Source organism: Mytilus trossulus, chromosome 2 (genome assembly GCF_036588685.1).
Source record: "Mytilus trossulus isolate FHL-02 chromosome 2, PNRI_Mtr1.1.1.hap1, whole genome shotgun sequence".
NCBI lineage: Eukaryota > Metazoa > Mollusca > Bivalvia > Mytilida > Mytilidae > Mytilus > Mytilus trossulus.
In genome coordinates, this window is record NC_086374.1 from 33,037,127 (window position 1) to 33,180,838 (window position 143,712).

General features: G+C 32.3%; 7 protein-coding genes, 1 long non-coding RNA gene and 1 pseudogene across 13 annotated transcripts; 3 read left to right on the forward strand and 6 right to left on the reverse strand.

Moving 5' to 3' along the window:
* Positions 1 to 2,497: 2,497 nt before the first annotated feature.
* Positions 2,498 to 8,334, forward strand: LOC134707037 (uncharacterized). Its single transcript, XR_010105678.1, has 3 exons — positions 2,498 to 2,662; positions 5,271 to 5,376; positions 6,914 to 8,334. It is a non-coding gene; the product is annotated as an uncharacterized LOC134707037 (long non-coding RNA).
* A 13,957-nt stretch (positions 8,335 to 22,291) lies between these two features.
* On the reverse strand, positions 22,292 to 34,870 carry LOC134707038 (uncharacterized). 2 transcript variants are annotated; one of them, XM_063566516.1, is made up of 5 exons: positions 34,745 to 34,870; positions 26,151 to 26,601; positions 25,098 to 25,173; positions 23,714 to 24,439; positions 22,292 to 22,927 (listed from the first exon to the last, which is right to left on the reverse strand). In XM_063566516.1, exons 1-5 carry the CDS (start codon positions 34,867 to 34,869, stop codon positions 22,518 to 22,520), a joined length of 1,788 nt encoding a protein of 595 aa, XP_063422586.1. In that variant the 5' UTR covers position 34,870; the 3' UTR covers positions 22,292 to 22,517. The 2 variants fall into 2 exon arrangements, with proteins under 2 accessions (XP_063422586.1, XP_063422587.1); XM_063566517.1 differs by lacking the exon at positions 34,745 to 34,870 and adding an exon at positions 29,856 to 29,937.
* Positions 34,871 to 44,250: 9,380 nt separating this feature from the next.
* LOC134707040 (sialin-like) lies at positions 44,251 to 59,739 on the reverse strand. 2 transcript variants are annotated; one of them, XM_063566520.1, is made up of 11 exons: positions 59,245 to 59,739; positions 58,362 to 58,636; positions 54,562 to 54,851; positions 51,733 to 51,966; positions 50,650 to 50,737; positions 49,535 to 49,630; positions 48,374 to 48,522; positions 46,873 to 47,022; positions 46,245 to 46,377; positions 45,252 to 45,493; positions 44,251 to 44,566 (listed from the first exon to the last, which is right to left on the reverse strand). In XM_063566520.1, the coding sequence occupies exons 2-11, from the start codon at positions 58,633 to 58,635 to the stop codon at positions 44,366 to 44,368; spliced, it is 1,857 nt and encodes a 618-aa protein (XP_063422590.1). In that variant the 5' UTR covers position 58,636; positions 59,245 to 59,739; the 3' UTR covers positions 44,251 to 44,365. The 2 variants fall into 2 exon arrangements, with proteins under 2 accessions (XP_063422590.1, XP_063422589.1); XM_063566519.1 differs by having other exon boundaries at positions 58,362 to 58,639.
* Positions 59,740 to 59,808: 69 nt separating this feature from the next.
* On the forward strand, positions 59,809 to 83,428 carry LOC134707041 (uncharacterized). Of its 2 annotated transcripts, XM_063566523.1 has the most exons (5): positions 59,809 to 59,987; positions 65,115 to 65,293; positions 78,946 to 78,974; positions 80,738 to 81,057; positions 82,182 to 83,428. In XM_063566523.1, exons 3-5 carry the CDS (start codon positions 78,965 to 78,967, stop codon positions 82,902 to 82,904), a joined length of 1,053 nt encoding a protein of 350 aa, XP_063422593.1. In that variant the 5' UTR covers positions 59,809 to 59,987; positions 65,115 to 65,293; positions 78,946 to 78,964; the 3' UTR covers positions 82,905 to 83,428. The 2 variants fall into 2 exon arrangements, with proteins under 2 accessions (XP_063422593.1, XP_063422594.1); XM_063566524.1 differs by lacking the exons at positions 59,809 to 59,987; positions 65,115 to 65,293 and having other exon boundaries at positions 78,648 to 78,974.
* LOC134707039 (glutathione peroxidase-like) lies at positions 70,435 to 73,825 on the reverse strand (annotated as a pseudogene).
* Positions 83,429 to 90,650: 7,222 nt separating the features above from the next.
* On the reverse strand, positions 90,651 to 103,542 carry LOC134707042 (myeloid differentiation primary response protein MyD88-like). The gene is made up of 5 exons (XM_063566525.1): positions 102,617 to 103,542; positions 100,623 to 100,688; positions 100,054 to 100,234; positions 99,166 to 99,257; positions 90,651 to 91,316 (listed from the first exon to the last, which is right to left on the reverse strand). Exons 1-5 carry the CDS (start codon positions 102,969 to 102,971, stop codon positions 90,994 to 90,996), a joined length of 1,017 nt encoding a protein of 338 aa, XP_063422595.1. The 5' UTR covers positions 102,972 to 103,542; the 3' UTR covers positions 90,651 to 90,993.
* An 8,606-nt stretch (positions 103,543 to 112,148) lies between these two features.
* LOC134707043 (proteasome subunit alpha type-2-like) lies at positions 112,149 to 121,242 on the reverse strand. Its single transcript, XM_063566526.1, has 7 exons — positions 121,081 to 121,242; positions 119,082 to 119,158; positions 118,588 to 118,720; positions 118,031 to 118,153; positions 117,555 to 117,642; positions 114,663 to 114,736; positions 112,149 to 112,376 (listed from the first exon to the last, which is right to left on the reverse strand). The coding sequence occupies exons 1-7, from the start codon at positions 121,116 to 121,118 to the stop codon at positions 112,202 to 112,204; spliced, it is 708 nt and encodes a 235-aa protein (XP_063422596.1). The 5' UTR covers positions 121,119 to 121,242; the 3' UTR covers positions 112,149 to 112,201.
* Positions 121,223 to 126,139, forward strand: LOC134707045 (large ribosomal subunit protein bL32m-like). Of its 2 annotated transcripts, none has more exons than XM_063566527.1 (3): positions 121,223 to 121,366; positions 124,768 to 125,019; positions 125,903 to 126,139. In XM_063566527.1, the coding sequence occupies exons 1-3, from the start codon at positions 121,279 to 121,281 to the stop codon at positions 126,121 to 126,123; spliced, it is 561 nt and encodes a 186-aa protein (XP_063422597.1). In that variant the 5' UTR covers positions 121,223 to 121,278; the 3' UTR covers positions 126,124 to 126,139. The 2 variants fall into 2 exon arrangements, with proteins under 2 accessions (XP_063422597.1, XP_063422598.1); XM_063566528.1 differs by lacking the exon at positions 121,223 to 121,366 and adding an exon at positions 124,343 to 124,464.
* A 7,974-nt stretch (positions 126,140 to 134,113) lies between these two features.
* LOC134707046 (uncharacterized) lies at positions 134,114 to 142,273 on the reverse strand. Of its 2 annotated transcripts, none has more exons than XM_063566530.1 (5): positions 142,074 to 142,273; positions 139,980 to 140,128; positions 138,472 to 138,597; positions 137,518 to 137,699; positions 134,114 to 136,054 (listed from the first exon to the last, which is right to left on the reverse strand). In XM_063566530.1, the coding sequence occupies exons 2-5, from the start codon at positions 140,119 to 140,121 to the stop codon at positions 134,861 to 134,863; spliced, it is 1,644 nt and encodes a 547-aa protein (XP_063422600.1). In that variant the 5' UTR covers positions 140,122 to 140,128; positions 142,074 to 142,273; the 3' UTR covers positions 134,114 to 134,860. The 2 variants fall into 2 exon arrangements, with proteins under 2 accessions (XP_063422600.1, XP_063422599.1); XM_063566529.1 differs by having other exon boundaries at positions 142,059 to 142,273.
* Between the last annotated feature and the right edge of the window lie 1,439 nt (positions 142,274 to 143,712).

The window sequence follows — 143,712 nt, forward strand, 5'->3', positions numbered from 1 at the left end:
TACGGTGACCTATAGTTGTTAATTTCTGTGTCATTTTGGTCTCTTGTGGATAGTGACTCATTGGCAATTATACCACATCTTCTTTTTTATATAAACTCATCAGATGGATAAAAATACAAACAATAACTTTAAAAATACAAAAAATAACTTTGGTTTGGTTAGTATAATAGTCACAGGTGTTATTTAAGAAAATATCTATAGAATTTGATGCACCCTATCTTTGTTTAAAGCGAGAGAGAAAAAAACGGTATCCGTAGTTTGTTCGAAACACGCCAATTAAAAATTGATGTTACTCGTAGATCATTCTGCAGAAAGCTTGGATACTTCGTGTGATATTTTGTTGTCATATTCAAATAATATTGTATCGCTGTTTTCATTCAACCTTTAAAAGGAGTTATAGGCAATTTTTAAAGTTATGAGATTTAGTTTTCTTTGTTATATTGCTGGCACTTTGTGAACGCAATTCTTTCTTTGGTGTCACCATTTGACATTCGTATGTATTATTCTTGACAAGATTGTTTTGCCATCTTGACACATTGGTAGTTATCGGTCATTTATGCAGTCATTTTGATTCGATCATTTTTACAGCAGCATTTGGACTTTGACTCTTTTTTTATTTTTGTTTCTTCTAAATGATATTTGGACAGAAAGCTCTCAAACTTGATAAACTGTCGGAATGAGTTTCTATGGCATGCTAGCTGTATGGACACATGTCAGACCATCTAACCCAAACAAGAGAACAACAACTGTCTGTCTATATAACAATTAAAAAAGTTTACAGGGGGAAAGCAAAAGAGCAAATGTTTGAGATCAACATTTTTTTCTCTTCGACGATATAGGAACATCATCAGTTGAAGAGAATTGGCCGTTTTTTTTAAACATTTGTTTTTAAAGTTATGGACAAATGGATTAATTCCTAAGTAGTCACGATACTGTTGTCATGTCATTAAAGATTGCATATTTTGTCATTACAGTGAATTCCATTGAGTATAGCCAAAGGTCAAACTACCCTCCTTTCGAAGTTGCATAGTCCAACAGACATTGATTTGTTTTCTGTCGGACTAGTCTATACTATAGTCTATTCCATAAGTTCATTTTTGACAAGATAAAATATCAATCGCAGTCCTCAAAGTAACATCAGAGACTATAACACCAATATATTAACTTATATATTCCAACAGTCATTACATACTGGTGATATACCGAAAGACTGGACTTGAAAATGCAAATATTGTTCCAATTTTCAAGAAAGACGGCATATCTAAGCATGCAAACTACAGACTAGTTTCTTCTAACAGCATTCATATAAAAAAAATGCTAGAACACATAGTTTCCCAGATGGACGGAATATCCTACATAACAATTAAACAACATGGTTTTCATGCAAAAAGATCGTATGAAACACAGCTACTGGTAACAACAGAGATTAAAACATAGATCTCCGATTTCGTTATACTATACGTACTACATATGTTTATCAACTGGAACACACAACTAATAGCTCTATACATCTTTCGATCAGTTTAATTGATGTCTGGAGCTGCATGACATGTCAGTAACTACTAGTAGTCCTTTGTTAATTTATGTATCGTTATCATTTTGTCCATTTTCTTTTGTTACTTATTCTGACTTCGGACTCGGACTTCTTTTGAACTGAGTTTTACTGTGCATGCGTAATGTTGTGTGTTTGTTTTTCTACATTGACTAGAGGTATACGGGGAGGGTGGAGATATCAAAAACATGTTTAACTCCGTCGCATTTGTGCGCCTGTCCAAGGTCAGGAGCCTCTGGCCTTTTTTTTATTCTTATATGATTTTTAAAAGCAAAAAAAAATCACACTAAGGGCATACGATATAGTTTCGTTCCCACGATGAACGTTTTACGGAAAAAGGCATACAAAGTATTGTTCCCCTAGGCTTTTGTAAAAATAAAAAAAATATATATTCTTCTGCTTCAGGGGTCAAAATTTTAGATATTTACTCATAATATCGTTGTTCCTTACATTTTCATTTCAGTATCATTTGGATAAACCGTGACACGTACCTAACTTTTTATTTCAAAAGATAAGTAACAATTCTTTGGAAATAATTAATCTTTAACAAAGTTTCAGGATTTTACTACGACTCGGGAAAAACGGCATTTATCAGCGGTAATTTATCAAATTTAAAAATTGACTTTTTCTTTAAAATTTGTACAAATAATATTCAAATGTTATCAAACCAAATGAGAAAAGAAAAACAAAGTTTGTTTTTGAAATTATATATCTTACGTAGATACCAAACTAGAACATACAAAAATCCAGTGAACTCAGATTTTCAAGAAAGTGTTACAATTATACATATACACTGTATCTACAATAAATAAAACTTTCAGTTATTTTTTTTATTTTAATAATAAGATCAATATGAAACGGTTGGCACGTGTCGAATATATATGGTCTCTAAAATCACTTCTTTTGAATATCGCAAGTTATTCAATACTGACTCGAAAATATGTAAACATGTTTTTAGCTTTTCTGACTGGTTTCGATTGAACATCGTAATAATTGTACCATAGGTTACCAGATGACAAGGTCAATCTGTCTCTCAAGATCAAAATGTAAACTGGGAAGGTCGCTTTATTTCTGAACCAGCAAGAAAATTGAAAATTAACTGGTTTAAAGGTAAACTTAATATATGGCATAATAACATACAGGTTGTTTATACATTTTTTGTTGTAATAATAATGATATATCAATAATATTTCTGTTGGATTGTCATACAAATTCACGTGTTCTCCGGCTTGATCACTGACGTCTGTGTCCGTGTGTAGATTTGTGAATAATCCAGCAACACACTCCGTGTGATGGGCCCCGCCTGCTGTACCTCTAAGTCTTTATCCTAATAGACCACTTTCGAGTTCATCTGTCACCGGAAAAAACTCGTCAATTATACATGCCTTTATGACGTCATTTACAAGATCGAGGGGCTCGCCTGTATCCCTGCACTATTTACATTCATCAAGCGTCTTAGTGATCGTCACTGTGTAGGATAAACTAGAAATAATGGTTGTTCTGTAGGTACTTAATGACAATTCCCTAATGACAGCAGTGCTGGTTGTCAATTTTGAGAATTCAATTTGCCGAATAATTCGTACAATATAGAATTATAGTTTTCCAACCACTCGCTCAACATTGGAATAGAAGTGACGACACCCCTAAACGCACAAATGACGGTGATAAAGGCGCGTATAATTGACGAGTTTTTTCAGGTGACGGATGAACTCGAAAGTGGTCTATTGTTGAGCCTTTTTCTGTTGAATCAGTTGAACTTTTCTAAGTTCTATTTTATTGTCATAACTTCAAATTATTTTGTAAGTATAAATTTCACACTCTAAGTCATGACAGTGTGTAATGAATAAAAATAAGATGTAACTTTTAGTATCTTGAGTGATAATAACAATACCCCTTATCGCTTTTTGGATTTCTGTTCTGCTTGACCTGAGATCACTTCTCCATTGTGGCGTCAAATATTTTTCATTATGTCAAAATTTGGGGTATTAAATTATAAGCCTGGTACCTTTGATAACTATTTTGTCTGTTTTCTGTAATCATGTATGTAACAAACAACCAGGAGTGCAGACAAACCTGTGCAGTTCAAAATTTAAAAATTATTTTTCTTAGACACAACATGCATGAATTTAACTTTAAAATATCTAGTGAAATCTATATATGGCGTTACACTTTTCCAACTTTTTTTATTGAATTTTGTAAGTTAACATGCTAACTCAATATACATGGTATAGAAAGTATAGAACAGTCAAAGTAGTCCAAATAATTATGACGTCTTGAAAGGCTATTATAATTTTTTTCTTTGACGCCTTAAGTTCTGTAATTCAATATTCATTAACTACTCTGACTGTCACAAAGGTCTACAATATTATGTAACCTGATTGGTTTTCTTTAGAGTTAGAATGATAAACTTCAAGGTTATGTCCTGATCTACAAATTATTCCAGAAAATGCACATTTTTAATAAATTGTAAAAACTGACAGGCTTATCAAGCAAAAGACAATTTCTAGATGTACATAGTTGTTTTTTCAATGGAATTATTTTTACCAATAAAAAAATCAAGCTTGTAAGAAAAATATTAAGAAAAAGTTATAAATACTTATTGAAGTGATCTTCTCAAATTATTTGTTCCAGTGATTTTAAAAAGTCTGTGTCTATTTATAGATTTTTTTTTATATTTCACACCCAAAAACACTTAAAGAAGTCATTCTGAAATCACAAGTTTACATAGTACCCCTGACTGGATAAGTGTTAAAGTTCAAATATTGAAAGAGAAAATGAAAGAATGAGATTATATGAGTAATTATTTATATAATTACAATTATCTTTTATATTAATTAATGTGAAAGCTGTCACTTATGGCTATTAAATGTTAAGAAATGTCAATTTAATTGCTACAAACTTGTCATGTTAATTGAGTATTGTCTATTTTCAATATTCAGTATAAATACTCATTATAGTGGTGGTATATTTTGTGATATTTACATAACAAACATATAAAGAACATCTAGATAGAAAGAACATACATTGTAAGAAAGTAAGATATTAAAATTATTATGTATATATGTGTAAAAAAACTGTTAGTAAAAGCTTAAGAAATAACACTAACAGTAATACTTTTCAATATAATAATTTTTCATGTCGTAAAATAAAAAAATGTCGACAACAGTCGGAGAAAAAAAAGAGAACACACATAGACATGATAGATCCATGTATACTTAACTAAAACTATAGGAGTCAAAAGTGTTATGCTGAAATTGTCCATTAAATGTTTATACTAGAAGGTTGGCTTTGTATTAAATAACAAAACTTGAATGTGTTGGTTATTTGTGAACTGCAACAAAGTCAAAGAGTTGAAATTATTGGTGACCCTAAGACTTAAATGCTTTCTTATGATTTCCCTTATGATTCTTAATTTATAAATAGAGTACATACCTATGGAAAAGTATTACATTGATGAAATAACAGGACCTAACTAAACTTGGAAATATATGTGACTATGTATTTACATTGCAATTTCTTTTTTATTTTTATTTTGTGAAAGAAATAATTTCAAATTTAAGTGAAAGGAAAAAGAAATATTGTGATGTCAGGATACTGTATGTACTGTAAGGGACCTTCTCTCTACCTTTAATGAAACAGTTTTGTTTATTGCCATGATCTGATGCTTTGAGTGATACTGTACATGTATATATCTCTATTTTCTTTCATTCTATTACAGGGCTGTTTACAGACTAGTAATGAACATGGCAACTCTACTGAATCTTACAAGGAACTTTTCACAGACTGGATTAAGTAGATCTGGTTTCACTTTTATGAAATTAATAGTAAGTGTGTTCGAAACTTAACAACTAAATACAATCCTTATAATATTATATGAATATAAACAAGTGAACAATAACAAAATAACCTATATTAGATATCTTGCATGCAAAAAATCAATGTACAGTACATGTATACAATATCAGTCTCTTGCTCTTGATAATCATCAGGCAATAAAATTGAGAATGGAAATTGGGAATATGTCATAGAAACAATAACGTGACCATAGAGCATAATATCCTGTTTCCACATGCACTCATTCATGTAATATATGTACATTATATATATAGAATAACCATACATTGTCTCGAAATATCAATGATATTTGTACAAGGCTTAAAAACAGGTAGAAAGCGCGGCTATGCCGAGCATTTCTACCTGTTTCGAGCCGAGTACAAATAACATTGATATTTCGAGACAATGTATGGTTATTCTTTATATACTGCAGCTCTCAAAACTGTTCTAAATGAAGTATTTTGGTTAAAAAACATCATTTCTTAATTTGAAGCGGACGACGTTAAATTTCCGCGAACCTGTATGTTTTATTGACGTCATAAATAAAACTCTACGGAAACACATTGTCAACGTCATAAAGAAGGTGATATACGGTCAGTGACTGTATATGACATATGAATATACGGTCAATGCAATTTGACTGCTCAAATAGCACAGCTGCAGTATATATGTTAATAATTGGTTTGAGTAATTATTTACATACAAAAATAGAGAAATATGTTTTAACAAACCTGCAATTTTTTCAGAGCCTTTCACAGGTAGATAATTTGGACTCAACAATTACTGTTGTTCTAGATCTAGATGGTATTATACCATACATGTATTATGTTACCATTACATGTTTGTATTTGTGCTAACATACAAATCAAACAAGTTTGTACAAACTGAAGTTTAGTGTTCAATATCTCTACTATTGCTTTGGAATATAGACTCAGTTATTATCACAGCAATATCAATTATTATTGTATAGCAATATAATATTTCCCACAAAAAGTAACCAAAGTTAGTGTGCAATAAATTCCAATATTGCACTAGTGCAATAAATCTTCAAAATTCATGACTTCATCAACGACAAAATCTTAGTTTTAACCAGTTTTTACTTTCAAATATTATATTGCTATACAATAAAAGGGTTATTGCATGAATATTGGGGAATATTGTCCCTCATAGAACATATATTGCACTCGTAAGCTCGTGCAATATAAAATTCTACTTGGGACAATATTCCCCAATATTCATGCCATAACCGGTTAAACCCTATATTATCATGTATACTTCTCTGTCATTTTGTCTTTGATGGAGAGATGTTTTGCTGGAAATCATACCAAATCTTACATTGATGCAATAAAATTTAGATCATATATCTTTAAAATACATATGAAGGGCTAATTAATAGAGAACTGTTTTTAAAGCAGAGAAGATATTTTTTGTCGTTGCTGTTTATTTATGTTTACCCCACATTTCTTATTGTTCATATTAATGTTCCATGGGACAGAATTATAATGTTATCTATATATTCATTCACAGGCTGATGAAGAGGGAAGAACATCAAAGAAACTTATATCACGGACAGCGATAGTGTTAGCAATGTGTGGCATTAGTATGTCTTTATTCTGTACAAGACAGTTATCAGAAACACCAGCAACTTGTTCATTAGTTGGACGACAAAAATAATGTCTCTAGCATAGTTTTATAATGACACTTTCCCATGTTATTTAAGCATAGTTTTATGATGACACTTTGCCACGTTATTTAAGCTTTTTTTTAACCATATCCCTCTTTAATAGTCTAATTTCGAAATCTTAGTCCATATGTTTCGAGAAAGTTATTTTCCCAGTAAGGTAACTATGTTGGGAAGAACTTATAAGTATGAAATACATTTAGTACAAAGCAAAATGAAATGACAACTTGTTAACCGACAGATAATGACATTTGTTCTATTGTGTTTGTTCTCATTAAATTGACTAGATCTGCTTTGTCTATATTGTATACATAGTTTAATTAATGTAAGCATAATTAATTGCATGTATTCTATGAATACAGGTTTTGAAATGAAAGTGTTTATCACTTGTATTGATTGGTTACCAGCAAATGTGCCTTCCCAGGTTTCAATGTAACATCTATAAGCTCAAAACAAGAAGAAACAGTATTTGTGGTGATGCATGAGGTGGTGATTTCTGTTTTGTTTTTTCTTATCCTCAAGTTAAGAATGTCAGATTCAAAATTATGAATTCATGGTCAGATGAACATTTCCAATCTACAAGTATGACCATGTACATGTACTTACTGCATTGTTAGTTTTGTTCAATATTAGTGTATTTAAGAATTCAAGCATTTTATTTTATATTGAAGAAAGTGATGTGTAAAATTTTCCAACAAGAAAAGCTATTGATCTATTTTAAAATATTGTAATTGAATATTCGTGTGATGAAAAGTTATTAACATGACTTGATCTCTTTGTAATGACAGAAAATTACGATTTTAAAAGTTAAATGTTTTATATTTTGTCATTGCAAGGTTTCTTTTTATTCACTGATCACCTACTTTATGGTAGGACCAAAGCCATATTATTTTATTTATTGCATGTAATTTATTTTCTGATTGTCTTTTTGTGTGTTGTTAAGTTGTTTTCAAAACATGTTCACAACTATAAATATCAGAAGGCAGGCGTAGAAAGTTTTCACGATTATTTTTAATGAAGTCTTGTAAACATTAAGAATGGTTATACATGCATATTATTTGAAAATGTATTCCGGAGTGTTATCCTGTCCCATGAAATCCTTGCCAATAAGTTTGATAAGATTACTTTTAGTTTATGCATTATATATAAGATAAGACATAATCGTCTTATGAAGACTTGATTTGTCCTGACTTGTAGACACAATGTTATGTGAACTTATATGTTATTTTTATATTTTTAAGTTAAATAAAAAGTTGTGAAAATTTAATATGTGTTGTATCAATGCCATGCAAATTTGCAGAATAGAATATTGTAACTACATATAGTGTATAAATATCAAATTGGTCTTGTTTATGAAACAACAATAATTCTAATTAACTTAATTTCATGAATTATTATTGGAGAAAATGTGTAAAGAGTTACTTAGGACATGTTATTTTCATTTGTCCATTTACAATATATATATAATTATATCTATATTAAAGGGAAACTTCGCAAAAAAATCAAAAATTGATATTATGTCCATTCTGTATAAAAATGCTCAAATTCATAGATATTAAAGTTTTATTCTGCTAGATAAGAGATCGCCATCGATTTTAAATTTAGAGTATCACTTCTCTGCGTTCGGCCATCTTGTCACCTTTGCCGATTTGAACCACGATATGTCTAAGGACCAAAACTACAGTAACCCAATGTAGTCGTAATTGCGTGTCGATATCTTGTCAATCGTACGGTTGTTTTATCTGACTAATTACTAACTTGATACGGAAAATGTTCTTAATTTTTTTTAGAAATAACCATGATCTGTTATTTTTAGACTGATAATATTGGAATTAGTTAAAAAGTCAAATTTCAAATCATAAATTAGTGTTCCGTGAAACTTAAATTGTTTTCGAAAATCTAATTAGTTCATAATTCTTTTATGTAATAAACTTGATTCAAATAAATTAGGATCTTCGCTCCACTGATCACCCGCATGGCTAAAGGTATTGTAAGGGGTGAGGTGACACGTCCAGGTATTCAAGCAATTTCCTGTCGAGCTTGCAAATGCATGCATCGTTTCACTTCTTAGGGTATTGATCAGTGTACATGGCCGATAACTTATATCTTTCCATTTTGAACTATTAGGTGTATAATATACATCTCTATCTTGCGTGTCCGAAAGTGATATAATATATAGTCATTACTAAACTCAAACGCTTGTTTATTAACAACATTTCTGGTGAAAAGAAAATTATTTATAAAAAATTATTTCGAAAAAAGGAAGAAATTCGTCATCATCACAATTGTTCCGACATGCATGTCATATATACGCAACTGGAAGTACACTAATAATCCCCGAGGGATGTGAATATTTCCCAGGAATACTGCAGAGTATCAAAGTTTCAAATCAATTTCGGGATTTATTTTCTCTCTTGATATTCAATGACAGCAATTTAAAGAATAAACTGCTTGTCCGCTTTGGGGGTAATCTTGACAGTTGAAATAGACTTATAATTAAATTAAAAAATAGGGAAAGATGACATAAAATTCGTCCCTTTTATTTTATACATCGTTGGTCAAATAGCTAAAGTATTATATATAGTTACGGTGTGAGACGAAGAGTATTTAAAGAGGGACATTCCCAATTATGTATAAATTTTGTTGATGTTTTTATACGACCGCAAATTTTGAAAAAATTTTCGTTGTATATTGCTATCACGTTGGCGTCGTCGTTGTCGTCGTCGTCCGAATACTTTTAGTTTTCGCACTCTAACTTTAGTAAAAGTGAATAGAAATCTATGAAATTTTAACACAAGGTTTATGACCATAAAAGGAAGGTTGGAATTGATTTTGGGAGTTTTGGTCCCAACATTTTAGGAATTAGGGGCCAAAAAGGGCCCAAATAAGCATTTTCTTGGTTTTCGCACTATAACTTTAGTTTAAGTTAATAGAAATCTATGAAATTTTGACACAAGGTTGATGACCACAAAAGAAAGGTTGGGATTGATTTTGGGAGTTTTGGTTTCAACAGTTTAGGAATAAGGGGCCAAAAAAGGGCCCAAATAAGCATTATTCTTGGTTTTCGCACAATAACTTTAGTTTAAGTAAATAGAAATCAATGAAATTTAAACATAATGTTTATGACCACAAAAGGAAGATTGGTATTGATTTTGGGAGTTTAGGTCCCAACAGTTTAGGAATTAGGGGCCAAAAAGGGACCCAAATAAGCATTTTTCTTGGTTTTCGCACCATAACGTTAGTATAAGTGAATAGAAATCTATGAAATTTTGACACAAGGTTTATGACCATAAAAGGAAGGTTGGTATTGATTTTGGGAGTTTTGGTCCCAACAGTTTAGGAAAAAGGGGCCCAAAGGGTCCAAAATTAAACTTTGTTTGATTTCATCAAAATTGAATAATTGGGGTTCCTTGGTATGCCGAATCTAACTGTGTATGTAGAATCTTAACTTTTGGTCATGTTTTCAAATTGGTCTACATTAAGGTCCAAAGGGTCCAAAATTAAACTTAGTTTGATTTTGACAAAAAATGAATCGGTTGGGTTCTTTGATATGTTGAATCTAAAAATGAACTTAGATTCTTGATTATTGGCCCAGTTTTCAAGTTGGTCCAAATCTGGGTCCAAAATTAAACTTTTTTGATTTCATCAAAAATTGAATAAATGGGGTTCTTTGATATGCCAAATCTAACTGTGTATGTAGATTCTTCATTTTTGGTCCAGTTTTCAAATTGGCCTACATTAAGGTCCAAAGGGTCCAAAACTAAACTAAGTTTGATTTTAACAAAAATTAAATTCTTGGGCCTCTTTGATATGCTGAATCTAAACATGTACTTAGATTTTTGATTATGGGCCCGGTTTTCAAGTTGGTCCAAATCAGGATCTTAAATTATTATATTAAGTATTGTGCAATAGCAAGTCTTTTCAATTGCACAGTATTGTGCAATGGCAAGAAATATCTAATTTCACAATATTGTGAAATAGCAAATTATTTTTTAATTAGAGTTATCTTTCTTTGTCCAAAATAGTAAGCAAGAAATATCTTATTGCAAGAATTTTTTTTAATTGGAGTTATCTTTCTTTGTCCAGAATCAACTTAAATCTTTGTTATATACAATATACAATGTATATTCACTTTTTACTACCAACTGATAAATTTAAATAATCTTTACCATTCAGTGATAACAAGCAGTTTTTTTACATCTTAATATTTTATGATGTATTTAAATGAGTAGTTATTGTTGCAAACTCCATTAGAATATTTTAATTGAGATTAGTTTTGGAATAAGGGAAAGGGGGATGTGATTAAAAAATTGGGTTCATTTTTTCTCATTTGAAATTTCATAAATAAAAAGAAAATTTCTTCAAACATTTTTTTGAGAGGATTAATATTAAACAGCATAGTGAATTGCTCTAAGAGAAAACAAAAATTTTAAGTTCATTCATTCTGTGTCAGAAACCTATGCTGTGTCAACTATTTAATCACAATCCAAATTTAGAGCTGAATCCAGCTTGAATGTTGTGTCCATACTTGCCCCAACCGTTCAGGGTTCAACCTCTGCGGTCGTATAAAGCTACGCCCTGCGAAGCATCTGATTCACACTTGAAAAGCATATCTGTTCGTAATTTGTCGATTCCATTCGAATTAGATCTTTTAATTTCCTGTCAATTTTTTAAAACATCTTTTTTTTCAAATATCTGAAGCATTCATGTGTTGTGAGATTTAAAATATTTTGATGAGCACATTAATTCCTAAATAGGTAATTAAAGATCACTTTTGATGGACTTAATTATATGATTGCAATTGTTAATGATCTGTTTGAAATATTTAAGGCTGCCGATCCTAATTTAAAATAGTACAATTTTTAGTTCATAAACTCGTGTTTAGAAGGCTATTTTTATTTATAAATTTATACTTCAATTAAAATAATTCAGTATTTCATCGTTACTAAAGTAATCAAAAGTCATAATTCATTAAAAGTGATCTTATGCAAAATATAAAAATATACAACAGCTATCCAGTTATTGTGCGATCTTATTATTCCCGTTAGTTAATTTTCATTTTTTTTTTTACATTTTTGTGTCTGAAACTTTGACTGACTCCCGTTTACAATTCATACGAAATGTTGTTCACACCTGAAATGCCAGTGAACCGTGACGCCTAGATATCACTGAATGAGAATCAAAAGATTAGAATTACATAATGCTAATCTTTTAATTACCTTGAGTTAAACTACGCATTCCACATTGTTTAGGTGTCACAAAACAATACACATTTTATTGTTTCCACCGTACAAATTTTTGCGGTCGTATAAAAAAAGGAAAGGCCAACAGACAAACAACAGTATACATAACACAACATAGAAAATTAAAGACTGAGCAACACAAACCCCATTAAAAAAAAGTTTCAAAAGATTTTGACATGTAAGGTTAGATAAATTTTAAATTGGTAAATCTGAATATAACAATGATTGTGGGTCCTAGGGTATTGTCTAATTGAAACTAAAATGAGGATCACCATTGTCAAATTTTGTTGTGTTATTTATACTGTTGTTTGTCTGTTGGCCTTTCCTTTTTTTTATACGACCGCAAAAATTTTAATTTTTCGTCGTATATTGCTATCACGTTGGCGTCGTCGTCCGAATACTTTTAGTTTTCGCACTCTAACTTTAGTAAAAGTGAATAGAAATCTATGAAATTTTAACACAAGGTTTATGACTTCAAAAGGAAGGTTGGGACTGATTTTGGGAGTTTTGATCCCAACATTTTAGGAATAAGGGGCCAAAAAGGGCCCAAATAAGCATTTTTTTGGTTTTCGCACAATAACTTTAGTTAAGTAAATAGAAATCTATGAAATTTTGACACATGGTTTATGACCACAAAAGGGAGGTTGGGATTGATTTTGGGAGTTTTGGTTCTAACAGTTTAGGAATTTGGGGCCAAAAAGGGGCCCAAATAAGCATTTTTCTTGGTTTTCACATTAAAACTTTAGTATAAGTGAATAGAAATCTATGAAATTTAAACACAAGGTTTATGACCATAAAAGGAAGGTTGGTATTGATTTTGGGAGTTTTGGTCCCAACAGTTTAGGAATTTGGGGCCCAAAGGGTCCAACATTAAACTTTGTTTGATTTCATCAAAAATTGAATAATTGGGGTTCTTTGATATGCCGAATCTAACTGTGTATGTAGATTCTTAATTTTTGGTCCCGTTTTCAAATTGGTTTGCATTAAGGTCCAAAGGGTCCAAACTTAAACTTTGTTTGATTTTGACAAAAATTGAATCCTTGGGGTTCTTTGATATGCTGAATCTAAAAATGTACTAAGATTTTTAATTATTGGCCCAGTTTTCAAGTTGGTCCAAATCGGGGTCCAAAAATTAAACTTTGTTTTATTTCATCAAAAATTGAATAAATGGGGTTCTTTGATATGCCGAATCTAAGTGTGTATGTAGATTTTTTTTTGTTTTTGGTCCAGTTTTCAAATTGGTCTACATTAAGGTCCAAAGGGTCCAAAATAAAACTAAGTTTGATTTTAACAAAAATTAAATTCTTGGGCTTCTTTGATATATTTATCTAAACATGTACTTTGATTTTTGATTATGGGCCCAGTTTTCAAGTTGGTCCAAATCAGGATTCAAAATTATCATATTAAGTATTGTGCAATAGCAAGAAATTTTCAATTGCACAGTATTGCACAATAGCAAGAAATATCTTATTGCACAATATTGTGCAATAGCAATTAATTTTCAATTGGAGTTATCTTTCTTTGTATAGAATAGTAGTTGAATCAACTTTAATCATTGTTTTATACAATATACAATGTATTTTCATTTTTACTACCAACTGATAAATTAAAACAATCTTTACCATTCAGTGATAACAAGCCCTTTTTATTACATTTTAATATTGTATGATGTATTTAAATGAGCAGTTATTGTTGCAAACTTCATTAGAAATTTGAATTGAGATCAGTACATTATAACTTTAGTATAAGTGAATAGAAATCTATGAAATTTAAACACAAGGTTTATGACCATAAAAGGAAGGTTGGTATTGATTTTGGGAGTTTTGGTCCCAACAGTTTAGGAATTTGGGGCCCAAAGGGTCCAAAATTACACTTTTTGTTTGATTTCATCAAAAATTGAATAATTGGGGTTCTTTGATATGCCGAATCTAACTGTGTATGTAGATTCTTAATTTTTGGTCCCGTTTTCAAATTGGTTTACATTAAGGTCCAAAGGGTCCAAACTTAAACTTTGTTTGATTTTGACAAAAATTGAATCCTTGGGGTTCTTTGATATGCTGAATCTAAAAATGAACTTAGATTTTTAATTATTGGCCCAGTTTTCAAGTTGGTCCAAATCGGGGTCCAAAAATTAAACTTTGTTTTATTTCATCAAAAATTGAATAAATGGGGTTCTTTGATATGCCAAATCTAACTGTGTATTTAGATTCTTAATTTTTGGTCCAGTTTTCAAATTGGTCTACATTAAGGTCCAAAGGGTCCAAAATCATAATGTGACATAAACCTATGTTGTGTCAACTATTTAATCACAATCCACATTTATAGTTGTATCAAACTTAAAAAGTTGTGTCCATACTTGTACCATCTGTTCAGGGTTCCACATCTGCGGTCGTATAATGCTGCGCCCTGCGAAGCAACTGGTTAGCTATGGCAATGTCAGTTTGTTTTTGACCATGTTTTTATGAGTTTGAATGTTCTACCAACTCTCTTCATTTGTTTCTGATCAAACAAAAACATTGCTACAGTCAATGATTTTGAATTCTCATATTTGATTATGAAACTACAAGGGGAAATGATATGCAATTTTTAAAAGAGAATTGAAAGGAGTATAATTGGTAAGATTCATATTTTGCCTCTAAAATTAAGTCTTATTTCATACAAAAACCATTTTGTAAAGAAGAGGAGCAAAAGATACCAGAGGGACAGTCAAACTCATAGATTGAAAATAAACTGACAAGGCCATGGCTTAAAAATAAAAAGACAACGGACAAATAATAGTACACAAGACACAACATAGAAAACTAAGCAACACTAACCCCACCAAATACTTGGGGTGATCTCAAGTGCTCAATTTCTAGATGTAAGTCAAGATATGAGGCAATCTTAACTGTATCTATTGTATCCTTTATCTCTAGTTCGATGGGATATATGGGTTCAACATAGTCGTCAAATTTTGAATTATTAAGTGAGAGAACATCATCTATATAGCGGAAAGAAAAGTTAAAAGATATTGCTAACTTCTTATCTTTCTTCTAAGAAGTTTCTGTATGAAGTCAGTCTTTTTAGACAACATATTTTGTAACATTTTGGTCTTTAAAGATTGACGTATCATGGATATTGATAGACCCATTTAGTTTCTTTTAAATTCTGATTTGTATCGACGACCTCACAGCTAAATCCATTCGGAAAGAGTATCTACGTCTTCTTTCACGTTTAGACGATTGCCTGGCATAATCCTCGACTGAATCGAATCATCAGTATTTTGAAGTTGTATTTTCAATTGATGGATTTAGGCTCACGATATTTCGGATCGATAAAACACTTCGCAGGGAAGACTTGGTGTTATTAACAATGTTGAGGTCTGCGGTAATAACGTGGCCAGCCGGATTATATCTGAATTGGGAACTAGCACAGTAGGTTTAGACTTGAAGTCGTCAATATTGAGAACCTGACAAACGTGTTTGTAATTGAACATTTTAGTTGCAATTGGTTTGGTATAGGTCTAATACATTACCGGTATTGGTACATACTAATCTTTAAAATAAGGAGTTATATTCGAATGAACTAATGGTATACGAGTTTCTTGCAACACATACATGTGTAGCAGACAGCAGGGTTGAACCTGAAACAGTTTTTCTTTATAACCAAAATGACTCGACGGTCATGGTAGGGATGATAGCTCTAGTGTGGAAGTTTGTTTGTTTTAACCCTGGATGGTTCGCTGAAAGAGAATAAAATTGGTATTTGCTTCTCCACTCAGCACACAATATTAGGGATAAAGATTAAAAAGGTTGGACTGGTAGTCCGGAAATAATGACAGATTGTTTCCTTGTGACTTTAATAGGATGTAAAAAATTCTTCTGGGTGTATCAATCTAGTACAAAGCAATGTTCATTTTCTTATCGGACTAAATAAACTCATCATAGATACCAGGATTAAATTTTGTATAAGATGACTTTGTTTTGGTAATGAAATTGCATTTAATTTGCCAATGGACATAAACAGTCTACATCTATATCTTCATGGGTAATCCGTAAAGAGTCGATTGACTCATCACACGAATATGTTAAATTTAAAGTTGTGTCATCCAATATGTTCTCTTTTAAAATCATATGTACAGGTACCAGTGCAAATAAAACATTTGCTATGAGGTTGGTCTTGAATGCCTCATAGTCATCAATGTCCAATAGGCTAGGCGGTAGTTCATTCCAGTTTGTGATGCTTCTTACGAAGAAGCTATGTTTTCTTTGTTTAGAACTTGATCTTAATCTGACAAATCGTCTTTGATGGAACTGACGCGGCATTTTTGCTGGTGTCATGAAGTATTCCGGAATTGGAATTGGAATAAGTTGGTGGATGACTTTGTGAAAAAGGAGTAAACGTGATGTTTTTCGTCTCCCCTGTAGTTGTGGTAGTTTTAGTTCCTCTAATAAAGATGTTACTATGCCTGGGTCTCGAGAATACTCATGCCTGCTGAATCTGGCTGCTCTCCTTTGGACCATTTCTAGCTGTTGTATGTGTTTATGGAGATGTTGGTCCCATACACTGCTAGCGTGTTCTAGTGTTGGTCGTACAAGGGTTATATATGCCTGACACTTTATATTCATTGGGTATTAGCAAGATTCCGTCGTATAAAGCCTAAAGTTGTATTTGCTTTTGTTGTGATATTTCCGATGTGGTCATTCGATGATAAAGTGTTTGATTGGTATGGATTGTGGTTGACTTTTCCAAGGATGTGTCCCTCCATTTCATATGGGTAGATTATTGGTTGTCGTCCTGTTGTTATACGCAATACAAAACATCTTGTTGGATTAAATATCATTTGCCATTTCTTAGTCCAGATAACCACGGTGGTCAGGTCCTTCTGGAGTTGAAGACAATGGTTCATTGATTGTATAGCTACGTAGATTAGGCTATCATCTGCAAATAATCTAATTGAGTATTTAATGTCGATACCTAGGCTATGTCGTTGATATACAAAAGGAACAATATAAATGGCCCAAGCATTGTGCCCTGTGGTACGCTCGATTTTACATGTACAGATGCTGATTCGTCGCCGTCTGCTAGTACTTTTTGCTGTCTAGTTGTCAACCGAGACTTCAGCCACCCGTGGATGTCTTCTCTGACTCCATATTGGTCTAGTTTATGGACCCCAATAGTCCACATTTCGGTGTTGACATGAATATCAATAATGTGGTCATTTTTATAAATTTCCTGTTTACTAAACTTTGAATTTTTCGAAAAACTAAGGAATTTCTTATCCCAGGCATAGATTACCTTAGCCGTATTTGACACGACTTTCTGGAATTTTGGATCCTCAATGCTCTTCAATTTTGTACTTGTTTGGCTTTATAAATATTTTGATATGAGCGTCACTGATGAGTCTTATGTAGACGAAAAGCGCGTCTGGCGTACTAAATCATAATCCTGGTACCTTTGATCACTATTATGGAGGATTCTGTTGTGGGGGACGGTGTCAAAGGCTTTACTGAAGTCGAGTATTAATAAGTCCGTTTGTTGTTTGGAATCTAAATATCTGCTTATTTCTTCAACTGTTATTATAAGCTGTGTTTCAAATGATCTCTTTTGCCGAAATCCATGTTGGAAGTCTGCAAGGATATTATTACATTCTAGGTGTTTCATGATGTGTTTAAAGAGTATGTGCTCCATTACTTTACACGGTACTGATGTAAGCGGTCTATAATTTACTTGTTTCGATATATCTCCTTTCTTGAAGAGTTCTGTTTTGTTTGCAGGAGTCCAATAGCGAGGGACTTGTTTTAGGCATAATGATCTTTCAAATATTTATTTCAGATAAGGTGATATTTCGTTCTTTTAGTAACTTTGCTATTCCCTTTTCTTCAATTTTGATGTCGTCAATCTTATTGAGGGTACTAGGTCCCATGTTTGGAAAGGAAGCCATGTCTTCCTCTGTAAAAACAGACTGGAATTGGTTGTTAAGTGCTTCTGCTTTGAATGTATTGTCTTCTTTAATTTTTCCATCTACATTAATTGTTGATAAACCACTATTCTCCTCTTTTCTTGACTTTACATATCTCCAAAACTGTTTGGTGATTCCCTGCTTTGGCAACTCTGTATTGTTTTCATCTTTAATTTCTAATAAGTTAGACAAGTAGATTTTATGTTCAACTTCTAGTTGTTTTTTTATGGATCTTCTAATATTTTTTAACTTTACCCAGTCTTTTTCTTTTTTGGTCTTTTTAGCTCTGTTATATAGTCGTTGTTTCCTACGAATTGCTCTCTTAATATCTCTCGTGATCCAGGAGATGTTCCATCTACTGATTCATATTTTCTGTGGTATATATTCATGAGTGATGTAAGAAGGGTCTTAAAAGAGGGACGAAAGATACCAGAGGGACCGTCAAACTCATAAATCGGAAATAAACTGACAACGCCATGGCCAAAAATGAAAAAGACAAACAGACAAACAATAGTACACATGACACACCATATATATAAAACTACAGAATAAGCAACACGAAGCCTCACCGAAAACTGGGGGTGATCTCACGTGATCCGGAAGAGTAAGCAGATCCTGCTCCACATGTGGCACCCGTCGTGTTGCTCGTGTTATAATAAATCCGGTAAATAGTCGGTAGGTCACATGCATGAAAGGAAAGTGGACTGTAGTCACGACGTGAGGAACATATCCGATATCATCTGTGAAACGGTTATCCCATAACGGTCAACCAACTCGTGATGGCGTCCGTAAAATTTACGAGGGATGATTTCAACTTCACCATTTGAAACTCTTGGTTTAATAGCTTAAATGTTTCCTAACAAATGTCAATAGCTTCTTTATACATTCAGGAAATTCATCCTTCAGTCTGGTCTGTATACCTGGTATATTCCCTTTGGAGTACAAGAATGTTTTGCGTGGTTTCTTTTTCGTTGGTTTAACTTTAGTTTTGATGTCCACATTAACTGCCTCGTGGTCGCTTATGCTGCTCTATACAGATATGTTCTTTATGAGATTTTGTTGGTGGTGAAAACTAAGTCATATAAAATTTTAATCCTGGTATCTATGATGAGCTTATTTATCAAGTATGTTGTTTCCTCGGGTTGGTGTAATATTTTGTTTATTTGTTATGTTCGTTTGTGATACTAGTATTCAGAATGGTCTCATTTACCTCTAGGTTGTACTGTAGTGGCAATCAGATAGAATATACATCTTTCAACTGAATATCAGGGATGTTAAAATCTCCTGTTAACACTATATTGGGCAAGTTTTGGTTGTGAGTGAGTCTTCCAAGTGATTCGTCTAGTTTGTGTAGTGATACAACTTCAATGTTTGGTTGTCTATAGAAAAATCCGGTGTATAGGGGTTTAGGGGACGACCATTTGATATTCTAGGGGGTGGGGTGGGGCAGGAGGATTTGTTTTTGATCGGTTATTTATTTTTGTAAACTAAGAGGACAGATTAATCATTTTCTGCACTATTGAAGCAAGATTTTTCATTTTCATTAAAGCAAGGGACTGATTATTCATTTTCACAACTATATTTATGATAATCGAAAAACATACAATTTTTAAATGATTTGTGTATTATAAATAATACATGTATAGTCAAGTCATTATGTTCCATTTAATCAGAATTAATCATCATCCTTGGCAGAAATGAATCTTTTATATTCCCAACTGCATATCTACATCTATTGCATACATTCATAGTATTAAAGTTTGGTTGTAGCTAGACTGTTTTAAATGTATCGGCTAACATATGTCGCCGAGCGGAGCGAGGAAAAATTTTTTTAAAGGGTTTTTGAGCCACTAAAGGCACAAGAAGCTATAGAACAAATGATGTAAAATCATGCTTTCTGGGTGTTCCGAAGACCCTTTCTTAATCTAAAATGCAAGTTTTGTTTTAATAATTTTTTGACAATATTTTGGTCTCAAAGCAAAATGTATAAATTCAAGTTTCTAGCGACAACACCAAAAGACCAATGTGCATGATAAAGCAAAAATGGAATTCACATAGTGTGGCTGTTAAACTCATGATCAAGTTCATAACAAAATTACTAGATTACGAAATGAATGCAACACTCACAGAATACAGAAGGGGAATCAATAAACAAAAGACAAATAAATAAGAAACATTGATAAAAAAAATTCAGGGCTACGTATGAGGGAAAACAGAACTTGCTTCTTAAAAGGCACTCGCCGTGAACACAATTTGATATGGAGACAAGCGTTTTGTTTTGAAATTTCCTACATCAGGCATTTGCCTCAATGTAGTAACGGCCCTGTTAAAATAAAAGTGAGGTAAGGTTTCCTGAAACAATATACCTCAAGTTAAATGAAACCAGTTTTCAGACATTTCAAGTATATTTAAATAATATTTATACTTTTATTATTAAAAAAATTGGGAAGCGTTTCCCGATTTTTTTTGGGGAAAAAGATGAATTTATGAAGAATCTGGTGCCATCTCACACTTTCGATTAGACCTGCTGGGTTATTTATTTTCAATACATTGCAAGTCAGGTAAAAAAAATTCAAACTACCACAGAACAAACCATTTATTTTTTGTGATTATCAAGGCCGAGTTATTTATTTTCAAAATCCTCCTCCCCCCAGAATATCAAATGGTCGTCCCCCTTACAGTCATCCGTTTTATAAAGTGTTAAAATTTGCATATAAGTGGAGATTTTTGGTGAAATTCGACAAAATCGTCTGGATTTAAAACCAAATTTCAGCTGCGCTAGGAAACCGAAGTTGCTGCTACAAATAAAATAAGTAAATAAACAATCAGACAGGTAAAATGTCTATTGACCTTGACGTCATTTTACTTATTATAAGTAGAAGGATATCTATATTAGGTATATGAGTTCCTTGCAACACCTACATGATCCTATATCTCCAGCAGACAGACCTCATTTCATAGATCAGTGATCAAGGTCCGTTTCTCAGATACTGTAGACAGTAAAACTGTATATGGTGTATGGGATGAGTGTTAGAGGTATATGTCAGTCTGACAGGTTTCATCTGACCTTTGACCGATTTTCATGATTCATTCGTCAATGTTAAGTTTTCGTGTTTTGGGTCTGTTTTTAAAGTACTATAAGCAATAGGTCAATTATTTTTGGTGTATGGAATGAATGAAATTTGTACATGTCGGGCTAGTCGGTATCATCTGACCTTGACCTCATTTTCATGGTTCATTGGTCAAAGTTTAGGTTAGTGTTCAAAATTCTAATAGCAATAGGTCAGCTATGTTTGGTGTATGGGACAATTGTAAGGTGTACATATCTGTCTGACACGAATTGTCTGACCTTGATCTTATTTAAATACCTTGAAAGAAAACCACTAACGTCGAGTCAATGATATTTGGTATTTAACACATCTCTTTTCCATGGCTTTGAAACATTGCATAATTTTATTCATTAAGATGTTAAAATTAGCAAGTATACCGAATACTTTTTTTGTACATACATTAAGCAACATGAAAGATGCCATATAAGGAACACGATCTGGAACACCTGATACCCCCAGATTTATCATCCCCTGATGTTTGATGGGTCCATTTTCAGTGAGTAATCCTCAGTGTTTTGTGGACTGTTTTTGTCTTTTCGTCCTCTTTTTAGTTTGTATTTGCCTTGCAGGGATTTGCCAGCATTTCAACGAATACTCAGTTTTGATTTTCATTATACATGTATCTTCTGCCTCTTTTAAATGTTAAGAGTTTTTGGTCAGGTCAGTTAAACCAATTAGTCAATAATATTTGGTATGAGTTGTATTGGAATAAAAAAAAATGAGAATGAAAATAGGGGATTATGTCAAAGAGACAACAACCCGACCAAAGAGCAGATAACAGCCGAAGGTCATCAATGGGTTTTCTACGCAGCGGGAAAATCTCGCAGTTATAGTATCAAAGGCCAAACAGGTCCAATTGATATAGTTTGTTGTAACTAAAAAAAATACCTAAAACAGTTGGAACATCTATATTCGCATTCGTACCTTTTAATGCCCATATATTATTAGGTTATGATGAATTACTGTACCCCTGGCGTACACATATATTATGATAATCAGATATTAAGATTTAAAAACTGTCTATAAATTAAAAAAAAAATGTGAGATAAAAACTTATATTTGAATGCTAATAATATATATAATGATAACCTAATTTAACATCTGTTCGCCCGTGCACTGTTCTATCGTCCATGACTAATATAATTCCAGGTACAAATCAGTTACGGTAAAACAAGTACTTTGACAAAATAAGAAATGTGACGAGATATTTTGATCCACGGGAAGAGTAATCCGAACTTGAAGTTGAAGCGGTGTATCCGACGCATTGTAAACAAGTAAATGTATTGTCTGGGTCCCATTCTTGTTTAATCTTCAATAACCTCCCATAGTTAGAGCCCCAGAAATGTGTAGAAAATGACGGAACATTACTCCCTGCTTCATTTGGATACATACCATCACCGAATGTATACAATTTATTCTGATATGAATTAATCAAATTCAAAAAGGCCGTGTCATTCTTATCACCGTCATCATTCCCCCAGCCGACGCCGACAGTTGTAGACATCACTGCAGATCTCCATCCGGGATGTACAGATGTGGCCACTGTACTCGCTTCATTTACCTTACCTAGACACAATATACAATATATTGTTATATAGATATTATCATATAGTCAGTGATATATATAATCAAAGTACTGCAAGCGCTAATGGAACTTTTTGTAAAATGTTGATTTCTGAATAATAAGTACTGGTCAGTACTAGTATTTCATGTTTCCTTGAAATATGGTCTGATTTCGTTTATACAGTTGAATAGAAAGGATGTTGGAAATAAAAAAAGTGTCATTTGATATTTTCAAATCCGAGTCCATTTTTTTACTCTAAAAGATGTATAAAATGACAAATCACGACCGGAACAGGGTTGTAAAATATGTTGTTTTTTTCGTGCAGTTGTTTGTTAGATCTCCTGCTTTTGTCCTTTTCAAGGTAAAATGGCATATAATGTTGACCACAAATACGTGTGACAAATCAAACAAAACAATTTGAACATCAGAGCAGGCGAGCTTAACTTATACTGTATCAAGTATCCTTTTAGAGTTTAAGCTTATTCCTGCATGCTTAACTAGCATTGTATAAGTATACTTTTATATTTTAATCTTATTTCCGCTTTATTTGCTTTTTTTTTTATTGTTGAAGGCCGTACGGTGACCTATAGTTGTTAATTTCATTGTCAAGTTGGTCTCTTGTAGAGAGTTGTCTCATTGGCAATCATACCACATCTTCATTTTTTATATTGTATAATTAGAGAAACAAAGTATCGACAGTTTCATTTAAAGGCCTCGCAATACATGCTAATTGTATGATTTGTTTCCAGTTATACATGCCATAGTTAAAGAATTACTGTGGGACTTACCACCTAAAAGTATCCCTGTCATACTCATGATGACCTGCAAATTCTCTCTGTAGGCTCTGAGTATGTAATCAACTAGGAATTCTATCCAGGAATCACTAAAACTATCAGCTTGCATCAAAGTGCCTATGATGGCACTGCGTATATAAATTGCATCAGTAATGTTCTTTTCATACTCCCAAAATGTGGAAAGGTTTTCGTAATAACAGAACCTTGCCAAACCATCGATATTCATCAAAGGTTCCATGTATGATCTTGATTGTGAGTTGAAGTCTCCAAAATGGTTCATGTAAATACTAATGCTTCCAACTGAATCATCTCTATATATTAATTTTGAGATAATTTTAGATGATGATGATACTATAAGAAATCCTCCCCATGCAGGTGGCATGTTTGGAACAAGATCAGAATATTTTCTAAGAATTGTCTTTCCTACATTGCTACCGTTTTGATGAATAATCGGATAATCGCAATTAAATGTTACCATTCCTGATGGCGGGAAATGCATTTTAAACGTGAATTTTGTAGCAATACCAAAAGTTCCACCTCCACCTCCGCTAAGCGCCCAGAAAATATCTGAATTTGAAGACGTATGTGTCGTGCCATTAGGGTATGTTATGAATGTCGAGGTGTTGTCTGCTACGACAATTTTACCGTCTGCTGTTACCATTTCTACTTCTAACAAGTTATCAACTCCTAATCCAGCAACACCCGATATAGGACTGTGGCCTTACACAAAATAGAAAATAAAACGAAATAACCTTTAATAATTCCTGTAACAAAATAAGACAAAGGAATTGCGCAATTGCCTTCGGAGTTTCTCAAGTTTAATCAAGTTTGTGGCCGCGATTTTTAACAAATAAAATGCTATATCTGTCCAAAGTGTGTAAACTGGACAGTTTTTCAACTTATAAAGTTCCACAACTTTGCAATATCATAATAGAAATTAAAAAAAGGGGGGATATTTTTTCAATAGCAATAAACAGGTCACCAACGTTTCGTGATAATCGTAAAAGCGTTTTTTGAGTTATTGTCTGAATACTGAAAAATAACCCCTTATTTATCAATAAAACCCCAATTTTCTCCAACTTTTGATAAAGTCAATTCAAAATATATTGTATATGTATGTTCACACATTCTTGTTAGTAGCTTTCGTCAAATACATGTTGTCTGTGCGCACAAATTTCGTAAGAGTGATCAGATTGGTCTGTGTAATCATCTTTCACCCCCCCCCCCCCCCCTAATAAACTAGGATTAAGTAACACTCTCTATTAGTCTATAGGTCAATAACAATATGCACAGTACATAAAAAGAATACTACATGTATATACGCATGTAACCAACAGACAAATACTAAATATGCAATACAAAAGTCTAGTAATCATACCTCCACCAAGGGCCCATCCACCGATTGCAACTGTGTGAGCACTTCCTCCAACCACAACCCTCGAATGTTTGTCTACCTATGAAACGATCAAATAACAAAGTCATTTTTATCTCTGTTGGCCTTTGTTTTACAGTTATTGATATCAAGGAAATAGTTTAAATATTATAAATAATGACGATTGATAAGATTTTGATCAGCTAAATTGTACAAAACTTGTTTAAAGGGGCACTAGCTACGAGATACCTAAAAATATATAATATGATTTTGTTTTGGTTAAACATTAATGAAAGGAAAAAAGTTAATTAATATATCGCTTTTTTGTCAAAATAAGCTAAGACACATTGATGATGATTTATTCACTTGCAAGAGAATAATTCGACCTCATTGAATCCGTATTCATGTGAAATCCAATTTAACCTATAAGCTTAAGATGGATAACGCATGTATTGTGCTTGTTCGGTTATCTAAATGAAAAGAATGTCAACATTGAAAGTGAAACAATGGTGAATCATTTGATTGACTCATTCAATCCACAAAAAAATCATTTTTATAGATGTAAATACGATGTTTAACAATTATTTTCAATCTATAATATGAAGTTAAACAGCTATTGAAAAATCCAAATGCACGAGTCGGATATCTTTGTATATATCTATATTAATATTATATCGCTTATATGGCAATCGGGGTCTTCGTCGAGACTAAAATACACACGAAACGAAGATGTATATTATCGAGCCCATACCCGGTATATTTTTTATTTTAGACTTTTTATAATTTAGATAAATGTTTTTCATTGTTATAAATCAAATATGAGGATTTGAGTCAAATCGGTGATTCATGTTCACCGATTTGACTCAAATTCTAAAATAACACTTTAGATTTCTTATATATCTCTTAGCTAGTGCCCCTTTAAATGATGGTCTTTTTTTAATTTGAGCATAGATCCAGCTGATCCATGCATGCAGACTTTTAATTTTCACATTGTAACTTTCGTGTAAATGTACTTGCAGGATGCTTAATTAACACGAGTGACCAAAAAAGATTACTTACTTCTATATAGACGTCTACCCACTGTTTTCCAGATTCTAGAACTACTTCCCCCGCATCGGATCGGTCAGTTTTAGATGTGTTTACTTCAATGTTCGTCATATTTCCTAAATATATCATAAAACTGTCGTCAGCTGTTGAACGACCTTGAAAGTCATGTCCAGATGACTGTACCACTACTTTAAGATTATACTCTCTGGCAAAAAGTATTGCTTTTTGTACGTCAGCGCTGTTCTGGACAAATACGATCAGGTCTGGTTTTTTCGTAACACGAGTATTTTTCATCACAACAATGTCTAAGTATGCTTGGTCATCATCCTTATAAACACTGCCATCTATTGTATCGTCAAATGTTTTAATTTGTTGGGTGCTAGGATAACATGCCATTGCCATGGAACAATATCCTGCATCCCCATAAGTGATTCCAGTGAAGAATAACAATATCCAAATCATTCTGAAAAACAAGCCTTATTTGACCAATATTTAATTGCAAAAAAATAAAATACAAAAAAGGTTAATTTGTCAAAAGCAAGTTTAACAAACTAAACATTTATCTGATTAAAGGTGAGAGCACGTTGTTAATAGAAGTAGAGGGTCAAATGTTGCAGCGCATACTACATGGAAGTCAAACCAGATCACGATGACGTCAACGCCAAACTGCCTATGAGAACTGCGTGTCATTATTCAATTCAATTCACTTTCAATTAAAACATTTTATTGTTCAAATATCAAATGTACATTTAAACAAAGGGATTGGACAAAAGGCAGTGCCTATTCAAATCTTTTCCCATACAAGATCAAGCATCAACAATTTGTGTTTGGGTTAAAAGGGTACGCTCTCAATACCTGCTTGCATTTTCCACTGCCAATATTTCTTAACGTCTTCAATGTTTTTGGGCCAGTATATATATTTTCATATGATTATTTATATCCAGCTAAAGGATATCAGAATGTTTATTTACAAAATCAACCAGGTTTCCACATCTGAATCAAATGGTGATCCCCTGACTTGCACATCAGACTGATATTCGTCACTGAATTTGAGACAGCTATCCGTAATTCAGCCAAATGAGCATTTGCCAACATCACACTGAGAAGCTGCTTCTTCCACTACAATCAATGCCTCTGGAGAAAGGCATAGAACTGCCTGGTTCTTGCCACCGATAAAAAAGATAAGGACAACCTGACTATACTTGTTAGGCGTGCAGCAGTTTTATACCATTTGTCCGGAGTGTTCATTTAACATTGAAAGCGTAAAAATATTTATAAACATTTACTTGTTTTAAAGGTCATGTCATGCGTTTCTCATTTTGTCTATGAGTCTTTACACATAATCCGTTGGATTTGTTCTGATTGACATTCCACTCAACATAGCATTATTATTAAACATATCCTGCATGTATTCGTTCAATACTACAACTAACTTGCCCTGAGTGTGAATGCACTGACAATGTATGATAAATACTGTTCCTGTTGTTCCGTTATCGGCCACAAAATATCCGTAGATAGCCCTGCTGCAAACTGCCACCATGCACCTTGTAATGTCTGTCAATCGTCTCAAGAGACCAATAAATAAGACTGTTATATGTTTCTTAGAGTAGGTAAACATTTATGTGTTTCATACAATAACCTCAACTATTTTAGATGTCATATAATAAAACGATTGTTAACATGATATAAAAGAATTCTATGTCTCGGGAAAAGCGACCGGTTATCTGTCTGAAGTGATCATTAATCTCGGTTAACTCAATTTGCCTATGATATTTCCCTGATTATTGAAAATTGGTATATTCGGAGGTCAGACTGGGACTACCAGGCTTAGAATAAGATGAGTGAAATATGTACCATACGAACTGTTGGGGTCTGTATCAGCTGGGGCAGGTAATGTTGCCACGGTTAATATGTGTTCTTCGTCCATAACCCGGGGTAAGATAAATGCTCGAAAAACACTTATCATTTATTCATTTTTCTGTATTAATAGTTCCACTCGCTAAACTTAAGTTGACGGTATACAGTAATTGGGAGTTGCCCATTTTGATACGATTATACTTTTGTATCCATAACTGTTCCCTAATTTAATCAGGCACTTTTATAATCAAATTGTACATACCCGACCAATTCCCGGGTATCCCTACGTATACGATCAGGTCGACCTGGTCTGGTAGATATTGGGCTGAGATCGAACATTGTGTATTTGGTCTAGCTAGTCGATTACAGATCTTGTAGAGATCGTGAACTGGTCGGATTAGTCGAATATGTATTCAATTAGTGGGTCGGGTTGGAGTCGTGAATTGACGAATTAAAGTCGTGTACAGTCGGATAGCGTTCCGGTAAAAGTCGTAAAGAGGCCAGATCAAGAATTTAGTTTTTGGTCGTGGGAATTCGGGCAATCGGGATCATCTAGCTGATCTGATTAGCAGTGTGAAGAATCTAGTTTAAAACACTTTTAAAATACTGTGTGAATGCTTTTATCAATAACGTTTTAATCTTGCCAAATAATGTAAACGGTATTTTTCTACTGTTTATAACGTAAATGATACATGCAGTAAACTTTGTGTTTGAGATTTTTTTTAAATATCAGTTTTATATAATATAATTTATTCCTATAATGAAATATAAAAACATCTTGTTATGAATGATCGGTCATGTGTTTGATTAAGATCCAATTAATATTCATGTGCATTCAAATATTTGTACAAGCAAAGCGCATTTTAGTCTAAAATGCTGTAATTTAGTTTTATTTGATAACATATAACAACTTTATTTCTAAAGAAGTATATGAAAAGAAAATCATCGTTTAACAAAATTGTTTGATTTGCAATAAATCTAAAGGTTTCACATACATCCGTGTACTTTAAAATTGACAACCTGAATTCTTTAAAATTATTTAAACGCTTGATTTAATTTAAAATGTTTTGCATATATATGTTGAATGCAACTATTTAAAATTACTTTTATTGTTTTAAACGAGGAAACGATGCTAGACATTTAGAACCCACAAGCCTAGAAGAAAAAAAGATTCCCATGATCATGATGAAAAAAAAAGACGAAAATGCAAACAAAAAACCCTAGAAAGAAACATTTATATATATGAGGTTCTTTTCATCATGACGATTAAAAATCAAAGTACTGAACATCGGATGACCGCAAGTTCTTGTGGATGGCCACAAGCACTTAATTGTCTCATTGTCTTACTCTAAAAGGCTTTGAGATAGCTTTTAGCAATTGCGAATACTCTGTGTCTATATCTATCATTTTAGTTGCTAGTGTGCTCTAACAAATCGTTTCTATCTGTTTTAACAGTTTGTTGTGTTGTGAGATAGCCCGTTTAGTTCAGTGTTTCCTGTCATTTCATGTGATCATAGATTATAACTGACAAATAAACTCTGAACTACTAAGTAGAATCTTAATAAATATACATTATGAAGAATAACAAAATAAAATTCTATGAGATACATTGTGTAATGACAAACTAAACCTTGGCCAGATATGTATTCACTGAATAATGTAGCGAAACCCAAATGTCCACTAAATTATTGTTCTGATGCTTGAAGTTCAATAAATACTCATTTTTATTCAAAAATTCAAGTTACACATAGTTTCATTTGAAATATTCATGAACCACATCACTTCATTTTATGTTATCAGTATCTTTAAAAATTATGTTGGTTTATCTCGTCTCTTCTTAAAATAATGTTTTGTACTTACGTTGCCTTTTTTTTTAAAACGTCTTCATTGCAAAATTCATAAATAAACGGGGTTTTTTACGGATGAACTAAAACGATTTTTTTATTGTTGTTATTAAATTAATAAATGTAGTTGTTGATTTGCCGGAAATTGTGAAAAGTTGTGTATTTTATTAATAAGATGTAATATGGTGAATAACGAGAACGGTTTTAAAGCGGTAATATGTTCTAATAACTCTCAAAATCAAAATTTTTGTAATTCGAACATGAAAACGGGTTCGAAATTGGTAATTTGACATTGTTAAAATAGCGCATGATTCTTAGAAAAGAATCATAGATCTGTGTCTGTGTTCCTTTTTATGTAAAAGGTGTTTCGGTTATGGTCGTATGGACCTAGTTCTATCTTCATCTGATATCCCTGTTTTCCTGTTTGTAATATTAAGAATTGTTTGAATTTGATTTTTACGTATGGGGATAATTTTCTCTGTATCCAAATACGTAAATATTCGAACAATTCTTAATTTACTGGTATCTGTTTTTATCCCCTATCAATTCGTTGTCACCTACTTTAAGCCAAATCGTTTTGCTGTTATTGGATCCCTGTTGTCCCCCCTCTACCAGCTTCCCAAATAATACTGTCTTGACGTATAGATTATATTGTTTATCATCTTGATTAAGATTATAATTCAATGTTGACTGCTGTACCTCCAACTTTTGACATTTTTACTGATTATGTCTGTTTGTTTTGGTCACACATTTTTGTCAAGATAAAGGAATTTAATGCGACTGTCATATAAGTGGGAGGTTTAGCTAGCTATAAAACAAGGTTTAATCTACCATGTTTTCTGCATAATGAAATACCTGTAGGTTGTACCAAGTCAGGAATTTGACAGTTGTTTTTTATTCGTTTGATGTGTTTGAGCTTTTGATTTTGCCATTTGATAAGGGGCTTTCCACTTGGAATTTTTCTTGGAGTTTTGTATTTTGGTTATTTTACTTTTTCTGGTGTACTTCAAGGGATAATTCATATGGCAACGTCATAGATGTAGTACATTAAAAGACACTTGTTTTTGTCCCGGCCGATAAAGCTGCTTATAATATTATTATTGTTTGACGTAAATTTTACATTGAGGTTCTGAAAAAGGAAATCACCAATTCACCAACATTCCAACTGACTCCATTTTCAGAAAACGAAATCTGTAACAAACATAAACTTTTAGACACCGCTTTACAAGCAGAGCCAAATACAATGAAAGTCCCAACTATGTATTGGCTACCGAAGCTACACAAAACCCCTTACAAATATAGATTTATTTCGTCTTCAAGCCATTGTTCCAACTACTAAATTGTCTATTCTTCTTACCAGCACACTTGGTACAATTAAAAACCTTATAATAAATTGTTCAAATAAGGCTTTCGAAAATAGTGGAATAAATTACTTTTGGAGTGTCAAGAACTCGTTGGAAGTACTTGATAAATTGCATGCTTATATTGGTGATTTTGAATCTGTTTAAAGTTTTGATTTTTCTACCCTGTATACCACATTGCCTCACATTCTCATTAAGAAAAAATTCACACACTTAATTAAATGGGCATTCAAAAAATCAGAATGTGAATATATATGTTTTGAAAACTCTTTTAGGTCATTTTTTAGTAGCAATAAACAAAAAAACTATGTTAATTGGACATGCTTTGATACTATATATGCCCTTGAATTTTTACTAGATAACATTTTTGTTCGCTTTGGGGATTCCGTATATCGTCAGATTATCGGAATTCCAATGGGGACTAACTGTGCACCACTTATTGCGGACCTCTTTTTGTATTGTTATGAGTTACAATTTATGACAAAAATAAGCAAAGACCCATCAAAACAACATCTGATAAACAAATTCAATAATACTTTTAGATATTTGGATGATATTTTAGCTCTCAATAATGACGACTTCAGTATGTATATTAATGAAATTTATCCTGCTGAACTTACTTTAAATAAAGCTAATACTAACAATGACCACTGCCCTTTCCTCGATCTTGATATCTATATCACTAACGGAAAGCTGAATACTATCAGATTATCATATACTTGTATAAAATATTACTAAAATTTTACAGTTCAATAACATTTGAAAATATCAAAAGGCTATGAAAGGATTACTAGGTTTATTGACCAAATTCTTAAGAATGTCCATAGCGGGCTGATAAAGGTACCTTTATTGACTGCTTCCGGAATGTTATCACATGCCTTTCCGTTAATTTCCGTGACGTTTATCACATGCAACTTCGTTCATTTCCGGAAATTTGATTAAAAACGACAACGGAAAACGGCAAGTGATAAGACTTTTCCAAAAATAGTTGAGGAGCAAAAATGAATGAAGTTTAACATGTTTTGAAAGACATAAATGAGGTGACAATATTATTAAAGAAAATGATAATTGTTGTGACAAAACAAATAAAATGCTTTTATATCAATAAAACAAATAAAGTAAAGAATTTGTTTTGGTTGTCTGTAAATATTTTCTGAAAGTGCAAAGACAAACAAAATTAAATTTTAATAGTTATTGTCTGTATATCTTCTGCTGAAGTATATGATAAAAAGATAATTACATGTCATTTTTCATATCAGACCCTTTATCGGCCCTCGTTCATGATATCAGCCCTCGAGCCTGCGGCTCTTGGGTTGATATCACAACCTTGGGCCGATAAAGGGTTTGATATGAAAAATGCCATGTAATAATCTATACTTATTACATGGCATTTTTCATATCGCATGTATTATCAGCCCTAGGTTCAATATCAGCCCAAGAGCCGCATGGCTCGATGGCTGATATTGCCCGAGGGCTAATAATACATGCGATATGAAAAATAACATGTTATGATCTTTTTATCATATGCTTCAACAATGGAGAAAAATAACTGATTCGTATATTGATCCTTTTACGTGGTTCTGTAATAGAAGTTCAAAGATTGAAAATTTCACGGACGTCGGACCCCAAATTTAGTACATTCGATATGAAATTTTTCTATTATTTGCCTCAACAGAGAAGAAATATATTTTAATATGAACGAATCGACAAAAAAAAACAAGAATTAACAATACACATAATGAACTTATTATGAAGACTGTTTGGCAACTTTTTAAACTAATTTTCTTAATTATGTTTGAAACTTTTAAACAATTCATTTGTTTAATTATTTGTTTGTTTGTTTGTTATTTTTTTTTTTTTTTTTTTTTTTTTTTTATTATTTTACAAAAAATACTTTCCAGTATCCAAATGATTGTTTTGTACACTACTTTGTAATGGTTTTCACTGAAAACGTAGCATTGAGGTGTATTTTCCGGAATTTACCGAGTATCACCGGAATGCCATGTGATAACGTTACGGAAAGGCATGTGATAACAATCGAAGCATGTGATAAACTTTTCATATCAGCCCGCTAAGGACCAATTCGAAATGGAATTTACGTTAATTTAATGGTATTATCATACAGTAAAAATCATATGTTATTTAGTCTAAGTATATGATAATAAAATTTATGATAAAAGGGATGATTTTTCATTTCCTATCGTTAATTATCCGTTTTTAGATGGTGACGTTCCCTTGTCACCATCTTACGGTGTTTATATATCTCAACTTGTACGATTCGCTCGTGTATGTAACAATGTTTTAGATTTTAACGAGAGCAATTTATGTATTACTGAAAAATTATTACACCAGGGTTTTCGATATCACAAACTAGTCAAAACATTTACTAAATTTTATCATCGGTATAAAGACATCATTCGTAAATATAGCTCAACATGCAGACTTCTTATACGTTCAGGTATTTCACATCCAATTTTTTATGGAAATATTCTTTATAAAGCACAAAGGTGTCAGTATTCACCTCAGAAACTTACAAAACCTTTGAATAGACTTATTAAGAAGGGATATAATTACGATACTGTTGTCAAGTCATTAAAGATTGCATATTTTGGCGTTAATATTGAGTCACTGATAAGGTCTTTGCGTCAGAACTAAAGTCTAAACACATTTATTCTAAAAACAGTTGGCATGACACGGGTTATGTTCTTCTCATATATGTTATGATGGTATGATACTGTAGCGGGTCGAGGGTTGGTAGCGTTTCTTTACTGCCTGTTGCCTGGTTTATCGGATACTGTGACTGCTATGCGGAGGTCAATATATACTGCTAGACTTCTGGTAAACAGTTGTTTCACTAATCAACCAATATTCAGATCAACTGCCGCCGTGGTCTTGTTTGTATAGGTTACGATAGCAATAAGGGGGTGGGGTAGGTAGCCTAACTAGCTGTATAAATGGCGGTTTGGCGTTTCAATAAATACAAAGTCGTATCTCGAACTTAAAATGTGTAATTTAATAAGTTAGACTAACGAGTTATTCAGCATTACATATTTATATGATTTATATAATCAATAAGTTTAACAAATAACTGTTATAACAAGACTATGTTATATCTACAACTTTATACAAGAACGAAATATATAGTCAGTAACAACTGGTTACTTCTCTGGTACCTGTGATAGTTACAAAAGGGGGGAGTGGCTGGGGTAGCTCTGGTTCAATACGGGCAAGTGAACTGGACTGGTCATAACTAACAGTACTTAATAAATCATCAAAGCATATAATCCTTACAGATCCTTACACATTTCAGCATAAATGGAAGACTTAAGTTAATATATTTAAGGAAATTTATCATGAGAAGAAATTAACAGTTTATAGTTAAAAATTACGGTTTCCGCGTTGTTCCGCAATCGGCGGTAATGTATAAATATTCACAATGAACTTTCTTATTTAGCTAGCGTGATCCTAATAAGCCTTTGTAATAAAAAGATCTAGAATAAATAATAATAATAATCCTCAAAATCCTAAAATATTAGAACCTTACCTTAATAAAATAACTGGATATATAAATTCTATATTTCTGCTAGTTTGTTTATAAATGAACAATATGGCTGCCCAGGAGGAACAAGACTGAATAAGAGAGAATGTCAACAACGTTAACCCGACCATAGAAAGGTCACCAACAGGTCTTCAATGTAGCGAGAAATTTCCGCACCCGGAGGCGTTATGCATATCATTCGAAAGGAAATAAACCATAGAAATCAAAAACATAGATGAATTTGTGCTGGCCCCTAAACAAATATATATTTTGTACTAGTTCAGTGATAATGAAAATTGTAATCAATGACATTTTTTCATTGATTACAATTTTTAAATCAGGATTGTTTTACCAAATAATTAAGAAAATTCATGTTATGTAGGAATTTACACATTTTGTACATAAATCAGGCCGTCAGTTTTCTCGTTTGAATTGTTTTAAATTTGTCATTTAAGGGTCTTTTATAGCTGACTATACGGTACGGGTTTTGCTCAGTGTATATTGCAATAGAGTAACTTATAGAAATTATTAATTGGTCTTTAATGGAAGTTTGTCTCGTCATACGGCCGCATCTTTTTACTTTATTATGAGAACGGTGATTCTGTATTGTTGTGTTTTTGCTTTCGCAAACATATTTTACGAGCTATCCTTTCATCTGATATTTTTTCACAAATTCAAGCTTCAAAAAAGGGTCGGCGATCAATAATTTTTTTTATAATATTTGAAATTATAGAATTGGCAAAGTATAGAAAATTCTTACACAGACCAATACCTACCTCACAGATAACCAGCAGGTCGAAATCCGATTTTGAATGATACAATTATTTTCATTTTACTAGATGTGTATTTTTTTAGTAATTGCTATATGTGCATGTTCACATGGATAAATTTGTTTCTCAAGCGAACAACTATGGACCAGGAATGCATTCCATGCACTTTTTATATACTATTGGTTATATTTGGTTGAGCGCTTCCATTTTCAACATATAACAAAGTATATCGGTTTACACTCAATCTTCTTAGACTTTAAAAAAAAAAGTTTCCAAACTGATTATTTTTATGTTTTCGGTTTCAATCTGTTTGTTTCGAGTTTGCATTGTTTACAAGTATAATCAAAGTACTGAAGTACTGAACATCGGATGACCCCAAGTTCTTGTGGATGGTCACAAGTACTTGTCTCAGAAAAAAAAATCACATTTCTATACCTGAAACTGAGATTTATGATTTTTTTTTCTGAGAAAAGTTCGTGCGTGGATGATGATTAAATGACAGGGAATTCAACCTCACTGCTTTAATATCTATTATATTGTGGTGATAGAAATCAGTATATTCTGATGTGTTGTTATATATTAAATTAATATTTGTATATAGCAGTTACATGTATGTATAATTTTCATCCAATTGTTTATAATTCTATTCTTCGATACTAATAAAAGTGCAGTACACGTGCATGGTAGACACTCTTCAATAACAATTCGATTTTTCCAATAGATTAGATTTGAGTAGACATTCATGATTTTCGACATAACTTTCTTGTGATATTCCTCCGCATGCGTTAACACATTTCTTTTGTACGTGTGCATAGATTTTAATGCATATAAATATTTCAAACGACACAATATGTTTGTATTATTAATTTCCGTTCTTTTGAGTATTCATTGCAGAAATGAATTTATAACAAGCGATATATCGATGATATCCGCGTAAATATGCGATCGGTTTCCAGTCAAAAACGAAAGTCAAATCTCTATGGCAACAATACATCGGAATTAATCCCCTCACGGTCATCGCGATGTAAGAATCAATATTCAAGCTATGTTTTCTCTGTTGAGATCTCACAAACATGTTTAACCCCGCCGCATTTTTGCGCCTGTCCCAAGTCAGGAGCCTCTGGCCTTTGTTAGTCTTGTATTATTTAAATTTTAGTTTCTTGTGTACAATTTGGAAATTAGTATGGCGTTCATTATCACTGAACTAGTATATACTTGTTTAGGGGCCAGCTGAAGGACGCCTCCGGGTGCGGGAATTTCTCGCTACATTGAAGACCTGTTGGTGACCTTCTGCTGTTGTGTTTTTTTTATTTTGGTCGGGTTGTTGTCTCTTTGACACATTCCCCATTTCCATTCTCAATTTTATTTGTGGCGTTTTGTGAAGATAAAAAACATCTACTTTACACAACAAAAAAAATATTTGCACATTGATTTGTTATTTTTTTCTTTCTTGTCGGACAACTACTCTCTCTCTCTCTCTCTCTCTCTCTCTCTCTCTCTCTCTCTCTCTCTCTCAAATTATGGCAAAAGAAAATTTTTAATTTTCATATACATGCCTATTTACCAGGCAATTCTGTTGGAGATTCGAGAAAATAAACTTCATTCTGTCACACTACTTCTAAATATAATAACCCCATTTTTCATACACATATTGCTAGGTAGATGTACTCACAGTAGATTAATAAAAATGATCATTAGCTATTCTGAAATTTTATGGCATACGAGTATTTCTCTGATAAAACTTTTTGTTAAATGAGTCGATGCAACAGCAAAAAATGATTGCACGTTTTACTGAATGTTCACGACTAAGAAGTACTTTTTCTCATGAGATCTATTGTGAGAATTTTCATTCATGTGTATAGCTTCGCAAATTTTTTAATAGCATTGCTAGAAATTACAGATACTATCTGGCTGAAAGATAATTAAGAAAATCTCACTTTTGTTTGCATTTCCCTTTTCAATGTATCTTGCATGCTATAATAAAGTGGGGGTGTGGTCATTAGTAAGTTTTCTCTTTGTTATAGCTCCGGGGCCTTGTCTTTATGGAGTATCCCAGTTAAATATTTCGACATCTGATATCCTTGAAACAATGCAGATTTCCATTTTAATGCATATTAAACGAGAACTTTATTTTATATAGATCAGACCATTTCATTTAAATATGTTATGCCAAATATGCAAGAAAAGTCGTATACCAGTTTAACGTTATTATAACGCGAACGTCAAATTACGGTTACGGGGACATTTCATTGGACATCTTAGATCGTTTCGGATTTTCTACCTGCAATTCGAACAAAAGTTCATATCATATCATTTTAAAGGAAATTAAATGTATTTTCCGTTCATATCAGTCAACAGGTGATAAAATTAGAGATATAGTAGAATTTCGTTTGATAAAAAGCCTCTGAATTATTCTTTGTTATTTTGTCCATCGGGACATTTTATTGGACACGGGAAAAATGACGATGTTTTTAAAATAAGACCGCAGTTACATAATGATGACTTCAGATAGCTTCTTCGGAACATGTATAATTTTTCTGATATTATTAAAATCCATTTTCGTATGTAATATATTATGAAATTGAAGACAGAAAGTTTTTTTACGGGTTGAGCAGCAAATTGGGACATTTTTTTCTCTTTTTTGTTTAAACTTTTCTGACGATCTTCCTACTCTTATAGTTAAAAACGTCTATTACTTCATTTAACGTTAAATGTATACAATATAGTTGTAAAATTTTAAACCATTCTACATACTAATGAATCCGCACTGGGCTTTCAAAGACGCACATAAAACAAAATTGTAACAGCGGGACACCCTTAAAATGACGTTATAGTCTTTAGATTTGTCCCCATTTCCTGTATCAATTGCCTTCCCATCTTTAATAGTATTTACATTTCATCACACAATATAAAGAACGTGATCCACAAAAATAATGATCAAAAATGAATAATTTAGAATTACAAAACCGTAACATTACCCCCACCTTTGAAAAACTGTTCGTCCTCGAACATGAATAATTTATCTTTACCTAAGAAATTTAAAAGTTAGTCATCTATATGTTTCATGTCTTTTAAAAATACCCTATATATTAACAATAAAATTACATTACCAACTAAAAAATAATTTCCTTAATACAATCATTATAAGCTAAAAAGAAGTTCTTGTAATATGTTGCACTGTGTACTGGTGTCTTCTGTGGTGACTGACGCCTGGACCCCATTGTCTCTGATTTCTCTGTTCTCTATTATTGCTTCGACTTGGTTGGTATCTTCTTCTGTCGATGGGGGGAGGGGGGCAGCATAACTGGAACCTTGGGTCATTTAATGTCTCTTGCGTGGGGACCCCCAGGTGGCTCTAGTATATTTTGACCCACAGCCGCAGGTTCGCATGCTGGTTCCGTAACATCTGCATATGCTTGACATTCAGCTAGACATGTATTCTTTTGAACCGTTACTTGTATCAGCAATCCTTAAAAGTATTCGTCCTTGACTAGGATCGACTAAAGATCTGGCGACTAATAATTTATCTTTTGTGTCAACAAGCTCTGGACACTGTAGCCTGCACTAAATGAGTAGAATCACCTACCACTTTACCAAATACCAAAACCTCTGATCTTGGATGTAATACTGTAGTTTCCTCTGTTGCAAGCTTAAAAATGTTTACCATATTACTCTCTTTTTGACATATAATTTCCATATCTTAACTGCCAATGGTTAGTTTACTCTCCCTTATGTCAAGTTTACAATCTTTGTTATACAAAAAATTGTAACCAACAATAGCAGGCGCGTCGATATCTGCAATCACAAATCGTTGTTGAAATTTCTGCCCATTAATTTCAATATCAAAATCGGACTGCCCGAAAGTTGTTATTATCTCTCCATTTGCCAGTTTCAACTGTACCCCCTTATAAATTTTGTCTGGTCTCTGCGACTCCGGAATAGACAAAAATTTCCTGACATGAATAACTGTCAAGGTCGAACCGGTGTCTATCAGACAATTTACAAAAATACCATTAATCTTTATCTTAAAGTATAAACTATCATTTATGTCATTATTTAATTCACACTTTTTGTGTGGCCCCTCATTTAAAAAAACATCGGCTAAAGGAGGGCCTGACTCTTTAGCCACTAACAGTTTCCCGACTTAAAGTTCTCTGTCTGTGTACCCTGGGACCATTTTGAAGTTTCAAACCTGTTGTTTGGCAAGTATTTGCCATTTTTCTGCATGTCTAGAAACTTTCTGCAATCTCTCTTAAAATGACCCGCTTTTCCGCAAAAGTAACACAAAAAATCTGTCTTTTGTGATTGATTAGGACCTCGACTTCTTTCTATATTGGCTATTCTATCCATTGTGCTGTTCATCTGTTGATAATCATCTTGTTCATCTACATCTATCATTCCCGTTTGCATTCGTAATCCAGCGCGATTATTAAATTACGTCTGTGCCGGTTGGCAAACGCCTCAAATTCAAGTCCTATCCTAACACTCTCATCTATTGAAATAGGCTTTCCCTGAAATATTGCCCACTCTAAATCTGCATCATTGAGAGAATCTATGAAACAGTCACGGGCAAGCTGCTCACGAACTTCCATAGGGGCAGTTGGATATGCTAACCGTGTTAACTTTTTGATGTCCTGGGCGAGTTCCGGAAGTGATTGGTTTTTTCTCGAGTTGTACTATTCATCTGCGCTCTATATAGTTTCGCCTGATTGCTCGGTTGAAATCTTGAAGCAAGGGCAGTGACTTAATGAGTGAAGCTTCTCCTGAGATCTGGTCTTAAGTCACTAAGAATAGCCTGTGCTGAACCCCGTAAACATGTTGCCAATTCTAGCGCTTTAGATATATTGTCCCAGCCATTAATTTCTGCTACCATCTCAAAATGTACAAGATAATCTTGCCAACCACTGGTTCCGTCGAAAGTTGCTGGTTTCTTATTGCTACTGTACGATTTATTATGCGAATTATTTCCTCTCATAACCCTGTTATCACCCCTATAATTATCTCCATAATCATTTGTCATACCATATGAACCCTGGCTAAACCCTTGATTATCGCGATAACCAAGTATATCCCCACCCGTAGGTACTGTCCTGAAAGACTCCCGTGCATGGCCAGTGCACTCCCTGGGATCTTCTGTACCTGTGTAGATCTTCCATGGGTTCCCCCGCATGCCTTCTGAAGGCACCGTGTGTGTCCATTTTGGACCCTGAGAGACTTCCTGTAAAACCTCTACCCCTGTGAAGTCCTTTGGAGCTCGCTCCTCTGAACGACTTGGGCTATAAAATCTAGGAAAAGACGCCCGTTGCCGGGTTAAACGCTGGTTCTCAACATCGCCTATTCCAGTATTTATGTGTATGTCTCCCCTTCCATGGGATACCTGCTGATTTATAGTTCGCTCACGAGCAACTAAACCAGCTGCGGCTTTTTCTCCATAAACCGCCCTGCCAGTAGGTTCATTGATCTGTATTGAATCTTCATTATAATAATCAGTTCTAGTATTTCCATAACTGGTTCCCGGTTTATTATATATACATCGTTGTTCTTGTCTTTCGTAGCAACCTTCTCCGGCTTTCTTTACCCGTATCTGTACCTCTCCTGTTGGTGTAGCATTGATGTATGGTTCTGAGGCAGATGCGGGGAGTCTTGGTCCCTGGGCATGACCTTGGGCTAACGGCTGCTCTAAGTCCAGCTGCAAATATTGAGGTTTCTCTGAAAAAGTCCGTGCATATGATTCTTCACAGTCCGACATTTTTAACGGCAATATTTATGTTTATGGAGATTGTATCCCACCGCTGCCACCAAATTGTAGCGGGTCGAGGATTGGTAGCGTTTCTTTACTGCCTGTTGCCTGGTTTATCGGATACTGTGACTGCTATGCGGAGGTCAATATATACTGCTAGACTTCTGGTAAACAGTTGTTTCACTAATCAACCAATATTCAGATCAACTGCCGCCGTGGTCTTGTTTGTATAGGTTACGATAGCAATAAGGGGGTGGGGTAGGTAGCCTAACTAGCTGTATAAATGGCGGTTTGGCGTTTCAATAAATACAAAGTCGTATCTCGAACTTAAAATGTGTAATTTAATAAGTTAGACTAACGAGTTATTCAGCATTACATATTTATATGATTTATATAATCAATAAGTTTAACAAATAACTGTTATAACAAGACTATGTTATATCTACAACTTTATACAAGAACGAAATATATAGTCAGTAACAACTGGTTACTTCTCTGGTACCTGTGATAGTTACAAAAGGGGGGAGTGGCTGGGGTAGCTCTGGTTCAATACGGGCAAGTGAACTGGACTGGTCATAACTAACAGTACTTAGTAAATCATCAAAGCATATAATCCTTACAGATCCTTACACATTTCAGCATAAATGGAAGACTTAAGTTAATATATTTAAGGAAATTTATCATGAGAAGAAATTAACAGTTTATAGTTAAAAATTACGGTTTCCGCGTTGTTCCGCAATCGGCGGTAATGTGTAAATATTCACAATGAACCTTCTTATTTAGCTAGCGTGATCCTAATATACCTTTGTAATAAAAAGATCTAGAATAAATAATAATAATAATCCTCAAAATCCTAAAATATTAGAACCTAACCTTAATAAAATAACTGGATATATAAATTCTATATTTCTGCTAGTTTGTTTATAAATGAACAATATGGCTGCCCAGGAGGAACAAGACTGAATAAGAGAGAATGTCGCGCATGAATTTATAGTACACGACACACTTTGGACACGATTTTGGACACACTTTTGACGTTTCTAACGTCAAATGACGTAACGACACAAACTGCACTTTAAACATACGGGGACTATTATAAGAACCTTGTAAATAAACAATGGCGGCCCCCAGGGTTGAAGTCACCCGGTAATAAAAAGGGATAAAAGCTACATGTATGGGAGACTTATGATCGTTGATACCGGTATAACTACAACAAGGAACCAGAGAATCACGTTAGTTTTACGTGACTGTAAGTTAAATGTACAACTCGTACATAAAAATAGTAAATTATACACTGGTCACAAACATCATACAATTATAAAAATATATAGTCTTTAGATTTGTCCCCATTTCCTGTATCAATTGCCTTCCCATCTTTAATAGTATTTACATTTCATCACACAATATAAAGAACGTGATCCACAAAAGAAATGATCAAAAATGAATAATTTAGAATTATAAAACCGTAACAATACTAAACCCCTAACGGGAAGGATTGTGCCTGATGTTCATATGATGCAATCATAATCTTTCAGTCAGTTTAATTGAAGTCTGGAGCTGGCATGTCAGTTAACTGCTAGTAGTCTGTTGTTATTTATGTATTATTGTCATTTTGTTTATTTTCTTTGGTTACATCTTCTGACATCAGACTCGGACTTCTCTTGAACTGAATTTTAATGTGCGTATTGTTATGCGTTTACTTTTCTACATTGGTTAGAGGTATAGGGGGAGGGTTGAGATCTCACAAACATGTTTAACCCCGCCGCATTTTTGCGCCTGTCCCAAGTCAGGAGCCTCTGGCCTTTGTTAGTCTTGTATTATTTTAATTTTAGTTTCTTGTGTACAATTTGGAAATTAGTTTGGCGTTCATTATCACTGAACTAGTATATATTTGTTTAGGGGCCAGCTGAAGGACGCCTCCGGGTGCGGGAATTTCTCGCTACATTGAAGAACTGTTGGTGACCTTCTGCTGTTGTTTTTTTGTTTTTTTATTTGGTCGGGTTGTTGTCTCTTTGACACATTCCCCATTTCCATTCTCAATTTTACTATCTCGTGTAGTGCTTAAAGTTAATGGCTTTGCAATAAAAAGTTACTTATAAACTCAAATGTATCTCTCTATTGTTATACGTACAAACAGATGAAAATGACTAGTCAATCCGCAAAAAAAAAAAAGTTTCCATAAGAATACAGATAAAAATCTAACATTAAAAACCGAGCTCGCAACAGGAATATTAAGTTTTACCTTTGTCCGTCTACAGTGCGTACCGAAATTAGTTTCCGTACGCGTTCTCCAACTTTATAGTTTGCCTCAACCAAATGTTTTGAAACATTTATTATAAAAAAAAATTGGAGTTTTGTGGCGTCAATTTTACAATTCTAGAGTTATGCGTCTTTACAATTGGAAAAAAATGCTGAATTTTATGTTTCCGTTTTCTAACGCAAGTTTGCCGCAACCAAATGGTTGGATATTACATGCACAATGCTTATTACCACAATTATGATGGCATCACTTTTACCCTCTGGAGTTATTCCCCTATACACATTGATGGAAACATTGCTGAATGTTTCGTTTCCCTTCTCTCTAACTTAAGATTGCCTCACTAAACGTTATGAATCTTATACATAATAATTATTACCACAATACACAGATCAAATTTGAATTTTCAGTGTCACTTTTACTGTTCTTGAGTTATGTCCCTGTATATAATGTTGTATGCAAGCGGGTATAATCTGTGTCACATGAACACATTCTCCATTTATTATATTATATAAAAATAAGGAGATGTGGTATTTATTATTGCCAATGAGACTACTATTCACCAAAGTTCAAATTCAGTGGATGCAAGCCATTATAGACAACCGTACGAAAAAAGCCCAGATTTTTCTCATTGATCATATGAACAGTTGTTATAGCAATATCGTATGAATACGAAGTTGAAACAAGAACACATTAAAAATTCTGATCAGTAACTTTATTTTTATTAAAAAATAATTCGCAATCAATTAAACTTTTACTTTAAACAAACCAAATATGGCATTTCATATATTATCTTTCTCTGCGAAATATGAGATGCCTCGCTTAACCTGTTTATCATGTGCACAGTTTTTAGGAATAGACTACACCTTATTATTTGATTTTTCATCATGCTCTTGATCCTCTTCTTGTATTTCGTGAAGTTCTGTTTTTTGTCCTTGTTTGTGATTAATATCCGCCCATTCTTGTACCTCACCTTTAGCCAAAATAATGTAAGCAACAGCACCCACACAATACACAGCAGCGGCTATGTAAAATGCTATCCGCCATTCCTCTGGTTTTTTCTGAAAATTTAATTTATAACTATCTTTGTATCATATTTATCATTTATAGTGCATATTTGCAATAAAACATTCTATCTTAGTAAATTATAAAGCTCAAAGGTCAAATTATTAAAACAAAAATTTGATTCAACTTTAATTTCATATTTTTAATTAATGTCTCTCCCAAAAGTTAATATTGTTATATCGTGTCAGTCTGTATTGTTTTTTTGTTTATTTGCAACATAACTTCCGATCTGAATCTCTTTTGGGTTTGCTTGATGCGCAATATTACAGGCACACTAGTTATTTTTATAGATACATAATTGTTTGTTTTGTTTGATGTTTGTTTTAAACCCGAAAACCATCACTAATATTGCAAGACGAAAGTTTCTGGTTGTTAACCATCGTTTTATTTTCCCATAACATTAAAAGGAAGAATTTGCATTGCAAAATATGTCAGAAACTTATCATTCTCAGGTGCTATTTAGCATTTTTCCTCAGAAGATATTAAGTTTTTTTTCCAATTCAATTCAATATTTTATTTAAGTCTCATCTCTCAATAATATATAATACAACATTACATTAAATGTAAAAATATATAAATATAAAAAGAGAACCATTCTGTACAGACTTACAAGAGACATAACATATGGACAAACATAATCTTTACAATTACTAACTTATTTAATATTTGCACCTAACTTACATTTTGAGTAATTGCCCCAACAACATAAGGAGCAATAATCCCTGGTACACTAGCTCCCATATTGGTGATTCCAAATAACGTTCCTGCAAACTTTGGTGCAATATCACCGTGATTAATGAAAAAGGAACTAAATTGAAAACCACAAAACGCCATAGACAATGTGAGTAGCACGACCGCTTCTGTTTGTTTAAAACAGTCCATATATCCTAGTATTACAAGAAAAATGGCGGGAACAAACATACCTGCAATAAATAATAGAAACTATCAGGATAAAATAAAGCTCTTATTCGCTGACATTTTTAATGCTAAAATATGGCCAGGTAAACGTTATTTTGGTGGTATTTCTGTTTTCATGAAAGTTTCGCATGCATTTTGGAAACTCGTTCAATGGCATCCGAATATTGTAAAATCATAAGCATTCGACTTTTAGAGATGACATCGATTTTAAACTAGAATAGAGGTACACAGGTATAAGGGAACGACCAATTAACTTCGCCGGAAAGGGGGCGGGGTATGAGTTTTCCCTAAAAAAACATATTCTGATCCCCAATTTGATGGGAAAAAATATTGTGAACAAACAGATGACCAATAGAATATTCTGAATATAGATTTCCCCCAAAACCTTATAGTATTAAATTTAAAAGTAAAGGGTTATCAAAGGTACCAAGATTATAATTCAGTACGCCAGACGCGCGTTTCGTATACATAAGATTCATCAAAATAGTTATAATGCCAAACAAGTACAGAGTTGAAGAGCATTGAGGACCCAAAATTCCCAAAATGTGTGCCAAATACGGCTAAGGTAATCTAATTATCTATTCCTGGGATAAGAAAATCCTTAGTTTTTCGAAATATTCAAAGTTTTGTCATAGGAAATTTATTAAATAAAGATTATATGATTGATATTCATGTCAACACCGAAGTGCTGACAAGAACTTTTATTAAGAAGAACATATGACCAAGAGACTGAGGTTAACAGAACTAGACTCTTACCTATCGAACAACATAGTTTACGTGTAGCACCAATGGAAAGTATCTCTCTAGCTATGAAGAAATCGGCGAAAATTCCAGCAATTATTATAAAAACCCAAAATAACAAGTAGGGTATCATAGAAAACACTCCGTTCTGAAATAAAAAAAAATCAAAACATATATCAAGAAACACATTATTAGTAATTGGATGCTCTAATGAGAATAAACTACTGAGCTGTGAGCTATCTATGTTCCGATGTCATATAATTTGTAAATACTGTCTCATTTATACATCGGGAAGAAATTTTCAAAGGTGTCCGCGGGTCTCCCGACGGTCTGTAAAGCAATGGTGTTAAACAGTTGTGAATTTTGAAAATCAAATATAAAGTTTTTACACATATTCCAATTTGTATTTTGTATGATGTTTGTATTATATTTCATTTTAGTTTTCTTTCTTTTTCTATGTTACATGTATGTATTGTTTAAGTTTAGAGCTTTACATGTCACTCAGGCTATTTAAAGACTATGAGAAACTCGAACACAAAGTATGCGCCAAACCAGTGATAAGTTTAATTTTGAACTGAAATGTTCAAAATAAAGCAATAATTTTAATAAAAGTAATGAAATGTATGACTTTTATTCTACTTACCGACTTAATATCAAACTTTAAAACTTCTTTCATATATGTAGGCATTTGCGTCAACAACATATAAGCACCATAGTTACCACACGCATTAGCTATAAGTATTGCCCACATAGCACCAGACGTCAAAATACTTTTCCAAGGTTTCGCTGTATGCTATATGAAAAAAAATCAAGATAACAACAATTAGTCTTAAACTACAGAGACATGCTATTTTGGTACTTCCGTTAAATAAAGTACGTAGTTTGACTGTTACACTTACAGTTTGTCTGAAAAACAATCTGTTCATGGCAGAACTTTGGTTGTGACTCCCTTAAGTGAAGTTAAGCTTAGATGGTTTTGTTTAATCTTTACAGAACCAAGTGTGTCGATTATCTTTTCATTCGCATACTACTATCTCGTCTTACTAATGATGTCCATTTCTTTTTCGATTGTCAATAACTTTTTTGTTTAAACTTTGCACATTATCATCTCGTTTTCGTAAATAGTATGCCGATTACTTTTTTGTTTGCACACTAGAATCTGGTCATCAGAGTGTCAGTGGCGGATCCAGAAATTTTCATAAGTGGGGGCCCACTGACTGACCTAAGAGGGGGCCCGCTCCAGTCACGCTTCAGTGACTCCCTACATACGCAACCAAATTTTTTCCCAAAAATAGGGGGACCCGGGCCCCCTGCCCCCCTAAATCTGCCAACATGTGTGTCGATTATTTCTTCGTTTGCACATTAGTATCTCGTCATACCATGTGTGTCGATTATTTCTTCGTTTGCACATTAGTTTATCGTCAAACCATGTGTGTCGATTATTTCTTCGTTTGCACATTAGTATCTCGTCATACCATGTGTGTTGATTATTTCTTCGTTTGCACACTATTAAATCGTCATACTAAATGTGTCGATTATTTCTTCGTTTGCACATTAGTATCTCGTCATACCATGTGTGTCGATTATTTCTTCGTTTGCACATTAGTATCTCGTCATACCATGTGTGTCGATTATTTCTTCGTTTGCACATTAGTATCTCGTCATACCATGTGTGTCGATTATTTCTTCGTTTGCACATTAGTATCTCGTCATACCATGTGTGTCGATTATTTCTTCGTTTGCACACTATTAAATCGTCATACTAAATGTGTCGATTACTTGTTCGTTTGCACACTAGTATCTCGTCTTACCACGTATGTCAATTACTTTTTCGTTGGCACACTTATATCTCGTCTCACCAATTGTGTCAATTACTTTTTTGTTTGCACACTAGTATCTCGTCTTAAGATTTGTGTCAATTATTTTTTCGTTTGTACACTAGCATCTCGTTATCTTACCAAGTGGGTCAATTACTGTTTCGTTTGCACACTACTGTCTCTTCCTACCAAGTGGGCCGGTTACTTTTTCGATTGCACATTAGCATCTCGTCTTACCAAGTGAGTCGGTTACTTTTTTCGTTTCTTCACTATTATCACATTGTCTTACCAAGTGTTTCGATTACTTTTACATATTTTTTATCTTACCGTATGAAGATGCTGATCATCTGGATCTTCGTCGTCGCCAAGGGAATGCAATATATATTTCTTTTCTATATCTGTTATACCTGGCATTTCCTCGGGAGAATCTCGAACAAAAACTATCCATACAATACACCATACAAATGATACAGCACCTTATTATGAAGAAGGAAATGTCAATTACAAAAAGAGTATCTATAAACAGACAATAATATACATTGACACTAAACACAAAAAATCAAATTGCAACCAAAGTTTGTATGAAGAAATATAAACTGCACATGCAAAGAGATTAATATTTGAAATATGTATACTACTACATTAGTTACATTCAATATTGCAGTCTTCGACAAATATTGAATTTACGCATCCGAATCTTCCTGCTACAGATACAAAAAAATGTTTGAAGCTAAATCTTAAAGACGAGACAAGAGAAACATTCGATGCACTTTTCTTGATTTACCTTTATAAGGAAAGCTCACAGTCAAATTTAAGTTTTGAAAGCAAAAGATGATTTTAAGTATATGAAATGGAAGAAATAAAAACAAAAGATTCACTTGTTCTGTATAAAACAAAACAAACAAACACACATTTGTTTTTAAAGAATTCGAAACAGTGTTTGCCATATATTTGCAACTTTTGAAGCAAATAATGATTTTGTTAATCAAGCTATATAAGCATAATTTCTAAGACTGAAAATACCTTTTAAATTATTCCTCCGATTGATAAAATTGAAACAGGTTGTCATAACTATTGTTAGGAACTTGCTTTGATTACGTTCAAAACGTAACAATAACAAAAAGAAGTTTTTGTAACGTTGGACACTAATTCGCAACATGCTAATGCTAAGGTGAGTAAGGTACTGGTCCTATTATATAAGACTTCGAACTTTCCGAAGTTTCAACATAGAGAATAAAAAAAAATATTCGATAAAAACGTTGAATGCAAATAACAGACAATAGACAATATTTTATTGGCACAAACGCATTTACAATAAATGGTAATGACCGAATGGATAAACAATTTGCTATACATGGTAGTAACCTCCGAAGTCTTATATTATAGGTCTAGGTAAGGAACCGATTAATTACTAACGTAACAATTATATTTGTGTAGAATTCACGCCTATATAATAAAATTATAGCACATTTAGTTTGACTTTCTCACCTAAAACATAATATATCGAAGGCCATCCACCATCAAAGCCGTAGGCACACAATAAACTACCAATGGGGAAAGCTAGGGCATTTCCAAGCTGGCATCCTGTAAAAATACGTCATAGTTAAAGGCTCTACGTAAATGAATTGATAACATTTGACAAACTAAATTTCAGATGGCTTTATTTCAACCTATCCCCTTAAGTTTTAAAATATTTCACTGTGTAGTGTAGTTTGGTACATGAAGATATTTGCAAGTAGGCCAATCAAAATCAAACGATTGCTTGTCCATTTTTCCATCTAATTAGAATCATCCATCTCGCTGAAAATGCACCAGCTATTATATATTAGGGATGTTTGAGTGAATGAAAAACATTTAAAATAAATGGTGCTTATAATTTTATTGAAATCTGAAATAGGCGTGAATAGTAACGGTCTTTAAACTTATTTAAATTAGATATAAATCTACCCGTAATAATCCAGAACATTGGAAAAACAAATTAAACGAACATACTAGTAACAGAACATACAGTATAAATAATAAATAGCAATTTCCGATACGGCTGTATTAGTTGTCAAAGGTATCAGGATTATAATTTAGTACGCCAGACGCGCGTTTCGTCTACATAAGACTCATCAGTGACGCTCATATAAAAAAAAGTTATAAACCAAACAAATACAAAGTTGAAGGGCATTGAGGATCCAAAAATTCCAAAAAGTTGCGCTAAATACGGCTGAGGTAATCTATGCCTGGGATAAGAAAATCCTTAGTTTTTCGAAAAATTCAAAGTTGTGTATTAAATATTTCTTGCAGCTACTGACAGAAGCTTAATATATTGGCGGCTGTACTTATGAGAGATAATTAAATACCATTATATACACAAGCGTCATGAAAATTAAAGGTAGACACGATCTTATAATCGTGTTTTGATATAAGAATTTGAGAATCATGTTAAATCTCCAAAAACATACCAGACGCAATAATTAAACAACTATTATAGCATATTATCAGTTATCAGTAATTCAATTCACGTTAATTGCATCAGAACTATAGTAGAAAGTTTATAATGGAGCTATGATAGTATGCCTGCGTTTTTCTGTTGAAATTTACCGTTAATCCTTTACCTCCAAATGAAAATCCCACTAATCTACTTCTTTCTTCCGGAGGAGACCATTTTGCCCACAAAACCTGTGCCCCGGGATACATAGTTGCCTGAAGTATGCCATGAAAAATAAGATTATTGTTTTTTATATATAAAAAAAACCAAAACATTACAATATAATAAGTGCAAGTATTTGTATACAAATACAGAAAAAAAGTCGATGTAAAAAGTAATCTATTGCATAAATTAATTCACCAGTTGCAAACGTTATCACAGCACATCTGTGATTTATTTATTCAAAAAGTATTACTTGTTGAAAATTGTTCGATTTTTTGTGAAAAGTTTGCCCTTATCTATCTTTGCCTTTTTCTTAATCACTGCGGAATGGTTTAGAGTTGTCTCAGAGGCTATTATACAAAAAAAATATCTATTCTTTAGTTTATACAAAGTTATTTGTAAAGAGAACCACCACCACTTAATCATAATGTATGTTTTAGTTTATTTGTTTGTTTGTAAGCATACGTCTATAGAACAGTCAATTGCATGATTTTCATCGTAAATAGTCTAAAGTTGTGTTTTCGGAACATCAAGATTAGTGACAAGTCACATACTCAAAAAAGGTGCCAAGATAAAAACATATTTGACCAGGTGGCTAGTTTTCAGAATGCTGTTTTCTCATCAAAAACATAGATTTAAGGGAACTTTACTGCATGCAATTAAATGATTTTAAAAATATCGAATTTGAAAATTGAATATAGACACGGTCTTAATAAATACCAAATTCACATTTTTAAAAAGGGTGCTGAATATTTTCATCATTTCCCGCAAGACAGATTTGATACAATTCATGACCGCTTTGTGATATGGTTAGATTTTCAAAAATATATTCACTTGCACAGGAAATGTATGTTTGCCACTGGAATACATTTAATAGTTGTTTTTCCATGTATTATATCAATATTCTAACCTGTGTGTCGTTACTTTTGTTAAGTAGAGAAGGAGTTAATTGTAGAAAAAAATGGCGTTCACTTTTTTTCAATATACGCGGAATATCCTACTCTCTACATTGCCGTCGTTAAGAAACGCAAGAGAAAATTGTACTTACTTCGCCCACACCAATAAATACTCTACAAACAGTTAGAAGATATGGACTTATTCTGGCACATATAGGTGTAAGTAGTGTTAGTGTTGATACTAGTATCATTCCTATTGAAATAATAAGCCGAGGTCCAAATCTTTCTGCCAACCATCCTCCAGGAATCTGTAGAAAGGTGTAACCCCAGAAAAATGCACCAAGTATCACACCTTGCAGTTGTTTGTCCCAGAAAAATTCTCCCTTCTAAAGAATAGGATAGAAATAAAACAATACCAACAGCTGTGGAAATGACTATGACGACGAGTTACAGAGCTCCATTACTATATGTATGGATAACACAAAATAGTCTCACTATCTGTTTACATCATATTTCACATAGTATAATTCAGAGACACTACTTTAGTTAGTGTTACCAATAATATATTTGTCATATGTTGAAATAAGTTTTTAGTCATTTACTATACTTCTTTATAATTTGTCAGTCTTTTTTTTTTTGGTCATATAACTCTTCTCAACTGTATCGGTTTATTCATTCTGGACTTTCATGTTTTCTGCTCTAAGTGTTCCTGATCATGCTGATGAAGGTAAATCCATAATAGCGATTCGGACCTATACAATTTTTCACGTGTTGTTTTCATTTTTTTTGTCTGTATTATTTTATGGTTACCTGTAAAGCCTAATTTAAAAATAAACCTCAGACACCAGTCAACACTGACAATTTGGTACCGGTAATTCGTTGATTTTTCATATACATTAAATGAAATGGAAAGTAAGTATTTCTTCATATTTTATAAACGTATTCAGGATAGGGATTATTTATTTGCTTTAATAAGAAGAAAACAAAATGAAAGCAACACTTTATGAATTACGACTAAAGTGCTTTTCTTAATTTACATTCATTAGGAATAGTCAATGCCAAATAATTCAAAGCCTAGAATCAGTTGAAGTTTTAAGTTGTGATTCTAGTATTATAAGAAGCAGGTTTGACAAGCTATAAAACCAGGTTCAATCCACCATTTTGTTCTTAAAATGTTCTCTTCTAATAAAGCGATATGGCAGTTGTAATCTACAGGCCTTTTCTATGAATGTTGGTGTTTGCTTTTGTTTTACTTCAGTGTTCTGTTGTTCCGTTGTTTTCCTCCTATAGTTCATGAGTATCCCTCAGTTTTGAGTTTGTTACCCGGATTTGTTTATTAATCGAATTATGACGATTGAACAACGATATACTACTGTTGCCTTTATAGATTGTTTTCATATTTCTTTAACAAAATAATTACTGTTACATGTATTTTTTTGAAAACGAATAAAGGTAATCAGAAAACCTAATGGGTTTAACTCGTATATCACTTATTGTATTGATTCTAGGTTTTAATTTTGTAAATTGCAACTAAATACAATCATGAATATTTGAAAGCTGAGAGGGGGATCAATATCCAATACAACTATGTAACATTGTTTTTTTGTTCTGTTGCAGTGAATATACACATGTGTTTATGATAATTCTCAGAATCACCAATTCACGACACGTATTGATATCAACAATCCACATTTGATGGTATTACTATATTTTTAATTTTTGAATTACTGCATTTATGCACAGCTCTGAATTATTTAATTTAGGACAATGGTCAAATAAATTATTATGGGGATGCCATTCTCCGTAATGCCGAAAGAGAATACCATCAAAGTGCATTTTCAGCAACATCTAGTCTGAGAATGATAACATATCACAAAAAGGCACATTTCTTAATAGAGGCACATAGACCTATGACTGACATTTAAAGTATATAGTAATTTGTAATTAAGTAGCAATATATGTATTGACCCCATGTGTTTTATAATGTTTTATGTTCATTTTCTATATTTAAGTGATAAAGGATGTTATTTCTCATGCCGTATACGGGACAGCAGCTAATATTTGGAAATGTATCATTTTCCAAAGTTTCGTATTTGGTAGGCCTTTTGTACGATATATTTTTTGTTTCGTTTTGTTTTCAAAATCTACATAATACATATTAGATCCACAATCAGTATTAACAGTGGATAATTTGTTTTATTTATGGCCTGTGATAATAACCTCCCATCTTCGCTAGCCAAGGGTTACGATCCACTTACCTCCTGAAGAATAAAGTGAATCGTAACCCTTGGCTAGCGAAGATGATTACCTCTTAGCAACCCGATTTGGTAGCTTGTGTGATCATTCATCTTTCAGGAAGCGGATTATGATAGGTTAAGAGCTAATTTCCTTATGTTTTTAGAATTAAGACTTCGGTTAGCTTGCTTGCTTTGTTTGTATAGATGTTTACTCAATCATTGTATTTAAGATTGACATCTGTAAACTGTACGAGCATTTGGAAATTAGCTCTAAAACTTTGACAAAGTACAACCGAATTGAATTGAATTTTTTGTCTTAGCAAAATTCTAAACTTGATACGTCATGAGAAGAAAAAAAAAGACTAGGATACAATGAATATTTACTAGACATATGCTGTATCGTCTTCAGTTTTTGTATGGTATATTTTAATTGTCTTTTTCTTGATGTTTTGCTAAACGAGTCAATCAAGTCGCAAATAAATAGCTTTCATAATGGGCAAAAGATCTGTTATTTTTGTTTTTTTATTTTATTTTTGGAATCAGTTTGTTTGACTTAGTTAAACAAAAAACAAAAATTTTAAATGAAAAAAGTAAACAATCAAGAAATTCGAATTTTTTAATGCGAAATATTGGACAAAGTCACATGCGTGTCCTTACCAAATACATTATACATCCATATTCCAAAACGAAAATACATGTGTCGCTATTTGATGACATTTAAAGTGACTTTGTAGTTGTACTCACCAGAGTTGATGTTGACAGTGCCACTGGGCACTGTTTGGTTGTACTTCTCATGATCACTGTACTTGTTTCGTCCTCGGAATGTGTATATAAAGTTCCATTAGAAGTAAAGTTAGAACTTATATTGTATATAAATGAACTATTGTCGAGTGTTTGGCCCTTGTTCGTAGAATGTCCATGTTTTACCATACAAACAATTGCTATACTGAGATTTACCCGTTGAGCATAAAGACAGAAAAATCCACAAAAGCATACTACAGATAAACATAAACGTTTAGATGTCCACCATGGAACTGAAAAGGAAATAAAAACATATCCTTCAAATTGAACTAATTCGTAAAGTGACATGACGGAAAAGACTTTTATTGTTGGTTTTATTTTTGCTTGCCAAAGAAGATAATCATTGTATGAAACAAATTTTATAGATATTTATCTTTTTTACGAATCGATGTTTTTTCGTCATGTTATTTTTTAGTTTTTTTTAATATAAATTCATTTCTATCTTCATAGAATTTCAAAGAAGGAGAGATTCAAGTTATAATATAATTCAAATTGTATAGTATGCTCACGATGCGTATACTATCATATTGTTGATATCCAATATTATATATTTTACTGGCAATATGAGGTATTTGAGGCCAATAAATCTTCCAGACAATATGTCGTATTTTTATGTTTGTATTATTTGCTTAAATTTAACACTTTTCTATACATTTATTAACCTTCACATTAGCACACATATTTAAAAAGACTCGCCAAGCTATAATCATATGACAAATAAAGTAAAACATGCTGGGTTTTTTTTTTGGTTCGTTCGATTCAATTTTATATGTTACTATTTGTCATTTGTCACTTGTCACTTCTGTATTATGTTGAAATTATATACTTTAAAAAATAGCAGTGAACCTTGTTTTTCTTCACTTGATAAAATAAAATTGAGAATGGAAATGGGGAATGTGTTTAAGAGACAACAACCCATAGAAAACACAACAGCAGAAGGAAGTAACAAAACGTGTAGACAAATTAATTTTCAGCTTCTTAAATTCAGTAAAATTTGATTAAAAAGTGGAAATAGTAGACATTTATAGCTAAATCCAATTTGTCATTGTCAAAGCAAAATGAGACAGAGACAATTTGCGGAATTTGATACAATAAAGGTAAAAACTGACTCTCTAACTTCGAAAAGAAATAGGCGTTTACAATACATCAACTACACACAAAATCAATACTGCTAGAAAATAATATAAGACGAGAAAAAAAAATAAAAAAAAAATAAATGAAAACGAACATTCCATTAACAACATCTATAATGACAGCTTTAGGGTCTTACTCCTTCTGGCATAGTGTTCCTCGGCTGTAAAATACGATTTGATAAATTAAAAAGTAATAAAATAAAGAGTGGTATGTAAAATATCTTCATAATTCTAAGTTAATTGTGGAGGCTATCATCACTAGAAAGGGTTTTACTGCCGGGCAATAGAAGTGCAGGGCAAACCATACTTATACACTCCATTCAACTTTTTGGTCTTTTAGAATATAATCTTTGGTCTTGACAAGAAGATACATAATAGTATTACTGACAGAACGAAAATTATTAATAGGCGATGTTCTAGGTTAACGCATTTTGGAAAAAAGAGATTATATTGATATAAAAAAGCGATGTTATGGGTTACTACATTTTAAAACAAGAGGCTCTTAAGAGACTGAATCGTACAATTCCATTTCCTTTGCTAAACTTTTTCATCAATGATTATTTTTGGTTTTCAATATATAATAATGAGTGCCTTAAAAATGCCATTTTAATATTTTTGTATCTGTCATATTTTCTTCAAAAGCAAATAAATGCATTTTACCATTATGTTCCATTTATGTTTATTGACATAAAGTAAGCAAACTAGATAAATAAAAACGCCTTCCAAAACCAATAACAACAACAAGATAAACAAATTTAAAAAAAAAAACTGTCTTTAAATGATAATATAACTCCTATAGGGGTCATTGACAATTTTGGTCAATGAAACTTATTTGTAAATGTTTTTTGCAGAACATTGATGTTGTTTACAGTTTATCTTTATCTATAATAATATTCAAGTTGATAACCGAAAACTGCAGAATTCCTTCTAAAATCATCAATTCATGGACAATAACCTAAAAATCAGAAACCAAATTTGGCTAATAATTTCATTCAGACTTTATCCTAATGTATATTTTAACTTCTTGTCTATAGATATAGGAAGATGTGGTGTGAGTGCCGATGAGAAAACTTTCCATCCAAATAACAATTTAAAAAAAAAAGTAAACCATTAAAGGTCAATGTACGGCCTTCAACACGGAGCCTTGGCTCACACCGAACAACAAGCTATAAAGTGCCCCAAAATTACTAGTGTAAAACCATTCAAACGGGGAAACCAACGGTCTAATCAATATAATAAACGACAACTACTGTACATCAGATTCCTGAATTAGAACAGGTGCAAACATTTGCAGCTGGATTAAACGTTTTAATGGTACCAGACCTTCTCCCTTTTTCTGACACAATAGCGTAACATCACAACATAGAAAAACACATGATAAAATATCAATTGGAAGGCTTAACTCAATCAAAAAACGTAAATAAATACACTTTGAACGAATAAATTTGATCTGCGATATCTAAATGCAAATGCACAGTTAATAAGATATTAGGGGAAAACATGCAAGGTCAAAAAGCAAACAAACTAGTCCAAACAAAGCCATGGCAAAACACCACTGCGAAATATTTAACCCTTCGATTATCACTTTTGAAAAAAACGGGTTTTAATAGTTTTGGTCATGTTAACTTTTTTTGAAGATCTTTAATAATTCGCTGTACATTTTTGTTGTTTACAGGTTTTCTTTATTTTTAATCAGATTTAAGATAATAACCAAAAACTGACAAATTTCCTTGAAATTACAAATTCAATGGCAGTAACCCACCAATGGGTTGTTCGATTCGTAAGAAAATATCAGGTCTAATAGGTCTTGCCCTTTTGAACATATTAACCCAATGTCAGATTGCTCTTAATGCTTTAGTTTTCGAGATATTAGCAAAAAACTGCATTTGACCCCCAATATTCTATGTCTAGCCATTGCGGCCATGTTTGATAATGGATCAAGACTTCGGATACACTTTATATAAACTAGATACCACAAGGAACATTCATCAAAGTTTGAAGGTATTTGGCCCAGTAATTTCAGAGAAGATGCTTGAAAAAGTTTACGCCGACGACGGACGACGACAAGGCAGACGAGAGACAACGGATGACGACGGTCGCTGATGGCATAAGCTCACGTCCCCGATGACCTAAAACGAGATGTTACTAAATTATTCGTCGATTAAACGCGAAGAAAAAGAAAAGTACCAGCCCCCGGATGTCAAGGAAAAAAGGTACCAACCTCCGGATATCCTTTATATCTTTAATTGCTTCCAAAATTTGTTTATCTGAATATGTTTTATCGTTTATTTATCAGGTTTCTCAACACGTGAATGGATTTGTGTTCGATAATACTTTTCCAATTACTTCACTTATTTGTTGATAAAAGTAAAGGTTTATAGTATGCACAATAATGAGATAGAAGTCCGATCTATTTCAATACGTTGGTAAATTTATATTTTTTTCAGTGAAATTAACTGTTGTTCAAAAACTATTGTCCATCTTAATATTTATCAATATACCCTTTATCATTATAATGTATTCAAGATCCAAAATATATTTAATGTTGAAAATGCCGATGATAGAGCTCAGGGTCAATCTCCGATCAAACTGATTTATTAACTATTTTACCTCCTTCTTTTGCTATCTCTATTTCTTTCTTTTCTTCAAGTATCATGGACTTAAAAGAATCACAGTGAGGTAGACCAAGACTCGACTGTCTTCTGTATGACAAACGACGATGAAGACTCCCGCTTCCGACACTCCGACCGCTGAGAACAGAATCATGACGAGTTCTACTGGCAACAGAATCATGACGACTTCGTTGGTTTTTGAGTAATCTTGCTTTGGGAGACCCAACGTCTCTAATATCTCGTTCTGGTGATTTTGTTGATTTTTCAGACATTCTGCTGAAAACAAACGTTTTAGGAGAAATGATAGAACTTTATTGGACAATAAACTAAATAAAAAAGTAAGTATCTCAAACATCTTGTAAAAGATGAAAACATAAATATAAATCGCAACATATTTTAGTGTGAAAAGTTAAAATACTGAACTCCGAGCTAAATTGGAAACGGAAGTTCCCTACATCAAATAGCAAAATTAAAAGCTCAAACACATCAAACGCATGGACAACAATTGGTGGTGTATTTACACTAACTTGGCTTGGGAAAAAATCGTACAATTTTTACTAAAGGCATTCGCGCTTGTAATTTTAGCTGTATTGTTTTGTTTAGGTATAGTCTTCTAGACAGACAAATCGTTCATATCTATCTTTCTATACATGTGGATTCCTAAAGTAATTGTTCATTTTGAGAACTAAAACAGTTTGAAGATTTGGATTTCTACATAATAACTCAAAATGAAGTATCGTATTTTTGTATTTCAAAAGCTTTAAACCAATATATACTAACAAATCCAGATTGTTTTACTTCAATATTTTGTTTTTAATTTAGTTTTCGCCAAAAAATTAAATAGAAGACTTAAAAAAAAGTATAAGAACAATGATACTTACTTTGTTCTCCAAATAAACTGAATTGAAATAACGCTTATACAATATGTAATACTTTCTTCAGAAATATCGTTAGATCATGTCGTCAGCACTTTTAAGTCAATCCCAACAATAATCAATAACAACAACTATAAATGTATTCGAACATATGTATTCCTATGTCTATCTATTGGTTTCATTAAAAAACACTTTCAGGACATTTACCATTAACAATCATTATTTGTTAAATGACATAAAATGCGATTATTTATAATCGATTAAATTCATCTTAACGAAAACGTTGATCGGAAACATGCATCAAGGTCAGTAAAAGGACACAACAACCTTCATGCCGAGACTGGAATCGATACGTGCAAGAATTTACCGATTTCATCAGATATTTAAAGCATCGATTGTTAATCAATGCAAACGAACTGCTCGCTGCAACAATAAAATATAACCTTTGCAGACTATTGTAATGCGCATTTGATTAGTGAACACGACCTTAACATCGTGTAAGTACATGCAATAATAGGAAGACAATCAAACGGAAGCAGGTTATTTCCGCAGAAGTTCATAGTTTGTCGATGATCAGCGTATCTGAATAAGTATAAGCTTAGATAAGTTTAGATTGAGATTTGCATCTAACTACCGGTACTGCAGGAAATATTATTTTTACTATCTTTGATACCAACCATCTAAGGTGTTTCGAAATTTTCAGGACAAGGAATGAAAAATTATGGTACCATTATACTTTCATTTTCTACGTTAGTACTTTTGTATAATTGTTATTTTGTTCTCATTATGATTTTTAATTCTCAGTTGCTTATTCGAGTATATTATTTATCGCCGAGTAAGTAAATGTATGTTATTCTTATAAAATAAAGCTAGTTTTGTTAATTTTAAAGTTTTGCGCCTTTCCATTGTGAATTTTGTATGAATTTGCCATAACCGTTTACCTCCAAAGAACATATTGAAAAAGCCACGACCTCTGCAGTTAAAGCATTAGAACAGAAACGACAAAACTCTTTTGAAGGGTCCGTTTATATATAAAGATAAAGATAAAAGATTCGCCTCGAACAATAATGTGTATACCAGGGACAACAAACTTGGTATAAACATCATAACCAGTCAATAGGTGTATTCTAGCACGAGTATCATTTGGTGCACATATTTAGACATACTATGTGTACATATTCTCAAGCTAACTGTAATGGTCGAATGGTAAACAATGACTACAATGCACAGCTATTTACATATCAGTTGAATTTCTTGGATAATATGTGTCTTAAATTGAACACAAACACAGAATTGAAAAGTAATAAAAATTCGGTAAGCTTCATCAATGCTTATTTGTATTACCGTAACATATTTCCCTCTGTTCATACTGACCACTTGCTGTATGATAAATGGCGTCATTAGGTCCAAAGAATATTTCAAATGACATTGCTATAGCTTCACTTTTTGCCAAATATATGACTTCCTAATTGTTCCAAAGATGGAAAGTTTTTCATGGTTGAGTTACATTTATCTTCTACTTTTTTTTCTTTGCTTAAACAATATTCGAATGTGTCAACGAAATCTTATATGAAAATTAGTTGAAATTGGCTTTGGACTAGCTTCCGGTAACTGCAAATACTCTTAGATCAGAACTTTTTTTTTTATGTTAGTTGGGTTTTTTTTCTTTTAAAAGAAGCTCGATGGTGATTTGTTTAATGTCTAATTCAAACCACGGTTTTCGAGATTTTATCTAAACTATACGTCTCTTCTCATAGTTCGTCCACATTTCATATATCCAGTTCAGTGATTTAACTATTTCGGTGACTCTAATCTATTTGTTCTTCAATCGGCGGTTTGCTTTTCTGGAATCGACGCTTCTTAAACCAGCCACTCATATATATTCACCGAATAATAGCATTCAAAAACGATACCAAAAATATTGGATATTACTGAACCCCATATCACCCACAAGAGCAGACGACTTATCAGAGAAAATAGACGGATAACAAAAAACAAAGAGCATATGTTTCTAGATGTTTACTTGATTTGTTTTGTATTTTTTTTGTAAATAGAAACACAATACGAACTCGTGTCTTGTGACTTTTGTTATGAAGTCTGGTCTGTCTAACATCCCACAATTTATCAGCCTTTTTTTATTATTTATTACTATTGTTTTATCATTTTGCGAATTGCGTAGTGCTATTCTTTCAACCTTAGTAAGATTGTTTTCAACATTTTTTTTGTTGGTAGAAAAGATAATTGAAGCTTTGTGAAATCGATATAGTTTTTCCGAAATTGTAGTTTTCTAACAAATTCATTGAAATCTTTGATGCCATTAAAAGATGTCATATTTCTTCAAAACCTTCCTGATATATATCGTAAAAACCTCACCAGTCCATATTTCGTCATAATCACATTAAGAATATATTTCTCAAAAATGTAAGTCTTACTCGATCACCAAGTTAAAACTTTAAGGTGAAACATTTCGGAATGTTGCCTTGAAAGTTGTGTCGATAACCTTAAAGTCATAAGAAACCTAAAATCAAAAAAAATAATGCATATGTTTTTTATAACTCAATGGATAGTTTTCATTATAAAACTTATGTACATATACTTTTTTCTGAAGAAAATTCTTTAATTTATTCATATTTAGAAGAAGTTTACTTTATTTTAATTGCTTGCTTCCAGCAACCAATTCCCCCCGACACATTTTCCGTATGCAAAGTGACCTCAGTGTAACCCATCTCGTAAAACTCCGGTGATCACAATACGCATGGATGTCTTTAAAGTAAACTATTATCTGAATACACCTGTTAAACACGTGCTCTCTTTCCATGCTTTTTTGTTTATTTTTAGTCGATTGTTGACAAACAGGTGACCATCGTTAAACTTCGGCTTCAAAACACGAACTTTAATTACCTGCCATATTTTCATAACAACACTGACCGATTGAAAAAAAAATTGACGATTATACGAAATTTACACGAAAAAAATGATAAACTCGTGCACAGAAGACTAAGTTTATGATGTGTGTATGCATTGGTTCAAGAATTGGAAGAACATAATTTTTCACCGGTCACTCGTTTCTTATGACTTTAATCTAAAACTTTAAAATCCAAATATTTTTCAAAACAAAATACAGGGAAATTAAAGGAAAAATAAGTATTACATTTACCTTGATCTGATTGTTTAACTTAATTCCATTTTCCTTCCAGAAATGAAGATAAGTTTTTATAATGTTTTTTTTTTTATAGATTTTTGTGAAGGAGTATAGGTATATATACTATATAGAGGGGGGGCAAGGGGTTTAACTGTTATGCTGTTATGGCCCTTTTTAATTCTTTGTTATCTGTTATTCTGAAAATATATTTACTGTTAGCTGTTATTGTCCTATTCTTTGTTAGCTGTTATAGGACTATTATCTATTTTGTTATCTGATATTGTGAGAATCTATTTGCTGTTAACTGTTATTGAAAATTGGAATTTTGGCATTTTGACAGCCAATTTTCCGTAGACTGAATTGAAGATAATTGAAAATTGTGATTTGAACAGTTGAATGGATAATAGTCTTATTGGCACGCTTACCACATCTTCTTACAATTTTGTATCTATTGGGGTCTTTCTGCTGGTAATATTGGGTGGCCCTCTATTTGCAGAAGAATTTCAGTAACACATCACATAAACATATTAAAATCAATTGGACCCAGGACCATTGCAGTATACATTATTATTGTTCTTTGTAATACATTCTGTTGTCTGTGAACATGCAGCATTTTGTACAAATTATAATTCACTTATTACTTGTACAATAACTTATAGTATTGATTTTGTTATAAAAAAGCATTGGTACACCATATAGATTTTTTTTTATTCAATGACCACATAATAATCTTTATGCTGTACTATTTCACCACTGTCCCTTATTAGGACAGGATTGGACACCAACTAGCATGCTTAAGTTGACGCAGTCACATTCTGTATGTGCCTATTTCCAAGTCAGGAGCCTGGATTCAGTGGTTGAAGTTTGTTACTGTGTTACTAAGTTTCTCGTTCACTATTTTGTGGATAAATTAGGCAGTTAGTTTTCTTCTTTGGACTATTTTACATTACCATGTGGTATGGGTTTGAATTATGGCTTTGGGAATTATACAACATTTTTTTCTTTTAGCATCTATATTATAAGTGCTTACATGAAAGAGAACCCTGACCACCATACTTTTTAAAAGCTTTTTAACTGCTTCACATGGCGAAAGTTGAAGTTCAGAAACCAGTGATGCAAAAACAGATGTGTCTTTAGTTTAACTTTTCGACAAATACCTTTTTAAAAATTCCTACAGCTTCTCCAATGCTGTACCCAAATTTTCATATTCTATAATTTCACATAACATGCATGATTGGTGTTTCTCTTGGTGTCATCCAAATTTTCACTAGGTCCAATTTCTATTATCAGAATAACCATAACTGGCATGCGTGTGTCAGTTACATGTCCTGTCTCCATTGATCTGGGTATTTTTGTATTTTTCAAGTAGGTTTTATCATGAGGTCATTAAATACAAAAAATATATTGTGCATCAATGTTGTTTTTTTTTACTTGTGAAGTATATATATTGCTTTTCAGAAATAAAAAATCTAAAAATCAAATTAATAATACAGTGTCACTGGCTGAACTACTTTCAAAAATGAAATAAAAAACCTAAATCATTAAAAATTGATCCCTCAAATGCCATAGATTAAAAATATCAGTATGTCAAAAACAGAAACTAGTAATTTCGTTCAGAAAACTTCAACATCCATACTATAACTTATTGTACAAGTTACGGAAAAAATCAACCAAGGCAGAACTGCCTCAACGGCCGAAACGTCTTGTTTACATAAATTACAATTTTCTAGGTCCATACCACAAGTTATATTCTAAGATCTACGAGTCATCTACTTGATTGGTCCTCGACAGATTTATTTTCATATTTCATTTACTGTTATCTGTTATTGTCCCTTTTCAATTCCTTGTTATCTGTTTTTCACCAAATCAATTCACTGTTTTGCTGTTATGAGGACCCCCCTTGCCCCCCTCTATATATATCGCGTATGTTATTAAATAAACAGTAAATAAACAGCAGGTGAAAACCGGCATAATCCAGATATAGATTGATCTCATTCAAAACAAATCTTCAAAGACCAATTGACCGTCAGTTTGAAAAACATATATTTGAATCAAGAGGCAAACAACGTTACAGTATTTTAAATGTGTTCCTTTAACACGAAGCAATTATAACGTTAACATACATTGACTGTAGATTTTTTGGGATGCAGACCACAGATTGTGCTAGTTTGTGAACTGATTTAATCGGAGACGATTGATGCCAAATGGCCAAAAGCGCTTTCTAAGTAACTAAGTAAATGAAACCAAAATCATGCAGCGAAAACAATATATGATTTATCCAAGAAGTACACCTTTTATCATGAAATCCGAGTGTAAATAAATGGGACAATCAAAGACTTCAATGTTATTTATATCATAAAGAATGCATAAGGCAGATGCACGAACCTTCCAAACCAGTTTTTTAAAGAAGGTTAAAAATGATTTGCAAAGATGCAAATTATTAACTTTAGAATATAGATGAATATCTTTAACCTACGAATCCACTAGTGCATTTATGTCTTTTATCGTACAGTAAATACAAAATCTCAAAAATTCATTTTCATCTGTATGTAAAATTATTTCATATTTTCTACATCTTATTCATCCCTCAGTTTGGGAAAGTATGTTAGGTTGATACTGTATTTTGTGTCCAATCACGTTGTTCATATATACATTGACTTAGCAACCTAAATTCTGGAATGCAAATACTACCGTGCTACCTATACTATTGTTGTCTTTATTAAATATGTTACAGTAAATACACGGTGGGTAAGGTTGTCCTGCAAGAGAATGTTCTGTGCTGGTGATTCGGTCCTGACTGGTGCTGGTGATCATTGAAAATATGTAAACAGAGACGAAAATGATGATTTTTGACGTTTTCTCGCATAAAAAAAGGAAGAAAACAGTTGAGATAGGTGAAATTGGAAATTAGTCGTAATAAATAAAACTTATGAATTACATACATTTCCTGATCCACTTAGTTGACACAAGTAAAATTATTCCTGAAACTGCTCATTTATAACCAGTAATTACTAATTTCAAAATGAATTTTTACACCTATTTCCTAACTGTTAAAACAATGTTGTAATATTGTATTAAAAAGTTATCCTTCTAGAATATACTTTGACGTTAAACAGTCTTAAACATATTTGTTGAAAATGGCTAATAATCAAAATATTTACCGAGGAGTTTTTTCTCCAATTATATGTACAATGACAAATGTGATACAGATTTAAGCCAAAGGAGAAACTGAACAATATAATCAGCAACTAAAGCATTTTGTTTGAAAACAAAACTACAAAAAAGAGATGATTATAATCAAACCTTTGAAGTAGAAGCCTCCTTATTTGAGATGTTGATACCACCAGCCCAAATTAAGTGACTCTGTAAAAGATCTTTATCCGTATGAGGTGCATAGCTTACAATATGAACGCGAATGCAACAAATGCTCTGTATATAATCAGACGTATTCAACATTACAGTTCTGTTGCGACATTTGTATCCGTTTAGAATGCTGCAACGGTAATCTCATGCAAGTAGCTCAAACTTATCAAAGAAAGATGAAAAGAAGATTGTCTGACGCAACAATATTTAGCGACCTGTTTGTCTCAGGAATATCGTAATTTTCCCAATTACTAGTGTTGATAGTGACTTGGTGATCTAAGAAGTCTTTTTATTCTAACTAGTTTTGATACATGAACCGACAAATGACCAATTTCAGCTCTGCTCAAAAGATGGAATAATAAACGGAACTGTCTTTAGTAATTTACGTTCTCGGCAATTTTTGGCTTTACATGATGAACATAGCCAGGTCGAGTCACGTGTTAGGAAGGCATTGGCAGTAATTTCTGAAGTGTGCATGCAAACATTCTGTGTACGAAAGACATGCAAATGAGTCATGTCTAACGTTTTGTGTATGCCATAGTAAGTAAATTGCAATTATTGTGTAAATAAAGGTAACAGTGGTATACCGCTGTTCAATAATCATAATTCGATTATGCGAGAGAAAAAAATCCGGAGAACAAAATAAAACCGAGGGAGACGCATCAACTATAAGAGGAAAACAACGGAACAACAGAAACGCGATCTACAACAAAAGCAAACGTCATCCTACATAGAAGTTAAGTATATTCTATGTTCATTAATGACAGGATGCATGTTTGGTTGAAATAATTTGTCGTTGCATGGATTGATATTATTGTCGTGCGTGGTGTATATGATTTTTAGTGAGTTTCAAAAATAATAATACAGCCATTTTCCACTTGAAATTCTAAACCTGCAAATAAAGAGCATGCAGTCCTGAATGATCTTTGATTCCTTTACCCTAAAGCAAGCTCTACAATCCTTACTCCTTTTCTTTCTCAAATTGTTTCTTGAATTAAGTCTTAAGATTTGAAACAAAAACATCATGTGAGAAAATAGCTGTAAAGAATACCGAAAAAATCAATGATTACCTGCATGCTCTTCCATAGCAATTCTAACTTTTGTTGACTGTTTTTGTCTATTGAAATTCATCTTTTTTTTCCACAGCGTTTCTCTCCTTCTTTCCTCAAAACATTAACTTTCCCCTTTGTATCTTACCTATTTTCCCTTTTTAGATATAGCACTCAAGTAACACTGATTTGTGTATACCCAATCCCATTCCCTTTTCACGAATGTGACCTTCCGAATTAGACTATTTACCGGGTTTGTAATAATATGAGTAACACAATGGTTGCCACATGTGGAGCAGGATCTGCCTACCCTTCCTAAGCACCTCAGATTATCCCCAGTTTTAGTGGGGTTCGTGTTGCTTATTCTTTAGTTTCTGTGTTGTGTCTTGTGTACTATTATTTGTCTGTTTGTCTTTATCTTTTTTTAGCCATGGCATTGTCAGTTCATTTTCTATCTATAAGTTTGGCTGTCCCTCTGATATCTTTCGCCCCTCTTTAATTAAAATAAATAGTTTACTGACTGCAAAACATATTTTTCATTGCCCTTTTATCCGTCCAGTAATTTAACCAGTGTCTAAGTTGACATTTGACAGTTCATATAAAGACAAGGACTTCATTTTCCATATATATTGTTTTAATTTCTATTATCCACCAAATGTTATAAAATTTTATATGTATTTGCTTTGCCTATCGTTCCCAAAGAGTTTTTTTTTGTCTTTTTCCTTGTCATGTGGCAATATCTATAAAACTACTTTTTAAACTAAGATCACAAATGATATATTTCTTAACTCGTAAATGGTAAACGTGACATGTGCCTGTCCAAGTAAGGAATGTGTCTTAGTGTGTGTGTGTGTGTGTATTTTGTTATATCATTGTCAGTGATTGTCTTGTGTCATATCATTGTCAGTGATTGTCTTGTGTCAGATCTTTGTCAGTGATTGTCTTGTGTCATATCATTGGCTGTGGTTGTCTTACATGTCATATCATTGTCAGTGATTTTCTTGTGTCATATCATTGTCAGTGATTATCAAGGTCATACCATTGTCAGTGATTGCTATGTTTCATACCATTGTCAGTGGTTGTATTGCGTCATACCATATTTACTGATTGTCTTGTGTCATAGCATCGTGAGTGGTTGTCCTCGGCCTCTAGTGTTCTACGACTAATGCTTTTAAAAAGTCCCATTTCTACTATTAAAGAGCTTATCATAAACTTTTTTAATAAAATATATTATGAACATAGTAGAATTAACTATTTTGGAGTTTAAACAATTCTTTGGATGACTTAGATAAATTACGTGCTTTTGATGGTCCTTTTGATTCTGTTGACAATTACGAATTTTCTACTCTTTACACTACACTTCCGCACTATCTTATCAAACTAAAGTTTTCCTATTTAATTAAATGGTCGTTTGGTAGATCTGAATGCAAATATATTTGCTACAATTCATTTAAAGCCTTCTTTTCTAATGAGAAAGGTAAATATGCTAGATATACTTACTTGAGGTGTGATGATATGATTGAAGCTGTTAATTTTCTCCTTGATAATATTTATGTACGTTTCGGCAACAAAGTTTATCGACAGATTGTAGGTATCCCTATGGTCACTACTTGTGCCCCTTTAATAACAGACTTGTTTTTGTACTGTTATGAATCACAGTTTATGACTAAAATCCCCGCCGAAAGTGCATTTAATTGATAAATCCAACAACACTTACCGTTATCTTGATATTTTTTTTCCGTTAAATAATCAAGAATTTTCTCAATATACTGCTGAAATTTACACCAAGGAACTTACTTTAAATAAATCAAATTTAAACGGTTATAACTGTCCTTTCCTAGATTTAGATATTTCGGTTTTAAACAGGAAACGTTCTCTAATGTTAATTTCCCATTTTTAGATGGTGATGTTCCTTTGGCACCAATTACGGTGTTTATATTTCACAGTTCACAGCTCGTTCGCTATGCCCGTGTCTGTTGTTACGTTTTTGATTTTAAAGAACATAATCTATGTTTTACTGGTAAATTATTAAGCCATGGATTTCGTTACCATAAATTACTTAAAAACCTTTACTTAATTTTTCCATAGATATAAAGATTTGGTTTTGAAGTTTGGTTGTACCTGTAGAAAAACTTATTTCAAACGGGATAGCACATCCTCATTTTTACGGAAATGTTGTTAACCGTGCCCGGAGATTTAGAAATGATCCTAGTAAACTTATCGCTCTTTTATTTAACTAAACTTTTTCTAAAAGGTTACTAATTCAACACTGTAATAAGATCATTGAATATTGTTTTTATTGGTATAAAAATTGTTATCAGTAAATTAAAAGCAAACTAAATATTACTGTATGTTATATACATATACACATTCATGGATCTACAATCTGTCGATACCTTATCTTGGCATTGCACAAGGTCATGTTTTTCTCTGATTGTTTATGACGTCTTTACACTAAATCCATTGGATGTTGGATGTGTACGGATTGATAATTTAGTCTTAGGTGCATGATTTGTTTTATTAGTTGTAAGTGGCTTTGAACTAGCTGTCAGTTAACTGCGAGTACTCTCAGATCTGTACCTAGTGTCTTTTTGTCTTTGGGATGTACAAGTACCCGGCCCGTCCACTTTTTGTCCATCTGATGAGTTGAGCCTTTTTCAACTGATTTTTATAGTTCGTTCTTAGGTTGTACTGTTATACCACTGTCCCAGGCTAGGGGAGGGTTGGGATCCCGCTAACATGTTTAACCCAACCTCATTATGTATGTATGTGCCTGTCCCAAGTCAGGAGCCTATAATTCAGTGGTTGTCGTTTGTGTTACATATTTGTTTTTGGTTCAGTTTTTACATAAACATAAATAAGGCCGTGAGTATTCTCGTTTGAATTGTTTTACATTGTCATTTCGGGGCCTCTTTATAGCTGAATATGCGGTATGGGCTTTGTTAATTGTTGAAGGCCGTACGGTGAACTATAGTTGTTAATTTCTGTGTCAACTTTGTCTCTTGTGGAGAGTTGTCTCATTGGCAATCATACCACATCTTCTTTTGTATATTGAGTCGTATCATTGACAGTTTGTCTTGTGTCATATCATTTTCGGTGGTTATCATATATCATGTAATTGTCGGTGGTTGTCTTATATCATTTAATTGTCGGTGGTTGTCTTATATCATTTAATTGTCGGTGGTTGTCTTATATCATTTAATTGTCGGTGGTTGTCTTATATCATTTAATTGTCGGTGGTTGTCTTATATCATTTAATTGTCGGTGGTTGTCTTATATCATTTAATTGTCGGTGGTTGTCTTATATCATTTAATTGTCGGTGGTTGTCTTGTGTCGTGTTATTTTATGTTGGGTCACACCATTGACAGTTTGTCTTGTGTCACACCATTGACAGTCTGTCTTGTGTCACACCATTGACAGTTTGTCTTGTGTCACACCATTGACAGTTTGTCTTGTGTCACACCATTGACAGTTTGTCTTGTGTTATATCATTGTCAGTGGTACTGTTGTGTCATATCATTATCAGTAGTTGCCTTGTGTCATATCATTGTGAATGTTTGTGTCGTGTCAAAATATTGACCGTTTTTAACATGAATTTAGCATTTCGCGGAGCTTTTTGTTTGTTTAAAATAATTAAATCATATCTTTCAGATCCTTTATTTATCGTAAAGTCATACTTGTATCTAATTCGCTAAGAAAGCACGAAAGATATAGAAAAAGAATGCACAATCTACCCATATCTTATCATGTTATCAACTATATTCTACAGCCATCACTGTTTAAGAATACAGTTTCATAAAACCTTTGAAATTAGATACAACTATAACATAAAGCAATCAATATGAAAATTTGTTATGATATGAAATGTATGAATATGGAAATTGTTTATATGAACATTTATCCGACTACCGGTATATCTACCGGTCCATCGTGTCGGCTTTTCTTTAATTCTGCTGTAATATCATCTTGAACTCGAGGTTCTGTTGGATCTACCAAAATATAATATCTTTTAACAGGCTTGCCGTCTCGCCCAATCAAAAATTTCTCAAAATTCCATCTTACGTCTCTTGAGTCTATTGGGCTCCAATTCATGCCAAACATTGTATATGAAGTTGGCTCACAATATTTCTGAAATAAATTAAAAATTTTCTAAAAATGTAGCTGGAATCAAACAAAATAAACTTTATTTTTTATTTTTTAACTTACAAAGATAAAATTATTTTTACCATTTTCCTTATATAGAAACACATGACTGTAACTTGAAGAAGTAAATATCATTGCCAGTTAATAATTATACTTCGCACGCATCAAAAACGAATCTTGAGATATTATTTATGGTAAAGTACTATACGTGTACATGTATAAACTTGTATACCAATTTGAGTTTGGTGTTTTTCGTTATAATTCAAAGACACTATACGCTTTTTCTAAATCTAGAGATAAAAAATCATCCGCAATCAATTTTCAGTGACAGACAACGATTCAGTGGAATCCAAACTGTTTTCAGTTTTTAAAAATTTTAGCATATTTTTTTACTATGGTATTTGAATTAACATCCTTATGTAGTTATATGGTTCCGAGATGCTATAAATGCACAACGTTAGCAGCATCTCTCAGTTCCCCGAGTTTTATCGCCATTATGATATGCATGCAAGTCCTTCAATTGAACATCTCGAAAAGTGCATACATTTGAGAATATCTTTATTAATAAGAGATAATATAAATTACCTTTAAGTACGTGAAAAGAGGGTCTTGGTTTTGCCCATTGACCTCTATCTTTTCTGTTAATGGAAAATTGGGAACAAACCCAAATCCTGGACGGACATGAGTAATTCCATTCATGATTTCTGTTGAGTTTGCCCCAGGTTCTTGCTGTAACAAAAAAAGTTATTACTATCATGTAAAATGTTATCTGGCATATTTTGAGATAAAAGATTTATGATTTTAAAAAAATGAAGCTTTCCTTTAACATAAGTATAAAATAGAATAAAATAAACTTTATCCGAATGAAATGGCCCACAAGGGCAACATGATATAAACACATTACAAGTATTAAAAAAATCCGAAAGAACAATACTGAGGGAGACAGTTATTAATTCATAGCATTTATTGACACTCACAAAAACAAAGATATACATATAATCTTCAAGCAATCTACGTCATTTGGTATCTGGAGGATGGTTGTCTCATTGTCAATTATATCACATCATCTATATTGCAAGACCTTTCTACTAATACATGATACAGGTGTACAGATAACACTTTGTGTATATTATATATTATATATTCCTGAAGGTTCAATTTGGGGTCCTCTTACAGGTCTGCGTTTAAGATTTGATTTGAGATAATAACTTTTTAGTGTCTTTATATATCAGCTGTAATTGTACTCGGCTCGAAACAGGGGTAATAGCTAATTGAAGCTCGCATTACACCTGTTACTTAGCCTTGTACGAATACAACTGATTCTAAACAGTTATTGTGTTTAATCCATAAACATGAAGGGAGAATTCCACGTACTATCAAATAAATTAACGGTAATTGTCCAATAAAGGCAACAGTAGTATGCCTCTGTTAAAAAAATCCATGGACAAAAAACAAAATCGGGATAACAAACTAAAACCGAGGGAAACGCATTAAATATAAGAGGAGAACAACTACAAAACACTAAAATGTAACACATACAGAAACGGACCAAACATCAGACAAAATCCCACGAGAATAACAAATATAACATCAAAACCAAATACTTGAATTTGGGATAGACAAGTACCGTGACACGTCTTATCGCAATGTCGCAATGTGAATTTACACTAAAAAATAAGAGAAAACAAACGACGCAACGTTAAAATGTTACACACACAGAAACGAACAATAATATAACAATGGCCATATTCCATCGCACTTTAATGGCAATATTAAATATAACGTTGAAATGACAACATAATATTACAGGACTACAATACAAATAAATAGGACAGCGTATTAGACAAAGAAACACATGATTAATAGATAACAAAAAGCATCAGGTTTAAAATTCAATACGCCAAAAACGCGCCTCATCACCAGTGACGCCCAGATATGAAAGATCGAAAGTGAAAAAAAGTACAAAGTTGTATAGCACTGAAGATCAAAAATTAAAAAAGGTGGCGTCAAATACGGCTATGTTTTTATGCTTAGGATAAGAACATACTTATTATTTAGAACATTTAATGCTATTGCAAACAGTAAGTTTGATCAAATGAATATAAAAGATATACATAATGAAACTGAAGTATTAACTAATTACAGAAAACAAAACTCGAATACATAATGCAAAGACCAACACAGTACGATGAAGCAGATTTGTATTTATTTACCATTTGGATAATTAATGCATTTTTTTTACTTTGTGTTTATCTCAAAGCATACGGACTCAAAAAAATAATAAATTTGCGACGCTGACAAATTTGATATGTAAATGAAAAGACAGCAGATACCATGTAAAAATGCTGGTATGTTATAATAGGAGGCAGCCACAAACAATATTTAAAAAAAAGTTGCAATAAAGGTTATAATTTTTAAATCTCTTTTAAAAGTTTTATTTTAAATTGGAAAGAAAATGATAAAGCAAATTGTTCGTAGTTATAAAAGCTTATAAAGAGTTTCATTTTAAAGAGCATTTGGGAGTGTTAATAAATAATTATTAAACTTACATAGTGAAACTGGTTACAAGGAACTCCAATCATCTGAAAGTCCTTGTTGTTAGATTGTAGTGCATTCATTCCATGGTACTGGTACGTGTGCCCTCAGTAGGTAGCCACGTTAACCAACATTACCACTTTTCCTCGATAGTCGGAAAAATTAATGGTCTCATTCATATGAACATTTTTTAGTTGAAAGTCGTACAAAGTAGTGTTTTCGCTACTAGGGACATGACAATTGCCCACCCCATTCTCTTGCCCCCGGATTGGGGACAAGATTGTCAGCACAGCAGAGAAAAGTAAACGCCAGTCAGCCATGGCGGACTTGGCTTATGAATCTTCGTTTTACTTTGTGTGGAAGGGTATATATACCCATTATAGGACAGGCAAAGGAAATTTTAAGTTAGACGTTTGTAAAGAGCGAAATGTGAGTTTTCCCTTTTGTTAACACCTTCACCTATTTTTTTTTATTTTTTTACCTTTTTTTATTATCTCTATTAGCCGTCTCTGTACACGCATGTTTATGTTTAGTATTGTCATATATGTGGGTTTCTTCTTTTATTATTTACGATTGCTTGTAAAATCAGTCTCTTTCGATTCCTCGCAGGACTTTGTAAATTAAAGAAAGCATTTGAAATATTCAAAACGATAAAGCCAAAAATACAATAAAAGTGAAAATGATTTCTAAATTTTAGTATTCGAATCACGTTTGAGAGGGGGAAATTGGAAAAATCAAAATATAATGAATTTGGCCTTAAAATTGTTATTGAAAATATCTTGGAGATACAAGAATTATAATATAATAAGTGATTACAGTTATCAAGGTTATATAATAAGTACCCATAACTTCTTCGCTGTATAGTGACTATATTATGTCCCAGATAAACAACTACGGTATTTCAATGTGACTTTGAATGTGCTTGCTATCCTTCCCAAATATCATTAATAGTTTTCTGATCAACTGCAAACTCTTGTTGATTTTTTTAATCATCAAAAGAAAATTAAGCGATCATTCAGGTTAAGGTTTTATTGTTTTGAAATAATAGCTTTAAAAAGACGTTTTCTGATTTTGAATATACATTATATTATTCAGTTTTGTCATTCTAGTCCTTGTGGTTTCATATCGAGTATTTCTAATCATGGACCACGGCGACGGTCAAAAGCCGCATGGACACATTTCATGTTATCTCCGCATACATCTGTCCAAACAAAAATAAATCAAAACCTTTGGTGGTTTTTTTTCTAAAACATTTCAACCTTATTCTTACAGGAATGAAAAATGTTATGATAAAAAATAATGTCTGATTGTTGATACGTTACGAATATATTAAAGTGTAAGCCATGATTGACAATAACTTTTGAAATGCGTAGAACGTCATCAGACAAATCAAGTTTAGAAAAGTATTACAAAAACACGGTTTTAGATTTCCAATTATTTACTTTTTACATTTAATGGATTTTTTGTTGTCCAGTAAACTGTATGCCAATTTAACAATGTAAATAAGAACATATATGTTTTAGACGTCTCAAAGTTTACATTCAAGACATTCTTTGTGGTCTTCGTATGTGAATATAACTATACAGGGGTGTCCTATATGTATTTGATTCATATATCCGGCCAAATATTCGCGTTATGGCAGGGATCGATATTGAAGCAAGCAATGATATTTTCATATATATAAGAAATGGGGTGAGAGGGGGGCGGGGGGGGGGGGGGGGTGTGAGGATGGATATTCAGAGACATAAACATTAACAATACTAACAACTCAAATCATTCAAATAACATTTTTTCACAGCATGGTTATTTTATGTTTTGTTCGAGGTCAATATCGACATGATCAATAAGTTTTTGTACTTTTTATGTGTTTGATTTAAAACATGTAAAGAATTTAGCGAAATGCATATGTAATTATCAACTAAACGTATATATGAGCTGATAAATGGTCTTGTTATAACAATCTGCGTGCATAAGATATTTTAATTCGTGTTCAAACAGTAAGAAATTGAAACAAAAATCCATAAAACTTAAAGTATCAATTGACTGTTGACTTTTTATATATGTTTTCCCCTCTTGATCATACTCGTTAAACAAAACGATATTACTCGGTAGCCTTTTCACTAGAAATACACAAGTCAAATGGTGAAATAAAGGTAAACGGGTAAGAAATATTCAGTTAAATTTATATTTTGAAATAAATATATAATTATTGAAATATGTTTAAATGAGAAAAAAAAATGTTGTTTTTTTACATAGTTAAAAATTCATATTTTCTTATTTACTGTATGGAATAAAAAAAAAGTTAATACTTTCATAAAACATGTTAAACCCCGCCGCACTTTTGCATCCGTCCGAAGTCAGGAAACTCTGGTCTTGTGTATTTCTTATTTTAGTTCATTTACATGTTTTAGAGTTTAGTGTAACGTCCATTTTCACTGAACTAGTACACCATTTCATTAATGGGCCAGCTAAGGACAACCTCCGGTGCGGGATTTTCTCTCTGCGTTGAAGACCCATTGGTGGTCTTCGGCTGTTGTCTGCTCTTTGGTCTGGTTTTTGTCTCTTTTGGCATATTCCCCATTGCCATTCTCAACTTTATTCAATAACCTGGATGTAAAGAAACAGTCTTCATCAGCAAGTCCTGTTACGATTTTGTTTTAAATTGAAAGATCAAAGAATTATTATTGTAGCATTGCGTCAACCAAAGGCGTTTTGCATCACCATCGTCCCACAAAAATTCGTAGCATCACCATCGTCCTCCAAAAGTTTGTTGCGTCACCATCGGTCCCCGAAAGTTTGTGGCATCTCCATCGTCCTCCAAAAGTTTGTGGCATCACCATTGGCCCCCGAAAGTTTGTGGCATCACCATCGTCCAACAAAAGTTTGTTGCATCACCATCGGCCCCCGAAAGTTTGTGGCATCTCCATCGTCCTCCAAAAGTTTGTGGCATCACCATCGGCCCCCGAAATTTTGTGGCATCACCATCGTCCAACTAAAGTTAGTTGCTTCACCATCGTGATCCAAAAGTTTGTTGCATCACCATCGTACCCAAAGAGTCTGTGGCATCACCATCGTCCTCCAAAAGTGTTTTGCATTACCATCGTCCCCCAAAAGTGTGTCGCATCACCATCGTCCGACAAAAATTTGTGGCATCACCATCGTCCCGCAAAAGTTTGTGGCATCACCATCGTCCTCCAAAAGTGTTTTGCATTACCGTCGTCCCACAAAAATTTGTGGCATCACCTTCGTTCCCAAAACGTTTGTGGTATCACCATCGTCCAACAAAAGTTTGTGGTATTAGCATCGTCTCACAAAAGGTATTTGCATTACAATTGTTCCCCAAAAAATTGTGGCATCAGCATCGTCCCACAAAAGATTGTGGTATCACTATCGTCCCATAAAAGTTTGTGACATCACCATCGTCCCCTAAAACTTTTTGCATCACCATCGGCCCCCAAAATATTGGTGGCATCACCATAATCCCACAAAAGTATGTGGCATCACCATCGTCCCACACAAGTGTTTGGCATCACCCTTGTCCCCCAAAAGTTCGTGGCATCACCATTGTCCCACTAAAATTTGTGTTATCATCATCGTGCCCAATACCTTGTTACATTTCCTTTGTCTCAAAAGTTGTTACATCGCTAGAAACACGACATCGTGTCCCAAAAAGCATAACAGTCGTCGCCGAAAAGTTCGGTGCATCACCGTCGTCTCCAAAAATTTCATGGCATCACCATCGCCCCAAAAAGTTTTATGAATCACCTACGGGGCGCCGAATGGGACTCTTGTGGTTTTGTACTCAAAATTCAATTTTGTACGGACAAAAGTGACTTTTGTTCAACAAAAATGAGTTCAGTTTAACAAAATTTGTATCATACTACAAATTTGAAATTTTGTCATACAAAATTATCTATCAGCGGACAAAAGTCACTTTTGTCATGACAAAATTCATTTTTGTTACACAGACTTGACTTTTGTTACCTAATTTGAAAATTGAGCGACAAAAGTCAATTTTGTATTTAAATTAGTTTAGTTTGGTTTCTGTGAACTAGTTTGCATACAAAATCGACTTTTGTTACACAAAATTGACTTTTGTTACACAAAATTGACTTTTGTTACACAAAATTGACTTTTGTTACACAAAATTGACAAAATTGACTTTTGTCTCAACAAAATTGACAAAATTGAATTTTGTCTTAACAAAATTGACAAAATTGAATTTTGTCTCAACAAAATTAACAAAATTGAATTTTGTCTCAACAAAATTAACAAAATTGAATTTTGTCTCAACAAAATTGACAAAATTGAATTTTGTCTCAACAAAATTGACAAAATTGAATTTTGTCTCAACAAAATTAACAAAATTAACAAAATTGATTTTTGTCTCACGAAAGTCAATTTTGTCTCACGAAAGTCAATTTTGTCTCATAAAAGTCAATTTTGTTGTTACAAAATTGAATTTTGTCATCACAAAAATGAATTTTGTCGTCACAAAATTGACTTTTGTCTCAACAAAATTGACAAAATTGACTCTTGTCTCAACAAAATTGACAAAATTGACTTTTGTCTCAACAAAATTGACAAAATTGACTTTTGTCTCAACAAAATTAACAAAATTGACTTTTGTCTCAACAAAATTTACAAAATTGACTTTTGTCTCAACAAAATTAACAAAATTGAATTTTGTCTCTACGAAAATGACAAAATTGAATTTTGTCTCAACAAAAATGACAAAATTGAATTTTGTCTCACAAAAGTCAATTTTGTCTCACAAAAGTCAATTTTGTCTCACAAAAGTCAATTTTGTCTCACAAAAGTCAATTTTGTCTCACAAAAGTTAATTTTGTTTCACAAAAGTCAATTTTGTCTCACAAAATTGAATCTTACCGTACACAATTGACTTTTGTGATTTAATTTCCATATCAGGTAACAAAAGTCAATTTTGTATGCAAATATGTTTATATTTGCATACCTTTAAGACAAAATTGACTTTTGTCATGACAAATATGAATTTTGTCTACAAAAATGAATTTTGTCTACACAAATGAATTTTGTCATCACAAAATTGAAGTTCTCACAAAACAAGTCTGTAGCACATAGTTTTGTAAGACAAAAATGATTTTGTTATGACAGAATTGAATTTTGTACAAAACCACAAGAGTCCCATTCGGCGCCCCGTATCACCTTCTTCCCAAAAAGATTTACGAATCACCTTTTGTCTCACTAAATTTTTTTGGAAACATCATTGTGCTCAAAAGTCCGTTTGGCGTTATATTGCACAAAAACCAGTCACATCACCTAGATTCGATATGATGACAAAGAGAGTGTAAGAAAATTGGTGTAAACGGCTTACACTTGTTTGTGATATTTATTAACTATTGAAAAGAAAATTCACGTTCATGACAATTTAATGTAAGTTATAGATTTGTATATAATATTTTGATAACACTTAGTAATGATTTGTTTTTCAGATCAATAGACAAGAATAAAATGACCTCAGGTAAGTTGGAACATGATTGCTTTCTCTAAACGTAAAAAAAGCATACGGTGACCTAGTTGTTAATTTCTATGTCATTGGGCCTCTTGTGGAGAATTGTCTCATTGGCAATCATACCACATCTTCTTTTTTGTATATCTATAAGGGAAAAGATGAATACACCTCATACTGCAAAAATGTAAACCAGATGCTCCGCAGGGCGCAGTTATACGACCGCAGATGTCGAACCCTGAACAGTTGGGGCAAGTATGGACACAACATTTAAGCTTTGATACAGCTCTGAATTTGGATTGTGATTAAATAGTTGACACAACATAGGTTTCTGACACAGAATGAATGTGGTCTAAGAACTTAAACTTAAAAACTTAAAAAAATTAAATTGGACATTTACCTTTTATGGTCCAATATCCCAAAACTAAATACATGGTAAGATTCAGCATCTCATAGAACCCCAATAATTCATTTTTTGATGAAATCAAATAATGTTCAATTTTAGACCCTTTAGACCTCAATGCGGCCTAATTTAATAACCGTGCCCAAATATTAAAAGTCTAAATACATGGTTAAATTCAGCATATTGAAGAAACCCATATATTCAATGTTTGTTGAAATCAAACAAAGTTTAATTTGGACCCCGATTTGGACCAAATTGAAAACTGTGCCCATAATCAAAAATCTAAGTACATGTTTAGATTCGGCATATCAAAGAACCCCAGGAATTCAATTTTTGTTAAACTCAAACTAAGTTTAATTTTGGACCTTTTGGACCTTAATGTAGACCAATTTGAAAACAGGACCAAAAATCTAAATACACGGTTATATTTGGCCTATCAAAGAACCCCAATTATTTTTTTATGAAATAAAAAAAAAAAAAAAATTGGACCCTTTTGGCCCTTAATTCCTAAACTGTTGGGACCAAAACTCCCAAAATCAATCCCAACCTTTCTTTTTTGGTCATAAACCTTGTGTTAAAATTTCATAGATTTCTATTTACTTATACTAAAGTTATTTTGCAAAAACCAAGAAAAAAGCTTATTTGGGACTTTCTTTTGTCCCTTAATTCCTAAACTGTTGGGACCAAAACTCCCAAAATCAATCCCAACCTTTTTTTCTGGTCATAAACATTATGTTAAAATTCATAGATTTCTATTTACTTATACTAAAGTTATTGTGCGAAAACCAAATAAAATGCTTATTTGGGCTCTTTTTGGCCCCTTATTCTTAAACTGTTTGGACCAACGTCAACGTCAGACCAAATTTTTGTTTCTTCAATTTTTGCAGTCGTAAAAAACGGAAACATATTTCCAGACCTTAACTTAGCGGTTTTCCGTGAGCGACAATGAAGCTACCTGTATGAGATAGAAATAAGGAGATGTTATATTACTGTGGTATGAATTATACACTGAAGAAAATATTTAAAAATGCCTATTTTTTCTGTATAAGCATTATCTACTTTAGTATGTTCTATAAAAAATGTGACAATAAATCAATTATTTTTCATCTGAAATATCTTCGAATAGCTTTGTTGAAGAGCTGTCTCGTTGACAATCATACCACATCTTCTTTGTCTCATTGGCAATCATACCACATCTTTTTTTTTATATATAAACGTTTTCATGCACCCCTTCACATGGGACTCGTGCATTATGAGGTACCAGACCTTTGGTAAATTGTCTTAGTTAGTCTTATCAAATTACGTTTACAAATATGGTATGAGAAGACATGTATTGTTTTAATGGATAAAATAACTGTAAAATACCTTACAGATAGTTCTGATTATCAATTGGAGGACGAACTGGTACAAGAATTGTTTTCTAAACAGTTTATTGGTGATATGTCAAGAAAAATAGTTGGTATTCACGATGTTGTTCAGAAGTTTATTGAAACAAATACTATGTCTGATGATGAAAAGAAATCTCTTCTAGAAAAGAAGGTTGCTGACATCAAATTTAGTAAGCTGATAAAGGTTGTAACCAAACACTGCGACAAAAATAACCTCCAGGTTTTCAAGAGTTTCATTTCCGCACTTGAAGAAACTAAGAATAGTGATCTAGCAAAACAGCTGACCTTGGTGTATGATGAACGGGTAAGATCTCGATTCTGATGATTAATCAGTACACATTATTAACGAACCTATATAGCTAAACTATATATTTTGTCACATGTTTCACTGTTAATGCATCTCTATTTGTAATGGAATTGTAAACTTCAACAACAAATCTCCATTTGAATGTGTGCTTTTGGCAAATATGCATCGAAAAAAGACCGTACTACGCCGAGTGACCGATATTTAATTATAATTAGTCGAAAAGATTATGATAATCTAGACGTATTAATTCTAGTGTTTTTTTACTAAAAAAATGAGTTTTCCAGTCTATAACTACTGTCGCAAATTGAAAGTTATAGGTTGGTTAACGCTGGTAGGGGTGGTGTCGTCTTCTGACGTAATCTGTATGCAAACATATTTAAGAAGTGTATAAGCTTACAACTAAAACAGTTTACAAATGGCATAAGAACATATAAAAATAGTTTATATGAATGACAGTAAGACCGAAAACCAAATCTTGAGTACTGAAAGACAGGTACAACAGATATAAATGGTCCTACATATTAGGATAAAACGCAAAACCAAATGAGTCTTTAGGGCACAAATATTTCAAGTTGTTCTTTTAAAAACGTCAAAGTTTACAAGAATGTTTCTCACAATCTGTCATTCTAGAGCGTATCTTGTGAATATAGATATTCCTCTTATGATAATTTCTTGATAAAGTGTTTCTATTGACCTTGAAGCTAGGACATCAAATGCAAATGTTTTATGGCCATCACCATGATTTATTCAAAATGTATGAGATATCCTTTGCTTTTCTTCAAGTTGTTTTCAGTGAATTCAGTATACATTGTATTTATATATTTGTAATTTTCGTGTCAGTCTCATACATGGGAATTCGATCTACATGAAACCTAGCTGCGAACCGTGGTCCTTTTGATATTTATTGACATTTGGCGGACTATCTATGGTCCGCTAACTGTTGAAAAATTTATGATTCGCAAATTGTTAAATAAAAAGGACCTTGTGAGCTACGATTCCGAAGCTACACGAAACTCGCATTTCTCACAACATTTCAATCTTGATTAGAACACCAACATAAGTACTCTGTACATTTTTCCTTTTCATTAAAGAAATCAATTGAACTTTTTTTTATTTGTTAGGTGAATTCCCTTTCAATTCTGAATCGATTATCAAAGGAAAAATCGTTGGTTGGTAACCTTAAAGGTGAAATAAAGCGTCTCCAACTAACATTAGAGGAGAGAGAATATGAGTTACAAAAACTGAAACAGGACAAAAAAAGATTAGCTGAGAACATGAAGACCACTGAAAGCGATCAAAAACAAGCTATGCGGCTGCTTAAACAAGATTTGCAAGGCAAAATTTCTAAAAAAGACGAATATATTTCAGCAGTTGGAAAGGAGTTGGCAGATCTTTCCCAGAAGAGGGACGATCTTGAAAAAGAAGTTGATACCAAGTCATTAGTCATTGAAAAGAGAGAAAATGAATTACAAAGGAAAGAGAAGGAACTACAAATGACAATTAAAGAAAGCAATCACATGAGTGGCGAGATTCAAAGGCTGAAAGAAAATTTTGTTCACGTTATTGGCGAAGAGAAAGAACAACTTACAAAAGAGATAGAAAATCTCGAAGGTAAAATTGCAGAGAAAGAAAGTACAATTCTCAATCTTAGAAGAAATCAGACACTCACAAGAGGGGAGATTGAGGAAGAATTGAAAAATATAATGAGTGGTCAGGAAAAGAAAATTGAAGAACAGATTGTAACTATTCAGAACCAAAATCAAAGTATACGCCAACAAAATGAAAAGATTGACGTTTTAACTAGTGCTGTCATGAAACTCGTTAATCATATGGAGAAAAAATAGTGACTCATATTATTTGTAGGTATTATTGCTAGTGAGACAACTCTCCAATAGAGAAGCCTATATTTGATTATAAAGTAGTTTTCAATAAGAATCGATTCAGTTATTATCAGCTTTGCAATTTTATTGTAAGAACTTCCATCTTTGACTCATAGAAAATAAAAACGATGTGATTTTTAAAAATCATCAACTGGATATCATTGATGAACATTTAACAATTGCTTATAATTGCCTTTTGTGATTGTCTGAGGGGTAATAGTTCATTTTGTACTATTTCGGTGATCATTTCAAAACACTTGGTGCCTTCTAAATTATGAATGTTGCTATTAAAGAAAGTGTTATCTTGTAGTATAGGGAAGGCACGACTGACTCTTTAGTTGAAATGAGTGTTTTAAATCTAATGTAAACTCGAGCTCATGTCACATTCTTTTTATGTATATAAAGCGTATAAAACAATGTTGGAATTTTGCTTTTTTCAAAACTAATATATCAATCAGTATACCAATTATGGATTAGTGTAGACATAATAATAAGCAGTCTCAGAAAAGCCTGACCTTGTGTAATTCCAAACTATAAGTAAGCGACAAGATGGTGAACCTTCAGGTTAAATAGATAGACATCAATTGTCAAGTTATGTATTAAAGTATTGAAAATAAAATCAGTTTAAGTACCAAAAGAGACAACATTCTAAAATCTTGGCCCAATGTTGATTTGATAATATTGAAAATACAGGATGTGGTGTATCAATTTAGGACGCATCGTCACATCAAGCTTACAAAAGAAACAAAGGAACATTGCCTTGGTTGCTGTTCTTAATCTCAGAGTCACAGTGAATTGTAAACGGAACAATTCTACCTCAGTTACTGCAGGTTCAAACGGCCACTAACATAGGATTTATATATAAATGATTTATTAGATGTCGATTACGCTTTCGCTGTGCATTAGAGTAAAACCTTGGTTAATTTTATTCAACTCACCAATAAGTGTACAATGACCGTGTTTTTCTTTTGCGAGCTGTATACACCGGGTCACCACATCATCTAAAACATTACAATGCAATATCCCGTTTTTAATATAAAAAAACATCTACAGGTAGTCAGACATTAACATCAAATATTTACATTTATGAACAAGATAAATACAATAAACAGCTGCGCCACGAGCGCATGATACGCCCGACGTCTTGTGTGGAAGTTTTATGCAATAATCATAAATAGTTTTTGAAAAGTTTTAAGGAATAACCATTTATTGTTTTTGAGACACGGCGGGACATATGAAACACCCCTACCTTTTTTTTCAATTTAGATTAATATAACAAAGAAGTGTGTACAGTTTCAAGCAATAATCACGAATTGTTTTTGAGATACGTAGGGACATGTAAAAAAAAACTCCCCTTTTTTCTCAATAACTCAAAAATAAAATGTTGAGTCATCACCAAAAAGAATACAGATCTTCAGATTAATATAACAAAGGAGCGTGTAAAATTTTAAGCAATAATCCTAAATCGTTTTTGAGATACGGCACGACATGTAAAAAAAACCTCCCCCCCTTTTTTTTTTACAAAATACTCAATAACTCAAAAATGAGATTTTGAATCATCACCAAAAAGTATACAGATCTTAAGATTAATATAACAAAGAAGTGTGTAAAGTTTTGAGCAATAATCATAAATCGTTTTTGAGATACAGCGCGACATGTAAAAAACCCCTCCCCCTTTTTTACAAAATACTCAATAACTCAAAAATGAAATTTTGAATCATCACCAAAAAGTATACAGATATTAAGATTAATATAACTAAGAAGTGTGTAAAGTGCTAAGCAATAATCAAGAATTGTTTTTGAGTTACGGTGCGACATGTGAAAAAACCACACCACTATTTTAGTTGCAAAGTGCCGTAACTCAAAAAGTTTAAATCTTATTTTCACCAAAAAGTATACAGATCATTTGACCATCATAAAAAACAACTGTATTAAGTTTCATGAAATTTGAATAAGTCGGTCTCAAGTAACGGTGAGACATGTTTACGCCGGACAGACAGACGGACGGACAGACAGACGGACAGAAAGACAGACGGACGGACAGACAGACGGACGGACGGACACCGGACATTTGTATATCAAAATACGTCCCGTCAAAATTTTGACGGGCGTATAAAAATTGAGTAAATCCATATTTAATTTATTTTCGTTCTTTTTTTCCCCTCCGTGTGATAATGATGGAAGTTTTTTTTAACAACCTTGACTGGCTATACAGCCCTTGCACGGTCGGTTTTCGTGTGTGAATGTCACATGGAGTCACATTTATACTCTCACATGCAAAAGGTAAGGTAAGAAAAGCGTATGCCAACTTCATGAAAAAAAGTCAAATACATTACTAGTAACTGATATTATTAAGGACTGATACTTTACAACATATATATGTCGTGTACAAGTTGCGATTTTGTACAGGTTATAACATGTACAAAAATAGTGTACATGTTATAACTTGTATAATGCAAAAATACAAGTTATAACATGTACAAAAGTACCTCATACATGTTATAACCTGTACAAAATATTGCTTAAAAATGGTTTTAACTTGTACAAAATATAAAAATAAGGATATTTTTCTTTTATCGCAACAGATGATATTGACCTCAATAACATTTTCATAACTTTTTTATTATTCCATCAAGTTAGTGTGTTTTGTCCTTTTTTGATACAGTAAATGTCCAGGGGTCGGTATTATGAAGTATTCCCGGAATACATATCTTAGGACATGTCTTATGATGACTATCTATGAACATGTCTGTATTTGATGAACTATAATTGTGAGTGTCCACTTTGAAGGCAATAGTAAAATACTTTCATTCCAGTTGACACTAAAAGACATAGGAGGATATCCAGGATAGATGTGTCTACAAAACAATTAGGAATTGAATTCGGGTATGTGTCTAACTACAACAACCCGCCAATGGAGCAGACAACATCCAAAGGCTACAAATAAATGCTTACAAAGTAGAGGATAATATAAAAATGACATTCGCCTCATGCAATGATCTTATAGTTTATAAACAAAAAGTGAGTTATAAATTTACATAAGTCATGCTGAAGGCCAAAAATGTTGAAGAGAAGATCCAAAGATATTGATAATGAAGGGTGGTCCAATGAAAACTATTTCAGCTCTCTCTCTCTCTTGCTTTTACAGAGTAAGCATATAAGACATTGTTTTTGTCTTTGCATGCTATAAAATTGAGATGGAGGAGTATTTCCCAAAACTATTAAGAATCCTTCTTAAATTTTTTGGAAGAATTTAGTTACTAGTATCTAATGTAATTGTCATTGAGGGAATGCAAGCTTTTAGTAAAAAGTTCACACTTATTTAAACCATGATGACTGCATTGAACAGACAATTACATGAAAACTCATTTTGCCAACATTATTCATGAAACATATATTTCTGATACTTTGTGATCATTGTCCTTAACAAAACAAAGACACGTTCTGGCCTATTTTTTTTTTGGAAGAATTTAGTTACTAGTATCTAATGTAATTGTCATTGGGGGAATGCAAGCTTTTAGTAAAAAGTTCACATTTATTTAAACCATGATGACTGCATTGAACATACAATTACATGAAAACTCATTTTGCCAACATTATTCATGAAACATATATTTCTGATACTTTGTGATCATTGTCCTTTACAAAAAAAATACACGTTCTGGCCTATTTATTGTTGTTCTTTATGCATTTGTGAATTTAAATGTATATTTTACTTCTTTAAGATTTATTTTAAATTTTGTACAAGTTAAAACCATTTTTAAGCAATATTTTGTACAGGTTATAACATGTATGAGGTACTTTTGTACATGTTATAACTTGTATTTTTGCATTATACAAGTTATAACATGTACAATATTTTTGTACATGTTATAACCTGTACAAAATCGCAACTTGTACACGACATATATATACCTACTAGTTAATCTCTAACAGCAAAAGAGACAACCTGAACAAAAATTGTAAAAATGTATTTCATAGAATTTAAATAATAATATTAAATAAGCTGCGACCAACTATTAGTCTATTAATTCCTAACTATAATAGTACAATTTAGTTATATCGCTGTATATGTTAGAGTAAATAGTAGATTAGTCTAAATAAATCCAAATCGATAGTTTAAGAAACTTCGGTTCGAAGGTTCGAATGTTATCGAGCACAGTTGATCTAAAATGTGTTTTTTTTTATCTCGATGGTTTGTCTCCTTTTGAGTCCATTTTGGTGATATAGCTCGGCTCTCAAATCATCTGTGTTGATCGTTGATGCTGAAAGTAAATAAATTTTAAAAACAAAAAAAAAGATCCCGAATCACAAAATGTGTATACTTTCATATGGTTAAGAACTCTTTGTTCTGAATGTTATTACATTAAGTAGTGTCGTAAATACTAGTAATCAGATCAAATAACGTCCTTCGCACCTACCCATATGCAACATTACTTTTTACCATACGGATTTCTTTGAAACGTTTGTAAGAAATCAAAATAATTTTATAAATAAGATAACACCAATAACTGACCATTGTTATTTGTATTATAATGTTAAGTTCAATTCTAAATTGATTCAAACGTGTTTCAATATTCAAGATTCGTACAATTGGTGTTTGTTAGCCATTGAAGTTATCATTGTTTTATTGTTTTATGTTCTTATGTAATTTTGAGTTGTAAAAAGTTGCTGCCTATATTTATTAATTATTGTAGATTGTAAGACGGTGTTTTGTTATAGGTTTAAATAACTAACAAGAACTTCCTTGTCAGGTAAAAGATAATTAAGGGACATACCCCGATCACATTTACTTCCTTGATGGTAAATTACTTCTTAAAACCTAAATACACATCGAAGAAAAGGGGTGGTTCTTCTTTTCTTAATTTAAAAAAAACCTTCTTTTTAACAAGTGTATGCGACACAGTTCGGTCTCCCTCTGTTAGACGGAATAAAAGCTGATGGAAACCAACAAAGTTAGATATGAATTTCTCTCTGTAGTTCAAGCCACAGTAGGAACACTCACCATGCACGGATAACTTAGCTATATATTTATTAAAATGATAACACACTAACGTAAATTCCAAAAGATCATAGCAACTGCATATGATTTCTAATTTCAGGGTGAATAAATATGGTCATTTTATTTGAGAAATCTTATCGATTAAATACCGATTATTTTACACGGTCATTTTAACTTTTAACACTTTTTTTAATGTACATTGTATCTATACCCATTGTTTACAAACCTTATTTCCAGGTACAGATATTGTTATAAACCAAAAACGTAGCGTAGTGCAGATCTTGACTATCCAACGTTTGGTGTGATACTTGTAAAACGTCTATATATAGATACCTTTATCCTATATGTAGCTCCATAAGGGGGCCCTAAATCCGGCTATAGTAGCTAAGGTTTATAAGAATTGCATATTCGGATTGTAAACCTAATGCCAATTAATAAGGGAGGTCCATTCAGCTTTTTTGTGTGTAACAAGAATGTGTCCAAAGAACACGGATGCCCCACTTGCACTATCCTTTTCCATGTTCCATGGACCATGAAATTGGGTAATAATCTAATTTGGCATCAAAATTAGAAAGATCATACTATAGGGAACATATGTACTAAGTTTCAAGTTGATTGGACTTCAGCTTCATCAAAAACTACCTTGACCAAAAACTATAACCTGAAACTCCCACTTTCATTTTCTATGTTCAGTGGACCATGAAATTGGAGTCAAAAGTCTAATTTGGCTTTAAAATTAGAACGATCCTATCAAAAGCAACAAGTGCACTAAGTTTCAAGTTGATTGGACTTCAGCTTCATCAAAAACTATCTTGACCAAAAACTTTAACCTGAAACTCCCACTTCCATTTTCTATGTTCAGTGGACCATGAAATTGGAGTCAAAAGTCTAATTTGGCTTTAAAATTAGAAAGATCATATCATAAGCAACAAGTGTACATAGTTTCAAGTTGATTGGACTTCGGCTTCATCAAAAACTACCTTGACCAAAAACTTTAACCTGAACGGACGAACGGACGACGCACAGACGGACGAACGAACGGAGCCACAGACCAGAAAACATAATGCCCCTCTACTATCGTAAGTGGGGCATAAAAAATAAATGTATAGTCACATACTCAGGGGGAATCAAATGTAACGAACGCGTTGGGGAAATGATTAATCCCTTTTGCTATGTGAAGAGTCCAGTGATTAAAATTTCAGATTAATAGTAAATCGATTACTCGTTCATTTAAATGAGCATAACGAAATGTTGCTGATCCGTTCAGAAGATTGACCCCCACTTTTAAGTCTACTTCTTCACAACTGACAGCTATTTGATGTTAGTCCTATCAGTGAATCAAATACTTGAGATATTAACCCTACCTCTTTTATTGTGTTCTAGAATGAACTAACACAAAATATTTACGGTACACTTTTATTTCAGGCTAAATGGAATAGGTGCTATATGAGGTCTCAAACATATATTAAAAATAAGAAGATGTGGTATGATTGTCAATGAAAAATCTATAAAAATCAATTGAAAAGGGCTTAACTCATCAGATGGATGCAAAACAGGAATACATCTAATAACACAGAATGGACGTGGCAGGGTACTTATATAGTCCAACAACAAAAGACTTTTTAAGTATACAGATCTGAAAGTACTCGCAGTTACTTAGAACTTTTTTAAAGCCAATACAATTAATTGATTAGTGAAAACTTATTTCATTTCATATCTTTTCTTGACAATGTTTATTGTTTGATTGTATTTCGAGGTCCAGTCTGAGTATGGAATACATAATATGGAAACTCTGAATGCCTGAATTTTATGTTTTGCTCAACAATTGTTGTTGGTTTGCTAACTCATCCACAGAAGGATATAAATAAAAAGCATATATAACTATACTTATAGATAATCATGACGACCCAAACAGTCACTGACAAGTAATAGAGAGGAACAACGTAGATTCAAACAAATGAAATATAAAAAAAATCAAATCCCCCATTTTAATTTTACTAGAAATACACCAGCCTATGCCTTTTCAATTTCGAGTATGCAGAAGTGCAATTACAAAACAATTTTCTTGGAATTCAAACATGTAAGTAACAAGAGTGCAAACGCTGACATGTCTCGCCTGCTTTACGTATTGCGATTGATCTTATGTCTAAAGTCTGTAATATGAAGGTTTTACTACAAGTATCACAAAAACTTGACATCAACAATGATCCCTTTAAATTAAGTCAAAGTCAGGTTATACCTGTCAGACAGACATATTAATCATATACACCTTACAAGTTATATATAGCACGCCTTTTTCGACTTAACGTATTTGATTTACGAATAGCGTAGAAGTTAAATCACTCGAAGATCAAAGTAAAAATTACCATTCATTTTACGATCATTCCATACACATTATATAATTAGCCTTTATGAGAAAAAGAAAATTACACAAAATGAACATGACCAATGACCATAAAAGTTCGAGGTCAGATGAACCCTGCCAGACAGACATGTACGGGTCTTGCTCATTGATGACGGTCGTACTGTGACCTTTTGATGCTAAATTCGGTGTCATTTGGTTACTTGTTTAGATTGTCTCATTGCCAATAATACATCACCTTTTTTATATGTCCGCCTGACAATAATTACAAACACTATAAAATTTAGTTTAGATATTGCTTATAGTATCTGAAAATTTGGCACAAACACTAAAATTTTACAGTGCAATGTTTTTAAAACATGTATATCTTTATTTATAAAAAAAACAGTATTCATTCTTGATAACCAATATACACAAATAACAATGAAACGTTATATATTTATGTACAAAAATCTGAACGGTAAAATATTCAATTATAATATATGAGTTAAATTCACATAAGTATTCTTTTATTCCACACAAGAGTCGGCAGTTCCGTATGGGTCTACACGTGTTATAACACATCCATTTGGATGTTTGGATTTCTTTAATGATCTCTAAGTGATAAATGGACGGAAATACGTCTGTATCAGATTTTTCTGACAAACATCAATCTTCTATTAAATCTAAATACATTGACACATTCTTCATCAAGATTTCTTCTTTTTTTCTCCTTTCTTTCCTTTCTTTTCTTCTTCTTCTTCGGCTGGAAATTCTTGGCATGCAACACTTATTCCATACAAAAGATGTTGCACATGCTTACTGTCATATTTCATATTCTTTAAGTCATCAATTGTACACTGCCAATCCTGTATACTTGGGACGAGAGGGCACTTGATAGTGGCGGCTACTCGGGGCCAAACCCATTCTCGTTGCATGGGGTTTGTAAAATTAACTGTACCCACAAAGTTCAATATAAGTGGAATTTTTACATTGTCTAATAATATTGGTATAATACGTTTTGTTTTTGCACCTGAAATTGAAAATAAAAAAAACAGTTATGAATATTTTTTAAGCAAACATAAAACTAGGAAGTTTAATTACTGTGAACTTTTACCTCGGAAAACAGTTGACAACTGCATTTGTACCCAAAAGAAATAATGATTTCCAATTTTTCATTTCAATGTTTTTTTATTCTTTTGCTGTCTGAACGTTAAATCTTATATTATACCTCCTTTAGTTAAAGATTTAAACAAATCAAGTAATACTGTGAGAAATAAGTACATTTTCTTCTCATATCTGTCTGTAACACAAATATTTGGTTATTGGATTGCCCTCCCCCTTTTTACTTCGAATTTATCATCGCATCTTTTGTAACCACTTTTTAATGTCTAGATTTTATTTGCATTGATGTTTTGTTATGTTACTATCTCATTGGTGTATTACATATTTCCTTTTACTCTTATCTGATTATTATAACTTTTCAATAACTGTAAAAGTGAGTACAGTTATAGGGAACGTTGTGCTTATAACTGTTTAATATATATCATAACCTTGTTATGACCAATCTCTCCTAAATTCTTTTCACTCAATGGATCTAATTTCGAGTTAATGAAACCTAGTGGAATTTGAAAATATCAAAAAGTCTATTAAGATAAATTTACTTCCAAATATGTTCAACGTTTTTTAAGTACAGCTCTTTATAAGAACCAGGCAGTGTGCCATATACATGTGATATATGGGGGGTTCAGATTTTATCTATATTTGGCCTAGTAGAAGCAACAAATGAATTCTGCTCAAAAAATAATTTTGAGTGGCAAAATATGAGTGGTTGCCATGGTAACGGACACCCAATTTTTTGGCTGTTAAGCGTTGTAAAATCTTTCAAAAATCAGCTAAATCACCACATTTCAGAGCCTGATTATGAATAGAGTCATGCATTTTTCATTAATTTTCATATATAACATTGATAGATCATGGTTTAAGCTTCATTTTAGTGAAGATTGCATGTCAACCAAATTTTTAATTTTTTTGTAAAATTTTGTGAAAAAATGCATATTTTCAACTTTTCTGAAATTGGGATTTTTGCTGAATTACCACATTTTCTCCGGTGTTTTTCAGAAAAGTGCAAATGTGTACAGAATAGTTAGCACTGTAGTTATGAAGTTTGGATACTACTTTACCAAATTTAATAGAAAAATGTGTGGGATTTTTTTTAGTTTTATCACCATAGCAACCGATTTTTTCCTTGGAAACGGAGTTTTCATTTGCAGAATATTGCAGTTTAAGAGCTTAAATGTCCTGAATTTTTCATAACCGATAAGAAAAATACATTAAAGCTAAAGCAAACTTTAAATTACAATCGTCAAGTGTTGTTGACTTCAATTGTTACCCCGGAAAGACATGTTATCCATAGCAACATCCACTAAAAAACTGCATAATTAGAAATTTATGTAAAAAAAATATATAAATAAAGGGTTCAAATTTGAATGTGCTTTTATTCTTTGCTTCACTAACAGTCTTGTCTGGGATTTTTTCTTCAGATTTTCAATAAATGTAATATGTCATGAAACATTAGGGGGGGGCTTGGAAAAAGGGGGAGGGTGGTAAGTTGATTTTTTTAAATGTTGCATACAAGTAGATATTTGAAAAGATAATTGCGTTTCGTAGTCCAAAGAAACATTGGTTTTCGAACTTTAACTTCAGTTTAAGTTAATAGAAATCTATGAAATTTAAACACACGGTTATTTACCACATAAAGAAGGTTGGGATTGATTTTGAGAGTTTTGGTCCTTTTAGTTTAGGAATTAGGGGCCAAAAAAGGGCACATTTAGACATTTGTCTTGGTTTTCACACAATAACTTCAGTAAGTATAGGTAAATAGAAATCTATAAAATTCAAACACAATGTTTAAGAACACAAAAGAAAGATTGGGATTGATTTTGGGAGTTTTGGTCCCAAAAGTTTAGGAATTAGGGGTCAAAAAGGGGACCAATTAAGCATTTTTCTTGGTTTTCGCACCATAACTTTAGTATAAGTAATTAGAAATCAATGAAATTTTAACACAAGATTTATGACCATAAAGGAAGGTTATGATTGATTTTGGGAGTTTTGGCCCCAATAGTTTAGTAGTTAGGGACCAAAAGGGTCAAAATTTACCTTTGTTTGATTTCATCAAAAATTGAATAATTGGGGTTCTTTAATATGCCGAAAACTGTGAATGTAGATTCTTAATTTTTGGTCCCGTTTTCAAATTGGTCTACATTAAGGTCCAAAGGGTCTAAAATTAAACTTACTTTGATTTTAACAAAAAATGAATTCTTGAGGTTCTTTGATATGCTGAATCTAACCATGTATTTAGATTTGGGATATAGGACCATAATAGGTAAGTTTAAGTTCTTAGACTACATTCATTCTGTGTCAGAAAACTATGTTGTGTCAACTATTAAATCGCAATCCAAATTCAGAGCTGTATCAAGCTTGAATGTTGTGTCCATACTTGCCCCAACTGTTCAGGGTTCGAACTCTGCGGTCGTATAAAGCTGTGCCCTGTGGAGCATCTGGTATAAGGTTGACAGATGATGAACTTCATGGGATTGCAATAGCCGGGCCAACCTGGCTTATATAAAGGCAAGATATATATGGCCCTAACAAATGTAAGAAAATTCTTAATTTCTTATGGCACACATCCGTCTGAGGTGTTATTTCACCAGCATAAGTGACAAAATTGACCCATAACATAATATTAACAAACCAATAATAAAATCATTTGGTCAAAGCATTTCTAAACTGAAACTGAAGTGTGATGGACGGGTGGATATAGACGGACAGAAAAATTGAACACATTTTAAGTTGGTGGTGATTTTAAAAATAATAATAGGCAATGGGTGATAGCTAATATCGGAAGTCCAGTATAATGGAATCCTCTTAATATATACATGTAGCTATTAACATATCATTTATGACTGCTTTGTTGTACTACTATCCCGCAAATGAAATTCAGGATCTCCGAGATAGCCAAATAGAATACATCTGCTAAGTTGGAATTGTGCTAATCCCGGTAAAATAATTACGCTATTACCGGCAAAACTATAAAATCAGAATTATCAAGCAATATAATTGTATCAATAAGGAATCATTCCTTACTATGCGTCGTTCTACATATATCTCACAAGTTCTTGATATCGATAACATAATATCTTGTGATGTGTGTGTATGTGTGTGTGTTGGGAAGGGGAATTCAGCTGAAGCACACTTCTTATCCTTCTGAAATCTCCCTCCTCTCCTTTAAGATAGTAAACCGGTAGATAGAGGTATCAATTTTTTAGGATGAATCTTCAAAAAAAATGTTTTGTTATTCTCAAAGGTTTTTTTTAACCTTTAATTATACATGAATTACGCCCTTATTTTCTGTATCTGTCTCTGTAACCTTTACAAAAGACTGCATTAATCCCGAGATTTGGAATTGAACCACTAAGCTGAGAATGTCTGCATTAATACAATATTAATAACAATAATAATTTGAATACAAATTCCACAGATTCAATTAAACTGCAACACTAGACACAGCGCAGTACATACTAATCTTATTTTTCTTTGTAATTATCAATGTTTTCTAGTCCGAACAAGTTGTAAACATTCATGAATACAAGACTTAAGTGTCCCATGTGAAATAAAAAAGTAAATATCCAGTGTCCCACTCTTTGTAAACACATTTGCTTGATTCAAGGAACAAGGGCAAAACTAAAATAAACACTTTCGTGCCGCAATTTTTATTTTTTGGGGGGCGGGGGGGGGGGGGGGGGTTGTAGTAGGTTTAACCCATGTTCGTCAGTACATTAGTTGTCACAAAGTTGGTTTCTGTTTTATAATTTTTGTTTGCCTCAATCAAATCTTATGAAACATTTATACACAGAGATCAAGTTTGAATTTTATTGGTGTCACTGTTAACTGTATAATTTGCCTTATATGGCCTGGTTACCTAAAGACATTTCTAAAAGTTACCATTTAATCTTAGGAGAACCTTTCTGGAGCCCTCTTTTCGTCATCAATACAGTACTATATTTTTTTACTTTCATGTAGATTTGTTTCTATCTTTTCGTAATAATGGCATGTAACCGAATCATTAACAATCATACCACATCTTCTTTTTTTTTTTTTAAATTAACAGAAAAGATTAAAAAAAAAATCTACATGAAAGTCGAAAAATATAGTAGTGTATGCATGACGAAAAGAGGGCTCCAGAAAGGTTCTTCTATGATCAGATGGTAACTTTTAGAAATTTCTTTAGTTAACCAGGCCATATAGATTACATGCCATTATTCCGACAGCCCATTGGTCCGACAGTCCATTAGTCCGACATCTCATTGGTCGGACAACCCATAAGTCCAAAAACGTATTTGTCCGACAGCACATTAGTCAGATAGCCAATTAGTCTGACAACCCATAAGTACAATAACCCAATAGTCCGACAATCCATTGCTCCGACAGCCCAATACTCCGACAATCCATAAGTCCAACACGTATCAAGTCAAGCAAGGATAACAGGATAACAAAAAAATGTCTGTCTGTATTATTACATTTAGATACAAAAACATGTTTTTAAAGAAATAACTCCGTATATACAAATGTATAACATCAGGCTTAGATAGTTCGAATACTTTCTATATACTCAATTCGAAATATGTATATAGAATAACACAGAACAGAATATTTCATTTTTCCAAATTAAAGGGTCTATAAAGAGCATATACAAAATCAGTGATGGTGCAAACTACTGATGATACCTCGCCCAAATATTTCGTTGTTGAGTTTTGAATCTGAAAAAGCATCACACAGTATAGCTGACTAATATAAACCCCGAAACCAATTTTCAGAAATCATTGTACTTTGTTGTAGTTCTTCAGAAAAATATGACGATATTTTTTTAACTTGGCTGTCATGTGCAACGTGTTCGGTAAACAGGAAGTTGTTGAGTGATGAATATGAAAACTTATCACACGATATAGACGACTTCAATAAACCTTTCAGAAATCCTTGTAATGTAGTTAATGAAAAAAATCAACGAAAATATTCATTGGACGGAGGGATGAACTGAACGGTTGGAAGGACGGACAGACAGACAGAGGCAAAACAGTATACCCCACTTTTTTGAAGCGGCGGTATAATGATTGGAACAACATAAAGACTTTACAACAATAATAATATGATATAAATATCTTTAAAGCACCATAAGCCTCAGTCACAATCGGAGCCAAAACAAAGTAGAAAAAAACAAACTATATTTATCAAATAACAGTCAGTATCAAGATATGTACTACATAATTCAAAAGAACTATTTTTTTTAACAATACAATCGTCAGTATCCCCCATAATAGTCAAGTATTCTTGTGTTAACATCGAGATGTGCTAGAAATGTACTGAAAGAGTGCCTCCCTCAAATTGGTATGAAGTGAGCATTCGATTGAAAAATGACACTCATCCTCAACTCTATCAGCTGTACATTACGATTTTTCAATTCTTAATGTAATGGGTGAGCACCGATTCTTAACTAACATATACACTACCTTTCTTAAAATCTAGGGAAGCGTATTAGCGCCACACATTTTTTAAATTTTTTCTTCCAAGGTTTGCGCTACAACGCAAACCTTTGCGAAATAATGCAAACCTTTGTTTTATCTTATTTCTTATTTAAAATTCAAAGGAAACCGTTATTATTAATAGAGGAGGCTGTATATATGTATTACTACTGTAGTCATTGCAAAGTAAAATCCTTGAATAATTAGATCATAATTAGATCATATCATTAACTTCAATAATGAGCAGAATATTATAGAAAATGTTGTATGAATGCCAATAAGAAAACTCTTTATCTAAGTCACTACTCCTAAAAGTAAACCATCATAGGCCAAAGTACGGTTTTCAACATGGAGCATTAGCTTACACTGCATGAACAACATACTATAAAGGCCCCCCCCCCCCCCCCCCCAGAAACGATATTCTTGTTACTACTAGTATAAATATATTACAAAGAAAATAGAGAAAATTGCGGTTATACGGAAAAACAAAAATCAACCCTGCTAATATAGCTATAACCGAATAAAATATACTACCAAAGTAAGCTCTCGTTTGTGTAAAGTAGGTTGGCAAGAAATATATATAGAATGAAGATGTTTTATTAATAAAATTATGTTCTCTCTATTCATGCTATTTAAATTGCTATCCAAGCATCTTAAAAATACTTCATTATATCGAAATGAAAATTCAATTACTTTCTATCAAAGAATCTTGATCATATTCTGAGATTTAAAAATAAAATGTTTCCTTATAAAAAATTCATTTTAAGTAGAAAGATAAATTTGTCCATTTGACTTGGAGTTTCACAATTGTATGACATTATTTTGGATCTTTCAATTTAAATACAAGTGAATATCGATAGGGGATCAATAAGGGAACCAAAAGAGTAAAAAAAATATACAGATCAATGTGCTTGATTTCGAGATATTAGTCATTGAAATTTTGGCGGGAAAATATTCTCTCATGACTTTTCATAGCTATTTCATTGACAAGTTTACATTCTCAAAACTATCAAAGAATAAATTGAATTTTATAAGACTTTTACAGATTGCTTATCATTATACATGTAAAAGATTTATAAAAAGATAAAGGGGGTCAATGCCATTTTTTTAAGGTATTCAAATGAATAAAACCTGAGGTTTCGGAAATCTGACAAAAAAATCAAAATCATGACAAGCGAACTGCAATGTACCTTAACTAACCTCTGAAGCTAAACCCAAGTTATAGATTATCGATCTTATATGAAATGTCTGGGAAAAAAATGATTTTATTTATAATCAGGCTCTCCGACCAAACATAATCTTTTCAAGAATCTACATGTATGTTATCTTTAAAAAATTAAGCTACCACCCCCTTTTTTTCTAACCTTCCAACCATAATATTACATTATATATTACATTTGTTGAACCTTATGAAATTAATAAAATAGACTGTAAGTGAAGCAAAGCAGTCATATTCGGATTAGAAAATAAACACCCTCTATTTATGTATTTTAAAAAAAAAAATCTATTTATGCAATTTCAAAGTGGATTTTGCTAAGGATAATATGTGTTTCCGTGGTAACGATTGAAGTCAACAACACTTGACGATTGTAATTTAAAGTTTGCGTTAGCTTTTATGTATTTTTCCTATCGGTTATGAAAAATTCAGGACATTTAAGCCCTTAAACTGCAATATTCTGCAAATGAAAATTCCGTTTCCAAGGAAAAAATCGGTTGCTATGGTGATAAAACTAAAAAAAATCCCACACATTTTTCTATTAAATTTGGTAAAGTAGTATCCAAACTTCATAACTACAGTGCTAACTATTCTGTACACATTTGCACTTTTCTGAAAAACACCAGAGAAAATGTGGTAATTCAGCAAAAATCCCACTTTCAGAAAAGTTGAAAATATGCATTTTTTCACAAAATTTTACAAAAAAATTACAAACTTGGTTGACATGCAATCTTCACTAAAATGAAGCTGAAACCAAGTTCTATCAATGTTACATACGAAAATTAATGAAAAATGCACGATTTGATTCATAATCAGGCTCTGAATTGTGGTGATTTAGCTGATTTTTGAAAGATTTTACCATGCTTAACAACCAAAAAATAGAGTGTCTGTTACCATGGCAACCACTCATATTTTCCCACTCAAAATTATTTTTTGAGCATTTTTCATTTATTGCTTCGTGTAGACCAATTATAGAAAAAATCTGAAACCTTCATGTATCGCACTCTGCCTGGTTCTTACAAAGAGCTGTACTTAAAACATTAAAAGATTAAAAGAAAAAAGAAGAAAGAAATGTAAACAATTTCTACCTGGTGATAAGGACTGTGCTAATTTTAATGCGAAATCACATTCTTCACTGTCCTCGAATCCTCTGGACAGTACCACTATAACTCTCCGACATCTGTAATGATAAACAGTTGAGACTAACGTTTATGCCCTGTATCTCGTAGTATTCATATGTTACTATGAAAAAAATACATATTATAACATGGTTGCCTCTATCTTTATTTAAACAGACTCGAGGCTCTAAAGTACCCGAGTCGATCACCTTAGTCTATGCACATATTAAGCACTCTCTAACATTATAGACGCAGGCACTAACTTGTCTCAGAAAAAAAAGATAACTTGCCTGTGATTATAGACGAAAATGACGATTAGAATTTTCTGTTTTGTTAATCTTCTATTGTTGACCATTGATTATTTTTATTTTTTCTCTCTATCTTCTTTAGTTTTTGCTCAAATCACAAAAAGGTTAAAAAAAAAAAAAAGCTTTATTTAAGGGCTAATACTCCAATAAAGAGTGACAGTTTTCTGGCTATATCAGCAAAATTTGACTCGTAAGTAGATCATGACTTGCTGATAAATTTTATTAATTTAACGCTTCTTTATTTTTGTTATAGTTTTCAAATAATAATAGTACGCAAAATTGAACAAAAAAGATAAAATTATTGTTATATAAGGTCAATAACTGACAGATTTAATGTTTATGACAATTTGCAGTGTTCAACATTCTGAACATTTCCGCTCATGCCAGATTTCTCTATTTATAACGGTTTTCAAAATAATAGACACAACTTGCATGTTACTATATTTTCTTTTAAGCCAAGTCGGCCATCTTGGTAATCGGGGTAGGCCGGGTTTGTGGTTGGTGTTATTCTTAAAACATTTTTTTCAAATACCTTTACAAGTAATGTTACCTGTTAGCAATCATTTCTGCTGTTACTACATATTTCTCATCGCCAGCGAGATCGTCCCTACCAGGAACATATAACCTTATATTATGATCTTCTCCTTCTAAAATGTTCACCATATCTTTCATAAACAGGATATCTCGTTCTGTGTTACCATAAACAACAAAAGCATCGTATCTGTCACTTTCTTTAAAAATAAAAGAAAAAAAATGTTTCATTTGCAGTACAAAAATATAGTGGTGTTATGTTTTATAACAGCATGCTTTTTATATAGATTAGACAGTTGGTTTTCCCATTTGAATGGTTTTACATTACTAATTTTTGGACATACAATTTCAGAGAAGATTCTTGCCAAATATGTCGACGACGACAACAAAAACGATGAACTTCAAGTGATGATAATAGCTCGCTTGGCTTTTAAGGCAAGGTGAAGTAATAAGCACAACACAAACTTTTTTGTTTGCTTGCAAGATTAAATTTCAGTAATTTTTTAAATCATTTTTCATCGTCTTTTTCGCTACAGAAATTATTTTTTCTTCATTTACCATTTTTCAGTGAATGAAAATATGTCTTACCTGATACCTTTGGTTTAGGTGGCATTTGAGCACGAGCTGGCTGTTTGGAATGTTCTACATCTCTTCCTGAAATAATGACAAAGTTGTTAATCAGTCAAAAATTATATATCAAAAACACGCGTTCTTACACCTGCTCCGTTATATCGATAATAACAAACCCCGGTCATGCATGCATAGAATGTAGGCTACATTGACCCAGATGTATTGAAATTTAAACAAATTTGTAGTCATAATTCCTTCTTACAAATAAATTATGAGTCTAAATTTCTATTGCTAATATTTTTAATGGTGACCAAATATCTTCATAACTGTATCAGTACTATGAATATTTTTTAGCAAACCCTTACTATGCTGGACCGTAATTTTATGGGCTCTACACCATAGGTACATGAGGACAGGAAATATATTCTTATACCCCTCACCCTTTTTCCGAATTCTTCTTTTCTCCCATCAATTTCAAATATGCGTGTTTTACTGTATGATATCAACATTAGTTGGTGACCTTCTGCTGTTGTTTTTTCTATGTTCGGGTTGTTGTCTCTTTGACACATTCCCTATTTCCCTTCTCAATTTTATAGAAATATCTTATAATTTTTTATTAACTATAAATTCCAAGTTTACTTTCCACATCGGTCACTGCCGACTATATTGTATAAAGTATACACATAGATATCAATGTCCGCTGCGGATAGTAGATTTCGAAGGAATAAAATTATAGTTTTAAAAACATATCTTCACAAAGTTGATTCAGTGTTTTTCGGCATGCGTTACTTTCTATATCGAGCATATTGTAAAAAAAAATAAACACATGCAAACTTCTTAGATCTTCTTAAAGAAACGAGATTATCAAGTTAATCTAAAAGTTAGTCATCATCATCCATTTTTATATTCAATAATTTTTTGGGGCCAAAAGTGTTGGGGATAATTAAGTAAACCCACAATAACAAAATTCGAAGAGGGGCTTTTTAAAGATTGCATAGACTTTACATTTAAAACTGAGATTTAAAATTAACTTCATTTGAAGTACACATCTAACATTCGTGTATGTGCTACCAATCTTCTTGTTTATTTCTAATTTAATCTATCATATAAGTTTGCTTAGTGTAAAATTTAAATGGCACATGTACTTCCTTAAAGGTATACATGTAACAAGAGAAATATAGGACACAATCAAATATATACGACTTCCTGAAAACATGTCGTCTGGAACTTCCTGGGTAAAAATACACATTAAACTGGAGGATAAGATATTGGATACGAAATTTTAACAAGAAATAATTAAAACTCAATTTTATCAGTTCACCTTATCATAAACCGAGACATACAGAAACAATCAACCATATTTGACCTTCACCAGTAATCGGAAATACTTTCGATTTTATGTAAAACTTGAAGTGGCTAGGCATTAGGGAAATGGTGTGAATTAAATTGCACTCGATTGAATTAAGGATAGGCTAAGAACAAACTGAGAGGACAAATATGATGCAAATATACGCATTATAATATTATAAATATCTTAGCAAACCTATGCTTTTATACACAATTAATGTCAACTCGGGTTGAATATTGTACAGACAATAATAAGCTATTTTTCGTAGATAGCATATTTTTTACATTGTTTGTTGTTGGGTTGATATCTGTAAATTTGGCGTAGATATGACATACTTTCATTAATCTCGAGTCATTTTAAATATATATCTATGTTTCAACTTAAGTTACATACAACAAAAATATATAAGCTAACTATTATTATATGAGCCTTAATTGTTGCTAATCAGTTTTATAACTGACATGTACAGAAAACCATCATCAACATGTGAAAACTCATCAAAGAAAAATACTTAATATACTTCTGTTGTTTTAGAGTAAAAATAATTCGAATATTATAATAGAGTAGACTAGGAAGTAATATACATTTATTTGATTTTTTTTAATGTGTATGTGTATGATACTTGTGTGTGTGTGATGTGATTAAATATAGAAATACTACGTACTTATACTTTTTTCGCTATCCAACACAATATCTGGTCTCTGTATCTGTACAAGATACTTTAACAAGGTGTCAACGGTTGGGGACATCCTTAGTCTAGTACTCCAGTCGTTAAGAAGAGCGGTAGTTGGACTTTCATGTTGTTCAAATTTTCTCATTTCCTTTGTCATGTATCCAGTTATTTCTGCAAGTCCATACCAGTCGTTACTGTATTCTCCTAAAACATAGCCTTCTGTATCAAGACTGTTAGACAAGGTCTTTGTAGATGTCGCTCTCAATATTTTGAGTGGAACGTCTTTACAATACTCTATCAAGTTCTGAATTATTCTTTCATCATCTGAAATTGGTTCATCAGCCATTTTAATAAAGTCTTCAAACAAAAAAGTTCACAGTAACCAACTTCCAGATGAAAATCGGAAATATTGTAAAAGTCTTCCGGTTTAGTTAAATATGGTTACCTCAGTGGAAATCCAAGTTATATCCGATATATTTTTATCAATACAAATTTAAAGTTTTCATTACGTTATATGTCTATATTTAGTTTTGTAAGCCAGGTATACGCAGAAAATTCAGTTTAAAACATGTTTGGAATTAATGAGTCGAACGATTTCACTGAATATTTCTGCTTGCAACCTCTACATTACTTGAGATGATTATTCGACTTTGATTTGAAGCTGTTACATTGAAGATTAGAAAAATAAATCTAAAATCCGTGTATTTCAACTAATTATTATTTTCTAGTACGAAAGCCCAAAATAATAGATGGAAGAAATTGACGGAAGTATTTCAAAAACGTGGGCGCTCATAAAATGATGAAACGGAAATAAGATCCAAATATGGGTAAAAGTCTCTTCAGTATAGGTCGCTGAAAGACGCAGTTCATTCATAAAAAATATACATGTATATCCTGAATTGTTTTCTTGTTTACACAAACATCACAATCTAGTTACAAACATCCCAAAAATTACAACAGTTGTTAAACAATTTTACTTTTCTACATTTCCTAAAACGTTTTCCTTGTTCTGGTCAATAGAAGCGGAAAATCTACATCGTGTTAAATCTGTAACTCCGGTCGACCAACTTGTACGATTATGATTGTGTCAATATTAAATGTGACTTAAAATGATTTTCTGAAAATAGCATAATAATCGTTAACGGCTTGCTGATGTTGAATTTAGTAAAAAAAAACTTTTTTTAAACCTCTGAATCTAGAAAGGCATTTTACCACGAAAATTCGATGGTACAAGGGAAATGAAGCAATCATGTGGTTAGAAATTACTTTATTTTCAATTGACACACTAGTGATAAATAAAATACGCATCTTTTTTATAGACACAACTATGATCTACTTCGGCGTTCCGGATGAGTATGTTAATGCAATGAGGGGTCATACAACTTGTATGAAAATAGGCTCATTTTCGTCAGGGGGAAACGCAAAACAAACGACCGTCGTTAATATGTTCATACTGATCTCCCTTGAGTCTACACGACTATACTTTAACAGAACGATCCTTACGATCCTTACGGTTACTAGTATAAAGTTTATGTTTTTCTTACTGTCAAAAATTAAGTATTTAGAATATAAAGAGGTAAAGTGGCATATTTCTATAGCATCCGTTGATTTTGTTTGGCAGCCATCATATTATTAACCGTTATGGGAAATATTTGTCGCAAATGACCATGAATAATTATATATTTCACATATGATATCGTCCTCAACGAAAATGATTTACCCAATGCGTCCGCCATGTCGATCATCGGATTTTCTCTCTCGTATGTGAATATGTATGGCAACCAGAATCATCCATAATTTTTTGATAGTAGTTAAAATGGCAAAATATAATTTCTTTTTGGTGTATCCATGGCAAAAATCTGCATTTATTTTATATAAAATATTGCAAAAAGGGAAAAGATGTCACATATTTCCCAAAAAATTGTTTGCAGTTATAATTTTTCTGAAACTGTCTATCAAGAAGTCCAATAAAAAGCCTATGTCTTTCGTTAATATGAGCGCATTATACGCCCATCGACCATATTTTTTTTTAAAGAATGAACCTTCATAACTCGAAATATCAGAAATTTATAATAGAAAAGGACCAAAGGGAGCTCACGTCAATAGAAATTAAGCAGTCCCTTAAGTTTCATGAAAAGTGCTAAAACACTTTTGAGTTATCGTCTGAAAACTTGACAATCACTCTTTTTTAATCTATAAATCGGGAACGTAAAACCCAAAGGGATATCACGAAAATAAATATAAACAATTCTCCCAATTTTTATACAAATTAGTTTAAGCGTTAGTGAGTAATAGTACGACAGACAGACAGACAGACAGACAGACAGACAGACAGACAGACAGACAGACAGACAGACAGACAGACAGACAGACAGACAGACAGACAGACAGACAGACAGACAGACAGACAGACAGACAGACAGACAGACAGACAGACAGACAGACAGACAGACAGACAGACAGACAGACAGACGGACAGACAGACGGACAGGACGACGGACGGACGGACGGACGGACGTTCTAGTAAAATCTTGTGGTAAATAACATCAAATGCGGCCGAAAGATCGAGCATCAGAAGTACAACACAACTGTTTTTGTCCAGTGCAGAAACTATATCGTGGTGAACACGTAGAAGAGCTGTTTCTGTAGAATGACGAGCTTGGTATGCAGATTGCAAATTTTCGTGCAGATTATTCGATTCTATGTGGTGATCAAGCCGAGAGGAAACAACTTTTTCCAAGACCTTTGACAAAAAACGGAAGGTTTGACACTGGACGGTAGTTTTTTAACACTTCACGATCTAGACTAGGTTTCTTCAGCAATGGTCGAACGATAGCTTGCTTAAATGGAGATGGCACCAGTGATTCTGAAAACGAGCAATTGACAATGTTTGTCACTGCCGGTAGAAGTTCATTTGAACAAGATTTTGGTGAATAGGTAGGCATTGGATCTAGTTCACAGTGTTTTGATTGTATGAAATAAACAGAGATGATTGACAATTCTGATGCAATCCGAAAAATCTACGGAAATCAAACAGCACCAAGACCCACATAAAAAATAAACAGTAAACAACGGGCCAGAAAAGACAACACAGAAAAATTAATAGTGGCCTATGTGCATATTCGTCTGTCTGTCTGTCTGTCTGTCTGTCTGTCTGTCTGTCTGTCTGTCTGTCTGTCTGTCTGTCTGTCTGTCTGTCTGTCTGTCTGTCTGTCTGTCTGTCTGTCTGTCTGTCTGTCTGTCTGTCTATCTGTCTGTCTGTCTGTCTGTCTGTCTGTCTGTCTGTCTGTCTGTCTGTCTGTCTGTCTGTGCATATTCGTCTGTCTGTCTGTCTGTCTGTCTGTCTGTCTGTCTGTCTGTGCATATTCGTCTGTCTGTCTGTATGTCTGTCTGTCTGTCTGTCTGTCTGTCTGTCCGTCCGTCCGTCCGTCCGTCCGTCCGTCCGTCGTACCGTCCGTCTGAACTATTCTTTCGGAGTCTCTGATAGCGCCTTATCGTGGATCGAGTCTTACTTGAAAGATAGAACTCAACGATCTACGTCTTGAATATGGTGTGCCCCAAGGCTCTGTTCTAGGACCAAAGTTATACTGCATGTACTCGAAACCCTGTTGGTGAAATATGCAGGCGACATAAAAATGCTTTACCACTCGTATGCCGACGACACTCAGGCATATCAAGTGATTAAACCGGAAGGTGATTTTGGACGATTTATCCGACCGTTTGAAAGCGTGTTTGTCAGAGATAAGCGATTGGATGACATCAAATATGCTGAAACTAAATCAGGACAAAACAGAGCTCATCGTCTTTGCTCCGAAACATCGAGTCAAACAGTTGTCCAAGTATGATCTACCCTTCGATGGCACTTTTTTAAGTGATGCGAACTGCGTTAGGAATCTTGGAGTGTTCTTTGATAAGACCTTGAGTATGGAACAGCAGGTAACAGCCGTCTCAAAATCATGTTACCACCAGATTCGAACCATCGGAAACATTAGATCGTATATCACCGAAAATGCGTGTAAGACACTAGTCTGCTCTCTTGTCACCTCCAGATTAGACTATGGGAACGCTTTGCTATATAATGTAAACTCTTCCACTATAGCAAGACTGCAACGCGTTCAAAACACAGAAGCTAGACTTATCACAAGAAAAAGGAAGTTTGACTCTATATCACCTGTTCTGATGCAGCTACATTGGCTCCCCGTGAAATACCGATCACATTTTAAACTTTTACATTACGTTTTTAAGGCATTACACGATAAAGCACCTAAATATTTGAAAGAACTGATTGTACCATACGCTCCTATTAGAACACTTCGGTCAGAAAATGAAGGACTCATAACGAATCCAACAGATGTCCGCATTAAAACATACGATGAAAGACGATTCGACCGAGCTGGAGCTACATTGTGGAATGACCTACCAATTCATTTACGGAAAGATCAATCGCTTCCTCGTTTTAAAAAAGGTTTGAAGACACATATTTTTAGACTGGCGTACTGTGATGTGTAAGACCTGTGATAGTTATTTATTATTTTAAAAGTTTAAGTGATAGGACCTATTTATTTTTAATTTATTTAAATTTTTAGTTTTAACGATTTTATTGAAGAGACAGTTTTATTTATTTTTTCTCTGTGTTTTACTGGAATGTAAATACTTGTAATTTTCATCATTATTTTTTTTTTATTGACTTATAATTAATATGTTTTATGGTATTCATTGTGATATATATTTCCCCTTTCAATGCTCTTAATTTACATCATTATTCTATTTAATTTCTGTTTTATTCTTATGTTCATATATATATATGAAAAATACATTGTGTATGAAAATAATAATATAACATCTACACACGCTTAAAAAACACGTGTTTCATGTCTATCTCTAGATTAGCCTTCCGTGACAAGGTAACACTACGACTATTGAAATTATATTTTTATATAGCGGATGTGGTTGAGTGGTCTAGAGCGTGGTCTGGACATGAGGCTAAGCGATTGGTGCTGTAGTGTATCAAAGGTGTGAGTTCGAATCCCGCTGAGGGACGAACAAAAAATTGTCAGTAGAAAATCTAACTGTAACACTGTTTGGAGTAATTTTCAGACTCATATATATTGTGATATATAATTTCCTTCAATTTTATATGTTAAGCGCTTAGAGTATTATGTTTATTAGATAGGCGCTATATAAAAGCTATGTAATAATAATAATTTCTACACTTTTCAATGAGTGATAAAAATATCACTTCATTCTAAGATTAGACAGTTTAGCGTTAACTGAATAACATATTGTCTTTTTGTTCAACATCGAATGTTGACTTCAAGACAACTTTGCGATTCGGGGTATATGGAACACTGTTTATATTGGTATAGGTAGGGAACATTTAATTTTGTGTGTGCATGATTTATTCCAATTTTGTTAAACAATATGCTGTTATTTTTCCTCGTTTCTCTATTAAACTGATAATTCAAAGAACTCTTAACATTTGAAATACTTTCTGGTTACATCAATTACTTTGTCAAACTCTCTTAGCATTTCAAGGACTTGAAATGAAGCTTTGTAATTAGAGACTAATACAGAATTGCTAACATCAGAGACATATAATACAATATGTCTCTGCTAACATCCATGCAACTTGAACTCTGGTGGATAATTCATGAATTGTCTCATTGACAATCATACCACATCTCCTTATCTTTTTAATATCCTTTATGTTTTTCACAGCTTATTGTATTAATTTTCTTCAAATGTCTCGTGTATAGATTCAAACCATATATATATACTTACCAAATTGTACATCAACAAACCAGTACCCCAAACCATGGTCCATTGAAACCTTTTATGTTGTTAAGGAACCGTTTCTAGTAACATCGAAACAATAAGTTTCAAAGATTTGTATGGTTATTGCACTTTCTCTAATAAACTAATGAACAAATCTATTTTGAACAACTATTTAAAAAACTGACGTCGCAAACTAATCAAAAGACTGTCTTTTATTTATTTCTGTGAACAAGTATTTATATAAATATCGCGCGTATTTAAAAAATTAATTAATCATAGCATAATTAATCTACGTGTTTCCAGAGACATATAATACAATATATTATATGTCTCTGGTGTTTCTAATGTGGTGACACTTACGGAGACCTGTATTTATAATAACATGTAATCTTGACATTTCCCGGTAAGTTATGAGGACATCACTGAACAATTTATTTCAGTTGTTTTCTCTTCAATGTTGTAAGATACTATTTTCTATTTCACCAAATCAAATAATACTTTTGATTGGTCTAAAAAGCACAAGGTGTATAACTTGTCATAATATGGAGCTCAGCAAGTTACATGTAGCCAATGATAAAAGACATGTATATATATGTTTTTGTTGATTGTTGTTTTCTTAAGTTGTGTGCGTTTTACATATGACAAACATATTTCAATCATTCGATGGCTTAGTTCTAGATGCATGTCAAATATGTTGTTGTATGTTTAAGCTAATATAATTGATTGGTGCATTGTACATGTTTCTTTGCAACCTGTAAGAAAACTGTTAGAGCGATGTTGATTAGTTCTAACGTGCTAGGTTGATACAACATTACTTCGTTTATCAACGCATTAAAAAAAGAAAAAAAAACGTTGAACGAATACAACCAGATGCTCCACAGGGCGCAGCTTTATACGACCGCAGAGGTCGAACCCTGAACAGTAGGGGCAAGTATGGACACAACTTTTAAGCTTGGTACAGCTCTAAATTTGGATTGTGATTAAATAGTTGACACAACATAGGTTTCTGACACAGAATGAATGTGGTCTAAGAACTTAAAAACTTTAAAATTTTAAATTGGACATTTACCTTTAATATGGTCCATTATCCAAAATCTTCATACATGGTTATATTCAGCATATCATAGAACCCCAAGAATTAAATTTTTGATGAAATCAAACAATGTTCAATTTAAGACCCTTTAGACCTCAATGTGGAACAATTTGATAACCGGGCCCCTAATATTAAAAATCTAAATTCATGGTTAGATTCAGCATATTGAAGAACCCCATATACTCAAATTTTGTTGTAATAAAAAAAAGTTTAATTTTGGACCCTGATTTGGACCATCGTGAAAACTGGGCCCATAATTAAAAAAACTAAGTACATGTTTAGATTCAGCATATCACAGAACCCCTAGAATTCAATATTTGTTAAAATTTAATATTGGACCCTCTGGGCCTTATTGTAGACCAATCTAAAAACAGGACCAAAAATTAAGAATCTAAATACACGTTTAGTTTTGGCATATCAAAGAACCCCAATAATTCTTTTTTTGATGAAATCAAACAAAGTTAATTTAGAACCCCTTTGGCCCCTAATTCCTAAACTGTTTGGACCAAAACTCCCAAAATCAATCCCAACCTTCCTTTTGTGGTCATAAACCCTGTGTTAATAGATTTCTATTTACTTATACTAAAGTTATTGTGCAAAAATCAAGAAAAATGATTATTTGGGACAATTTTTTGGCCCCTAATTCCTAACCTGTTGTGACCCAAATTCAATCCCAACCTTCCTTTTGTGGTCATTAACCTTGTATTAAAATTTCATAGATTTCTGTTTACTTATACATGTACTAGTTATTGAGTGAAAACCAAGAAAAATGCTTATTTGTGCCCTTTTTGACCCCTAATTCCTAAACTGTTGTGACCAAAAATCACAACCTTCCTTTTGTGTTCATAAACCTTGTGTTTAAATTTCATAGATTTCAATTTACTAATACTAAAGTTATAGTGCGAAAACCAAATGTCTTCAGACGACTACCACAACGCCAATGACATACCAATATACGACCAAATTTTTTTTAACTTTTGCGGTCGTATGAAAATCTTGAAAGTGAGCAGTCTTCGGGATAAATATATAACTTTCTCTAATTTCGCTTTTAGCATCAATCATAAAATATTTCTCTCCTGTGAAAGGATAAGCATGAAAAGAATTGGGACGAGAAAAAACGCGAAAATAAACCCTATATATTTTAAGTCATAGAAATCACAAGATCTAAACTCTGAAAATTTATAGCCACTTTACTATACTTAAGAAATAAGAAATGAACCGAAGGAACAATAAAGACAGAAATTAACGCAAAATAAAGGGTTCCATATGTTGTATTGGTCCAACTTTCACCAAAATTGAATAGAAAATGCACAATGAGATCTCAATATATCCATATTGAAGCTGATGTCATTAGGTCAAGGTTACAAAAGTAATTGGCAAGTTTAGTTTTCAGGTGTTATGGTTTGAATTTTTGTCCTTCTATTTATCAAGCTTGCATTTATAAATTGATGAAAAATACGATTTTTAGGCCACTGGATGAATGATTAGCCACTGATAACCTGAAATTGAGACAAAATTTGATTTTAGATCATTTTTGAATCACAGGTTGTCCAAACTTATCTTGAAAATTCCAATTTCTAAAGAACAAGGCCCTATTGATTTTACAGCAGTCGGTCATGGTTATCTGTTCCTATAATAAAACATGCTCAAATAAATTTAATGAGAAAATGTTCTTGCCCTTATCAATGAAATTTCAAAATGGTGAGAAGAAATGTCCAGTGTTATATAAAATGAGAGAGCATAAGTTGAGATCTTAATAGATTTGTACTAGAAGTAAAACATTTTTACAGCAAGTACATGCAAAAAAAACCATGTCTGCTGACAATGTATATGAAATGATGGGAGAGAAAAAGCTACCCATCTGTTAGTCATTTAATTGCTCCTGCTACCTGAACTTTTGACTAGGGTGACCTAAATATCTATATAGAGCAATGTTTAACCTGAAGCCAGTGAAGGTGCAACATCCAAACTCCCATAAGTCATCTGACAATTTTTATAAGAATGAACAGTTGGTAGACCTGAACTTCTTAACATGCCCTTTGAAGATTTTCCTATCTATAGCAGTTTTTAAGATAAGACAAAACTTGTATTTTATCCCTATGTTCTTTTTAATCTATGCAAAATTCAAAAGATGACGCTTGGATGCCAAGTGAGAACAAAAGCCGAAAGGGCCAGGTTAGTTGAAAAGCAGAAGTACCATTATTCATGAACCTGAGACTGCTTAAAGGTTTATGAGGATTAGTGAAATGACTCAAGTGTGCTACAACATATAGATAGGTAAACAGTGTACCAAAATAGGCTTTTCAAGTTTAATAAAGGGGTTCAAATTATATGAACTTGACAACAAAATAATATAAAGTTTAAGAGCAACGCAATCTCTTTGTGCCTAGCCAGATAATATTACAACATTTTCTTTTATACTCTTATGTATTATTTTTATTTAACTATAGATTTGTAACATCCTGCCGACAGTCATTATAATCGTTACATTGTAATATTTCTATAATAATACTTCTCTCCTTCAGATCATAACTGAAAAGCATTGGAACCCTATAAATTGAAGTAACTTCTGATAATCTTTAATAATAATTTCAAAGGCCTGGTACTGTTTGCATTTTATTTTCAATGAACAGCCGTATATAAGAAAACATAACAAACTGTAGCACTTTTATTTTATCTATCAAACAATAATGAGATGAACAATGTTGTTATTGAACTGATGCTAAATAGTCTTTGACCTCTGGTGGGTTCAAACGTCTAAATCCATCTTTATTACAGATTCCTATTTCAATATTATCCTCAGTCATTTGTCCTTCAAAACTTTCCTTCAAAGTCAAAATAGCTGTGTGGATTGCATCTTCAAGTTCTAAATTATCACTGTATCTGTAAATACAAGCAAGGTTATACTTAGTAAGAATTTTTTTATTAAAAAGTACATTATCATGTGCCAAACCTGTTCATGACAATACTTTTTCATAATTTCTTGTGCTAAACCTATCTGACAGTTAGGTTTATTTTGGAAATTTCATACAAAAAAAATTAAGCAATGGGTTTTCTTTATTAATTGTAAAAAAAAAAACACAACACAATAGTTAAAATTCCCCCTTTTACAGTCTTTTTACAGTATGCTGTCTGGAACAGGTATATCTCCATCAAATTGAAAGTCTTATAGTATGACTAAAAAAAGGTTGCATTCAAATGGTTAAAGAAGATTGCAACATAGAATTGTATTTGGAACATTTTTAACATTTCTCGCCATCAGAATTTTTCATTTTACTATTCACATTCTAGTGCTACAATTGCTTTTCAAGGGCAACTTGCTTTCTATGAACACCAACACATTGATAAACCAATTTCTGTTTCATTTCTGCTACAACCAACTCTCTGCATTAGAAATACTAGAACACACCCGCGAAATTGCAGGCATTCAGAACGTATTTGAAAAGATGTAAAGTATTGTAGGAAGAATTTTGTAAAAGATTTAATGACTTGAGAATTTCAGGAAAAGTATCAAAAGTCACTTGGGGACAGGAATTTTTTTTTAACCCTCCTCCTTTATTTCCAAAATTCCCATTTTTTGTTTTCTATTAATTACATTATGAACATACATTTAGTGTACATGTATTATGAACATTCCAGTCAGGAGCCTGTAATTCAGTGGTTCAGTGATATTTGTTTTTCGTTCATTTTATGTACATAAATAAGGCTGTTAGTTTTACATTTGTCATTTCGGGGCCTTTTATATCAGACTATGCAGTATCGGCTTTTGCCTATTGTTGAAGGCCGTAAGGTGACCATTAAATATTAATTTCGGTGTCCTTTTGGTCTCTTGTGGAGAGCTGTCTCCTTGGCATTCATACCACATCTTCTTTTTTTTCAGTAAAACATTTAGTGACTTGAGAATTTCAGAAAAGGTATCAAAAGTCATAGGTAATTTGGGGCAGGATAATTGTTTTTCTAGCCCGGCTCTTTCCACAAAAGAATCCTTTTTTTTGTTTGTTCTCTATTAATTTTAATGACACATGAATAATTTTAGAGCTTTTCTGTATATTATAAACATTCATAAAAGGGGGGGTCGGGACAGAGGCGGATTTACCCACCCCCCCCCCCCCCCCATTTTTCTGGAAAATAATTGGTTGCTTGCATAAGGAATCACTGAAGCATGACCGGAGCGGGCCCCTGCATATGAAATTTCTGGATCTGGCACTGCGGAGGGGCCCTGATCCCAATATCCCGGACTTAAAAACATGAAATCCCGAGGTTCTAAATTAATTATACAAATTAAATATCTCGTCTTCCCGAAATTCGAAAAAGATATCCCGGATCCCGAAATGGTAATCCTAAAATTTCTATCTTAAAAACACCTGTCTAGACGTCCCAAAAGTGTATTTTCTTTTTACAGTCAATTCTCAGTTTAATAATTGATCCACAGCGGTCATTGATATATTATTCCGACCCTCTCTATTAAATAAACCTTGTGACTGCCGTGGATTAAACTTCAGTGAAAATGATATCAGAAAGAAAATACACTTTATTCGTAGTACTTAGTATATGTATTTTTTCAAAGTAAAAAGAAAAAAAACGCAAACCGGAGGTCTAATCTGATTTAAATTTCGTCTATTGAAAGATAGAGGCTGAAAATACACTGTATTCGTAGTATTAATGTATGTTTAAAGTATACAGAAAAACACAAACCGGAAGTCTAATCTGACTTAAATTTTCGCCCAATGACGGAAACATATCCGGACGTCTTTTTTCTCGTTCTTCACCCAAAATCACTCAATCTGAATAATCATATGAATGGATGACAAATGCGATTATGCACTGTACCCATAGGACACAGAGGAATGATGATTAATTTATTGTGGAAAGAAGAGAAGCGACACCCAAAATGAAGTCTTCTCGTTTAATAGTATAGATGTCATTGTGTATTATCAAGGATAGCTAATGATCACTATATAACTTTAATAACATATTTAGAAACACTAAAAAAATGACAAATAATAAGGAAAAAAACATTTTACTGCATTCCTACTACTCAACTTTAAAAATGAAGATTTTTTTGATGGTACATCAGCAACATGTAGCAGAATCCAATACTGAAACAATCAAGGTTATAGCCCATGTCCAAAAGACCTTGATCGTCAAACTTATAAAACAGTATGTTACCTTTTTTCTAAGAAAGTTTTCCCGTTTACAAAATTCTTTCCCATTGCAGTTGCTTTCCAGGCAAAATAAGCTCCCTGAAATAATATTATTATAAATACACATGAACATTGCTTAATAGCAATATTGATGAAATCAATTGATTTGGTAAATTATTTGTATTGAATACATAAGGTTTTTGAAAAGAAAGACATATGACACACATTTCCATTTGAGTATCTTGAATTTGGAATACTAAGAAAAATGAGAGACCTATGAAAACATAACAAATCCCAAAATTTTAATAAAATGTTCAGGGGCGGATCCAGCCATTTTAAAAAGGGGGGTTCCAGCTATATGTCCCCATTTAAATGCATTGTTCAGCCGAAAAAAAGGGTGGTTCCAACCCCGAAACCCCTGCCCCCCTGGATCCGCCAATGAATGTTTCACCAACTCCTGTTATTACCTCTAGGAAAAGTCTTTGCCATGTAGTCCTTTCGTTTACTTTTCCATGACTTTAACAAATAGTTAGTTCATACTACTGAATGGTTTCATTTTAAATTCTTAGGCCACGTTTTTTTAATTTGTTGGTTTATGGATTTTTCGCATAAAAATGTCGGTCGGTCGGAGAAAAAAAAGATGAAAAAAAATATCTTTCAAAACAGAAAAAATATGCAAAATAAATATATATTTCACCTTACTAACAAAATGTTTGTCTTATATGCTGTTTTGTCATCATTTCTTAACATTAAGTTCGATGAAATATTATTGATCAGTGATCATGAACATCGCATGACATCTTTTAATAATTTCCTGTAAAAAAGGGGGGTTGCATGGACAAAGACGAAATTTAATCGTCATTTCACAAACAAGAAAAACAGATTCGCATAGCTCTCAATCAATTCCAGAAAACTTGGTGAATAATGATCTTTAAGCACAAAAACTGATAAAGAAAAAAATATAAAAACGTCGTACAAAAATTGAAAAACGTAATAGACTCGTCCACTGGAAAAACGACAATATCGGGTTAATCAGTTGTCATGCAATCCGGTTTTTATCCCAATGATCAATATTTTTGTTATCTATGAAACAAGAAAATTTCAAATGATTTGTTAATATTCAGTACTTTAATTGATGTATTCCACCTGTCCACCTTTGGACAAGTCTATTTCTCTGAGATGATGCATCTTACGGACTGATGACAAATAAAGGAAACAAACTTATTTTGTAATTGGTTTTAAACACAGGTTTTGTTCCGCAAAATTATTTGCGCAAAAGACATTTCAAGGTCAGTTATAATTGATTTGTCTATTTTTAGAAACGTAAATTGGAAGTTTTATTTTTCACAACAGAAAGTGTTATCAACTTTGTTAATGATTAATGCATTTCATTTCATAATAAAAGAAAATTTTAATTATTTTTCAGGGATAATGCATTTATAAGGGTTGGTGCGAATAAAAAAGCATGAAAAGTCAATTTTATTTTTATTCTGAATATCAGCAAAATCGGGTCGGCGGATCCGTAAACCAACAAATAAACAAGAGTGCACACACTGAAATGTCTCGCCTTCTTTACTAATCCTTGATACTATCTTGATAGACCTAAATATAAAGCTTTATTACAACTGTCACAAAAACTCAACATTAACCAAGAAAATGAAACATTGATCAATGAACCATGAAAATGAGGACAAGGTCAGATGAACCATGCCAGGCAGACATGAACAGCTAACTATTCTTCAATACAACAAATATAGTTGACTTATTGCTTATAAATAAAGAAAAACAGACCAAAACACAAACACTTAAAACTTAGCAATGGACTGTGAAAATGAGGTCAAGGTCAAATGAAACCTGTGTAACCGACATATAGATCATGAAATATTTCCATACACCAAATATAGTTGACCTAATGCATAAAGTATTAGAAAAATAGACTAAAACTAAAAAACTTAACTTTGACCACTGATGTTACCATGAAAATGAGGTCAAAGTCAGATGACACCTGTCAGCTAGACATGTACACCTTACAATCATTCCATACACCAATTATAGTAGACCTATTGCATATAGTATGAGAAAAACAGACCAAAACACAAAAACTTAACTATAACCACTGAACCATGAAAATGAGGTCAAGGTCAGATGACACCTGCCAGTTGGACATGTACATCTTACAGTCCTTCAATACATCGAATATACTAGACCTATTGCTTATAGTATCTGAGATATGGACTTGACCACGAAAAACTTAACCTTGTTCACTGATCCATGAAATGAGGTCGAGGTCAAATGAAAACTGTCTGACAGGCATGAGGACCTTGCAAGGTACGCACATACCAAATATGGTTATGCAATTACTTATAATAAGAGAGAATTTAACATTACAAAAAATCTTAACTTTTTTTCCAAGTAGTCACTGAACCATGAAAATGAGGTCAAGGACATTGGACATGTGACTGACGGAAAGTTCGTAACATGAGGCATCTATATACAAAGTATGAAGCATCCAGGTCTTCTTCCTTTTAAAATATAAAGCTTTTTAGAAGTGAGCTAACACGCCACCGCCGCCAGATCACTATCCCTATGTCGAGCTTTCTGCAACAAAAGTTGCAGGCTCGACAAAAAACCGTGGCCTTATTCACCTATCATTTTTATAACTATATATCCATCAAATGATCCAGATTAGTATGAAGGCTTTTTTCTTAGTCTATTAGTATTTGATTGCATTTTTTAAATGATAATTTACAATTGATTCAAAGTTTTTGCATTAACTCAGGTTTAAATATCCAAATCGTATTTTTTGTCAAAATTTTACAACATGTAAACAATATTCCTCCTATAAAACATTTATTGATTGCTGATTGCCTAAGGTACAATAAAAGAGGACCTATTAGAAAAGCTGTGGGTGACTTACTGATGGATCACACTGATAAAGGTATGGTCTTTCCTCATCTTCATCCCAACCAGCAAGTAAAAGAGAAACACCAAATGGTCGCACTCCACTGAAAATATATACATGAATGATTTCACTTTAAAGTATACAAAGAAATGTAGCATATTTATTTAGCTCTCCACTAATTCACGATGACAAGAGCTTCCACAATAAATTATTATTATTATTATTATGTGCACAGGTAAATTAAACAAAAACTTGATAGGAATTGTGTTTTACATGATCCTAGCAAAAAACACTTTAACACTGCAATAAATTTACAAAGAGAAGCATTCAATTTTGAAATAAACATAAACATTCCAGCTAACCATATAATGATTTTGATTGCATGAAAGCCATCTTGGACTTCCCTGCCCAAAACAGAAAAACAGATACATTTAAGTATCAGATCATGGAGTATATACTATAATTTAAAATATATGTATATCTATGAATACCCTGATTGTGTATATTCCTGCATGACATTAGCTATTTTATGTACAATCTGTGCTGTGGGTATTTGTTCTTGATAAGCCAATTGATACTGCTGAGCCAACTTCCTAGCTGCTTTTAATAAGACCCTGAAAATACAAAATACACATTAAAAGGTTTGTAGAATTTTCAATTTGACCATTAAAAATCTGTATAGATTCATCATTCATTAAATCATGACCAAAGTTGTTTTAAATTTGCTGAAATGGGTTATTAAATACAATGTATAAAGTTAAAACATAATATAAATCTTTTTTCTAATCATTTTTTTTGCAGTCTTTTTTTGTGTGGACATTTTATGAATACTAGAGTATCTACATTAGAGGAACTGATTCTCTCACTTCTATTTATGACCATTAATAATGACTTATACCAGAATAAACCCTATTCCACCACCTTATTAATAACTGCTACCAGTCTAGGAAAAATGGGAAACTGCACTTTTTCATCATTTTTGTTAATTTCTGGTTTATATTTCATACAGTTTAATGTGTATGGAATAAGGATGCATGTCTCTACAAACCTGAAATCAGGTCCCATCCCACTGTATACCATGCCTACATTTCTAGTTATCATTTCTATTTTGTGAATACTGTTTTCATCATATAATATGGATTTCTGCTTCTTCTCTGTAGCTAACACCACTCCATTTGTTGCTAAAATAATATTCATAAATTATTTTAACATATTATACATTTAGTGAATATATCATAAAAACATCTGTGATGTACATTGTAAATAATACTTTAACACACATGGTCGTCACTTGACTTCTGAATGAACAGTGATGAGTTCCTCACTTATGGATTTTTCTTCAAATTATTTTGTATGATAGCGTTGAAAGTAAGCTTTGCTATTATTACAATCACTGTTCATGGAAAGTAACGAAAAGAAGTTACACTCTTGATTTATAAATAGAGCTACATTGTCATACCAGGAATAAAGAAAACAATTCCCTTCCAATGAATTTATTTTCATGATAAATAATCACTTTTGTATGAAAAATATGACACTTACCTTTAATGCCTACAGATGGTGCTCCGGCTGCAACAGCTGCCAATGCATATTCTATCTGTACCAGTTTCCCTGAGGGACTGTAAATAAATGTGTATTACAAAAAATATAAATATTGTTTGAAGAAAATTAATATTATATCACACACTGAACCAAGGTTATATATTTCAACATGATCAATAATCAATTTGAAGTCACTCAATTACTCCTGATTTAGAGTAATTTCTCCCAATTTGATTTGTTGATATTGTCCTAATAAATTTCAGTCCATTTTTTTATTACCTCAATTGGAATTATCTCCTTCACACTATTGACCTAATAATAAATAAAAGATTTTTTGAGTTGCTACATGTACCGGTAAAAAGTCCTATTATTTTTTTTTTCACAGTTTTATATTAAATATTAAAGTATATTTGGTTTAAATTGTTCTAAAATTGAATTTGAATATAATAAGTAGTTATATAACAAAATCTGGATAAATTCGTTATACAGTGTGCAGTTTTTTTAATTTTTCTAAAACATAAAACATATTTAAAATTCGTTTATCAAGGGCATGCTATGCCTGAATTTTTTCACAGATGCGCAGGTTTGTCTGTACCTTAGCATGTTTAGTATATAATAATCATTTGAACTTTGCCAACCAAAATATCATTTGTATATATTCCAATAATGTTTAGTACAGCCTTCCCATATTTATTCAGGTCTTATGATACAGAGCTCACATGTACACTACCTCAGAATCAGACATCTCTTTTTGAAACTGACAGGGAGAAGTGCTTGTTCACTTGCAGCATTTCAATGTTTGATTTTTACTATCTATACAGAGCTATATTTTTTCATATCTTTTAATTTATAACTGAGTGTGCAGTTCCAGTTTATCATATCTGTTCTAGCTATATATATATATAGTTGCACAATTATTTTAGTTATCTTGTCAGAAACCAGTGGCAGATCTAGGGGGAGAGTTCCGGGGGTTGGAACCCCCCCCTTTTTTGGACGATCAATGCATTTGAATGAAGACATAAAGTTGGACACCCCCCCCCCTTTTAAAATGGCTGGATCCGCCCCTGGAAACTACAAACTAAATATTTTTAAACACTAAAATGAACTTTCAATTTTCTTTAATGGAGATTGGGGAGTTGTTAAATAAATGCATGAAATGTATGTGTAGTGATATTGGTATTCCATGTTATGTTCCAAATCTTAGATGAAAAAACCTTGCCTTTATCTGTATGATCTCTTTCAAAAAACAATTCTTTTCTTCAATAATAGTTAATAAAATAATTTTTCCCTACATTAAACTTGTTAACATTAATATAGTGTTCAACACGTTTAAAAATTCACTCAACACAAAACCAGTTAAAAAGGTGTGAACATGATTTGTGAATGGACTGTGATTTAACTAGCGCATGCAATGGAATCATTCAATATTGACAAATCATGCTGATTCATGTGGGTCTCATTGAGGTATAAGCTTGATGCGGGATTGGCAGATTTTTTTCTATTAAAGCGTAACACATGAAAGTCAAATATTTAAGCATGAAAACGGTAAACAAATTTCAGCGTGGCATGGGAAATTACATGCGCTATTCCGGCAACCAGAAGCAGGATCGGGAATCAGACCCCATGCTCCCACACTCCACCAAACAAGACCCCATTCATGGCAATAATACTCTTTCAGTATCAAGTACTGAATCATGTGAATTGTCAAATGTTAAGACTACAAGGGGAAAGGCTGTGGATTATATATAAAATGTCCAAAACTTATAAGTGTAGTATTAAAGCGACAAAAAGGTGCATAATCCTTAAGAACATAATGTATGATGTACAGATTTCATGACGATGACAATGCAGAACTGAAGTCAACAAGAATTACATTACTGTCATTCGTTTTACTGAAGAATTACATTAGACCCCATGAATTTGTATTCATCTACGTAAACAATACACTTTTTGACAGACATTTTTGGAAACATATTCGTATCAATAATTCTCACAATACCTAAAAGTTGTGAGGGAAAAACTGTATCGCTCAGACATTGCTGTATTTTGTTGGGAGACCGGCAGAAATGAAAGCTAAACGTCGATTGGACCAATTAAGAAAATTGACCAATCAACAGCAGTCTTCTTTCGACTTCAGAGGAAAATACTGGTTCAATTTTAATTAACTTATCGTCGTTCAGACCCAGTAGAAGTAAATATGAGCTTGCTATCACGGCTTCATCTTTCAGTCCAAAGACTTGAGCTGTATTTACAAAAACTAACAGCAACGTACATAAATAACCAAAGTAAGAATTTAAAACAAAATCCAGATGGGTCTTTGCAAAACTCCTTTGATAACAACTAAGACATAGAGAAAACTTCACCAAGGAAAGAGGACGTTTCGGCCTTGTTTGATTCGTCCTTGGTCGTTTCGGCCATACAAAAATAAATATTTTGCTGTATTTTCTTTCAAAAATATACAGTGTACCTTTTATAATTCATTTTAGATATTCAATTCTTATGCATTTCTACAAGTTCTGATTTAGTAAAGAGAGCAGAAAAATCAACAATGAAAATAAAAAGATTAAAGCCCCCCCCTCCCCCAAACAGTGGCAACACATAAATATGACAATGAAGCTTCCATTATGATATATTAAAAGAAAAAAATAATGCGGTGAGATCTTGGTATATTTGGCTTGAATATTTTACAGTTTCCACGTTTTTGCAATGACCTTACTATCAATGATCCTGCTTTGATCATGTTGATTCCGCTATGAAAGTAACACATTCTATTAACGATCTTGTCACGGTCTTGCTATGTCTTATAAGATCTTACCATGACTTGCACATCTCTGAACGCTTCAACTAAGACCTTCCCAATTACAGTCGGCACCGTTAGCCATGAGTCTGAAGCCCAAGACTAGTAAATATCGATTTGGACTACAATGTAGTTTGTGAGAATTATCAAAATTTTATATACATGTAGTCATATAGGGACAAGTTTTGATATTTAGTTTCCAGATTAGTAGATGAAAAAGTTTTTGGTGCAGACTGCAATTATATTACAATCTTAGTACAAGTGAAGTCTACTATGAACGAACCATTACTCTACTAAATTTCCACGACGTTGTCACTAGGCTCTTCATGTCTATCTTCACTTTCCCATTATACACTAGTTTCCTTGAGGAAAAATAACACTTAGAGGTTGTGGTGCTGAATGTAAATGTATCAAAAGAATGAAATTGTGCAATTGTCATAGGCTAGCTAGGGCGAAGTAGAATTGTAGTGAGATTGTACTGACTCAGTAAGGACGACTAGTGTGTAGTATTATTATCTTTCTCATCGAAGTATAATCATATCAATACGAAGTAGAAGCATTATGAAGACGTAGTGAAATCTGGATAGTCTCAGTGAAATTGTAGTATTAAAGGTTTTTCATTGTTTCCTCGATTGCACCACATTTCCAATATGATGCTTCTACGCCATTCTCAATCTTACTACTTCCTAATTACTATGACTACAAATATTTTAAACATGTTCAAAGTTGGTTATGGACCTCCACGACCATGAAGATTTGATAATTTTTACAACAACCTTACCGTGAAAGTTATCACAACAACCATGGTCTTACTCAACTTTCCAAAATTTTTACATCTTGACAAATGAGAAATGCCATACATGTGACAGGAGCTTTTTAAAACAAATGCAGAGACACAGTTTTCTGTATAAAGCATACCTTTATAGTGTTTATAGAATAAGATCTGTGGTATATCTTTTCTGGAGCTTTTTCTGGATTGTTAAAACAAATGCAGAGACACAGTTTTCTGTATAAAGCATACCGTAAAGGCTTTATCGTGTTTATAGATCTGTGGTATTTCTTCTTTTCATTATTTTCTTACAGCACACCGCCTACAGCTTTTGCAAAGGATCTAAATCATGTATAGACTAGAGCCTAGCTAGAATTCTCCCTGCACCAGGCATCCAATTTAAAATCCTTATTCAGACTGAACATAATTAACTTTCTGTTTGTTACACGTAGTCCTACACAGCTAAAATAACCACATTTTTATGAAACTTTGGCAGTTTGGTGAATTGTTTATACATGTATGTTATACACTAATGTGTCTATTGACAGAAGCTCCCTTTCGATATTTACTAACTTAAGTTTTATAATTTTCGAGTTATGTGATTTTATTCATAAAATAGGGGTTACTTTTCAGTTTTCAGACAAAAATCAAAAGTGTTTTGAGCAGTTTCATGAAACTTTAATGACTGGTTTATATCTGTTATAAAAAATTATAAAGGAGTTGGTTCACTAACTTATAATCTTAATTTTTGCCCTTAAATTTAATGTTTAAATCTGAAAATATTTTTAAAGTGATAATGTGAAAATTTGATTACAACATATGTGAAATGTTCTATTGTTTCAGTTAAAAAAACATATTTTTACCAATAGAGTCTGACATTAGATTTGTAACACCACTCTTTGCCCACAAATATTTTGGCTGAAATATTTATGATATACTATATTTTTAACTTTTCAATAAAAATTCAATTGGCCAGAGGTGGGGCCACATACTAAAATTATTAAACAGATGGAAAAGTAAATCTATCCCTATTTTAGACTAATGTATTTATTTATACATGTTAAACATGTTATATGAAGGAGATATATACAATTTCATTATTATTTTCCTTTTATACTTTTAAATATTAAACATATTGTGCATGCAATGCACCTATTAGATTTACTTTAAGGATTTAACACTGAATGTTAAAATACCATACATAAGTACACAAAGTCAAAATAATTCGGAATACCAGGCATTTTACTTAGAGAAAAAAGGAACCATAAACCACAAAACATATTTATAAAGAAAAGCTTGATCCACAGACATTTTATTAGCAAAGTTACTTTTTATGAACATATCTACCAAGATTTACAATTCCCAAAATTGCGGCGATCATACACTTCACCCTTTACTAACTCAATGGAAGCAGTACCTCCCTCGGAGCGAAGCCAGTTGAATTGGTATGGAATGGCCAGTGGGGTGTTGTCCAATTTCGAAATGACCTGACTTTTTATGAGCTACTTCCATCATTTCTACAATATTACCACTAGAAACCTCTATGAGGACCACTACACAGACGTGCAAGAATAGCAGCTAACCACATCAATAACTTTATTAACTAACTTTCTCTTTTGACTATACTAGATTCTTATTTTACTTTTACTTTCACTTTCTATTTATATCTATAACGTCATCATGACAACCTCTATTGTTTGGCGAACCACACAACCGCCAAATTTGTACTTCTCTGTTTGATTTCATGTATAATATTGTTCTGAAGACGCCACGCTTGTTGGCGAAACATGTCGACCAGAATAAACTCTTACCATGTGGTAAATGGAGGGTGTTGTTGTCTTTGTTGTTTTATTTTAAGGATTGAAGTTAAAAAATAACATCATTACAGGGCCACTTATTAAGGTTCCTGGGTCTACTCCTTTCTTATATAATATTGAGGAGTTATTGAACTTATTTGTTGATAAACATGATTAAGTTGAGGGCCTATCATGAACTCATATGATAGTGCAGCTGTTAATTTAGTTTTATACACTATTTTCTAAATAATTTTGATCCTTTGTGTTCTATTTTTAAAATTTAGACCAGTCATGCCAGTATCTTTTTATGATTTCTACTTTCAGCACATTTTGGTTTAGCTCTAGATACACCTCCAACAAATGAAAGACTTGACAATGCCAACACCCAGCAAAGGTCTATTTTGGATCAAATTTTTTCTCCAATAGATTATGCAGTACCTAAATTTAGACGATCTCGAGAACGTAGAATGACACGACAGTTTGGTAAACATCAAATGGAAAGATATATTGATATCAAGAAAAGTTTAATTATGTGTCTTGAATGTGGGCATTGGCATGAAAAGAAAACAATTTGTGGTAAGTTAATGAAGGTAACGCAAGAAGAGAAATCCTCTGGATATATTTATTTTTGTGGGTATCATTATTTGTGGATTGAGTAAAACCTGCATATTTCATGGATATTTCATTTTGTGGATTTGAAAAATTCTGTATACAAGACTATAGGAAATTTGTTATTCGTTGAGCATTTAATTTTGAGTTCACCTGTAACAAAGAAATCCATGAAAATTGGTATCCCATGAATACATGGAATACTAATGAATCCACAGTCAAATGAGTCGACAGTAGATGTTTTATCATTCATGTTGTTCATGACACAATTAAAAAAGCAAAATAGCTTCACTTTTATTTCTGTTTTTCATCTCAAAATTACAGTGAGGTCTTCTGAGTGAGCTTACTTGAAACATCTAGCATCTAATTAAGTTGAAGTTTTGCAAGATGGCATTGCCACTGCCATGAAGATTAGAAACAAAAGACCGAAAACAAACATTTTGAAAACTATGGCGCACCTTAAATTGATGCAAGATTATTGTTCAATAACCTTGGCATAAAATACTGCATCAACATGATCATGATGATCAATAGAGCAAATAATTTTGATGGACTGTTTGACAAACATTCAGACCAAAATTTGAAGAAGAACAAAATTTGAAGTGAAGTATGCTACATGTATATATAGCAGTAAAATTATGAGATACAACAAGTATAGTGCCACTTTCCACAACAGTCAAACAGCATATCAGACAAACTCTGTTAATGTAATAAAAAAAAAGAAGCAATATGGTGTAGGATGTAAAATCCCTACATGCTCTTGCTGAGATGAAATGAATAATCAATTATAAATTTTATCCTGTATGTTAAGGATAATATATATCCTGTAATTCCTGTTGCTTATTTTCAGGTACTTGTTATGAAAGAGTTAGAGAAGAAACAAAAGAGATGAAAAAAGAATTAGGTGAGGCCTTGGAGTATACACCTGATCAGAAAGAAGTCACCTTTGTTTATGATGGTGAAGATAAAACACCTACATGCGAAGGAAAACATATTGTGGAAATGAAAAAACCTAGACCAAAGTGGTTTGCAGATGCTCTGTTGACAAAAGTGAAACCATCAAATAATTAAAAATAGATCAAATTTTTATTATGTTTTACTTAAGCATTTACCTATCTGACTTGGAGATTTATTTCCACTATACTTCATACTTGCCATATATATTTTATATGTCTGTCCCTTAATAATCATATTCATTAAGAGTATCTGCATATTTTACTTTCTGCCAAACATCGACTAAATGATTTACTTTCTTCTGGCTGTGATTAATTTACGTTCAGAGTTCTGAATGACCTTTTTATGTTCAAAATAAAAAACGATATTGTAATCACAACATATTGTTCTAGAATAACCTACATCAGGTAGGCTCATGTCCAAAAGTTTTAAAAAATCCTCAGTGGTCATTTGATTAAAACCATTGTTGGCCTTAATAAAAAAAAAATGAACAGGGTAGTTGCTGCTTCTCTTTTAAGCACATAGTTTTGAGGATTAAATCAACCTTATATATACCAATCTCTGATAACAAGAGCACTGGACGTTAAGCAACTTACAATTAATCAATCAATCAAAAAACAAGTCAACTTAGCATGATGGGAAACAGATTTTCTCACTGTGTTGAAGATCCATTGGTGACCTTTGGCTCTTTTCTGTCCTTTGGTCAGGTTGTTGTCTCTTTGACACATTCCATAGTGCCATTCTCAATTGTATTCATATTTACTACAGTACCAGTATACATAAAGGAATCAACTTACTGAACTGTTCTAAATGTAGGTCAAAAGAATCATTTCAAGGTTCAATGATAATGCTTACTTATTTGCTGGTTTAATCTCAAGTTCACTGAGTACTTTGATATATATATCTCAGAGCTATAGTGTGACCTAGATCTCATGATTAATGGTTATCAGAGGTTTGACCTTAAGTAATGTGTAATCAATACAAAGGAGTAGGTCTTGTAAGAGCCCTTTTTGGCCCCAAAATATAACCGTTTTACAAAATTGTTAAAATGTAAACTTTTAGTTATTTATTGGATAGTAGAATGGTTCTGCTACATACATATTGGCTGTTTTTGACAATACAATGCACACATATTGAGTACAAATGTACTAGCACCATTAAGATGCTAAATTACTGAAATCTTCACAATTCCAGCATTTTATTTAAATTTTAGACGGTTTTCGTGTAAAACTAAAGTGACCGCATTCGATGTCATCCAAAATATTGAAATGGAAGTTGTATTTGATATTTATACATAACATATATAAAGATTGAGGATGAACACGGATGCGGCCACTTTCATTTTTGACAAAAACCATCTGAAAAGTGACATTTTTTCGCATATTTGGTAGATTTTTTATATTTTAGCTTGAATCGGATCGTTTTTAATGACTAAATGAGTTAAAATCTTTCACAAAAAATAATTGATTCAAATGAAATAGACACTTAAGTGTTTAAAAATTGGTCAAAATCTTTCGTCAGATGAAACTGAAATTTGAGGCCAAAATCGGTCCTTACCGGACCTACTCCTTTGTAGTTCAGGATAATATACTGGGGTATGCAAAATCATAGGTTATTATTATGGTTCAACCATTTATTAACTGATCAATATAAAACCTTTATAGAATTGATATGAAGTGTTATGTGTAGCTTTAGACAAAAATAATTGTCTTTTTGTCAAGCCTGCGACTTTTGTAGCTGAAAGCTGAACATAGGGATAGTGATCCTGTGGCTACAGTTAAATTATTAAAAGATTTATATTTTAGAAGGTGGAAAACCTGGATGCTTCATTAATTGTATATAGATGCCATATGTTAAGAACTTTCCATCTGTCACATGTCCATCATCCTTGACTTCATTTATATTGTTCAGTGACTACTAGAAAAAATTTCAAGATTTTTTGTAATTTTATTTTCTCTCTTAGATTGCGGGTACCTTTCTAGGTGTAGATCCTCATGCCCGTCCGACACTTCACTTGACCTCAACCTCATTTCATGAATCAGTGAACAAGGTTAATTTTTGGTGGTCAAGTCCATATCTCAGATACTATACCGGTAAGTAACAGGTGTAGTATATTTGGTGTATGGAAGAATTGTAAGGTGTACATGTCCAACTGGCAGGTGTCATGTGACCTCCTTTTCATGGATAAGTGGTTATAGTTTATTTTGTTTATTCTGTTATTCTTACACTGTATGTAATAGGTCTTGTATATTTGGTGTATAGAATGATTGTAAGGTGTTCATGTCAAAATGGTGTTTGTTATCTGACCCCATATTCATAGTTCAGTGGTCATAGTTAAGGTTTTGACTTTTGGTATTTTTTTCTCATACTTTATGCAATAGGTCAAGTATATTTAGTGATATGGAAATATTGTTAGCTGTATATGTCTGTCTGGCAGGTAGCATCTGACCTTGACCTTATTGGTGATTCATTGGTCAATGTTAAGTTTTCTTGGTTAAGTCTGTTTCTTAGAAACTAATAGCAATAGGTCAATTATAACGAATGATTGTAAGATGTACATGTATTTCTCATTTGGTTTATCTGACCCGACCTCATTTTCTTGGATCATGTCATTGTTGTAGTAAAGCTTTATATTAAGGACTATCAACATCTTTACTAACCATTGATATTATGTAACATAATATCAATTGTTAGTAAAGAAGTCAAGACATTTCAGTGTGTTCACCGTTGTTTCTATGTTGTGCTGTCTTGTAGGTCTCGCATAAATCTACCCTTTACCACATTTTTTTCAAAATTGCATTACTTCATTAGCATGCATTGATTGAAATTATTTATGTGGCAAACTGTCTGGTAATAACCTAAAATACATGCACCTTTCATTATCTTGGCAGATGGAGAAAGCAACAATAAAATTTTAACATTTTATTCAGGTTAAATGACTAGATCAATATATGTCATTAGGCCTACATAAAATATCTCTTCAACAATTGAAAAAAAAGTTAAACAATGCACTATTTAATTATGAGCACCCATACTTCACAACTAATACATTTCCACTTCACACATTTTCACAATAAAAAACTGTCCATAACAAAATAAAGGTAATTTAGTGGAGATATCTTCATAAAAAAAACCCATAATTTTCAATTTGATTCCTGGTACATGTAATTCATTATTGTATGACACTATACTATATTAAGGTATTTAGGGGAAAACAATAGACAACTTTCGAGTTCGATGCATTTCCGTCAAAAACTCTGGTTTTAGTGAACAACATTCATGCTTTTAGGGGCATCGTCACTTCCATTTTAATGTTGAGCGAGTGGTTGGAAAATTATAATACTATACTGCACAGTTTATTCTGCAAATTAAATTCTCATAATTGACAATCGGCACTGCTGTCAATAGGGAATTGTGTTTAAGTACCTACAGAACAACCATTATTTCTAGTTTATCCTCCACAATGACAATCACTATGAGGCTTGATGAACATAAATAGTGCAGGGATACAGGCAATCCCCTCTTTCTGGTAAATGACGTCACAAAGGCGTGTCTAATTGATGAGTTTTTTCCGTTGACGGATGAACTCGAAAGTGGTCTATTCTGAGACTAGTGCCTGTATAAATAGCTATGTCTGGATCTTTTATGTATAATAGGACAGATATGTTTTAATTTCAATCGATGAACAAGGTTTGTCGAAGAAAGAGTTAAGTATGTTCATTTGTGAAAAAAAAATTTGTGACAATTTATAAATGGTACACACTTGGCTGCCTATATCATTCTGCAGAAAGCAAAATTCATAAGGGAGAGAACACAATATTAAATTAATCTCAATATACTCCTTACAAATAGATATTTTATTAACTTTGATTAAAAATTCTTAAAGATTTTTTTTGTGAAACTGTGTCTTGCCTATGATAACTGTTGTCAGTGTAAAAACTAAGTCCATTTATCAGTAAAATACAGAAAAAAGGAAAATAATTACATTTGTATTTTAAAAATTTTTTTGGTCATAAACTTCAAATTTTGTTTTTTTATGTCCAAATATCATAAAGCTGTATGTAGGTTTGATAAAGTTGTTGATGTCTAAAAAAAACCCAACTTAAACCACAGACTGACAATAACAACAGAATCTATAGGATCTCTATGTCTTGCTTTCACGAAATAAATTTCACAGGCTACACAAACAGAGGACCTGACATGTAGTTATGCCTAGGTTTGGCATACAAGTTTTTTAGGGAAAAGTCATCTACACAATTGAACTTGACCTTATACTTACAAATGACTGAGAGTTAACTTTCTTAACAATTTTAAAACAGTGTTTACTAGCGCACAAAATTAAACTTCTGTTTTGTACTGGCCTTATGTACAGCATGTACAGGATAACATTATTTTATAAACTATGTAAATATATAATCAAAAGTAGCAGTATGTAGCTTTTTATAATAAACTGGACACAAATCAGGGATCAGGTAAAAATTGAAAGCACAACATAATGTACCATAAATTAAAACAAATCAACAGTAGATCCACCATTCAAGTTATAAAAAGAATGAATGAACACTTTAAGGCTTTCGTCAAATTTGAATTCTTTGAAATACATAGGTTTAGACATTTTTTTAGTTAATTCCTTTAGGCACCATGTATAACCTTTTATTTATTTTATTTAGCAGAATTGGTAGATGCAATACAAGCAAGTCTGAGGAGAATTCCTTAATATATCTGATGAATTATAGCCAGGGTTTCCCCTGGGTCAATTATTTTTTTCGCCACCTCTTTCGCCAAAACAATATATTTTTCGCCACTTTATTATTTTTTTCGCCAAATAACATAACTAAATTTTTCGTTTAAAATTTACATTTTTTTCTACCCCCTACCCCTTTCCCTTAAATAAGATGATTTTGCCCATTGTGTCTATGATTATGCTCTCAAACTAATTTTAGAGTTTACATGTTAATGAATTAACACTAAAAATTTACTTTAAAACAACAGATTTTTTTAATTTAAAAGGGAAACCTATTCATTGTATTTTAAACAACTTTTCTAATTGATTGGGCCACTATAGTTTTAATAATAAGGAAGATATACGTCCTGGAATATAACAAAATGAATGGACATGTTTTGATTATATAATACCAGTATAGTTCGTAGGGAAAGTTTCTTTAAAAGAAAAATACTGATGTTCCCTTTTGTACTAAGAAGTTTTTTTTACAACAGAACAAAAGCTTTTATCACATGAAATTGATCCCTCGTTTCATGTGTAGTCATTACATTGAAGGGCTACTCTCATTCGAGGCAACCTTTTGGAAAGATTTCTTCATAACGACGGTTTTCTCTTCTTGACCATCATAAATAAAAAAAAGTTGAGACGTATAACTAGGCTTGAAACACGTGTGTCACTCAAACGACTTTAAAACGTCTTCCTTATCAGTTACCGATATTTAAGTCAAAGGATAATTAAAGTTTTAAATACGAGATTTTCCTTGCTTTTTGACATTTTTCGTCACAACAACAGCTTTCTTTTCTAAACTATCTTTAAAAGCGGAGGAGACGTCAAACGTTTGCTTCAAACACGTGCGTCGCAAAGTGGTAAATAAATTCTGTATGTGACATTTAGCAAAAGCCATTTAACCATATCATTTTGTCAAACAATTCAATCAACACCTTTATTAATATAGTCCTTTGTTGTCGATAGCTATAAAATGCAATCAGCTGATTATTGATTTTCTGTCCAAACCTTAATGAGGTCAAGGTGAATTCCGAGTATTGTCTGATCGGGTAAAGTCCGAGAAACTCGAAAAAAGTAAATAAACAAGATGGAGGAAAATAAATCGTTCTATATATTTCTTTCGCCAAATTCTTTCGCAAATGACGAATTTTTATCGCCACAATTATTATTTTTTCGCAAATTGCGAAAATGGCGACCGCCAGCGGAAACCCTGATTATAGCTTTTCAAAAAATCAAAATTGTACAGACAAAACAACTTTTTCTTAAGTTTAACAGTCAAATTGGCTGAATTTGAAGGAATGGCGACAAAAGTCAATATAATCAGATGAACTTGGCTGACATTGTGTGGTGACAAAAGGGAGATAACTTCAATTCAAATCGCACCTGACAATCAAAAACTATCTATTGTTCAATACTCAGGAAAAAGTTAAATAAATGCATTGCAACATATTCATAAAATAAATTAAATGCTTAATACATACATATAGGTACATTTGTGTGTAAATCAAAACAAGTTTATATGGTGATAACTGATTGAATACAAATAAATTATGTACCAAGATATTTGTATTTAATCATGTTAATTATAAGTTGGCATATATACAAATATATTAATAAACAAATGTAAAGTAAAACTGCAACTAAAAACTAAACACATAAAACACAGCACTTTAGAATTCATAAAATACTAACAGTTATTCATAAAAAAAAGTTTCAGACACACAAATTTCGTATATTCGGGTAACAGGACATCATTTTAACTCTTTTCAAACAAGGAGATATATTGCTTACTTATTTTTAATTATAGATCTAAAAAAACAAAACTTCTAGTAATCATCTTAATAGCTTCTTTCAGAAATATCACTCCTGTAAAATACTTAACTTTTTTTTTAAATGATTAATCCAAATAAAAAATTGAATCAACTTTAGTCTCTACTGGAACTTTAAAATGAAATTTCCCAGACAATTTTAAAATCTTGGTTCATTTTCTGTTGCTCTCCTAAAGATATTAAACTGTAAATAGTAATATTAAAACATTTCTCACTGTAAATTCAAGGTATTTTCATTTATTATTGTGATATTTTAAATTTCCGCCTTTCTATATTTCAAAATCATTTTTTGAGACATAAAAATAGCAGAATAAATTGTCTGTAAATTAGAAAATTATTGTGATGTTTTCAATATATAATAATGTGAAAAATGGAACATTGTCAGGTTCATAGTATAAAACAAATGTAGTAATAAAAACTAAAATACATAATTTCAGTATTGATTTTCCTTTTGACATTTTTGCAATTAAATTAATAAGATCTCCAAATTTTACCAGTTATCAGTTATTGTCAATAATAAATATATTATAATTACTACACACATTTATTTCTGAATTTACAGTCTCTAAATATACATGTAATAAAGGTAAAACCATGTGTTCAGTTTTCTTTATGCATAAATTACCCTATCATCAGACATCTAAACTTAAGGATTTCAAACTTATGGATTTCTATGAATGACTTTCAGCAGTTTATATAGCAAGTACATGTATTAAAATATACAATTTATTGAAAATATAGACAATTTTAACACAATGTCACTACACATCATTGTCATGTGTGGTTATGTACATAAATGTAGCATGTAAAGATCTTGTACATAAAAATAAAACTAATGCCAGAATTTACAGCAGTCTATATTAAAATAAAATAAATACAACCATTCCCTAAAATTAATTTTAAAATATAGCATAAATATTCAAAGCAATTCATTTTGAAAGAGCATGACTACCATATATAACACCAATATTGGTAAGACATAAGGTACTGGCAGTCTGTAAAAAATTTCAGGTAAAGGTTAACAAACAATTTTTTCCCCTTATTTATGTTCAATTATCAATGAGCATTCAGTCGGTCACATCTTTTTGGTATTACATGTATATAAATTTGACATATATTTTTGTATGGAATAAGTGTTTCACAAAATTTAGTTTTTTCACCATTTTATTTTAATCATAGTAAATATAAAATCACAGTTGAAAATTTTGTCATGTTTATGCAAGGAACCAATAAATCCTGGGAAAATCATTATAACATTTGATCCTAGTTTATAGATGTTTTTGTTTAATTTGCTAATCTATATGCAGCAGGTTAAAATATTTTTTGTATGCTGCAAATAAGAGAAAATAATTAAGGAATGTAACAGTGAAAAATTCCTTTATTTAAAATTCTACACTTAAAACATTTTCTAAAGAGCTTTACTTTTGTTAAATAGGGCAGAAAATTAATCAATAAAAAAAAGGTTTGAAATGTATAAAGGTTCCCCCCCCCCCACCCCTTAACATATAGACTAATTTCTTCTTAAATTTGCTTGAATTTTATTTGACCCTTTAAAATTGATCTGTGTTAAAAGTCAAAGTCTTATGTTCACAATGGTTGCCATGGCATATTATTATTTCATATGTTGTACTAATCAAAGCATGAGTAAGTATATATGTATACCTTTCATGAATGACATGTCAATGGATCTACTTGTGTAAGAAGAATCAATCTTATTTGTTAAAATAAGAACCAAATTTGACAAATTGAAAGAGTAATCTTTTCAAGTAAGAAATTTATGGTCTATATTTTAATTACGGTAGAGTTACCTCCACTTTTAAAAAATCTTATTCTATCTTGCCTACATGTACATTGTACTTATCTATTTGAACAGTTGTAAAATGTTCTATGAGTAATGAGGCTTAGAAACCTTGTTAAATTTTGAAAGCTCCTGAACCAGGAAATATGAGCCATGAAACCTTTATCTTTTGGCACATTGTCTCTCTATTCCAAGATGCATCTGCACTCCACATTAGTAACTGTATGTTTATAATTTCCAAGTCAATGTATTAAACACACTTCTTATTTTTTTACATAAAATAAATTTTAATTCTCATATATTATGATCTTTAGGTTAACTATATATATATTTCATTAAAAAAGAAAACTAACATGGATTTTAAATTTATTTTCTCTTTGTAGAGTTTCTAAAAAAAAGCCAATAATACAAATCAACAATAAAATATAGAATCAAAACTTAAACTATTATATAATACCCAAAAAGTAACATTTTTTAATTTATCATATTTTGATTTCTTTAAACGGCTGATTCATATGAAACAGATGTCCTTTTAGGATGCTGTGCTGGTAATGGAATAGGTAAATCACGATTTGGACTTTGAGGGCTCATAGGAGATGGTGAGCTTGAACCTTTAGGCAGAAAACTACCATTTCCTGGGCTTGATGGAGTATTTGGTTCTGATCCTGATCTTGATCTTTTAAAAGAAATTTTCTGTGGAGAAATTGAGAGTTTTCCTAATGATGTTGGACTTAATGGAGATTGTGGTGATGTCACACTAAGACTTCTTAAGCGTGAAAATAATTTCCTGGGACGAGAAGGCTTGGAACCTGAGAGACCATGATGTGAGTGTCTACGACTGCTATTAGAATCTGGTGTACTGGTTACAGAACTTGGTGATTTTGTTATTAAAGGACTTCCTGTCAGGGGAATATTTTCCAAATTGTCATGGTTAGTTCTTCCTAATTCATAAGCAACAATTGAAGCATGATCTAGTTTTCCTGGTGCTTTTGCCATTTTCTTCTTTATTTCTGAATCTCGTATCTGTCTCTGGTCTTGTGTCATTCTTCTACGTTTATACAACGAGGGATTTTCCAATACTTTACGTTTAGAATCAGTTAGCATAAGTACATGCTGGACAAGTGTACTACACAAACTTTGTGCAGTACATTGTTCTTCTGTGACTAGTTCTTGTTCATTAATAACCCGTTCCATCTCCTTCATACCATATATATGTCTCTCACCTGGTTCCATTTCAGGTTTTATAGTTACTTCTGAATTAGAAATATCTTGTGCACTTTCACCATTAACTTGTCTAGGTATGGCTACTTTTGTGACAACAGGATCAAAATTGTCAGAAATGCCATCAGTAGTTAAAAACACAATATCTCCTTCACTTGCAAAAGTCATAGAACAAGTGAGATTTTGTAATTCTGGGTCATTGCCGTGGACTGGTCCTATTGCCCCACCAGCGTCCCTAATATCTCGTTCAGAACTAATGTCATGTGACCCTACCGTTATTTCTCTAATTCCCCTTCTTTCTCCAAGAATATAACCATAACTGTCTCCAACATTTACACAACATACTGAAAACTCTTTAGATCCTTTCATGGGACAGATCATACAAGCACACATTGTTGTCAGTCCACCTTCTTTTGACAGAATAGTTTGATGAGCTTGATCGAATGAATTCCTGAGAATTTCTACCACTTCCTACAACAAGAAATTATGATTTTATTCAAAATACTGATATGTTAAGAAAAAAATATATAATCAAGACATTATAAACACCAAAACCTGAATTTTTTAAACACTGCAAGAAAATATTCTGTTTACTTGAAGTCCAATTATGTGACAAACTGTTAGTAAATCTACATGTGGGTTTTCAGAATTATTTGGCAAATTTCAATTGAAAATAAGGTATTTTCAAAATTCTAATGGATGTTAAAAAGAAAATCTGTCTTCTTTTAGGCAGTCTAAATACCTACTTCAGATAAATGGAATAATGTGATCTGTGTTAAATGCATTTGACTGAGGAGTGACAACGTTCAAATTCCCTACAATCAAGTTAAAATGGATGAATAAAAAATTATCAGTGGTCTTTTGATGATGGATATCATATTTTATGTTTGTTTATTGTTTTATACATAAATCAGGCTGTGAGTTTTTTTGTTTAAAATTGTTTAGTATTTGTCCTTTGGGGCCTTTAATAGCTTATTAAGTATTAAGGGGTTTTCTCATTGTTGAAGACCATACAGTGATCCAATGGTTGTTATTTTCTATGTCATTTGGTCCCTGGTGGAGACTTGTCTCATTCACAATTATACCACATTTTCATATTTTCATATTAGTCAGCAGCCAGAGTACTGTAAAGTCATATGCTACGTTTTACTGAAAACTTTAAAGTTGTATTGCATTTGATAGAAGAACAATTTTTGTTGATTGTTTACAAAATGTTTTATGTCTATTTACAAAATCTAATTTGTGATTATTTCAGGGTTGGTTTTTATAATGTTTAACTAAATCTGTATATTATATGAAGGATTTGAATAGGGTATACAAAATAATGCCCCCCCCCCCCATAAAATGTGAAAATCTACATTTTCACAAATATTTGCACACTATCATGCAACATTATGTTTGCATGAAGTTACTTGTAATTCATTTGAGTGTGAATTTTTCGCCTGTGCTTTTGTCCATAGACAAACATAAAATTTGAGAAATCTTTATTTTTCTTTTACAACTTTTTTTTCATTTCTATTTTGTTCAAGTCAGAATTATGATTGTTAATTATCATATGTTTAAATTGATTTTCTATTCTTTAATATTGAAGTAATTACGTCGTACACTTTGAAGAGATAAAAGGTCTGAGAAAACGAATATAGAAAATTGGCTATAAAGAGAATAGTGGGGTGCAAACATGGCAAAAGTGTAAAAATAATTGTAGAAAAACAATAAGGTAATATAATACTGAAACAGAAATGAATAATGCACAAATTAAATACAGAAAAATGTAATTTTGTAAAGTAAATGTGGTGAAAATTTTACAGAACAATGGTTATTTTTAGGAATTATCTGAATACAGAAATTAAAGACCCCTATCCAAATCCTCTCTTATTTCTATATACATTATGTATATACATATACTTCATGACTGTTGACTTCATAATCATTACCCTTGTATTTCTTGGTTGATTAAGTTTATCATACACATGTTTGTTGAGGTATTTCATAGCTCCATACAGAGCACATCTGGCTGCAAGTCTTGACTTTTCTCCCCAGTTTACACCATCAGCTATAAGCAGTATACAATTATTTTTCCTTGCACAAATGGCAAATGCATCAGCAATTGGATCTCCTGAAAAAAATAATTAGACTTGAAACTTTTTCAGCTGAATTCAAAGAATCAATTAGAATTATGTTAAAGCCATTGGTAAATTATAACTTTCCAACCATTTGGATCTTCAACAATATAAGCAACAACAACAAAAAAACTTAACTAAAATGAGATGGATAAACAGGATAAAAAATGCACAAAACTACATTTGTCAAACACGGCTGTAAAAATGTTGAAGAATCTTTGATGAAATAATAACAAGAGTTATACTTGTTTCCTAGCATTCAAAATATAGTTTGAATAGTAACTTTCTAAGGTATTAACTTTGTTTTTACTTGGATTCCCATCAAAATATGATAAAATAAACTGTAATCAAAGAGATATGGATCACCTGGACAACTTAATCATTACCTTTAGCGAATGGATTATGCTGCAAACAAGATTAAGTAAAATACATTTTTGTAGGTGTAATTTTCTTGAATTGTGGATAAACAGTACAGTTAAAATTTCTAACTTCCAAACTTCTAGACATCAGGATCAATTTACATTAATTTCAATTCAATGGACTATATGATAATGTGCTCGAATTAAGACAATCTGTACTCGAATTAAGACAAGCTAATTTGAATCAATGTCAGATTGAGACTCATTAGTGGTCAAAATACATGCAGCGATAGGACTATTTCCTTTTATCTATCATTGTGTCCAAGATGATAATAATTAACATTTTAAGTTTATAAATACTATTGTTAAAGAATTAACATATTAAAACGGTGCTTTAGTTGTGTCTTACCTGACATTTTTCCATTGACAGGATGTTGTTCATAAAGAGAGATACAAATCCCATAACCTTTCTCCGACTTCTTTTTCCAATCTGTAATTCCTGCAACATCAACACTATTGAATCCTGTATTTCCATCTGTTCAAATAAAAACACAAATTAAGTCTCTTAGATAATTGGTATATATATGGTCCAAACATGCTAAATACTATCATGGCAAGTGGGAGGATAAAACCAGGTTTAATTCCCCATTTTCTACATAAGAAAATGACTGTACCAAGTCAGGATTATGACAGTTATTATCCAATCAATTGATGTGTTTGAGCTTGTGATTTTGCCATTTGACTTCTGACCTCCCGTTTTGAATATTCCTTGGAGTTTGGTATTTTTTTATTTTACTTTTTTTGGTTTACAAATATACAATATCTACACTTTTTTCTTTTGGAATTGTAAACATCTTTATATGAAAATCATGAAATATTCATTGTTAAATAATTGAGAATAAAGAACTTTGAATGAAAAATAAAACTAACATGTGCATCTAAAAAAATATTTTTTATTACAAGAAATTTCAATCATCAATTATTGCATGATCATATTGCTTTAATAAGAAGGGGAAACATAGTTAAAAATAAATCTGAAGACATACCAATTTTCCACAAATCTATGGATGAAAATAAACTTAAAGTCAGAAGGTATTTTAGTTATGAGTCCGTTAAAGAAATTCTTGAACAGCAAACTTGATTTATTTTTCAAAGATTAAAATTTATTCAGGTTTACCTTTTAAAGGCATGTGTCTAGAAATAAAGATCTAGATAATTATACTTTTTTTTACCCCTTTCTACTCCTTTAATGTATATCATGACTTTTCATGACCTAAATACATTCACAGGAAGATGTTTTTCTAACTTCAACAGATCAGAAATTAAAATCAGCCTATGCAGACATGTTTGTTGACTTATTTAATTTGTACAGAGTAATTACATGTACATACATTATTGTATGTAACTGAAGTTCATACACTTTATACATGTCCAACAAAAGATCATTCTCAATTAAACAAAAAATAACGAAAATTATTATCTTTTGCTCTACATGTACTTTAGCCTGTTGAAACCTTGTAAAAACATGAGTAGAGTCAATTGGTTTGGGATATTGTAATCGGACAAATGGGAAAACAGTTTTGAAATCAACTGCTGATAGTTAACAATACTGATCATGATTATGTTTTTGATAAAGACAATTAAAAAGAGCTAAAGACTCCAAAAGTCTGTTTTAAATTAAATATGTTGGTGGTTTTATTTAAAGAATGCTTAGACAGCTAAAACATAATGTTTCCAAAACAGAAGTACATTTTTTTGTAGGTTGAAAACTAACATGACTAAGATTCTGTCATAAAATTGGTCTGTAGTGTATTGGTACATAATGGAGACATATTGGGGTAGATTGTAATTATATTTTTTTATTTTTTGTAACCAAGTGAAAACTATAAGAATGATAAGAGGATGTCATCTTTATACTTTGTTCTCTAACAGGAAATGCTAAGCCATCATCTGGTCCTGTGTAACTTGCTGTTATTTCATCATCCAACGTGTCTAATTCCAACACAGGAATGTCCTCTGGTATCTTCCCTGAGTAAAGTTCACGACTATAACTTGCCATCCTAGCCCTGTTTAAACATAATATCACAAATTTATTAATAAATACTTTTTATAATCTAAAATTCTAAATTAAGAAAATTATGTGTTTGATCATATATATATTATTTTTATGGCTGCCTTTACAAATATAGAATATATTATGTTTAATTCAATTTGCTTCATCTTCATTTTGAACTTTACCATTTAACAGGAGATAAATCAATAATGTATATGAATTAAACCCCAATTTACCTTTTTTGTTTTGTACATGTAAATGTATGTACATTTGTAGCATGAAACTGAGTACTTTGACCACAACATTTTTTTTTTCATTTCAAGAAGCACATTATTTTAAAAACACAAAATCATGAGGTCCCAAATTTGAATAAATTTAAATCCTGACATCGCGAAAATCAAAAAAAATAATTCCCAGATCCCAAAAAGGTCAATCCTGAAATCCCAAGCTTAAAAACACCTGATCCCGGAGTCCCAATACAGGTCCTATACCCCCTCAGTCTTGTATCTTTAAAAAAAAAAAAAAAAAAAAACTACATATATGATAATGATGGCTCCTCCTTCATGTCATTTTCGAAAAAGTATGATAAAAGCTATTCTGTGGAAATTTTTTGAAATTCATATATCGACTAACTAAACACATTAGCACCCTACACAAAGGGTCCTGAAACTGTCATTTATGCCAGTCTTGTCCTTAACGTGTAATTGGGAATTAGGTCAAATTTTATTTTTCAACAGAACTAATTTCGGTCATTTTGTTGAGATCGAGTTTCAAAATAATTTTGGTCATTTCGTTGAGATCATGTTTCAAAATCACCAATTTGAACATATTTTTGTTTCGTTTAAAAAGCAGATGATTTCTTGTGAATTTGATAAACAAAACTAATCATGGAAATTGGTCCGAAATTGTTCATTTTAGTATTGTCGCATTACATCCAGTTTGAATTTTGACTTCAAAAAGAAAGAAACGTAAGCGATGACTGAGAAAATTATTGTTTTTAGTCATTAAAATCATTTTATTTCTAAAATGTTGCCTTCCCTTAAGTGCTCTGGGAAAATGGTAGGATAAATCATGAAGTATATATATGTGATGCAAGCAGCAACACTGACACAAGTTCATTGATGCTAAGAGTATGAGCATACTCATTAATTTTTTTACATAAATAAGGCCGTTAGTTTCTTGTTTGAATTGTTTTACATTGTCTTATCAGGGCCTTTTAAAGCTGACTATGCAGTATGGGCTTTGCTCATTGTTGAAGGCCGTACAGTTACCTATAGTTGTTAATGTCTGTGTCATTTTGGTCTTTTGTGGATAGTTGTCTCATTGGCAATCATACCACATCTTCTTTTTTATATAATGTAGTAATGAATTTGACAACTTTTTTTTTGAAAAGCAGCACCAACTTTTATGTTAAATATGAAAATGACAGAAATTGGAAATCTGGATCCTTGCCCTACACGTTTGCGTCCTGAGTATTTTCCCATCTACAAAACTCTTAAACATGTTTTAAATGCATCTAATCATTAGAAATTGTATGATTCATAGTAGGTCTCAATTAGGTCTAAGCGTGACGCGGGATTGCCGATTTTTAGTAAGCGTTACAGGTGAAAGTCAAATTATTGTGTTGTGAAAACAGGAAATGAGGTCTAGCAGGACCCGGAAAATGACAAAAATATGAGAATTGCTTACATACATAGTGTAAGCAGGATACAGGAATCTGACAAAACAGTAATCGGATCTGAACCCCCAATGAGACCCCCTTCATACTTGTGGAGATAAAGTAAAACAAGTTTGTGATTTCTTGCAAGATCTGTTCTCCGATTTTTGTTAATGGAAGATGGGCATGTGCAGTATAATTGTAACAATGTCAATGAGACATAAAGAGATAAAGAATGACAAGAGATTCAAATGAAAAGATGGAAATTTATGATGCAGTACTGTACCGATGTAAACATTACTAGGTTTGTCGTTTCTGCTTTGTCTTTCCCATATGGCGATTTCGTGTAGTTTAGAGATAAACAAAAAAGATGAGTAAGAACTCTGTTTATGTTAATTTTCCTAGCAATCGAAGTTCGTCTTTATCTTTATCCAATCAAATTACATTTTTATACGAGAGTATAAAATTTCAATTTTGTAAATCACATTGGTGATGAAGACAATGTCCTTGACCTATAGAGTACCAATTCGTCCTATTTTAGTATCTCAAGTAATGTCGGCCTTTAAAAGGGGACGTCACACATTGTGTTAACCGTTAACATTCGGAAGTCTCCAAAGTTTTAGAAATTTATATATATATTTAAAAAAAAATGTAAAATATTTTTATTTAATATTAGAAAATATTCATATTTCAACTAAAAAAAGTAACCACAAATATAAGGCCCTCATATAATGGTTGAAGAGAAAATACGTTCAGTTAGCGTGTTTGAAATTTCATCCATTACTTAATTTAGTTCAAATATTTGACAATGGCATGTCTAGGATTAATTTTACAACAGAAACATGCAGCTCTTCTTTCTATGTTCTACACAAAAGAAATGAATCTCAGCTAAATAGATGAATCATGCAGTTTATAATCAGGTCTTCAATGTTTTTGGAAGTATACTGATATTTCTAGTGAAGCCGATATAACATTAAAAACAAAATATTGTAAGCTTGAAAAAGAAATCATATGAAAAGTTAGATATCATGTTAACTGGTCGAACGACCGAATACCAAAAAAAAAACGCTAACCGGTTAATCGGACTTTATTCAATTTTGATAGATTTTATATAAATTTATATTGAAATCATTAAAAAGTTAGGTTTTATTTTAAAAATGTCGGCGTGGTAATTAATTTGACAGATCAGTTGTCTAGTAAATTGATTGCTATTGTTAATCCTATCAACATAAAATTAGTAAGAACTTGTCTCTCAGCTCTGGACAGGATCTTAAAGAAACATAATTAGTATACATTTTTTACGGCAATAACTCTTAATCAGTAATGCGATTAAATTTCACGATTTACTTCCTTATTTCGTCTCTGATCTAAAATTGTGTAAACAAACATCTAAATGTGCAACCTCCGTCGTGCAAGCTATAGTCTTACTTTAAACGAAATGCAAACCAATGTTAATGTATTTAATGTATACGTGATAGTACGAGTAACATGCAAACAAAGTAAAGAAACAGGTCGTCCGGTGACCTATAGTTGTTAATTTCTCAGTGTCATTTTGATTTTTTGGGAGAATTGTCTCATTGGCAAACATATCACATCTTCTTTTTTATCATGAATTAATCACTCAAAATGAAACACTCCACATCATTTTCGGAGACAACAAGTGGAAAGGAAAGAATAATCAGTTTCAGACATATACAATTCTACGAGATCAAGAAGTTTTTTATTCTATTTTTCAATCTGAAGTTGGTACAAAGTTTAAACGCTATAATTGATACGGTGTAGTTGATTATTAAAAGCCAAACTTTGCCAGGAATCCTTACAGACAAACCTGATAATACCAGAGTACAAACTTCCAGTCTGAAAGCGTAAATTTATGACTTGGATGAAAGGTTATCAAATTGACACTCATACCACATCTTATATCTACGTGTAGGGTACTG

What these genes read in the sequence shown, in the direction of transcription:
- LOC134707045 (XM_063566527.1), top strand. Translation starts at nt 121,279, where the DNA reads ATGAGCTTGCTATCACGGCTTCATCTTTCAGTCCAAAGACTTGAGCTG. An exon ending in AACGTACATAAATAACCAAA is followed by an intron (nt 121,367 to 124,767) that starts GTAAGAATTTAA and finishes TTCTACTTTCAG; the next exon opens with CACATTTTGGTTTAGCTCTA. An exon ending in TGAAAAGAAAACAATTTGTG is followed by an intron (nt 125,020 to 125,902) that starts GTAAGTTAATGA and finishes GCTTATTTTCAG; the next exon opens with GTACTTGTTATGAAAGAGTT.
- LOC134707040 (XM_063566520.1), bottom strand. Translation starts at nt 58,635, where the DNA reads ATGTCTGAAAAATCAACAAAATCACCAGAACGAGATATTAGAGACGTT. An exon ending in AGAGATAGCAAAAGAAGGAG is followed by an intron (nt 54,852 to 58,361) that starts GTAAAATAGTTA and finishes TTTCCTTTTCAG; the next exon opens with TTCCATGGTGGACATCTAAA. An exon ending in TAAACTATGTTGTTCGATAG is followed by an intron (nt 45,494 to 46,244) that starts GTAAGAGTCTAG and finishes TATTTATTGCAG; the next exon opens with GTATGTTTGTTCCCGCCATT.
- LOC134707038 (XM_063566516.1), bottom strand. Translation starts at nt 34,869, where the DNA reads ATGGTCGGGTTAACGTTGTTGACATTCTCTCTTATTCAGTCTTGTTCC. An exon ending in TATCCAGTTATTTTATTAAG is followed by an intron (nt 26,602 to 34,744) that starts GTAAGGTTCTAA and finishes CTTGTTTTTCAG; the next exon opens with AATGATTTGGATATTGTTAT. An exon ending in GGGTAGACGTCTATATAGAA is followed by an intron (nt 25,174 to 26,150) that starts GTAAGTAATCTT and finishes ATCGTTTCATAG; the next exon opens with GTAGACAAACATTCGAGGGT.
- LOC134707042 (XM_063566525.1), bottom strand. Translation starts at nt 102,971, where the DNA reads ATGGCTGATGAACCAATTTCAGATGATGAAAGAATAATTCAGAACTTG. An exon ending in ACCTAAACCAAAGGTATCAG is followed by an intron (nt 100,235 to 100,622) that starts GTAAGACATATT and finishes TTATTTTTAAAG; the next exon opens with AAAGTGACAGATACGATGCT. An exon ending in AGCACAGTCCTTATCACCAG is followed by an intron (nt 91,317 to 99,165) that starts GTAGAAATTGTT and finishes TTTCAATTTCAG; the next exon opens with GTGCAAAAACAAAACGTATT.
- LOC134707041 (XM_063566523.1), top strand. An exon ending in CCTTGGTGTATGATGAACGG is followed by an intron (nt 81,058 to 82,181) that starts GTAAGATCTCGA and finishes TTTATTTGTTAG; the next exon opens with GTGAATTCCCTTTCAATTCT.
- LOC134707046 (XM_063566530.1), bottom strand. Translation starts at nt 140,121, where the DNA reads ATGGCAAGTTATAGTCGTGAACTTTACTCAGGGAAGATACCAGAGGAC. An exon ending in ATTTCCTGTTAGAGAACAAA is followed by an intron (nt 138,598 to 139,979) that starts GTATAAAGATGA and finishes TTATTTGAACAG; the next exon opens with ATGGAAATACAGGATTCAAT. An exon ending in TGTCAATGGAAAAATGTCAG is followed by an intron (nt 137,700 to 138,471) that starts GTAAGACACAAC and finishes TATTTTTTTCAG; the next exon opens with GAGATCCAATTGCTGATGCA.
- LOC134707043 (XM_063566526.1), bottom strand. Translation starts at nt 121,118, where the DNA reads ATGTCTGAGCGATACAGTTTTTCCCTCACAACTTTTAG. An exon ending in TTTTCCCTCACAACTTTTAG is followed by an intron (nt 119,159 to 121,080) that starts GTATTGTGAGAA and finishes ATTTATTTACAG; the next exon opens with TCCCTCAGGGAAACTGGTAC. An exon ending in TTTATCAGTGTGATCCATCA is followed by an intron (nt 114,737 to 117,554) that starts GTAAGTCACCCA and finishes ATATTATTTCAG; the next exon opens with GGAGCTTATTTTGCCTGGAA.